Source organism: Uloborus diversus, chromosome 2, assembly GCF_026930045.1.
Source record: "Uloborus diversus isolate 005 chromosome 2, Udiv.v.3.1, whole genome shotgun sequence".
NCBI lineage: Eukaryota > Metazoa > Arthropoda > Arachnida > Araneae > Uloboridae > Uloborus > Uloborus diversus.
In genome coordinates this window covers 159,091,833-159,236,011 of record NC_072732.1, presented here as the reverse complement: position 1 = coordinate 159,236,011, position 144,179 = coordinate 159,091,833, and the positions used below count along the sequence as shown (strand labels likewise).

Genomic DNA, 144,179 nt, shown 5'->3' with positions numbered 1-144,179 from the left:
TGTTGAAATACAATTTAATAATTAACACAAAGCATTTTTTATTTATTTATTTATTTATTTTGAACTGAAACTCGTTTAACATTTGTCAACAATTTCTTCTAAGCAACACAATGTATTGCAGACTGGTTAAATGAAAATTTTAATCAAATTAAATAAGTATTCAAGTACTTTTCGCTTACCAAATTGATACTTGCTATATAGCGTTTCCGAAAGAAATAGATAGAAGAAATTAGTTAAGTAAATAGAGTCTACCAACATAGTATTTTAAAATTAATTTCCACTGGGCTTTGACTCCAAATTACTGCAAACTGCGAGTGGTCTTTTCAGTCAGTGAAAACAATTATTTCAAACTACACATAAGTTTTTTTTTTTACGTTGAAATGAAATGTATTGATAATAGTGAAAATGAAATTGAATGGATCCATTCACACTGTAAGGTGTTGAGGTCTCGAAATCTCCGTAGAACTAATGTAGAACACTGTCTGCAGATCCATGATGAATCTCTGTAAAACTAGTTTTCCTGCTTTGGTTCCCAACAACCTGGCTGAAATAAGTAATCAAAGTGTTCTCCTGCTCAGAGGTCGTCCACTAATGGTGTCCCGCTTTGAGGGGGGAGTTTTGCGAAATTGTGACAGCTTGTGACAAGTGGGAGGAAGGGGGAAGCAAGAAGTGTATCATCACTCATTTTTGTTGAAATGAAATAAATTTATGGCAATATGTTTATGCGATATAACTTGACATGTGACAAGGGGAAAGAATAAGCAGGGGTGTTCCCACAGGGTATACTCCATATATACACATATTTTAGACATATAGCGTCAAGCTTCAAAATTTTTCATTTCTAATTCAGATTCAGTCATAACATTTTTAAATATTCCTAAAGCAGAAATAATATATTTATGTTAACCACATTTTCCCCCCAAATAACCTTATTCCTTTTTTTTAACACTGGATAAATCAACGCCTTTTGAATGCCTTAGGATCGCATATACACAGTGTGCATAATGGATTATTGATAGTATACCCTCAGAAAAATGAATGGAAACATCTCTGAGAAGTGTGACGCTTTGTAATAAACAGGGGAAGAGTAAATGTGTTGGGAAAAAGGGTGATCTCATTTATAGACCTCACTAAACGTACTTTCATATTAAACAGTAAGTTACTGCCCTCAAGGTAGAACTATCTTTACTAATAATAAAGCTGTAAGTCTTTCTGTCTGGATATATCTCTGTCCGAATCTCTCTCTGTCCGGATTTCTGTCTGACAGGATCTCTGTGACGCACATAGCGTCTAGACCGTTCGGCCAATTTTCATGAAAGTTGGCACAGAATTAGTTTGTAGCATAGGGGTGTGCACCTTGAAGCGATTTTTCGAAAATTCGATTTTTTTCTTTTTCTCTTCCAGTTTTAAGAACATTTTCCCGAGCAAAATTACCATAAGATGGACGAGAAAATTACCAAGTTATCATAGCGTGTAACCGCAACATGGGCAAACCAATTGGCGAGAAATTCATCACACATTATTTGTAAATATACAGGCGAACCAAAAGACATTTTAATTTTCTACTACGGGCAAAGCCGTGCGGGGGCCACTAATATGCAATATACAAGCAGCGCAGTATGAGCTACCAATTTGTTGACCCTCTCAGCTTCAATGAGATGCCATCTGCCTCCAACTCGTTTATTCACTATTCCAGACTGAGTCCATAACAAGGACGAAACTGCAGTCTCTGGGTGTAATAACTGGGTATACTACTGCATGTACCTTAAAACTGTGTGTGTATTGTTGCTTCTTTCACACTTTCCTTTTAGTTTTTGATGTTGCAGTTTCAGAAATCAGACGACAAAAAGGAACGAAGACTTATTTAAATTCTTGAAAGGGGTGCCATTACTAATGTATCCGTTCTATATAACTGTCGAGTGATGTCTTAAAATTCACTAAATAAACGAAAAATACAATTTGAAAAATTATACTGGTATTACTATACGCTCAACTCATTTGCACACGTGGGACATTTTTACTTATATATTTGCACTTGATTCCCGGAATTATAAATTTTGGCTTTAAATTTCTATACATATTCGAGTATAAATAACCATTATGTGTCGTAATATAAAGTGTCCACTTTCTAAAAAAATCAGTGAAGTTGAAAAATAATTATTCGTAAGTATTGAGTTGTGATCGTACGATCCCGCCCGCAACACGTACATATTATTTGTAATCATTATTTGTAAATACAAGAAAACTTTTTAGAAAATCAACACTTCATACAGGCTAAACTGTGTGCCAGCATTTTTGCACACCAACTGTAAAAGTTAGACCTTAATGTCGTTACCTACATTTCATATTTCTTTAGCAACCAGTTTGAGTGCTTTATAATGTATTTTTCCTCTCTAAATTTTTCTTTTGACTCCCGAGGCCTTCCAGAGCTGTACCACAGAACGTAGGGTTCCGAATGACACAACTTGAGAATACATTAACGTTTTACGAAAAAAGTTTTTAGTAAAGATTTCCCTTAATTTGTGAACTCTTAGGCTTTAAAACACACTGAAATTCCTTTACAACGTTCTTCAAGGGACCACAAATTTCGTTTGTTGAAACGGAATTCAAGCAATGTAATGGTAATTAATTTGAAAGTGAAAACTTCGTTGAAATAGATATTTCGTATTATTGGTATTCGCCGTTACGGGATTTCACTGTATTAATTTTCCCAAGTATATTTTTTAGTTTGATTACAAAATCGCCGCAGCTGCATCATACCACAGAACGCAGCATTTTGTAAATGACATCTAGATAAATCTATTTCTTTGTAGCATAAAAATCATGTGGATGAAATTGAAATCATATTTTTACATATAGACAGATGTTTACAGTTATCATTAGAAAAACAGCTGACAAAATATCCATCTTCCATATGTGCTTTAGAGTGCCTCTATAGATCAAACCGAATCTAGATCAAGAATTGCTAAAAGAACTTTCCCATCGAATCGAACTTCCTTATGGGCGTGGCTGTTACGAAGACAAGGTTAAGATACCAATCTTCAATACAAACAAGTTTCTGCGTTTGTAATTATTTGATTATGTCTCTGCAAATATCACACCCAACTAATTAAATATATAACGTTGGCGGAAACATGCGTTATATCCAGCTTGCTTCGCCAAGTGGGAGTTTTAATGTAATAAATTCTGAGAAAGAAAATGTGTGTTCTGCTACACATTAAATTTAATTACGCTCATTTAAATTTCCCATTTGAATTTCGGAAATTTATAAATGCCGCTATTTTCAAATTAAATTCATTGTTGTTTGTACGTACGAATTTGCATTGTCAATTACTGAAACTCGTTGTGCTAGTCTACTTTAACTCTCTGAACGATTGATAAAACTACTTGGAAATGAATCTTATAGGCGTAGATTTATTGCAAAGCTTCTTTTAAAACGTTTAATAAGCGTATGTTTAATTTAAATTTAATAGATTTATCTTATTGCTTTTAAGTTTAATTGTGCATAGTCGTCTGGTTGTGCCTTTACTTGAAACATTTGAAAGACAATTCTATTAATTAAGTTTTATTGAATGTTGAATTATAATTTGCTCTTACTGCATGCATAATAACTTACCTCTCACGGACAAATATAGTGGCAAATCTCTAAAATATTTTAAAGTGTTATAACTATTAATTTAAATTTGAAGTTCAACGATCTTTTTTGCTACAATACTGTCCGTGTATATGCCGTATAAACGGCATAATCAGTAGAGGAGTACCACTTGCATTAAAAATTAAATACTCGTACATTTTTTCTGCAACGGGAAAATATCCAGGTTTTACTTACATAAATCTTATCTTTTCTGCGTCGCTTTTATTTTGGGCACATATTTGAATAGTGAAACTTGATGCAATTAATTAGAGATTTCGTTAGATAATCTTCATTGTGTTTATGTAAGAACAAACAGTGCAACTTGATTTGAAGCAGCTTTTAGAAATTACAGTAAATATCCTTCAAATTGGTAAAATTCTCTAGGAACTATAATTAACTTTAAGAAAAGATTTTGAAATGTATTTTCTGAAAAATATAATACCGTTACCCTTATAATCATGCAAATCTACTTCATTATTCATTTTAAAGTTTTAACTGGCAGATACATTTATGTTATGGTTTGCAATGTTATAACTTCTGTCATGGGCTTGAAATTTTGACCACCTTGAGCTTGAGAAAAATGAATTTATAATTTTTTTTTTTTTTTTTTTTTTTTTTTTTTTTTTTTGATCAAACATTTCATAAATTGGAAAACATATTTGTTTCGTATGTGCAAAACATGAAACAAGATTTTCTCAAATCAAATTTTCACTTGTAATTTTATGACTTCAAAGTATATTTTATGACTGCAGCATGAAATGTGAATGGCGCCGTAAAGCATTTTTAATACTTTTAGAAATCATCTTTGAAAATAAACAAAGATGGAAATACATACACTAAGGTGTTTGAAATAATATTTTTTAAGTAATGGTATTTGAAAGGATGACAAAGATATGAATCAAAAGTTCAACACTTATAGAAATTATATTTGAAAATACAAAAAATAAGGAAACACATAAATCTAAGATGTTTGTAATAAATTATTTTAAATAAAAAAATTTGAAGCGATGACGAAAGATATTCGTTTAACACTTTCAGAAGTAAACTTTGAAAATAAGCCAAAGAGAAAACACTTACACCAAAGATGTTTGTTTGTTAGTTTGCTTTTAAATAATGGTATTTGAAAATAAACAAACAAGGACACGCATGCATCTAAGATGTTTGCAATCTATATTTTTTTTTTAATAATGAGACTTAAAAAGATGACAAAGACGTTCGTTAAACACTTTTAGAAATGATCTTTTTAAATAAGAAAACAAGGAAGCACATACCCATAAGATGTTCATACTATTTTTTTAATAATAATTTTTGAAAAGATAAAAAAGATAATAGTTTAACATTTTTAGAAATAATTTTGAAAATAAACAAACAAGGAAACATATCTTTGAAAACAAAAACAAATAAAGACACACATACACACACTTAAGATGTTTGTAATAATTGTTTTAAAGTAGTGATATTTCAAAATATGACAAGGATATTTGTTTAATACTTTTAGAAATAATGTTTAGAAATAAACAAACAAAGACACGCATACATGCACCTGTGAAATTTGTAATATTTTTTAGTAATGATATTTGAAATTATCTTTGAAGATGAAACAAAAAACAAGAAAACAAATGCATCTAAGATTTTTCTAAATTTTTTAATGATGATATTTGAAAATATGACAAAGATATTCGTTTAACATTTAGAAATAATCTTTGAAAATAAGTAAACAAGGAAACACATGCACCTAAATTGTTTGTAATAAATTTTTGAAAATAATGATATTTGAAAAGGTTAAAGAATTTCGAAGTGCGTACCAATGTTGTAACTACACGAAGCAATGAAGAATTGGAAGAAAAAAACAGCATTTTCGGTGATCGTTGTAATTTTAACTTTAAAGCCCATTAGTGTCACGAATTGGAGATCTGCAAACAACGGTTGTCACGTATTTGCTTTAAAAAGGCAGAAGCATGATGTATACTAGTGTAGGATACCACGGCATTTGACCTCCTGTTCCATTCCGCAATCCAACAGGTCGGGAATGTTTTTGTCCGAAGTCAGCTCTTCGTTTTTCCAAATTCAGTGTGGCGTTGCATTGGAGAAGGATATGGAGTTTCAAGTTCCCTAATTGAGGAAATGTGAAGAGTTCAATCATGTTAAGGTAACGGTCAGAGAGACAACAATTAAATTCGACAGAAAAAAGAGCTTATGACTTGAGAATTCAGTAAAGCACAACATAAAACACAACATGGTATTATTTCATGGCCATTCCTATTTTTACTATGTCCGGTTCAAAATTGAATAAATAAATAAATTAATTAATTAAAATAAAATAAAATCTCTCCTTAACTTATATTAGCAATCATTGCAAACTTATTTATTCCCCCTCCCCGCCCCCTAAATACGTAAAAATACTTTTCCGACACTCTGTACGTATTACCCTCTGTACACAACTACTTAATGCTAAAAATTCTCTGTACAGCCGATACTTGTTATTAAGTTCAGTCGATAGTTTTCTAACCAGGGCAAACAAGAGGCCATGTCAGCCTAGAAGAAAGCTAGGGGGACGTTCCTTTAGGATGTAATATATTTTTGGTAATGTTAGAAGCGGGGCCGCCTTGGCTCACGACGGCCCTGCTTCTAACTTCTTTATCTGAGCAACTACCTATGCTACGTTCTTTGTACGGCCAATTCTTTTACCAACTTACCATATTTGGAGTCCTTTTAAGGTGTTTTGTGCAACAACTATTACGTCTGTGACCATGAAATAGTCCAAGAATATTACCTATATTATTAAAATTACGTTGTTAAATGTTTTTCAAAGTCAATTTTGTCAATGGTCTCAATTTAAGAAAAAACACTTGCATAAACACTAAGGTAGGTGCGGGTAATAAGGTCTACCTAAGGAGATTTGAAATAAAATAAAAACTATGTATCCGAATCAACAAATTGTAATATTAATTAAACAATTACATATATGACTTTAATTGATAACTTTATGTTTGATATATATATATATATATATATGTATATATATATATATATATATATATATATATATATATAATGACTAAGGGTGCTGAAGGCAAAGATAAAATGCCTCTGCAGATAACAGCAAGGCGGAAATAGATGCATTAAAGTTACACCTCGTAATGAAAAAACACTGTCACCATCACTCACTCTTGTAAATGGTTTTGGTAATTGATCACTTTTAGCAAAGAAAAATTAGTGAGGCTTTTTGGGAGACGAAGTCCTTTTTGTTAAATCAGAATGGAGTGTCTTTTAACAAATGCGGATTTTTTTTTCTCTCCCTCTCTCTCCTTTCCTTCTCTCTGATAGTTCGCCGTGGTATTAATGGAAGTTCGACCAGAACATGTACGAGCACCGCTTGGGGGTAATTTCCCTTTCCCATTGGGCCAAAGCAAATAAAGTTGATGAAAAGGATAAACACCTTTTCAATCAGAAAGCGAAATGTATCATTATGTATTAAGATGAATGTGCAGGGTAACACAATATACGTTTAGATCGTGATTTCGATTGTGATATTTTTTCAGACTGTGAAGTTATTTGTGAAAGATCTATATAAAGTTATTCATAAATCAATAAAAGAAATCAATCAATCAAGCTGTGGAGCAAGAAAAAACCTTATCTATCAAGAAAAAAGTTGAATGAATAATGCAAATTTTTGACACCATTTAGTTTTTAGTTTTATTCTATGCCTTTAAATTGGCACAATAGCAAAACGAAAATGACAAATGCCAAAGTTTGTGTGTGTGTGTGTTTGCGGATTTTTTTTTTTTTTTTTCACTACATCTACTGACAAAAATTGTATTTGAAAAAGGTTGTTAATCGAAACATACACTACAGGAGCTCTAATCTAGGAGTCTGAACAACTTTACGCAGTTCATTGCGTCTCTCAAGTCACTGGCCACTTTTAACAGTAGCCATTGTCTGAAATGATATGTGTAAACTCTATTCACAGGTTCTCTTGATTAAGTTAGCGCTTTTGATTGCTCTTTTGATACTTCCTCTATGCTTTAAACAAAGAAATTTAATTCGAGTCATTTGTGGACTTCGAGAAAAACAATGCATCTATATAAACAAAACAAAGAATATATGAGGCAGTGAGAAGCAAAGGGATACAAGTGTCAAATTAAAAATTTCGTGCAAATGGAAGGTGAACCTCTCCTTTGCTTTGGAGGAAGAAATAGTATTAGTAGTCCTAGTAGGTGCTGCTATTCAACATGATTTAGAAAAAACATCAATTAAAGCCTATTTAGAAAGTTATCTTAAAACGCGTTTTACTGAAAACTTTAAAATATCCACTTACATTTTTACCACCACAATACCACTTTGCTTCTCACTGCTTCATATGTATATGTGTGTGTATGTATGTTCCCTATACAAATTCTGTTTACGTCGGATCTGGACCAAATTTGGCAGGGAGGTTCTTGGGCATCCGAGCAGGAACGTAGGGGTAAGAGGATTTTTCAAACGCCAAATCGTTGAACATTTTGTTTGCTACATATGAATTGGTATTTCTACAAACCTTTGTCAATACATCGGAATGTAAACATACTAGTACACAAGGCGTTTTAGGTTTTTTTTTTTTTTTTTTTTTTTTTAAGTTTGAAAATCAGGGGTTTTGGACTATCGGTGGCTGTAGAGAATAACTAAATTCCCTACTTACGTGAAGTTGCATTCAATTACTTTCCGTACATACTAATGATATCTTTACTCATTTGGTATATATACTATGTCCACGTGGCTGAAGCTATGTTCTCTCACAACTTATTTGTTGTGCGTTGATCAGTTTTGTTTAAAGAAGATGCTCCATTGTGACCATGAAATAACTGCAATCTGTATTTTGTTCACAGTTTGAGCATTATTTACCTTCATTTTCTTTTCAAACATAGTTTCTCATAGTTTCTAGTATTATTTGAATTTTTGAACATTCTTGATGCCATGAACTTACTTTTTTTTTTTTTCGACGATTCACATAAATTTTGATGATTTCACCATCTTTCGAGACCTCAAGTCGTTGTATAGTTTAAAATGTCGAATATTTTTACCTGCAATGAAAAAAGTTTTTTGGGGAGGGGAGGGGGGGATTCACATACCTTTTGGTGACATCACCATCTTTCGAAACCTCATTTTTTATAACAAACCCCTCGAGGACGAAAGTTGAACGTCATCCCCTTTTTCTCATCAGCAGTACTTCATCAGCCCCCGAAGATTTGTCAGCGAACAGCTGGAGACAAAACGGCGCAACCGTACACCGAAATTAACCGCAAAAATCTGTCAAAAATTTCTTGGCCGATAACGAAGGACCACGTCTTCGGCTTCCCCTCTTGACATGTGACCCTTCTTCCCTCACCGGATTTCCGTCCCTTCCGTCCTCTCTCGTCTGGATGAGAGAGAAAATCAGGTCCCTGACATCTGACTGCGACAAGAAACTGAGCGGCCTCTTCAAGACCGAAATGAAATGTGGAAAAAAGATAAGAAATGGAAATCGCTCTCTTTGAGGCTTAGCAGTCTTCAATCTTTGACTCTTTTTCGGAGGGGGGTGATAAATCGCTTTTGAATACTCTGTCAAATAGTTACGTCACAATGTAATCGCTAATCCTTCCACTGCTCTTCGCTAAATGTCCCTCAAGAGCATTTCAATCTACGGAGTAACTGAGTCAAAAATCAAGGTTATGTGCAACCAGAACTGCCAACTTTTAAAAAACTAAATTAGAAGCAGAGTTTTATGTGGAGGGAGGGGGCGGGTCCGATGAGAGGCCAAGTCAGTCCAGTCGGAAACTAGGGGCCCGGGCCTTGGGGGGTACGGCGACAATGACCAAAAAAAAAAAAGGAAAAGAAAAGAGAAAGAGAAAAAAAGGAAGAAAGAATAAGGGGTTAAAAAACTCCGAATAAAAGAAAATATTAAGATTTAGTACAATTTACTCTTTTATTATTTACTGTTGTGGCACTTAAAATAGAGTTGAATTGTTTTCAAGTAAGCAGTTTTGATTCCTCCTCCCCCTTTTTTTCCTTCTTCCGCACCTTTTTTTCTTCTTTTCCCCCTTTTTTTCTTCTTTCCCCTTTTCTTTTATTTTTCTTATTTTTTTTTATTTTTTTTATAAGGCCCGGCAACATAAGAGGCCCCGCCTTGGCTCTCTACGACTCTGGGGGGGGGGGAGGATAAAACAGCAAATTTTTTTACGAATGCAACATGCGCAATGAATAATTTACGTTTAATTTCTGTACCTCAGAGCCAGACTGCCGTAAGTACAAAAAAAGCGAATTTCCGTTTATTAGTGCATTGTACTTGAAGCCTTTCCAGATCAAGCCATGTAAATGTAATTCGTGAAAAAAAAAAAAAAAAAAAAACTTTTCAATTTTTTACCAGAGTTAAAAGTGCGCGCGTTCTCTCCTTTGCATGGGCACCGGAAAAAAGTTTTTCCTCTCTCCTGGACAAGTAACACTTTACTCTGAAAAAAATAGCAATAACCGATATTAAGCTTTTTTTTCCCCCAATTCTTTTTTAACATTAATTGTGATAAGATAACTTTGCTCATTTTTAAACAGGCATCTAGAATTTAGTTAGAAAAGCAATATTATCTAAATGATTAAAATATGCACATTATCTGTAATGATTGAAGAATTTCCTGTCATTACAAAGAAATAAAAGAAAATCGTAGCTTACGTTTTCGTAGCGTCATTGTTCAAGGCTGTAGTTCATAGATACTGCGATTTTTTCGTAGCAGTTGGTAGCTCTGTGTATAACCACGGATGGAACCCTGTTATACCGAATACCGCACGGATTCGAGGATTTGTTTTGTTTACATGATGCGAGTATATATAACGTAAGTACAGGTTATAGTGAAACTTTTTTTGCCGAATAGAAACTAGTGATTGTAATGCAATAGTCAGGGTGCCCGCCTGGTGGGGGGGAGAGGTCATGGAGCAGACTGAGTCATTGAAATTTTTAGGGGGGGGGGGTGTTGAAGAGAATTTTTCTCTTTGCTCTAAACAATAAATCTTTTCTGGAGAATATATAAATAATATCCACAGATTTTTTTTTAATGATTCATTAAGTATGTTGCCATATTTCATATTTATTTCACTACTTTGTAATCTGTACTGCAATTTCAGAACCATCATCCGAAAATTTAAAACTATCGTTTGTTTAATTAAGAATTGTGCTATTTTAAAACTAAACAGATTTTATTAAGCACACAGAAACTTTGTTCCATTCCATAACTCTGCTTTTATGTACAAGTTGCTTTAATGAAAATAGCTTCAAGAATTCTCTATGATGTTGAAACTTATATCCATAAAGACTTCAGTTTGCATAAAAGGTTTATGTGCATTGCTTTTTGGCACGAAATGTTGTGCCCTAAAGAACACTGAATTACAAAGCATTCTCTTTATTCTCATAACAAAGAGCTTTTTTCTTTTTCCAAAACCAAAGTAGGTTAGCATTTTTTTGTTCTTGAATTCTTTCTTATTTTCCTTAATTTTAATAGTACATTCATAAAAACAAGGTTTTAACCATTCATTTTTGAAAACACCATTTCTAACTTCAATATTTTAATTAAAAAACTGAAAAACTATCCCTCCCTGTACTTATCCTTGTTACTTTTCGACTTCATATTAAATGGCTTTTCTTTGACTTTTACACATTACCCTCATATATATGATAGCAAATGATCGAGTAACGCTCCTGACGTCATCAACAATGAACCTCACACCAGGGCATGATAATTTGGTAATATGTTTTGGTAATGTTTAGCATGCAGGGAAAGGCTTTATTGTGACAAGGCTGAACTGGATCCGGTAACTTAACTGTTTTACTGGTAAGACTGTGTCATTTCAGGGGAATGAAGAAACGAAAAAATGATCGACAATAAACGGTACCTACTGGAGTTTAGGGTTCATCCACTGCAGTTGGGGTTAAAATTTCAACTATCAAAATACCACCAAACAGACAATGGCTTCGTTCAAATGTAGAAGCAATTTTCACCCGTTATATTTTGACGTGCGATTTTCTAGTAAATAGTATAAATTTACAATAGTGAACTCGTCAGTAGTGAATATGACTGTTTACAATCGGAAAATTTGTAGTTAAAGAAAATGTTTAACTACATTCGGGTGGAAAATTATTTTTTTTTTAAACAAAGAGAAATATTTAAAAGAATTGGATACAACTTATGGGGTTTCAACTGTAAGGTGCCAACTTGCCCAGAAAACTGAACTTCATGTTTTCTCTACCCAAAAAGCGAGACCTTCTGTCCTGTCTATGTATCTTCTGTCCTTCGAACCTTTTGAGTATGGTTCTTGTGCCCGTTGTATTTTATGTCCGCCGCACCTTTGGTCATGGATTTTCTATCTGTGAAATATTTTGGTTCCGGGCTTTATGTCCAGATCCCAATTGCATCAAATAGATTAAATGAGGCAGTGCGAAGCAAAGGAATGTTAAGTTGACGTTTTCAAGTTTTTAAACGCGTTTAAAGTTCTGTTGGTCGCTGACTGCCATTGACATTTTCAGGGATTGCTTTTTTTAAGGGGGGGGGGGCGCGTTATAGCATTTTATGGGTTCACCATCACTCTTATGGTGGGGGGGGGGAATCTCGTATATATGAAATGGAGTAATCATGCAATAGAATTCAATGTTTTAATAAATAAAATATATAATGCATTTTGTGCACATTGTAAAAATAAAATCAGTAACCTATTTTGATTAAGTATTTATATTTGTGATTAACTGGAAATGGGCAAGAACAGAAGAATCAACCCGAATAGTTCCAACAGGAGGACTTGGTGTCATATTTAAATTCACCAATTTCTCTGTTGGCACTTTTCGGTACACTTTGTTCGTCAGAGAAACAGACTTGACGTGAAGGGAAGGTAAGTTCTGTCAAATTTTATCCGAAAATAAAAGCTATCAAGTTTGATACAAGATATGTTTTTAAGTTCTGTCTTAAAAATACAATATGTTGATAATTTTGTCTTGAAAATATTGAGAGAAAAACTGAAGTTTAAGAATGTTTAACAAACAATCCCACTTTTGAGAAAGTACCCCCCTCCCCTTCCCTGACGATGTTGTGATTAGGAATGAAACTACTATATTATTTCATAAATTTTCAAAAATTTATAACTTTGCATATGTTATGCTGTTAACCATGCTATTTGTCATTAGAAATTCAGAAAAAAAAAATCCACGAATGATTCTAAAATTGCTTGTATCATTGCTATTAGATATGAAAGAACTGAAACTGATATGGTATGCAATACTATAGTAAAGAATTATATTTTAGAAAAATCACGGAAAAAGGATTCTGAAATTCTCGGAAACATTTTTGAAAATTGTTTAGAGAGTTCCGAAATACTCGGAAACGTTTTCGAAACTTTCATGAACCACAGCTGCACAGAATACTCAGAAACATTTCTGGAAATTACGAAAATAGGATTCCGAAATACTCAGAAACCTTTCTGAAAATTACAGAAAGAGTATTCCAAAATGCTCAGAAACATTGAAAGAGGATTCCGAAATACTCAGACATGTTTCTGGACATTATAGAAAGAGAATTCCGAAATACTCAGACATGTTTCTGGACATTACAGAAAGAGAATTCCGAAATACTCAGAAACGTTTTTGAAAATTTCATGAACCGCAGCTGCACGATATAATCAGAAACGTTTCCGGATTTTTTTTTACAGTGTAGGTAGGCTTTCATTGAAAGCTTTTTCCAAATCATGCTGTACAGCAACACCTACCAGGGCCTAGTACTATCTCTTGCCTCAAGACAGAGAAGAGGTTCACCTACTATTTGTACTGGTTACCTCTAAAAATTAAATTTAGGTACTTACATCCCTCTTTCTTCTCACTGCCTCAAATGAAATTTTATATTCGTTTTATCTCACTAACACATTTTTCTTGATTGAGGAAACATGATTAATAGATCTACAGATGTTTGATAAACATCCAGTGAATATCTTAGTTGGCTTAGCTTGAGCCAATCCTTTTGCAGTCAAAATATCTCCTAATCTACTTTCACTTTCCAAAAGCAGCATTTTCGTTTCGCTGTTTCGATTAAATTTTACCGATCGTCTATTCTGAGATGGGGGGGATGGGGGTGCTCGGATATCTTAACTCGTGTATTATGCTCTCATAGATGATGCGTGACATCATCCCCCGATTTGTTCAGGCTGATTTAGGCAAAATTCAATGAAGCGTACGGACCCAGTTAATGACCTGAGAGTTTCAAAAAAATTTCTCCCACGCATTTTACTCGACGCTTGTAATCGAAGCCCTTTTTTTTTCTTCTTTTTATCCCATTTTTTCCTCCTCGCCCCCTCCCCTTTTTTCGAAACCTGATTCCACCTTCCAGACGAAGATGCCCCCTACTCGGAGGCACGCAACGTTACGACCTTTCACTCTTATTAGTTGAAATTGACGGGAAATTGTTTCCCGGGCACGTTCCAACAGATAGAAGGGGGTTAAAAGGGGGAGGGTGTGCATCCTCCAGTTAACTTGAGACGAGGATTTGGGAGGAATTAGAGACAGCAAGTATCCCGTTGGAAAACGCGATCGCTTTGATAGAACTTACGGGAAAGCAGTGAAATTTAGGAAGACTAATCTCTCTCTTACTAGATGAAATACCTACTACTGATAATACCATTTTGTTACTTTTTGTCGAGCATTTTTATGAGGAAATTTGAGAAATATGTTCCCAAGGAAATATTTTTGCTTCTGGTGCAAGATATCCCTGTTCCCTGATATGCATCGAAATGCAATAAAAACTTTTTTTTCCCTGAGAAATAAAGCTGTACCTTTGTGCTGGAAATAAATTGGAAAGAAACAAAGTTGAAATGAAGCTCAAAATTACAGATTAAGAGTTTCGGGATTACCAGGAATCACTTTTCCAATGCAGAAGAAGTGAACAGATCATATGGATTGAGGAATATCCTACAAAAGTCAAACGGCATCCTTGAAACCCCAAAACCTGTGTAGACAGAGATATTACTAAGGTTTTTTTTTTTTTTTTTTTGCTCCAAGGAGTGAAACTTCTCCTTGACATTTTTAGAGGACGGAAAATATTCCTTGGCTTTTTTTTTTCTTAGGTGTGAAATTTATTTTGTAGATGTGAAGTATGCAAACAGAGTAAAGACCATAATTGCGATAAATTAAAAAAAAAAAAAAAAACTTTCTATGGATATGATGAAAATAGCAGGGAAAGAAGTGATGAATATTATTTTGATGTTTAGAATGTCTGACAAAAAAAATTCAGTTGTAATGCTTTAAAAATCTCAATCTCTTCGTTTCTCCCCATTTTCTACGATGCTAATTTTTTATTTAAAGTACAAATCTTGGTTAAATTTTCAGACATATTTCTGGTTTTCAAAGCATGAAATACGCTTGTGCGAGCGTTAAAAATATTCCTGAGAGTGTGCAATAAATCGCTATTTTTGTGCTTTTTCAGTGTTGTTTGTTTTAAATTTCTTTAATCTTTTTATGCATAAAAAATTACTGACTCTACTCAAAGGTGGGTTTTAAATGAATAAGAGATTACAAGCTAACATAACAGTAGTTTTAAACAAAAATTAGAAGCAAAACTGTCTCAGTTGATACTCGGTATATTCCAATTCCACTCTTGAATAAAGCTACTGAAACTAAAATCATTGAAACCACAACCTGCCTAAAGTTATTTCGTTATCCGGTAAATTTAGGTTCGGACACACTAAGAATGAACTTGACAGAACAAACGCTGAATGCTCTTAATTAAAATCAATATTTCCTTCAATAAGAGTTGTGTTGGTTAAAATCTGTCCGTGATACTAAAGAAAGAGTAACTTGAATGAAGATGACAAACTCAAATCAGATATTCCGAAATGCAGAAACATTTCTAAGTCTTAAGTTACATGCAAAAATAGGACCTATATCTATTAAAATAATTAAAATTTCTAATACTATCTTTACTAATAATAAAGCTGAAAGCCTCTCTCTCTCTCTATGTATATATATATATATATATATATATTATATATATATATATATATATATATATATATATATATATATATATATATATATATATATATATATATATATAATGTGTGTGTGTGTGTGTGTGTGTGTGTGTGTGTGACGCGCTTAGCAGCCCCTAGACCGTTTGGCCAATTTTCATGAAATTTGGCACAAAATTAGTTTGTAACATAAATGGGATGTGCAGCTTGAAGCGATTTTTCGAAAATTCGATTTTTTTCTTTTTCTATTCCAATTTTAAGAACATTTCACCGAGCAAATTATCATAATATGGACAAGTAAATTACCATAACTTGAACGAGCCAATTACCATAACGCGGACGAGCAAATTATCATAACATGGGTGAGCAAATTAACGTAGCAAATTGGCGAGAAATTCATCATCCATTATTTGTAAATATACCAAATGATCTTTTAATTTTCTACCACGGACATAGCCATGCAGGTACCACTAGTATAACATAAAAGTAATTTGATAACACTACGAAAACAATAGGGTTTATATCATTCTAACAATGTAAAAAGTACAGAAGATAGAAAAAAATGTATCTTTTTTACAATAAAAAATATAATTTAGTAAAAATATTGCATTATATATTAGTTATGTTTGAAGTCTCCCGAATTATGTTTCTGTAGAAAAAAAATTTGTTTCACTTATACATTAACGAACGATCAAAACTATTAATTTTCTTTGTTCTACTGCCCTAATCTAACAACACAAATTTGATTTAATTTTGATTTCCGCCAGAAAACACAAAAGAACGTTTCTAATCTTGAGATAAAATGTTTTAAGAATGTTTGAACTAATAATCTATTTATAACGTTTAAAAAAAGACGTACAAATAAATATTTAACAAAGTGAAAAAATCGCGTAACCTTAATGAAAATTCAACTTACTTAATATAAGGGTACTTTCTTATAATGCATCTCCCAAAAGTACCTTAAATGTACTTAATAGAAGAACCTTGTCATTTAAATTTTCACTCCGGCCTTGTCTTTACTCGGCTGAAGATAAATTAGCTGATTCCTTGCGAATTAGCTAATTCCCTACAGATTCCAAAAGATAACAATAACTTTTTCCGTACTAACAGTTTCTCATTAACATGAAATGCATTTTGAAAAATTACGTTTTATTCATTAGAATGGATTTCATTACCGTGTGGCTATTTTTTCTCCTCTATGAACTAAAATAACGTCCTTTGGGAAACTAATTATCATTATCTAAATACTGTGTATTTCATTTGCGATTTCCAACATTAAAATTAGATTACTGCTTTTCGTAGATCATGTGAAGTTATAATTTTGGAAGGCGAAAATATGCCGGCTTGGAGGGTTTACGGGAACTAACAGTTTCCATTGGGAGCTAGTGGGAGCGGTTGGAACTAAAGAGAATTAGCGGGTGGTGTAGAGAATATTGCAAGAGTAAATGAATAAATATTGTTTTCAACTACAGCTGGAAGTGAAAAGAATTGTTTAAGTGTATAATAGCCGGTGCTAATATTGTGTAGATATTTTTTTTTAACTGAAAGTCATTTTGTTAATATTGCACAGATAAAATTCGAATAGAGTAAACAACATAATTAAATAAATATTAAATAGAGTAAACCGTGGATAGTATTGCACAAAAAATTTCAAATGATGTAAAGTGACGATGTTATAGCACAAATGAATCTGTTGCTGTTGTTGGTGTTTTGTGCCAGTCATGCTGGCGATTTTGCGGTGCGTCACTTCATATTTCCAACTGTTTCGTAATTAAGTGTGAAGTCCGACTTCCACAGTACACACGTGCCATAAAAACTCCTGTTATAGGGTAAGCAACCATTCGCAGGGCAACAGCAATAGAGAGAAAGTACACCCATACCATATCCCAGTCATTCACAGCACAACAGCAATAGAGAGAAAGTACACCCATACCATACCCGAGTCATTCACAGCACAACAGCAATAGAGAGAAAGTACACCCATACCATATCCGAGTCATTCACAGCACAACAGCAATAGAGAGAAAGTACACCCATACCATACCCGAGCCGGGATTCGAACCCCTGAACCTTCCTATCACTAACAGACTCTTCTGACCACTAGACAAAGCGGCCGGTACAAAGTAACCTGGACCAGTTCATTGGAATAATTCTAAATAAAGGAATGTCAAAACCGTATAATTTCCAAAAGAACTGCTCCAAAATTAAAATTCTAAGAAATATGGAAGCCACGTTCTGTGTAATTTACGTTGCCTTTTGCAATAACGTGTATTGTTCCAACGTTAACTTTCAAACAAGTTCAATTTTAACTTTTAAACTTTCTACCACAGAATATAAACAATTTACTGTAGCATAATAAAAATTGCCTCATTTGAATATATTTTATCAATCACATCTAATACTTCTAATTTGAGTAGAAATGTAGCAGCACATTGACAAAAAATTCGTCTCTCAAATCAGAATACAAGTGCAATAAGGAGATGCCGTTTAATTGTGTACCCTGATACAATATAATTGTTAATGGAAACTTTTTTGATCGTAGGAAAAACTGACTTATCAACTAAACTACTGAAAAGAGTAAAAATTTGTAAAAAAGTGTCTTCTTGATAAACAAAAAGACACCAAAGAAGTCTTCTTTACATCATTAAGAAATGCTATTCAAGTCTGGTGGGTCAAGTTGTAGACTACAAAGTCATTTATGTGTTCTCCATCAATTGCGGTGAAATGAGTCCAACTAAAATTGTTCAACATGAAAATCATCTTTTACGAAAGTAAGCCTCTTGTTTGGCAGTTTAATGTTGTTTAAAAACTCGTCGAAATAAGATTCCATCCTTACTTGGGATCTAATTTTGAAGCCCAACACTTTCGAAGGTTTCCGGAAAAGCAAAAAAAAAAGAAAAAGAAAATTTTCAGCAATTGAATTTTCGAGCACTGCAGATTAAATTTGAACTCTATTCTTAGATAAGAGGGAAGTTATAAACTGCATGAGCTAGAAGTGAAGTGAAGAAAAAACAGTTTCTTGACTTGATTCAATTTTCCTAGCTGGGGAGAACGTGTTGCCAGTAAAGGCGATAAACATTCAGGAATTTATCCATCCTGCAAACACAGTTTTCTTCTGTGCATATCTCAGTTGGTAACCGTCTTAGCATAGAAGAGTAAGAAAAAAAAAGGAGCGCGCACACTGCCTCATCGTCAATCAGAAGGGGGTGTTTCCGCCGCATCCTCTGAAGCATGTGCCCCCACCTTTCCCCCCAGGGAGTAAGGGGGCCACCCACTGAATTTTTTTTCATTCTACAAAAACGCCAAAGGCGCACAGCTAGCTCTGTCGCTCTTCTTTTCGCTTCGAACGAAACTGAAACAAGTCAAATGGAGAAAAATATTTATGCTGTTGTGCACACAGTGGAGCCTCAATCCTTTGGGGTTATAAGCGGTCAATCAGCAGCGCACTATTAAACTCATGATTAGTCAAAAATTACATAAAATTAAACACCAATTCACAATTAGCTGCTTTTTTGTGCAGAATTCATTCTACTTATTTGGATTTAAGAGATTAAGAAATAGACATGTTTTTGAGTGTGGGCTAAAGTAAAAATTTAAAATTAGTATCGGAAAAACAACAAAATTTACAGAAAATTGCTGACGTGTGTTTCAGGGTTATACACCATTCCCTTTTCTTTTACATTTACTCAGGGGCGTGCACAGAAATTTTGGGGCTCGTCACAAATGACTTTTACGCCCCCCCCCCCATCATATCGTTTGCCTTACATCCCTTCATATATTTCGCCCTTATTTTAAAAATATCGGGTCCCCTTCAGACTCGGGCCTGGGCCAACAAGTGTCCCCCCCCCCCCATGAACACGCACCTGCATTTACTTACTCACTTCAACTGAATTTAACTACTAAATTAATTGCACGAAACCAACCATTAGCTTATGTATTTAAATAATACACATTGTAAATTTTCAAAACTAATTTCGATAATTTCCTTTACTCTTTTTCCCCTTAACATTTGCGACTTCGATTCTGATTACATGTTGTACTTTTACAAATCAAAAAGGAAATATGAAACAATTGGTTTCAAGCTCATTCCATTAAATAGCTTTGATCAATAACGCCCTGAGTTAGTAAAGGAAAAAAACTTAATCAATCATATATGCATTACGAAAATTGGTTGTAATGCATATATGATTGTAATTGTTTTGTTTGAGATATTCATTTTCAGATTTCGTTCAGGTTTTCTATTTGTGTAAAGGAAATTTCGTTTTACATTAAAGTATCAAACCTTGGAACTGTTGCAGAGTGATAGAATATTATTCAAAAGATTGTTTGGAATCCGTATTCGCTTTCGTTTTTGATCTACTGTCCAATTTACTCATTTTGATTTAATGGAGATCATTGAGAAGATCATACATTACTACCTGATATTATAAAAGGATTTATTGATGTTGTTCTTTTTTTGTGTGTGTGTGTGCTTGAAGAATTACTATTTGAATTATAGCTTCTTACTTTAGTTAATAATACATTTACTTTTGAAATAATAATACATTTACTATTTAATACACTTACTTTAGATAATATTAAATTAAATGATTTTGCTTCCGAACAAAAATAACTGTTTAGTAGTTATGTATGTATATTAACGTATTTTAATTCCGTATGCATTATTTATTACATGCCTCTTTTTTTTCCTTTATACATTATTTCTCTGAATGAAAAGAAACATTTAAAAGCTATGCAAATGAATAAAAAATTCAAGTATCGGGTTTGTCACATGAAAATATTTACAGTGATTATGATAGTCTAGGAAAAAGTTAGAGTCAAGTTTTAATATTTATTTTAAGGAATTTTAAAACACTTATTTAAATAAACTAGCATTAAAAAAATAGTGTAAGCATTAAAAAAAAAAACGTGTGAACTGAAGCAAGTGGATGATAATAATAAATAAATAAATAAATAAAAGTTAAAATTCATTGCTGAGTATTGAAATACCAGAATAATCACATTAATTATCATTTATAATTATAATAAGGGGACAAATTGCTGCCAACTTTTAATATTTATTCTAAGGAATTTTAAAACACTTATATTTAATTGAACAAAAAACAAGAAAAAGCAGTTTAAAAGAAAATACCTTACGAACAGAAACAAGTGAATTACAATTTCAAAAAAAAAAATGCATAAAATAAACTTTTAAAAAGTGCTGTAACAACATTTTTATTTATTTTTTGAATTTTATACTTTGTTCGATAGTTTTCAACACAGAAGTAGTTACTAATATAAAAAACTTTTACTTTGAAAGTATTCAAAGTAAAACTTGACCATATTACATTATTGTACCTTCACGTAGATTGTAGAAAAATAAGCTATTCCAACTGATCCACAAGTGTTGAAAAAAACACACAAACTTGTAAAGCTCAAAAAACTTTAATTGGTTTAATCTAACAAAAAAATTTTCAAGCAAATTAAAATTATCGAGCAGTAAGTGCCGCAAAAGTAACAGAAAAATAGAAAATGGTTTAAAACGCCAGCATTCACTTATATTTTTAATGAAAAAAAAAATATTTCATTAAACGTTAGATGGAAGAAGAGAAAAGTAAAATTTACTCTTATCTAACGCTGCTGTATCTGTTACGCAATTAAGTTCGCAATTTTTAGAAATAAAACTCCTGGCACTTGAACAGAATTCATTAGATGTATATAAATAAATCTTTTTTTTTCCTTTTTTTTTCAAATATTGGGTCACATAACAGCTTTTAATTAATCTCTTACATTGTTTTATTGTTTTACCTTTTACAACACATTGTTTGCGTCAAGAATTTAATTATTATATTATATACGTATAAGTTTTATACATCGTGGTATAATTTTCTTGCAAAGCTCTAAGAGCAATATTTTTATATTTTTTTCCTTCACATTTTGTATTTGTGTTTCTCAGATATTTTTTAAGTGCAGACAATTTCAAAATATGCTACAATTTACTATTTAAAGGATCAACTATTTTCATCTTCTTGGGGAATTATCAAAACTCGTATAATTAACTAATTAGTTTGTTTTTACGTTCAGTTCTTGTTATGTTATTAATACATGTTTTCATAGACAATTTATGCACGTACTTGGCTATTTCATTCTTTAATACTCTATTGATGCTTTTTGCTCTCTAAAGGAACACTAAAATAAATGCATAAAAATATTAAAATATTTTTTAGCATTCCGTAGTATTTCTCTTTAAAAAGAACTTAGATGCTGAATGTTTCATATATATATTTAAATAATAAATAACTATATATATATATATAGAGAGAGAGAGGTAGATAGATAGATAGATAGATAGATATACAGTGTGTTCGGTTTTAACCTGCAAGACCTTTATTTTCGCAACCGTTAGTCCTAGATGTATACTTCCTATTCCAAAAATTTCCAAAATCAGATGCAGAGTTACGATATTGAAAATTTGAAGTAAAAATAAAAATAAGTCAAAAAATGCAAATTTTAACTTTTTATACGGACCCCAGGTTCCCTAACTTATATTTAGGGAAATAATCTCCATTAAAAAATAATTCCAACTCAAAAAATTTGAAATTAGTACGACCAATATTTACCGAGATATGAAACGTAGCGTTTTATGACTTACACCACTTTTCACTTAGCCGTCAATAACACCTTTTGGGGGAAAATATAGCGGTTAAGAAGAGTTTGAAATAATATGTGTGCATAGAATGCGTTTTTTCAAGTTGTTCGAGGTTTTGTAGTGTGTTTTTGCGTATCGCGGCATAACATTTGCATTTATTTTTGAATAGCATTGAAAAATATAAATACCTTGTTTTTCTTTCTTTGACGACCTGTAATTCTTCTGAAAGGCGATAAGTTCCAATCTCATCTTCTGTATGGTCCCTTAAGACTTTAAAATGGCATATCTCCTTGAGTTTTGGTTGCACAAATGTGTCAGTAATAGTGTTCACGTGTTCACTAAAGATTATTTCTCTAAATATATATTAGGGACCTGGGGCTAGTATAAAAAGATAAATTTTGTATTTTCTGACCCATTTCTATTTTTGCTTCAGGCTTTCAATATCTTAACTCTGCATCTGATTTTGAACATTTTCGCAATTGGAAGTATACATGTAGGACTAATGGTTGCGAAAATAAAAGTCTTGCAGGTTAAAACGGAACACCCTGTATATATATGTATATATAAATTGATATTCATGCTATTGTAACTAACCCTCGCTTAGAATAATCAAAATGGTGGCTCCCAAGAATACTTTGCCATTCTATTATGATTGTGAAAATTTGGATTTTTTTTTTTAATTTATTATTTTTATTTATTTATTTATTTATTTTTTATTTATTTATTTATTTACTTATTTATTTTATTTTGTGGATTTAGTAGCTTTGTTCTATTGATGGCCTTATAAGTATTCTCTGAAATGTGCAAAATTAATTTGTGACCAATCTTTTCAAAAATTATGGTTTAATTCTATGCTGAAACTGAATTAAAATTCTGCATTTTAAGAGATACCTTCGTAATACAATTGTGAAAGGTATTTTAATTATGTTGACAAATTGTATCGTAGTGTGCGTTCAGCTTATTCGACGCAAAGTCTTTGCTTTCAAAATAACTTATCTTTGAAATATAACGCTTAGTGTTTTACAATATTACGAACACTCAATTTTAGTGTTCTTTTGCGGTTCGTTCAGTATGTAAAATCAAGTTGCAAGTGTACATACGTATACTATACATATAACAACACATAAACTAAAATTCAAAAAGTTCTTAAAAACAGGAAAAAACTACCGTAAAAAATTATACTACGGTTTAACATAAGTATTAATAACGAAGGTTGCAGTAATGCTTATTCATGAAAGGCAAGTCAGAGCCCGATTAAGATATTGGGAGGCCGAGAATTTTTTCGGAGGCCCCCTTGCAGTCAAACCTTGCACTTTCAGTCATTGGCTAAAACAGTTTCAGCCATTTAGGGTTCCTTTAAAAACGAAGGCCCTAGGCCACGGCGTAGTTGGCCTATAGGCCTATTTAGTTCTCAGGCCCTTGTCATAGCCCAGTAGTTCGTTTTGACATCATTTTCTTCTTTCCTGACTTTGTTGGAACTTGCACCACTCTTACCGCGAATCAATGGCCAGAGATTCTTCCAGATATAGGGAGTGCGAGATGTCTCTCCGCGTTGGCGGGGGGTCTAAAAGTTCCCAGTTTTCCTGCCGAAAACGTCCGAAATTGTCTGGAGTGATACGGCAAGACCCCTCGTAGGGTTTTTGTCCAGCCGACAGTCTGTGTGAAGAGATGTTATTTGTCTGCTGGGAATGTCGGGACCGAGGACGACCCCCTCAGAAGCACCACTCGAAAGACCACTTCATGCATGTGATTACCCGCATGATATTTTTTCTTGCTTTTTTTTTTTTTTTTTTTTTTCAAGAACATTCTCACGCACGGGCGTCCGCATGGGATTTTCATTTTTCTAAAATTGGATAAATGAAAGGCCCTGCTGCTGGCATGGAGACTGATATCCAGGTGCTGCTACTTTGGTTCCAGAATTTGAACGATCATCGTCAGGGCCCGATAAACTGAGGTCCTTGGCCCACAATAATTTGGAGGTCCCCTGAAGGCTCTTTAGCTAACAGTGGTTGATATACAGGTTTGGGATCCCGTCTGAATGTATTTTTGGGGGCCCCTTTGTCTATCGCAGAATTATACGAATCATTTATCAAGTGCGTTTTAAATTGCTCCAAATAAAATTTCTCCTAAGTTTTTTTTTTCTTTTTTTCGATTATTAAGTCATGGTTTTTAATTTTTTTTAAAAAAAATGCGTGAATTTTCCGTATAGTTGTAATGCTATGCGTAATTCCTAAGAAATTTGGAGCCCCTTACGAAGAGGGACCCCAGGAGTAGGCCTAGTGGGCCTGTGCGGTAATCAGGACCTGATCATCGTTGAGTGTATGTGTTAATATTACAGAAGGTACTTTCCATAGGCAACTCGGTCGGGGGCAAGGGGGCAACGGCTCCCTCGCTTTCAAAAGTAAAGAGTCTTTGCCCCGCCACTTTTCTGAGTTCAAAATAAACTTTGGATCGAAAAATGATAAAATTGATTTATTCATTTGGTAAAAGAAACAAGAATTAACTTAATTAGTGCGCGCTTTGTATTTTTCTTATGTTACTATTTCCTAAAAATAAAATGTAACTTTGAAATGGGAGAAAGGTCTACCATGTAACCATTTATCCCAATTTTTGAGACTGTATTAAGAATTTTTCAGAGAAGGTCATTTAATCAACAATGACGTTAAAACTAACTTTTTAAAAGTCAACTTTAGGGGCACCTCCCACCTCCTTTGACCCCCCCCCCTTTTTTTGTGGTAGAAGTCGCCTCTGGTACTTTCACTTATTAGTAATTTCAGAAAACATCAACAACGATACGATCGGTCTGATGTCTGATACTGTGTACGGAAAAAATGCCAAATGCCCTCCTTGAATACATATCGAATTTCATCGCTTGCTATACGGGTTGGTTCTTGGCTTTAGCAATTTTAGACCTCGTTGCAAGAAGAGAACAGCTCCAGGGCTGTCCGAAGAAGAGGGCGATCGTTCCAGGTGCCAAGATGTGAGGTTTTGCCATAAACTAAGCCTTTGCTGCATTGCTTTTTTTTTTTTTTTGTTTCAATATTATTATTTTCTAAAAATAGTCTAAAAAATGCTAATACATTATATTTTACTTATTATACACATAGCTTTCCGATTAACGTTCAATCATGTAGTAGTTAAAACAAAAATGTTTGGTATTCTTCCACTTTACACCCACCATTCTGGGGAGGGAGTGGTGCGAGAAAATATTCTCCCCGTGCACCATCGTTTCTTAGGACGACCCTACACAGCTCCAGTTTAAAACTTTTAGGAATCATAAAATGAAAGTGTTTTAAGAATTCATTTTTTAAGATATTGTCTACATATTCAACAGTGTGTTAAAGTTTGCGCCTATAAAAGGAATTTCAAATACATTTTAATAAAATGTAATGTTATACACCTAAGTATTACAATTTACTGTTATGTTTAAGCATTCAAATTCTCAAGTCGGCAAAATGTGACATTCCCTTATTTTTTGCACCGAAATCTTCAATTATGATTATTAAAATGTGTTTGGTAAATTTTTCAAGTCGAATTCGAAAATATTTACAATTACATAATGACACAATTATTTGATTTGAAAAGCTCAATAAAATATACAGGTGTCCCTCGTACTCGTATGACACGATTAATTTGTTTCGTGTAGTATCGAAACCGTGTTATACGAGACTTAGAAATAATGTAAATCAAGGGATGTATACCGTGTTGTATCGAAACCTAGTTTCATAAAAACAAAGTAAAAACTTATTAGAGTTATCAACCATTAACAGAATGTATTAAACAAAAATTAAATTCCTACTTTTATAAATATAACATTCGAGTTGTATCAAAACCATGAAATATTAAATTCAAGTCTCGTACCGTGTAATATTGAAACCGTGTTATAATAATCGCAAATTTGGTACCATGTATCCATGTAATATCGAAACCGTGTTGTAGAAGTACCGTGTTATACGAGGGACGCTTGTACTTCTATTCTTTGCTCATCTTGTATAATATTTGCGTTCGGTAGTTGGTTTATTCAAATAGTGTCTTGTTACTTTACAAATTATTACAAAGAGTAAATAATTATTAATTTTTCTATGAACCAAAATATCTGAGATTAATTTTTTTTTCACAGAATCAACAAACTCAGTATATTATCAGCTATATAATCGTATAAGTGGATTGTGACAAGTTGATGATTGAAATAGTATGAAGCACTTGAATCCTCTTGAAAGTAGTATATGGGTCAAAACGCATTATGCATTATATGCAGCTGAGGATTATACTAAGTATTCACTATAATTTCTGAAATTTTGAAACTTTTACACAATCAGAGTTGTATCCCCGAAACATGTGTACTGCCCACCGATTAAATTTCCGCGTTTTGGAAAATGGATTTTTCTATAGGTTAAATAAAAAAGAAAAAAATCCAATTCGATTTTATTTTTTTCAATCAAGATCATTAGTTGTTGCTACATCTTTTTTATATTGTTCATAATTTCCTATTAGTTTTTCTTTGACATGTATTTAATTATTTTTAGGCTCCGGTAAAGAAGATCCTTTCACTTCTTCCCGGACGAAAGACAACACGCCGGACGTCCTACGTTATTCAACTCCTTCAACAGAAGAAGACGAAAACAACGAAAGGGTGTTCAACCCCCCGGCAAAGTTCGGATCCTGGGGCCAACTTCTCAACTCCAACACCAAACGGCAATATTCCTCCCTGCACCCTCCCCAGAATGTCACCTCAACTCTCCCCCGCGTTGCCAGGCAACGGGTCCAACAGCAACAGTTGTACCGGCCACATCCTGCTGGACTAAGCTCCGAAGATGATGATGACTCTGGTGAAGAACCGTCATCGACCTCCGATGATGATGAGGAGGAGGAGGAAGATGATGAGGATGACGATGGTGATAATGATGGCGGGGATCAATCGGATGCCACAACATACACCGGTTCCGAAATGGCATTAGCGGCAAGCAGGAGCGATCAGCATAGAGACAGAAGTAAGCTTTGGATTCTTAAAAATCGTTATTACAAAATAAGAATCGTTTGTGAATGTTCAATAAAGTATCATTTAGTTTAATAGGAATTGAACGACTAGATCGTTTAAAAGGCATTTATGTTTGAAATCTTAAGGTTCAAATTCCCTAAATCATCATCAAAAGTAAATACAAAACTAACCATTTAGCACCTCCCTCCCCACTTTTTTTTATCTACAATGTCCAAATAATGTTCTTTAAGTACATTTCTCTCACATTTGAAAAATATTTTTAAGGGCAAAAAGAAGAAAATAGGTTATGTATAGCACAAAAGCGTAAACCAGGGTTGCCAACTGCTCCGCATTTTGCGGAATTGCTCCGCAAAAATAGCGAAACTCCGCAGCTCCGCAAAAAAGTTATCTTGCTCCTCATTCCCTTCATTTCCGTTTTGAAGCATGACATAGTGTTTAAAACTGTTTTTTTTTTTTTTTTTTTTTTTATGCCAGTGCTTAAAATGATTATCAACCATTAAAAAACAATTACCTTACTTCCGTCACACAAAAATTTGCGGATCAGAATTTCAAAGCCCTCATATAAAAAGTTTCACTTCAAATACTCAAAAGCTGCGATAAAAGATTGAGTAAGTTTGTGTGTTTTAGCTTTTATTTTATCTTTTACACCTCGAGCTCTCACTTGGAATTCGTTTACTTCCCCTAGGAAGCATACTCTCAGGCTGAGAACCATTGTTTTACAGGAAGTAAAGAACTGAAAAGAATTCAATGAATACACACACACCTTTACAAAAATTATCTTTGGCTGTTAAAAAATAACTTCAAATGCAATATAAAAAACTCTTAACCCAACATGCTCAACTGTTAGCTCGTCTTAACGCAGTATAAATACTTCCAAATATATTAATACGCACCATCCCACTCTGAGCTTCTCGCATAGTGCTTAATAACTTGTCCCTGATTTTCTCCAAGGCTCATCAGCGTCCACTGCTCAGCAGAGAAAAGGAAAACTGATGCGATGATAATAATAAGAAAATCAGGGAGAAAGACGAATGTCTTAGCGTATATATGAGATGCTTTATAGCAGGGTATCACGATGATTTCTTTGAGAGGAGCTAATAAACGTAGGGAAGAATAATATTAAGAAAATCACATTATTCTGTTTTCGTAATAAGATATCATATCCAAACCAACTTAAATGGCGTGTCATTGTTGTTGGTCGGCAGTCTGATAACGAATATCTTTTGTAATACATATATATATATATATATATATATATATATATATATATATATATATATATATATATATATATATATATATATATATATATATATATATATATATATATATATATATATATATATATATGGTCCGCATTTAAGGGGTGGACCTTTAGAGTTCAAACAAAACGTTCTCCAAAACTTTTCAAAACTATTTCAAAAAATGCTTTTTGTTATCCTTTTTTCTGAAAAAAATATTGCTTCATTTATTTTCTTTTAAATTTCACTCGAAAAATAAAATTATTATTATTTGAAGAGTTGTACGAACTCAGTGCTTTATCAGCAGTATTTACTTGTATTTTTACTGTAGTTATTACGAACGTCCTTTCTTACAAAACAATGATGTTTTTCTACAAGTTTTGAATACCTAACGCTGACAAAAATTTCAAAATTCTTTAAATTTGAAAGTACCAAACTCTATATTTAACATATCTCATAACTGTAACAAAATGAGATTATCTAAAAAGACATCGAATATTTCACAGGGGTGAAGTTATGTAATCCACGCATCAAATTTCCTTCCTCATTTAAAAAATGCGTCATTTTTTAAATTTGCTCATGTTAATGTCCTTACACTTTACCCTTATTTAAATGTAGTTACCCTTATTAAAGCGCACTTTGATATCCCTGAGGTGTCATAAGTCAAAGGCTTATGCAAGTTAATGTACATTTTGACTCAATTCGACTACCACGTAAATCTCTCAAATTTCGACCTGTTCCATAATGATTAACTCTATAATCCTATATCTATCAGTGGTTTGCTTTTAAGTTTTTCAAGTAAAACTATTCACTAACATTTTATATCTTTAATTTTAGAAAAAGTCCTCCTCTTAATTGAATTTAATTTATCAGAATTTATGTGATTGCAATTTACGATGAATATAGAAAATATCTTAGCGATGGGATTTTCCTTCGATATTTAAGGAATCAAAAATTCCCTTTATTCAGATCCCTACCAATTTCTTAACTTGAAATTCTCTTTAATTAATAGACTTCGAATGCGTCGATAAGAAAGAGAATTACTAATTATCTTCCGTAGTGAAATAAAATTTAAATATTCAATGTCTTTCTGCTGTCTGAGCAACACAAGCAGACGATGCATGTTAGCAGACAATTTTATTTTTTAGATATACGAGAAATGTTTTTCAAATGTAGAAAAAGCTCATTAAGTTTTCATTGAGTGTCAATTTTTAAATAACATCTATCAAATAAGTCTCTTCATCACTCCTGGCTTCGGATTCTGTCATTTAAATGAAACATTTTATAGCGGATATATTTGAAAAATGTCGTGCACATCGTATGTTCTTAATTCTGTAATGAGTGGTCTAGTCTTGAACATTGCAACATTCTAAAACTAAACGTTCAAGGTTATTAGCTTAGCTTTGTATCTTAAAACAGATGAAATACAACGAAACGTCTCATTTTCTGAAAACTGATACACCGAATCATCGATTAGCCGAAATCGTTCCAGTCAATAGATTCAAATGTGAAATAAATACATAAACATCTTTACTCAGAGAAGTAAAGTGCTTTTAGGGTGCACGCAAGTTTACAAGAAAGAATTTGTTTTAGAACTCGTCAAGTTTTTCTTTCGTCTTTTAACCATGACCTTGACTTCTGTACTCTTATTATTTTGGAACTTAACCTTTTCCACATTTGATTTCCATATTTATTATGTCAAGTCTTTTATATTTTTATCACATTGTTGGGAGTATTTGAATCTTTTAATGCGTAAATAGCCTTTTAGTGTTTTCACTTTCAAGTTTTGATGAATAAAAATGGATGGTCACCCCCTTTCTGACTCAGACAGCACTACTGAGATTTTTTGAATGGGATTTCAGAGGGTTTTTGATCTCATTTTGGAAGGGTCTCGTTCTGTGTTGGGGGAAGGAGGGGGGCTCTGCAGCATTTGAAGGGATGCGACATCGCTTTTGGGGGGATGAAGAACCTTGTATAGATTGTCGTTTTGTGACCGCTTGAATACGACACAAAGTTACATGTTGACTATCTATTCAAATAACTTGCATGAACATTTTAAGTGGCGCTTGCTTTTTCTAAAATATTCTATGATTCTGCAAAGTTCATTGCTTGAACTCAATTGAAGGCGGAGAATCAGAGAAAATAATCTAACCAGTTGCGTAACGAGAAATTTTCCATGAGGAGGAGTGGGGGTTTACATGAAAATTTTCGAAATTAAAGGACAAAAAGTGCAATTTTAGACCCAAAATTGAGTTTATACTGCATTATATTGCTTCATGGGGAGGGGGGAGGTCATGACCCCCTAGCTACGCCACTGAATCTAACAACGCAATTATTGCTGTTTGAGTGGGCTATTTGCTATACTCATGTATAGTCCCTAATTTCAGAAATCGACTCCCACCCCACCTCATCGTCTTCAGAGCTGCTACTTTTCAATAGAAGCTGCTTGCATGATCCTTTCCTTCGGTATACAACCAGAACCATTTCTCGTCTCAAAAAATTCCGAGCTTCGGCGACGCCACCTAGCTGGGAAACTGTGGAACTAACCGACGATTCCTTCTCCTCTTTGCCAGTGCCGATTCTAAACCGCGCGGTGAACAACGCTCTCTGCTTCTCTCTCTCTCTCTCTCTCTTATGTGTTCATTCGCGCCTCGTTCGATTTGGGGAGATACTGTTTCCAGTGTGCTGTCAGGGAGAAGATTCATGCAAATCGTCTGCTGAAAATTTCGAAGGAAAACTTATCTACCATTCCCTTCGTCGTTTGCATCTCTTAAAATGATGTGTGTTTAATGGATAAGTGTTGTTGATCAGAGTCTGTTCTATTATAAATTGTTTATCAATTGAAATATTTTTGATAAATGCCCATCGGGAACTGACTATATTTTCTCCTGATTTTCAAGAAATGATACAGGTAACGTTTATTTTATTGCTATTTTGAATTTAAACTGCAGGACGAGGGCGAAAAATTTATGCATTATGATTTTTAAGCTGGATTATTGAGTGATGTTTAAAATCCCTTCAGTAAGAACGCTTTTTTGAAAATTTTGTGCAACTCAATTTAGCCATCTTTTATTTCCCATGCTTTTTTTAAAATTGTTATATATGAATAATAAAATTGCATTAAAATAAACAGATTAAACTGACGATAAAAATCTTCCATGATTTAGTTGGTGACCAAGATTTTATTTATTTTAAATGTCATCTTATTGTTTTCTTACAATATACTCTACATCTTCAAAAATGCGTTAAAGTACTTGGGTTGCTAGCTTTAAAATTTAGTGTTGAAAACTAGGATTTCAAAATCCTTTTAACTTTTTTTTGTTGCTCCTTTATCTCTGTAACGTTAATATAAAAAAAAAATACTTAAATGCGAAATTATGTATAAGGCCTGTTTGCATCGGTACACAAGTTCCACATTATTAAGCTGTTAAACACATTCTTACACGTAATATGCACCAAAAAATTAATAATGTTACTTTAACCAATGATATTTTTGTGCAACTACATTCTTTGCGTACCTTCAACAGACTTGTGTAAGACTTTTTTACACCAGTCTTACATTTAACAACAAAAAAAAGTACTTCTTTTGCAGTACGATGTGTAGTACTTCCCTCATAAACTTATCAGATTCTGGTGATGAGCATAAATTTGCTGCCTCTTTGGTCAATTGTTTTCGTCCTTATGTTAAAATTAATCGTTTCCAAGATCAAAGTTTCCTCGTGATATCGTTTGTCTACGTCTTTAATTAATAAAAATGGTTAATTTAAAAAAATATATGTGCAGATGCGGTCTTATAATTTAACTTGAATTTCATCGATAGTTTTTGACATCAACACATCTTTTCAAAATTGCTACGAGAACGATTTAGCCTCTTTTGACACTAAACTGATAATTAAAAAATCAAAAGGGTAAAACCAATTTGCGGTTTCCAACTCGGCTTCTGATTTTTTTAATCGTTTCCGACGTTGTGATTTCTCATTGGTGTTCCTATCGAGTTGTTTTTTTTTTTCCTTTTGATGTGTAACAATTTATAAATTGGTGATAAAATTTTACTAACATCTGTTGTGAAAATCTTTAATTCAGCTGCAACATCATAGTTGCAAACTTCAAATTTCATATTATCATAAAAATAAAGTAAGTAGTAAATTTTAAAATCAGGGGTGTGTGAAAATTTTTTAATCAAACTTCTGAAACCATATTATTAGTTTTAAACGCCATATGTGAAGTCAACACTTGCGAAATAGCTTATGCAATGAACTTTGTATTCTTCATCTACATCAAATTAAAGCTGAAACTTTTATCTTTTGAAAAGTATTAGTTTGTTTTAAAACAAATAATGACAAAAAAAGAAAAAGAATTCAAATATCAAAAATGAAAATAAGCAGTAAAACTGTTACATTAATGCAGCAACAATAATTGAACTTCAAAATTTTTTTCAGCATTTGAACAGAAATTCCTTGTAATCCCGAAATTCGCCTATACAATTACAATTACTTTTTCAAATTTTTGTTTGTTTAACATTGATTGTATCGCTGAGTAATGAAAAAACCAATGTTTCAAAAATTTCGAAGTTAGATACAATTCGTAAAATTTGATAGGAGTTTGAAAGATTTAAATACTTCGTGGGAATTCTCTCGTCAAACGTTGATTTAAAGCCACAATTTAAATTACTTTAAAATTTTCTGTTCATTGTTGAAAAAACAACATGCTTATCATGTCATTAAATCGGAAATCGCTGTATTGATTTGGGTTTAGACAATAAACTATAACGATAAAATAATAAAACTGATTTACTTTTTACTGATCGTTAACGAAAACTAACGAAGTAATGGGATAATAACGTAAAAATGGATACAAATTGACAAAATGTGTAGTGATTTTCAGTCTCACAGATGGAAGTCAAAATTTTAAAAAAATCGCTTTTTTTCTCATTAGTAATTTGATGATTAATCTATGAGTTTTAACTGAAACTTGTTTCTACTTAACAGATTGCATTAATAATGTCATTTCTAATTTAAAATCAAGCAATGCAAATAAACATTAAATATATTATTTAAAATATTTTCAAGCATAACAGCTCAGTGCATGATATATTCCTTAGTTGTTGAAGATGATGTATCTATACGTTCGGAAATATTGAATAATTCGTTTTACTTCTGTACGTCCATTTGTAGTTTAAGTTTAATCAATCAAAATTGCTTTGAAAATGCTTGAAAAATCCAGAATACAACAACATCTTTTAATTGTTTTTGAACCTTACCTTCTGAACCATATGCTACGTAGGATCGTCAGAGGAAACCTTTTACAGTAGTAGGAGAGAATGGAAAGTTTATATTAGGGTTGGAGGGAAGGAAAACGTTTTCTCACCGAAATGCCGCATTGAATTTGACAGTTTAGTTAACTGGGGTGGCCCGTACTCAAATTTTTGGAAGGGCGGGAATTCTTAAATTGCCGGACTCCAAATTTTGCCGAATGATGATGATTGTGCCGAATTGAACTCCAAATTCCTGCGAATGATGAAAATTTTGTCGAATTGAACTCCAAATTTCGACTAATGGAACTCCAAATTTTGCGGAATTATGACAGTTTTGACAAATCGTCAAACAAAATTTTCCGAATAAAGGCATTTTTGGGAGGTCACAGTAACCTCCATTGGAGTGTGTCCCTGTTAATGTCATACAAATCTAATATCTGAACGTCAATCGATAGCGAACGATAATGTGCCATATCTGCAATATAATTGGTTAATGAGTGTATTTATGATTACGGAAGTTGGAAATGGCTGCAATGCCGGCAAAGAAGTTAAGAAGGACGTAGGTTCCCCATCCCTGATGTAGGTCCTTGCTGTATAAGAGGGTATTGAAATTGAGGATGTATAACTTTCTTAGTTGTCGAATCTGGTTTATTCAGGCGTGCCACGTAATGCCATTTCCCTCTTAAAGCTACTTAGTTCTAGTTAAAAGTCATATTCCTGCAATGTTGAGTATCATCAGACTTGCTCAATGGGGGAAATTTCTGTTGCTAAAATAACATATCACAGCAACATTGCTTTCAATTGGATCTCTTTGATGAATCAGTTTAGTCACTGAGCATTTATTTCACGGTTCAAGTAGTAAAATATTGCGCGACTGCCGTTTACGGGTAAAAGGCAGTAACTGAATTTTTCTTTCTTTCTTTGTTTCTTTTTTTTTTTTTCCATCTATTGTACGTTAGTTTTGTTGAACAAGCTTGCTTATTTGGTTTCCATTGAAACAAAAATGTCTAATTCCAACAGTTCCCTACTGTTAGTATTGAACTTGTTTCTTCAAATATCTCGAAAACTCATTTCCGCAGATACTGCCGTTTAGCTGCAAAATAATGCCACGCCTCCTTAAAGAAACAGCATTGAACAAAAAATAAAGGTTTTAAAGTTACACTAATTTTAATTGATTTGTACTCAAATTCTGACTTAAAATGTGCATGGTGTATGATATGTTGCAATTACTGGTTAGTTTTGTAGCCTAAATTAATGATGCTGTAGTTTGTTTGCAAGTTTTTCTTTTAAATTGGGAAATTTTAAAGTTTATTTATTATACTAATTATACTCCTCCAATGTGAACTAACTTTATTGTACCATTATTGTAGCAAGAAAGATCATTAAATCGGACTTGTAATCAATAATTATTACGTTTTTTCAAATTTTGAGAAGTGCCGCTTTTGTCTCCCGTGAGCGATTTGTGAATGAAATAAAACCAATTGAAATAAATAACTGATGAATAAATAAAATCTTCTAAGTATTAGTTTGCTCGTGATTGCGAAAAAGGGCTTCCAAATACATACTCTCACATATTTTTTAATCTTATTATTAATGTCGAAATGTAATGACAAAAACTCACCAAGTCAACCTTCTCCTCGTAGAAATTCATTGCAAATTGTTTCTCGCTTCTACTCATCATTAACGTTTAATTCTTGTAAAGAACACAATCTCAGTTGTTATGTGCGTAAATATTAATTTTCAGCTGACAATTAATAACTTTTATCAAACTGTCAAAAAGTGAAAAATCGATCAAGTGAAGCTCGTTTTCCGTGGAATGAATCTTAAGTTTTTATCATCTCGTTAAATACACCTTTTTTTCCGTTTCTTTTTTCAATTGAATAGGAGCTTCTCGATTGAATTTTTTGATGTCCCCCAGATTTTCTTTTTTTCACTTTCATTATCTGTTTTCAGCAATCCTTCTTTTAATTTTTTCTTTAAATTAATTACTTTGTGTAATGAAAGCGAATACTTAAAGAAGCATTTGGGCTTTTTTTTAAACAGTGATTAACCAGGCTTTAATGTCTTTTCCTTACAATGAATTCAGTATCGTAAATCTTTGTACTATTATGTTTATCTTTTTGAAGCGAAAGCCAAGTTAAAAGCTTTCAAATTGTGTGAAGTGCTTCTTAGATTCGAATGTGTCATTTTGGGAGGATAACTTACATTCTCTCTCTCTCCAAAAAATAAATAAATACGTAAAATAAAATAAAAACATTTAAAAGTTAAGAAGAACTTATTGTATAAAAGCATTAAAAAAATAATGCTTCTCACCCATTATCTTTGCGTGCATAATAGTGTTTTCCTCTGACCTTTTTAGGTACTGTGTCCTGCCATCTTTTTTTTTTTTTTTTTTTTTTTTTTTCATTTCTCAAAGAGCTCTTCATGCTCCTTTGAAGTTTTGACATAACTTTATCACAAAGGCAAGTTTGGTTTTGGCCTTGACGTGTTTCTCTAACAATTTGATTTGAATATAAATCTTCTAAACTAATCATAAAAAAGATTCTCAGTAATTATTTTTAAAAATAGTCATTAATGAGAAATACTTGGAACTTGGAATTAGTATGCATGCATCATGCATGAAAGGAAAAAAGTATTATTACAAAATTTCTATTCAAAAATGCCCTTAAATTGAATTAAAGTGCCCTTTCATTTGGAAACACCCTGCTCCCCCCCCCCCTCTTTTTGGTTTGAGGATAACACTATGTAAGGTGCCACGGTGCCACCGCACAAAAGAAAAAATGTAGCTAAAAATATCAAAAATGCGATGAGGGACATTCTTGCCAAAATAATGTTGTATACTTTGATGAATTAAGAAAAAAAAATGTGTGTATTATTTTCACATTTGAGTTGAGCTCATGGTGAACTATTGAGATCAGAGAACCATCCCCCAAACTTACGCCACTGATTCTGTTCTTTAGAATTTTTTAACATTTTCTCATAAAGTGAAAAATTGTAGAAGTATGTGAAGCAGAATTGAGGAAGAAAAAAAAGACAAAAATTAATGGTTGTTCAAAATGATTTATTATTTGGTAATGCATGATGTTTCTGTTGAGTTTTAAGAAAAAACAATTTCATATACGTAGCATCCCAAATTATTTTCCCGAAATTAATGATTAAGGAGAATAAATCTGCGGGCACCACGAAATACATTTTGTTTTTCCTTTTCGCCCTATATCTACTAATACAAACACAACTTTATATTTAACGAAAATTTCATCACCAATATTTATGATCACTTCAGTCGTAATAATACCATTCAAAACTGTGAAACGTAAACAAAAAATGCCTCAAAAAAATCTTAGAAAGAATTTATTAGTGGGGAATTGTTCCATCTGATTACCTGACTAGAGTACATCATTTAATTAAACCATTGTTCCTGATTTTATGATTATCACCTTTTTGACGCATCGACAACCACTCTTTGCTCTAATCACCATCGTAAAAATAATCCGCCATAATAGAGTAACAAAACTGTAACGACCCAGCACCCAGACGAAAATGAAACCTCTTATCAAGTCGATTGTTTGAGACCGAGAACCGCAGAATATTTGTTTTATTCGTTTGGCAACATGAGGGGAAAATAGCTGCTCGGCGTGGAAGGAATATTTTTCCCACGTTCCAAAGCTCGATAAAAGCGTTTGGGAAGGATCGAAGTTTTCCTTAATGTTTACTTAGGGCCACTAGGGTTGTTGTACTTTATAGGGTTGTTAAGATCGGTCAGTTATCGTCGGCTCTTGGTCGCTCTCACGCACTGGACAAGGAAATTATTTGTTCAATCTGTGATTAATATCAGTGTTGATCGCGTCGTAATCGCCGTTGGTGAAAGGAATGTTGTAAAATAATACAAGAAGGTGGTGGTGTTTATATACAATTTAGATTACACAACCCACGTGACTGATTGATCTAAGATTTTCATTTATTGTGTTGTCCCGACCTTTCATTTATTGTGTTGTTTCCTTTAATTAAGGTGGGGATTGATGTGTTTACATCACTTTTTGGGGCTTACAAAGTTCGATTTTGAAAGAAAGAATTCAGATATTTTCTTTAATGAAAGTATTTCTTCTTGAAATGCATTGAATTTTGCTCACGTTGTTAATTTCTTATGGATTCGTACTGCTAAAAAAAAGAAGGAAAAAATTTTCAAATAATTTCGTATGCATAAAATTTTACTTTCAATTGCATTTATTTGTGCGAACGTTGAATTGACTTCTTAGCAAGCAAAAGTTTTCAAAATCCTACGGAGCTAATGTTCTATATTTCATTAATTTTGGCATCCAGGAATAGTTAATTGACAAGACTAAAATTGTCTCACATTTGCTGCGTAAAAATTACTTAACTAATTTTAAATTAAAAGCTTTATGTTTTGTGATGTATTACGAAATGTTACGTTTTTTTTTTTTTTTTTCTTTATTTTTCCTCTCAGTTAAAATTTATCATTCACTAATTTATTCCATTCACGAAGTTACATGGAACAAACCATTTTACTCTTATTCACTGTCTTCGTAAATTACGTATCTTCAAACAGTTTGTCTTCTAAGAACTGAATTAACACCTTTGTGCTTTAAATGTAAAATAAAGTATAACAACGTCTTATTACACAAAATTTGCGTATAACTGCAGACACGTGATTTGGGGTTTCAAGAAATCCTATTTTTCAATGTAATGAAGTACTAGCTTTGGGATGAATTAAAGTCATTCCCCCCCCCCCCCCCCCCCCGAAAGAGGAATTTTTTGAAACCCCGAAGCACATGTCTGCTGTAATCTGCAAGTTTTGTGTGATAAAAAGTTTGTCTTCCGTCAAAACTCAAAAAGAGTCCACAATATTTTTAATACTTAATGGGTTTTTTCAATCATTACCTAATTATAAAAATATCGAGTTGGTTTTACATTCATGATTACGAAATGTGTGAACTAGGCTGACGTTGCTTTTGGAAGTTAAAAAAAAATCTAGGAAATATACATCTTTCTTTTTAAAGGATCACGTGATTCAAAAGCTATATGATTAGGCGAAAAATAACCAGAATATATTTGATTTGATTTTCCTGCTATTTCTTCTAATAAGTTCTTGACCTTAAAGTATAAGGATTTTAAATGGCAGTATCTGTAGCCACCAACTTTTTTTCTTTTCACGTAAGACTTTATTTCGTAAAAAAAAAAACCAACGGTAATTCAATTTTTTAATCAAAACTTGCCTCCACGATAGTTTAAAATGCAGCCAAACATGTTGCCAACGTTCCTTTTGCAGGTGCAGAGGGTATCTTTGACTCGTTGCAAGCAATCCCATTCAAAGGGATTACCTCTTTTCGATCCTTTCAAAAAGTTGGCAACAGCGCTGAACTAAAGGAAAGAAATTCCCCTCTACCGCCCCCTACTGGCTAATCGCCGACTTAATCCGATACACATACTACTACCAGCAGAATTTTTGCCCTGCTTTTGTGAGACCCGCATTTCTTGTACCCAAGAAAAAAAGGGAGAAAAAAACTAGCAAGAAAAAGAAGAGCGTAAGTAAAGAATTAAATAAAAAAAGGAACTTTTGGAAGAGGGGCAGTGAGAGAAAACACGGAATCTTTTGGGAGGATTCATATTTTATTTATCTACCTTCATCGGAAATGAGATTGAGACGTTTAGTAAACTACTATAGGCAGTTTCCGTCCTGCCGAAAGGAACCAAGTTTTTGAGATGGGATTTTTGTACGTTAGGGATTATCCCGTAGGTCAATATAGTCACCTGGGAGTCTTTTGGACTACTGCCTTTGGAATAGTGAGAATAAAGAGCGCACCGTGCTTGATCAAATAGGATTGAGTGCAAAACCTGCGCTAAAGAATAAAATTAATATCCAATTGTACTGGAGGAAAAAAAGAACTTGACAATAAGCTGTTTTCCATCACAAAGTATAATTCCGTTGTCCAAACTTCCTGCTGAAGAAACAATAATTTTGTATATATTTTTTCTTATTTTGTAGTCCTGCATTTGAAACCTGTTGGGTTTTTTCCCCCCTTCTTCTTTTTGTGAGAAATTGGAGTGCTGGCATAATCTGCTATTTAAGAAAGAAAACATTTTAAATTTGATTTCTACGACTGTGACATCTGGTCAAATGCAGCTGGTATAGTTGCGTAGAAATTGTTTATTTTTAGAACGAAAAATTCTTTATTTATTTATGTTTTATTTTACTTATTTATTTAATTCAGTAACAAAAAATTTTAAAAATAAAAATAGTAAACATAAAAAAATATATAACAATATTAATAACAATTAACAATAAATTTACAAACTTATTATAGGCAAATAAAAGTTATAAATATTTATAAATTTTTTAACGCTTACAATTCTTTGCACTAATAATAATATTACGGAGAGCGGCTATGGAAACTGTTAGTTTGTGCCCCTTGATGTTATGTTCACAAGTGACCCATCGTCTACTTTAGAGGTAACTCGCAAAAACAAAGAATTTTTAATTTAATTAAAAAAATTAAACATTGTCATAAATTTACTTGAGTGTTCATACAATCGTTCGTAATACTTAAGTTTAGCATTGCAGTTAGTTTTAAAAATGTTTTCACGTGAAGAAAACTAAAAAAAATTTCAGCAACTGCTAAAACAAAGAAGTTGCCACCACAGAAATATAAAGCGGCTCATTGCTCTAAATGATTGTCCAAGAGGTACAACTGTTACTGTCGTTACTTGAGAATTTTTCCAAATTTTTTGCTTCAAGCGATCTTAGTAAAACACACAATGTTCGCATGTGCCCCGTGTTCAATGAGCCCCCTTTTCCTCTACTTATTTTAAATATTTAATTGCTTTGGTAAAATTAATTATTTTACAGCTGTTACGGTAGTAACATTTTCTAGATAGGTTCCTATAGACAAGGGGAAAATAATGTATTTTGCATTAAATTGATAAAAGAAAAAAAAATAATAATAATTCGTTTAAATTTAAATCATCGCATTTTCAGCAGATGTTCTAAATTATTGAGCAAAATAAGAAATCAATATAAATGAAGCACTAATTGGCAAAAAGTTAGTGTTTTTGCACTGATAGAACGAGTTCCATGTAGCTTTAAAATAGATTTGCTGTAATTTTATGTCGATTTATACTTCGTTCACTTGCTTGTATATTTTGTTCAATTTTTGGCACAAACAATTTTCGACTTTTGTTTGTTCTGATAATGTTCCAGTTAGTGTCTCAATTTGTTAACTAACTTAAAATCGTTAGTTACATGCCGAGCAGAGTTCCAAATCACAACTCCAACGCACCTCGTCAATTGAAGTTGTCACATGACTTGTTTCCTAACAGAAGCATAAAAAGTTGAGGAATAGGAAAAACATTACGCAAACTGCTGGAGTCATTCCAGAAAAAACATAGTTTTTAATAGAATGTGTAACAGGTGTTATACTGAGCGAAAACTAAAAAATGTCCTTAAACTTGCATGACATCTTGCTGCTACGCTAACACATTTAAGAACAAATATTAACAGAACCTTTAAAAGTATTTAACTTGTTTTTCATGCCTAATTTATTCTTAGAAAGTCAGTACATATATCTTCCGCAGATTTTTCTTACAATTATGTCCAATGCTTTATAAGATTGTTCAACATCATTTTTTAAGCGTTGATTCATTGAAAACAGAATAAAAGGGATTTCACCAATGGAGAAATTCAGAAAAATTCATTTTGACCTTTTCTTGGGTCATCGCTCCTTTGAAAATTCTGACTAGTTTAAACGAGCTATGTTTAGAAGTTAAGGAATGAAATATAATATAAAAAAATATTTAGTGTGCAATTTAAAAGATTTTTTTACATTTTATGATTTTATAATTTATATATTTCCTACAGTTATTTTAAAGAAAATAAATGATGCATTATGATCATTTCTGAAAGGAATTGATTGCAATGAATTACTAAAAATGTCGATCATTTATTCATTAATGTAACCGCTTATTGTTGCATTAACTGTTTCACATTTTTATTTAAAAGTTATATACTTTCTATACTTTTATTCTGATTTCGCTAAATCTGTCTTTCCTCGTAATTATGATTCTTTAATTTCATTACACAATTTATTTTATACGCTTTTAGTAATTTAACATTTCCCTTTTAGATGTAACTTATATAAAAGTTTAAGAAAATTATATTGCTGCTTTTAATTTTTTCTGCCGCCAATATTTGTCATCTATCATGTTGATTAAAGGTAAATTTTTTAAAATAAATCGATGCACTATGATCCTTTCCTAAAAGAAATTGATTGAAATAAATTACCAAAAATGTCGATCATTTATTTAGATTAGCATTAATGTAATTCTTTATTGTTGCATTAATTATTTCACATTTTTATTTAAAGGATTTTATTTAAAATTTATATATATATATATACGTTCTATACTTTTATTCCCATTTCACCAAATTTGTCTTTCTTCGTAATTATGATTCTCTAATTTCATTACACAATTTATTTTATACACTTTTAGTTATTTATCATTTTCCTTTTTAATGTAGCTTACATGAATGTTTAAGAAAATTATATTGCTGATTTTAATCCTTTTTGCCGCCATTACTTGTCATCTGTCATGTTGATTAAAGGTAATTTTTTAACTTATTTACGCACATAATGATCTTTTCGCCAAAAATTAGAGATCTTTAGTAATTATCATAACTTTTCTTGGTAAAATACTGCTACTGTTAAACAATAATTAAATCTTTGCCATTTTTGTGATTTAATTCAAGTTCTTGTAGATCCCATTCTCAAAGCATAAATTAAAACAAAAAGTTAATTTTAAGACCAAAATAAAAGTTACCATTTCGTTTTAGAGCTCCAGAAAATGCATTAGACATCATAATTAAATTCGATTGACACTTTTTAAATTTTGCGACCGTTTTCATCAATGGAAGCTTAATGGGAAAAAGCGAAAATTCGTCAAATGAAAGAAATATGTGTAGAAAGAATTTATTGAATTCATCATTCTTTTTTTTCTCCCAAAATTTTCTCTTTGACTTCAAATGAAATTATTCTCAGAGAATTAATTTAATTCCCCGAATCATCTTGAAGTTTCAGTTTATGGATTAACGAATGTATTTTGCACTTAAACGTCAGACGATGTTAAATTCGGATTGTAATTCTGTTACCTTAATGTATTGAAATAGAATTTTCATTCATACGTTAGAATGTAATGGAATGATCTAACTTTTTTTCCCTGTAATGGGGGCGGAATAAAAGGATTCCATTTTTTTTACTTCTCCCTCCCCTTTAAAAGAAAAAAAAAACTTTCACATTAAAATGAAATTGTAATGGTTCTTACACAGCATTTACTTCTGGAATTTATTTTAAATATTTCCATAAAATTAGTAAATGTGCTCTTCCATGAGATGAGTAAATTGAATTCTCTGGAATATTGCATTAAGAGTTAGTTAATATTAAATTAATTTTCATTGCATTAGCAAAAGGCTTGAAATCAATATATACTACATATTATTAATTTTGTTGTAGCTAGAATTAATTAATACGATGAAACCCCGATTTTACGTCCCTGGAATCTACGTTTTTTCCGTATGTAACGCTTTTTCATCAGGTCCCACCAGCAATTTTGGTGCTATGTATTTACCGTATTTTACGTTTTCCAGTCCCTTGGGAAAGGTAAAATTGATGTTTCACTATAATCTCGAATATGCATATATGAGTGTTTTGTTATGAATTGTAGTCAAGGTTAGTTTTTTTTTTTTTTTTTTTTTTTTTAAATCAAGTTTGAGCTGAGGAATGAGAAAGGAGAAAAAAATATGTTCTTACATTTCTTCTAATTATTAGTTTAGCTTAATTGAATCCAAAATAAAAATTTCATTCGTTATCCAAAAAAATGGTTACTTCACAAAAATTACAGTCGCAAAAGCAAACCATCTACAAGAATGGCGATTATAAAACCCATCACAGATTCGAGAGGGCCAAAACAAATGTCTCGCAAAATTATGAATAGTATTTATTAGTGCAAAACTACCCATTTCAGTACATGAATATATTTCAGATACTTAATGCTGTTTAATTCTTCCCAGTTTGCGTCGAGTTATCTTTTCCACGATAATTCATCAATGATTTTTCTATCACACACAAATAACTGTCCCCAAATTCTTAATGTGCGTTTTCATTCAAAAAAAATTTACTTCCAACAAAGTTATTCTGAAAAAAAATGTTGAACGATGTCCTGCAGTATTCTGAAAGATTTTGCGTCGTATGAACCAATTTAATTCAAGTTTACCCCCTCGTGATTATTTCCCAACTATCATAAACATACGGTCATTCATTAATTTTTAATCGTCATCCTATTAAAATAATTATCGGTTGAAATATTACATACTTTTAGAAAACTCTGTGAATTCACATGAAATATTGAAATAGGATAACATGATACTGATAAGCTGAATTGATGCGTTCACATATCAGGGCAATCTCACCAGAGATTTCCTTTCAAATTTGTTATTCAAAATTCCAGCCATAGCTCTCTCTCTCTCTTCTCCTTCAAGGAACTCGTCGTGTGAGAATACCTAAAGGGCCAAATGGTGGTATAATTTTCTCTTTAAAATAAATGTACATTTTAAACCGTGGTTTGTTTCTTATCCGCCCGGCAATAAATTCGTTGCACCATGCTTTGTTAATGGCTTTTGTGCAGTGATATACATCCCTCATTGTACGTAAATTGCCCGTGCCATCCGCATTGTGGAGATCTTGTGAGTCCTTAAAAAAATAACCCCGCTCATGTTCCTGGCCATAAAATCCCGTCCCATGGACATGCCTCCTTTATGACAAAATAATGCTGTATCTGGTGCCCTTCGGCGTAACAGCTCCGCGTATAATCTCGCCATTCTTCCAGCGGCAGCAACTCCCAGTTTCATTCCGAATTTAAGGGTGCAGCTGACTCGGAAAGTAAACACGCGGGTATGCCCCAACCCCCAGAGGGGAGGGACACAGGGTCACGTAGTTTTGACCCGCACTGGAGTGGAACAGGCGTTTCTCAACACGTGCACCCCCATTGACAGATAAGGGACAAATTCCTCTTTTTAGGAGGAGACCTTGTTATTCCCGTCGCCGCATATCCCCCCCCCTTTTTATCGTAGCGTGTGGTCTGTCCTGAGCTATCAGGATATTCTGCAAGGGGGATTCTTTATCGGGTGGTGACATCTTTAGTTTTTGGTGAGTGGTGCCAGAAAGACTACAGGAATTTCCTTCACAGCCAGTAAACACTTTTTCAGAATTGTTGTCTACAAAGAATAGTTTTATGTTTCCCTCTAAGTGCTGGTGATAAAACGAGGTCTTTAATCTTATCACTCCTAATTTCTCGGAACTGTGGGAGGAAATATTTCGCCTCCAGTTAGGAGGATTTATATAACTGGAAGCCAACCAAAACTATTTAATGGACATCGTGACAGTTTTACTTTGAAAGAGATAAGTTGCAAAATATCAGGGTGTCGTGTTAACGTCTTCAGTCCGAAAAGTAAGAAATCATTCTCTCGTAGAGAGCTTGATTACGGGGAAAAGGGAATCTCTTTAATTCCTCAGATTTGAAAGTGAGCCGCCCTATCACGGAGGATTTTAAGGCAATATTTTTAAAGTTTAAGTTCCTTTCGCGGTTAATTACTCTGCTGGAATTAGCAATTTAGGAATTTGCAAGTATGAATTCGTCTGTTCTTCTGCTTGTAAGTATTACTCTTCAAGGAAAAAGTTTCAAATATAACTTCCAAAAAAAAATGTAGAGAAACATTTTGATACTGTCTCAGATCCGACTTGGCTTAACTTACTTTCATCGAGTTTCCTATAAATTATTTCTAAAAATTTATATGAAAATATTACAAACACGATGATATATTGTTGTTTGAGCAAAAGGGAGCTAATCATAGGGTTATCGAGACTTGAAGTTTCAAAACTTGAGTTATTCTGCAGATTTTCTGCAGGTATCTTCAAAATTTCTGCAGATTTTTTTCAAAAAATAGAAATAGATCTTAATTCTCCGCAACTGAAGCTTATTCGGCTCAAAGCTCGACATTTCCGCAGGAAAAAGATTGTGATACCTGTGTGAATTCTCCAAAGATTTTGCAGATTTCGGGAAAATTCTTTAATTTGAAGCTACCAAATCTGAATCTACAGAATTGCCCAATTATTGTATTTAAGTCGTGACAATCCTGTGATTGGATCACTTTTGCCAAGAAATAAATACGTAAATACCTTTGTGGTCAAAAGTAGAAATAATAAACAACTAATTTTAAAAACCACAAAAATTGTAAGGTTTTATTTCTAGATCTTAGCTCAAATTTTGTGCCTTTTCAACTTCGTTTTTATAATTTTTACTTCCCATAATATTTGAATTGGTGATTTTTCCATCTTGACCTTCAAGGATTCTCCAATTACTTTCCTAAACGACCGGTTTTCGATGGAACAAGCGGTCGTTTTCAATGAGGGATGAGGTTGTGGCATACTTCCTCCTGCTATTTATTAAGACTTGACTTGCTACTCTTCGGATTAGGTCCTCCCTGAAATAGGAAAGTAAAAAAATGATTAGAATCTCCATTATCATATCTTAACTCCAATAACCCTCAATATTCATTCAGGGACCTACGGAAACCATCAACAAAGGAAGAACAACGGAATGCAGTAGTTCCGGATAGAGAAAAGTTTGCTGAAGGGCTGAGTTTCCGATAAATAATACATTCACGGTGCCACTTTTCTGGACCACTTTTGGAATTCTATATTTGAAAACAAAACGACGGTAGACGTATTTCAGCCTCTTCATTAAAAGATCTCTTACTTTAAATAGCAATTTAAAAGTTTTTATTTCGTCGCTAAAAAGAAAAATGGGCGTATCTCAAAAATATGGAAAAATTAGTTATGACCACCACATAATATGACCAATGGGCGTATGTATATCTACAATAAACAGTAAAAAAGTTACAGTCCCTCACACTGGTGGCGGTTCTCAAGCGATACAGTAAACTGGAAATCTTTAAATCGGTTTTCTGCAAAATGCTTAAAAGTGAGACACGCCTATTCGTCTTTTTAGCGACGATTTGAAAGACAAAAACCCTTCCCCCGTTTTTTTTTTTTTTTTAATAAAAATTCTGTCTTCAGTACTGAAAAAATAGTACCTTGTTATATACAGTAGAGTATAATCCGAGTTTCCGTAATCCGAATTTTGGCAAGGGCATTCAAACCTGAACAGACAATTATTTTAGCGCCTATCAGTCCCCATCTTCCCTAGTAAAAAATGTAGAAATGCACTGCTGCCAAGTGTTGTTTTCTTGCTAATTGACAAACTATAAACTGAATTGCACTGCATCGTTCTGAAGTGCAATACTTCTCTAAATTTGTGTTAAATCACAAAAATGGCCTTTTTGTTTCTTTTTTTTTTAACGTAATGACTACATAATAAGGCAAAGGGAACAAAATACATTATTACATTCGGGAAATTAATATTCGTTTTTTCCAAGGATAATAATATGCATCATAAGCAAAACAAAAAAAAAGCGTTTAATTACTTTCGTGGAAAATGTGTAAATGTATTTCTCTTGTTCTCCCTTGTAATCAGTTCATACAGTTATTATAAGTGTTAAACTGTCTCTGTGTGTGCCAGGAAGTATGTTTTCTTTTCTTTTCCTTTTTTCTCCCCTTATCCCGTTTTATCCACAGCGCTCTTGTTAAGATAATTCATCATATCTCTAGTAAAACTGTCTTTTCATTACATTTCATTTGCATCCTTCAGGGAATTAAGTGACGTCACGTTGCTGTGGTAACAACACGACTGCCAAACGCTGAAACAATTTTCTTAATAAAATCTGCCCATTTATAGATTTTAATGCTGTCATACTAAGATTCAGAAAATTATTAGAATTAACGGGAGGATTTCCCATTATTTCCTGCTACCTCACTTTCTTCCCCTTTTGTATTTGTTTTTCTTTAAAATATTAATTTTCAGGGCATTTTTGATGCATTTTTTATAAACGATTTTCGGTTGAATGTTTTTTGAACGATGTTTCGTTTTCAACCACCCGAAAAAATAATATCTATATATAAACTGTTTTAACAAAACTGGATGACATAGATTTCCTAAATGCGCATCAGAGATGCACCATTTAGACATTTCGTTTAATACGTAGCTTTTATCTTCCCTTACCTATAACAGTAGTTATGCTATAATTTAAATTACTTTTTAGAGAAACCTATTCGGTCGATTCGTAAGCGGTTCTGCCATTCGACACTACCGCCATCTTATGGATATAAAGCGAAATACTATCCCAGCGCTTAATATTCTCCACTAGTTGAATTTGAGAATTAAAATTCAAACCACACAGTGGAGTCTGCCTGCACGATTTTCTTGAAAAATATCTGGATAATTTACGTGATTTTTCTGGAAAATTCGAGCGACTGTGCGTTATTTCATCCTTATTGTGAACCGAAATTTGCATCTGGAATATCCGGCTGTGGCATAATACAACTCTTTAATGGCATCTGCTACATTAGGAGGGAAGAACGTATGGCCTTTCTCCTTTGCTTTCGTTGTTACTTCCTTTTAGATTGTATAACAAAACGCCGCATGCATCTGGGTAATATCGGAAGAGCTTCTATTGTCGCTATAAAATATATCGATTTCTTGATATCAAATTTCCCCCACTTGTAATACTGGGAAATAGCTGGCGGGATATTCCGCTTATTTTTAAGTTACGTCATCGAAGGTTTTGAGTTATCTTTTGCAAAATGGAGTAAAAGCAATTTGTTATAGTGCATTTTGTTAATTAAAAGGTATTTTCATTTGATAATCTTAATTTTTCAAGGACTTGAGTTTTCAATTTTTTAACAAATTTTCGAAAGTCTTAACGTACCTCAAATATTTTGCTTGTTAATAAGTATGAGCATTGATTTTGAAAAACCAATGATAAAAGCAAATTAAAATCACATATTTTATCGTCGAATGAAATTTAACAAATCTTTTCCCTTTAAGGAAAATAATGTGTTTTTAACATCAAGATACAATTTTGAACATCTGCAGAGTTTAAAACTCTGCAGAATTCCTGCAAAACATTTGGCGTCTATGAATAGCCGTTCCTTCTTTTAAATCCTTTACTCCCCCCGGCTCAGTCGCCCAATGATCGGCTATATGAGTGTATCTCTAAGAAAAAATTATTTTTTACTTTATGCTCGATATTTTGGTCTTGAATTTCAAAATCCGAAAAAAATATTTCTTCAAAATCGTAACTTAGTAAACTAGATAAGATAATTGAGGTAGCGAGAAGCAAAGGAATCGAAGTGACAAAACTGAAGTTTTGAGTAAAAAAATAAAGGTAAGGCTTTTTACTGAACAGTTTTTCTAAATCATGCTGTATAACCAGGGCTGCGGAGTCGGAAGGAAAATAACCGACTCCGACTCATGGATTTTGAAACGCCGACTCCGATCCCTGATTTTTTTTTTTTTTTAAATTTAATGTACTTTTTTCAATTCCCTCTCTCTCTCTCTCTTTAGGGGAAGGGGGAAAACCTCTAAACAGAGATTGAAATATTAATTCTTTTTTATGAAAATTTCGCATTTTGTTTTTTATTGTAAACCCAAGAAGCAGACAACGTTAGAAATTCAATTTAAAAATTAAATTTTCCAATAGTTACAAGTTTAAAAGTGAAATGACTTAAAAATTCTTTTAAAAAATGAAAAGGATTAGCTGTAATTCCCCCCCCCCCTCCTTTATTGTTTAACAAGTAGATATTGATCAAATCGTGTGCTTTCAATTTTTGAAAGCTGTAACTGGAGAGAAAAAAAGCTGTTTTTCAAAGTCCTAGTTCTTGAGAGGGGGTGGTTTGGCCCGGGTAAGACCCATCTGGTAAGGTGACACCAAAAGTTAATTTCAGAGTTTATAAAAAATATAAATATTTTAATTGTTAAAATTTTCCCGAATATATTTTAAATTATATTTCATCAATAAAATTTCAACAAAAATAAGGCACATACGTTAGCAGCTAATTCTACACAAAATACGGCAGTATACAAATTTGTACGAATAGCTTTTACTATACCTATATTTTTGAATTTTATTGGCTACTTTAGAAAGATTAATATGAAGATTTTAAGATTAACTGCAATTATTGAATGTTGCAATCAAAAAATTATTTACACTTATTTTGTTCCATACTTTTTAGTGAGAACCAAGCTTTATAGAAATAGTCTTAATAAAGGAAAAAAAAACAGATTACTTCATCGGATCTTTTGGATTCGTGCTTTTGCGCCAGACCTTATTTGAATTTGCCGATCACCCTCAAAAGTTTCCACCTGAGCTACGGGCCGCAATTTACTAAATTGTTACGTTCCTTTTACTATTTTATAACTTATATCGAACAAAACACTATATTTCTATTTTTATTTGAAAGTGATTACTTGAAAATGTTAGGCAACAAAACCGTTTGCTGACAGTTACTATTATTTAAGTTAAAAAACAAGCAAACTAGGGGACGGCTACAGAAAGTTCGGTAAGCACTCAAGCTAGCTGATTGCCATAATGGCAGTTATTTTTTCATTAGTAGCTTTTTATACATGTTGTGTTGCCTAACATTTCAATTGGTAGTCAGTTTTTGAAAAATGCAAGGAAAGTCTGAAAATGAAAGAAAAAAATAATCCCGGAGTCGGCATGCTTTCTAACGACTCCAACTCCTTTACCACAAAATCAGTCCGACTTCGACTCCGACTCCACAGCCCTGTGTATAACAGAGTTTACCATGAGAACGTTTCTACTTCTATTTATTTTAGTTGTCTCTAAAGTTTATTTTTGGTTGTTACCCGTTTGCATATAGGTACCTAATTTGTTTAAGTTTTGAAGGCTCTATTAATATTTACTAAGATTAATAATGTCGTATGTTTATGTAGAAGAACATTTTCTTCTCCTTGAAGGAAAAGATCTCAAATAATTTCATTTGACTATAAAATTATGTAATGGTGGCTTTCATCATTAATTTTTCGGAAGAACGATTTTTTTCCTCTTTTTTTTTTTCCTTTACTTTTTCGCTCGGTGATTTAGCTTTGAATTCAAAAAGGTTTGATTATGTTTAGAAGAGGGGAGTTTTTTTCGACCCCTTTACATGTTTTTATGAATTTTGCTAAGCATTTTTAATAGCACTCACAAATTCTCTTACCTTATACATTTAAAAATGCTCTATTTATTTCTGATCAACTTCATTTTAATAAATCTTGAGTCTTATATTTGTGTATGCGTGCATTTGCATTTGTGCATTACTTGTGTTTTGCTTATTTGTTGCAAAAAGGGGGGTTTTCGCCGTGAAAATGCTTAAAGATCAATAACAAACCATGTGATCTAAGAAGGAGATTGAATTCAGTAAGTTCCCGAAATAGGGAACCGTTGTAAAATTCTTTATTCCTAAATCTGCTCCAACTAAACTCGTAAACAACTTTTGGAGTTTGTGTATCAATGTTCAGTAAAAGGCATTACTTATAAAATAAAATAAGTAAATTAAAATAAAAACCGTACTTTGCCTTAACAGGAGCCATAGTGAATATCGCTTAGGTTTAAACAATAAAAGGAATATCTGTCAAAATAGTTCTCCATTTCATGTGTCTGAGAGTTGTAACAGCATATGACAGGTCAGTATTGAATTTCGAAAATTCCTTTTTCAATTCAGACATGCAAAAACATTTCAAAATATCGAGTTCAATTTGGAACATGCGATCTTTCAGTTCTTTAGAATTCTGTTTTCGTTAGTTAACTTGATTTTCCAAACTTTGAATAACTACAGACGCATGTATACCACGAAAGACATAAAAATTCGATACAGTTGGATGAAGGAAAATTCGATATTTCAAACCACACGCCCATTTTCAAGGCTCTTCTAATCGAATACGAAATCCCATAGTTACGCGTTGACAGGGTTGTTGCCAGATTCCTTTCTAAAGTTGCTGCTGCTTCTCTTTTTCTCTTTTGGCAAAAGGAGCGTTTACACTCGGGCGCGTCTTACGCAAGAAAACTTCTCTGCTTTCCTCGTCTTCAGGTGAACACGTTTAGGGAAGGATGAAAGGAACGAAAGGGTAGGGCGGAAAGAGAAGGTCACTGGTCCGCGTTTTATTCGGCAGACGATCTTTTCTCTCGTTCCCCCCTTACTCCCTTTGTTTTTCACTTTGTTTATTTTTACTCCTTGATTTTTCTGCCGAATTGAAAGGAAGTTTAAAAATACTCTATTTTTCTCTTTAGTTCGAGGATTCGGCGCGTTCTTTTGAGCCAAACTAAAAAGATCCCCCCCCCCTTCTCTCTGATTTTCTTCTTCTTTTTATAGCATTTAAATAAAGGTATTATTGTTACACCCACGATGTTTACCGTCGAATTCCTAAGGTAATAGCTGACTTTAGAAAGGAAATTTGCCGCGCACCGATTTTTACAAGGAATCGGAGTTTTGTTTTCCTACCTAGTCGTACACCGGAGACGTTTTCAGTGCAATCAGTGCGTTCGTTTGTTCAGTTGTAATACCAGTTATTGCTATTCAAAAGTATGGTAAACACTCACCTGCAAAACAACTGTTTGTATTTCGTATTGAGGGGGGGGGGGGTCTAAATATGTGTTTCAAATTTTGTATACGTTTAAAGAAAAAACGAAATCTAATCATTTTCTCGCAGTTTTTTTAGTTGATTATAACTTTTTCCGTTAAGTTTCGCAGTGATGCAGTCATAACATTTGTTTCGCAACCATTTGATAAGTGCATTTCTTTGAAAATAGCATTTGGTTGTGCGTGTGGGTGTTCCCATTATTTACTGTTATTTAGTTAAAGATAATATATTATAATATTTTTAAACTATATTAAAGTAGAGGTGCCCACCAAAGTGGAGATCGTGGCACAAATTCTGCGCCATACAAATTTTAAGGAGGCATTTTTAGGGGTCTCGTTCTTGGAGGGAGGTTCCATGGTATTTGGTGAAGGTGTACGTCATTACTCGAGGGTGGGGACACCCATGTAGTAAATTTAATTAACACCCGTGGTATAAAAAAATCAATGTTTCCAAAAAAAAAAAAAAAAACACAGAAAAAGCCTTTATCGCACGATAGACTGCAAGAGAGTCAATTCCCTTTAAAAATTATCCATAAATAACCATGGTATTGATGTCATCCCCTGCGACCAAAACGAACGTCCGTTTTTTTTTTTTTTTTTTTTTTTTTCTGGAACTTCCATAAAACGTGATCTATAGTATCAAAGCATGTCTTCATATAAGTTTGTAGTTTTATCGCATTTGCTAGCGGCAATATTTCTTCTGATAATTTGGCATAGTTATGTTTTCCACGTCTAGCAGCTGCCTATACACTCGTAACAATATGAGTTGAATGATATGATGTATTTATAGTGTCCCTTAAACATCCAAATTTTTGTTTTCGCTCAAATTTTATCTCTTCCTTAAGTGTATTTTTTCCGCTTCCAATTGAGTTTCTATTTTAGGTTCTATAATTTTCAGTAAAAAGATTATGAAACAGGCTTTGCTTCCAAAGCGCTTTTTATCATTCTATAACTAAAGATTGAACTGTGTTTTGCTTGTTTTTAATATACAAATGAGACAGTGAGAAGCAAAAGGATGTAAGTGGTAAAATTAAAAATTTGAAGATAACCAGTACAAATGTTAGGTGAATCTCTCCTCTGTCTTGGGGCAAGAGATTGCACTAGTAGCCCTGGTAGGTGCTGCTGTACAGCATGATTTAGAAAAAAAAATTCAATGAAAGCCTACCTAGGATCTGATCTTTAAACACGTTTTACTCGAAACTTATAATAGTCCACTTGCATCCCTTAGCTTCTCACTGACTCATATTTGCTTGGAAAAAATCTACAATCAATGGTAAAACACCGCCAAATCAGTCGGAAACTCAAACCCTCTTTTATTTTTTAAAACTAATATGTAACAGTAAAGTAGCGTAAATCTTACCAATGAAAGGGCATGAAACACAATCAATGACGGAAAAAGTTGGAGATACTTTAGTTTTGAATCGAAATTTCCTGTTTTAAACTAAAGAATACGACCTATTTGTTTTTTCTCCCTCTGTCCATAAGTGGATAAAAATTTATTAATGTCTCCATTAGTCATTTGACTATTTTGTTACTATTGCACAGTTGTATTGTGCTGTACACTATCGTTGCTACGAGAATTTGAATTATGTTATGCTATTGTTAAACTCAGTAAGTAAATAAATAAATTATTATCATAATTAAATTTACCTTAATGTGTCATTAATGACGTGAGGAAGAATTATAATAATTTAACTGTAATATGCGTGTGAAAATATGTTTGTGGTATTGCATATTATATGCTACGAGAATTTGAATTATATTATGCTATTGTTAATCTCAGTAAGTAAATAAATAAATTATTATCATAATTAAATTTATTTTAATGTGTCATTAATGACGTGAGGAAGAATTGTAATAATTTAACTGTAATATCCGTGTGAAAATATGTTTGAGGTGTTGCATATTATATGCACGAAAAAATAACGAACTTATAGCAAAGAGCTTAAAAGATGATGTATCCAAACTACTTTCAGATTCCAGAGTTGTTTGAAATTTCATATGATTTTTGTGTCCCTCATAATTTTGTCGTCCTTTAATTTTTGTTGTTCAGAAACAGGAGCAAGTTGAAGCAAGCTTTTACTTTTAAATTTATTTTTTATTTATTTATTTTATTTTATTTATTTATTAATTAAGATCAGAAACAAAAATGGACTTTCTTGGTAACTCCTCATGATACACCTCCCTCCCTCTCTATCTCTTAGCTGTTAATATTATGTAAATAATTTGTTGCAAAATTATTGTTGGAATTTAAAATTGGCTTAAATTTAAGAATAATTATTTCTTCCGTTGATCAAAAAAGCATTAAACAAAATCAACCCAAACAAAAACACACTGATTCAAGCAATGTATTCTCCAGGCAATCTTTTTCCATTTCGGTTTTGTCCTTAATTTTATTTGTTTTCACTGGTTTAGTATTCCGCTGATCCCAAGAAAAGTTTTGAAACTTTTCTTTTTCTTCGGTTTTGGATGTGAATCAGGAATTTCGCAGTGTTCTTTCTGTGTGTTCTAAAAGTAAACATTCTTTACTGTTTTTCCCCCTCTTCAATTTGACAGCATTTAAATTGATACATTATCCGAGCTATTAAACCCACACTGTTTTCTTCAGAAAATCGGAAGAAAAATCGTTTGACTTTAAAATGGAGTGTCATTGGCTGAATATTTCAACTTCAAGGTTGCTAATATTGTGCTGGCAGTGAAAATCATTGAATATTGGGCTACTTTATTTTGAAATGCGTAACAAGGTTGTAAATTTGATGAAACAGGAAAATGGGTAATTCGGTGTTTTTCAATGTTTTATGATACATTTTTGTGTCTGTACGCTGAATTAATTTTAATTCATTCGATTGAACAAAAATTTTTGAAGAATTGTGCCGCGTTCTGACTTCAAACAGCAAACCTATTTATTATTTTTTTTAATATAAAAAAAAAAAACTGCAAAAGCTTCAGGACAAGAACTCACCATGTAGAACATACAATTCTATACACTGTTTGGTTTGATGCACTTTTAGATGTAGAAGTAAGATCCCGGAAAATTAGTAAAGCTTTAGAAATAAAAGTTCTTTTTGTTTGTGAAGTAAAAATAATTGCGTGAAAGCAGTTTCAATGCAGTTCTTTTTTTTTTCATTCTGCTTCGAAGAAAACGCAACATGTTTAATGTTCGTTTTTTTTTTTTTTTTCTTGTAACGATTTTTTGAGGTATGTGAAGACGTGTTTTAAATTTTATTGATCTACCATTTCTAAATCTTATTTTAATTAGAAGTATTTATTTCTACTTTCTAACAAAAATATTCAACCAAAGTTGTGTTCGTTGCTGAAATAAAAATATTTGCGCCAAAAAAAAAGAAAAAAAAACAGGTTAACCATAAATGCTATTCCAAATTTGCAGTTACCTAGTTGTAGGACTCAGCCGAAGATATATCGTCACTGATATATCATAGCAGCAATCTTATATGTTCTAAGTCTTTTAAAGTTTAAAAAAAGAGTGAAAAAAATATTTGTCTAGTTTGTGAATGAAAGAAAAGTCAGCCGAAGTTTTGACTAAATGAAACTAAAGGAAAGAGAAAGAGTGAATGAAAAAAAAAATTGGAGGTCGAAAGACAAGTACGAATCGTGTGGCTTGATTTGAAACAACAAAAGCAGAGGGCAAGGAAATTACAGGTACTCTGAACAGAAGAAAATGGTTATATAGGGTGGAAAATAACTCGACCACACCTTCAAAACTCTCCTATGGAGAAAATGGGCGAAATAAAAAGCTGGTGAAAGTAGAAAGATTCAGAAGGACAAGGAGAGATCGGTTTGAAAAGTGAAAAAGGCTGGCCATGAGTTATGATACAATAGGTCGCTTTGGTCTATTGTATCATACCTCTAAAAGCAGAAGTGAAAGGAAAATAGTAATTCATTACCCAACAAAAGACAAGAAATCTTTTTACGGAGAAAGAAAAATAGGCATACTGATGGATTGTTATTATTAAGTTTATATGAGAAAACAAGAAAGAGATAAGAAGAAGAAATTATTTCTAGCGAATCTAAAATTTTAACTCTGACCGGTTGTTATGCAATAATCAAAACTTTAAAGCTGATTTCATCACAAAATAATAACAAAAATATTAAAAATATAGGGGAGGGGGGAGAGAAGTTGTTGTAAGAAGTATAAATAGGTAACAATAAATTACTGCATTTCTGCAGTCAAATTAAAAATATTCCTTAAAAAATTCTTGAGCGTTAATGTCAGCATTGCTAAGCGGAAGTTAATGTTTACTTTTGTTGATGTTCTGCTTAAGCAATAGATGAAAGTTAGCTTTCATAAGCTTATCTAAAATTTTAATCACTTGCTGAATGAATTTAAACCTAAAACTGAGATGGGCGGTAGGGGAGGCAACGGTTAATGTACGTTGGTTAGAAGTTGATTTTATTTTTAATTTTCCTTTTTTACAACCGTGATGGATGGTGTAGTTCAATATTTTTGTTGACGTCGGAAATCGGAAATTACAGTTACAATAACTAAATGGACTGCATAAAAAGAATGAAAATTCAATATAAAAGTTCCTTAGGATGAGGAGAGAAATCCTTTAAATAAACTCTACTGCTAAGTTTGGTGCGAACCCATGCAGAGAAAGCACTTTTACGAGACATAGTCAACAGGAATCCTCCACAATGATTTCAGGTTTAACATAGATCTATCTAGGAAACTCGCAAAAAATCGCCTAGTTAACACTGGATTTGGCATCTCATTTCGAAGCCAAATTTGGAAAGATTTCGCCTACTTGTCGCACATGATTTCCAATTTATGCCATTCAGCCTACTTCATTTCGTTTCAGTACTTCTATTTTACATTGAAAATTTACTTTCATCCCCCGAATAAGTTAAGCAGCGAAAAAAATAATATTCTTTGTAACTACATTTCCAATTCAATTACTTTATTTTCAGGTAAATATTTTGTGATGAATTTTATTTTTTTTTGTTGGAAGTTCTTGTACGAGGTTCAGTCAGAAAATTAGTTGTACTGCTCAAGAAAACAAAAAAAGGATTAAAATTTTACAATAACTTTATTGTTATCTTAAAGTTCTATTAAAAATCTACTTTTTAACGTAACCACCTCTGTTATTTAAGCAATTGTCGAAGTGTGGTAGAAGTGTTCCGATGCTTTCTGCAAAGAAATCCCGTCCAATGTCCGATAGCCATTATTGGGTTACAGATCCGAATGGTATCGTCACTTTGAAAGTTCTCGTTTCAAATGGCCCAAAAACATCAAAGTCAGGAGGTGAAAGGTAAGGGGCCAGGGAAGGTGATCCCACACTTCCCACCTAAACTTGATCTTCCCTCGCGCTCTGCGTCGTCAATATCTGTACTTCCATTCTCAAACATGTTGCACCATTTAACGATAGCTTAACGTGACATTGCATTTTTACCATACACTTCATGCTACTGCCCATTAATTTCTCCCCCTCAGTGCAGTTGCACCTTTTTGCCCACAAAATAGAATATTTGCACGCATTTCCAATTTGGAAGCTACTTGCAACTGTCGATACATGTTTGCGACTGATTATTAGAAAAACTAAACTTGCCTTTGGGAAGCCGCTTAGTCACATGATGAAGGTACATGTCTGAAGAGTTATCACAGACTGTCATCAAAATTGTCCTTGACAGAACATATTTATGAAGTTATGCGACTAACTTTTTGACTGACCTACGTCCTCAACTGTCAAAATTTAAAGCAAAATGGAAATTTTCTTAAGTGTTCCAAATGTTATTTTATATAAGACGCAATTCAACAGCTAAACTGACCTTTTATCAGAAGTATAAAATGCGCAGGCGGATGTCCTCCAACCATCCCGCCAAAAAACGAAAAAATATCATTTCCTGCTGCTTATTTTTTGAATGCTAATCATATATTTTTAGGTTCTCATCGTTGATGTATTTTTAGATTAAAAAGTTCAACCGTCTCACAGCTCGTCTGCACACCAACGCCGGTAGTTCTTCCATTCAGGCTCTCTTGGCTTCACTTCAAAGCGTCCGTGTCTTGAAGAAAAGCCAAGCGACATTTCAATAAAACTTCGCAGACGAAAGCGGCAGAACCTGCTAACGGGTTTTGTCAGGAACTTTTGTTTCGGGCCCTTGAAAAACGGGCGAATGCTTAACCTCGTTTGCGGAAGCGTGGAAGTAACGTTCTGCCCCTTTTGTTTTGGGGAATCAAAACCTTTGTTTACTCATTTTTTTCCTTTCTGACAAGGCATGCTCATCAGTCGCCATCTTGGACCACGCTGTCTGTTCTTAAACTTGTCTCAAATTGCAACTGCAGTCGAAGGAATTTCTCTGTAGATGATAATTAGTTCTTTTTAACACGACTTGAAAGTTTTTTTTTTTTTTTTTTTTGAAGTTTCTTTTGATTTTTCCACTTTTTCGTTTCTTGGCAATGCAGGTTGTTTTTCTGAACTTGTTTTTGACACAGCTTGCGCGGTAGAATAAAAGTTTGTTTGACTTTCAAGGAAATCATTGTACTAACAATATCTAAAAATGACATCGAAATGAAGAGAGTAATTCTTGACTTTATACATGACACAGAGAAAAGAAAAGAGGATATTGGCGAAGGAAAATTAGAAGTATTTCACCAAATGAGCCTTTTTTTAACCAAAATTTATTATCGATCGATCCTACTATTCGTGTGAAAAGCACGCAAAAACTATTTTCACGATATTCTAAATTCTGAAACGCTAATGGAATTTAAATAGATAAATCGTGTTTTCTCTTCCCTTTCTTGTCTCTCTTTTTTTTTTTTTTTTTTTTTTGCTGGGAGAGACTTTTAAGTATAAATACTGCTAAAAAAATTTTTTTACTTCCAACGTATTTTATTATTCTCGTAATTTATTTTCTTCAAGTTTGGAAATAAATCTTATTTTTAAAAAAAAAACCTTTATTAAAAAAAATTTTTAAAAAATGCTGATCATGCATTTTTTTAATTAAATTTTTTTGTTAGCTTTATAATTTTATTGAATCCTAAGACTGATTTATGTGCAACTCTATGCTTCTCTTAAAAAACTACTCTTAAGAGTGTCCTAACTCTGCAAATCATAATCATCATCTGCATCATCCAATGCCAGCCTGTTGGGACTAATAAGGGTAATAATTAATTGCCTTTTAGTAGATAGTCGTTCAAGCCATTCCGCTATTAACCATTTTCTGCAGAATTCAATACTGCGTGTAATTCACATGAATTAAACCACAGTTATTTATTTCCTGTTATTTTTACATAACATGCCACTTAGATCATCGAGCCTAAGTTGGATTCGTTACCCGATTTGAAGCCAAATGAGGGCCTTCCGTTTTAAACAACCACCGAAGTCCTATTTCAGCTCCGACAACACGCGATAGATGGAAACATTCTACCAACATTTCAATTATTTTATTCAAGAACAGAGCCCGAACAGCCCCCACCAGAAGTATAAATTTTAATATCCCGTTGTCAATATCCTACGATTATAGTTACGTTCGTAATGATTATTAATCTGTTAAGGTCCAAGGGCCATTCAGATTTAACTCGCTCTAGGCAACAATAGCGTATATGGAGGCTCTTCGACCAGCCAGTATCATACCCGCAAACCCGGAGACTAACCGATGTACAGCTATGTAAATCATTATGGTAATTCGTCCACTTAACCTATACTATAGTAAACAAAAATAACAATTTTGTTAAATGAACGTATCATAGCACTTGAGTTGAAATCCCGAGTTCTGTTCGTCATGATTTTTCTGGAGCAAACTGACAATGACGGGCTACAAACAATTAAATGATCGTTCTAACAATTTATTTATAAAATTAAACAATTGCAGTAACTTTTTCAATTCATTAAAAATTTTTAAAAGTACACTTTTGAAATACTACTTATTTTCATTGTTTATGAAATTAGTTAATGATGTATTTCCCCTATCAGGTGCATTATTCCCAGGGTTGGGTTTTTTGCCGGCAAAAAGGTATTTTTGCCGAGACAGTGGAAAAAACCATGGCAAAAATGGAAAAAACCGGCAAAAATGGAAAAAACGGCAAAAACCTAATTGCAAATAAAGTAGCATTATAGTGTTAATCAAGAAATAGTGACAATATAATATAAATGATGCACTTTAATATTTTAGATATGTCTTTTCATGTTACTTCTTTATCAGGTGAAAAATAAATAAAAAACAAATGTTGGGATTGCAAAACTTAAGCTTTTAAATGTTTGCCAAAACAAATTTTTCAGATTGAGCCAATTCCTTCAATGCTAAAACAAAGAATGTTTACTTAAGCTTAGTAAATTAATAAAAAGAATGAATTCTAACTATATATATATATATATATTTATATATATATATATATATATATATATATATATATATATATTTAATTAATCAGATCCAACTAAGATTTTTAAGCTATTTAATTAATAACAGAATATTTACTTGAATATAGAAAAATATTAACTTTTCCTCACTAAAGAAATAATGCATTTTTTCTCACTTACTGGGAAAATGGATAGCCAAGAGAAGAATTAAAAAAGAAGAAAAAAAAGCTGATCAATATGTGCATTCTATATTCACTCTACTTTTTAGTAATAGGGTAGGGCGGGGCTAGTTGAGCATAGGGGTAAGTTGGGCAATCGAAATATCTCCGAAACTATACACCGGACGCTAACACGTCAAATGAAGGAAAGGCGAGGGCGCGGGAGGGGAACACATTACGCGACCGCTAGTGGCGAATTTACGATCGAGTAAGGCACGCGTGCGCTTTGTTTATTTTACGAACGAAAAGTAAAAAAATCTTGTCTGTCTATATTTCTGCTGTACAGGTTAAATGTTATTCATTTTCAATCAAGTAAGTGTTAAAGTTTCATTAATTTTATGTATTTTCTATATCTATTATGGATTTTGTTTAAACTAATACAGTTTTTTTATAACCTCATTTTAAATTCAAATACTCGGGTCGGGGTATGTTGAGCAACTGTTGCTCAACTTACATCGTGATTTAAAATGATAGTGACTTTTATTTTTCTCTCGAGAAAAGCTGCAATTCTCACAGATACACCCGAGAAGAACGCGTTGCAAGAAGAACAAAGTAAATCTAGTAAAAAAATTAAGAAGCAAAAGAAGAAAATTGAAAACAAAAAAAAAAAGAGTGTTAGTAAAAAAATACTTCAGTCTAGTGATGAAAGTGACAAAGATGAATGTATCTGCCTGGTTTGTAGCGAATTCTGGTCTGACAGCAAACCAGGAGAGAAGTGGATCCAATGCAAAGATTGTAAAGAGTGGGCACATAAAAAAATGTGTCCAAGTTACTGACCTTCATTTCATTTGCATCAACTGCAATTCCGATGACGATGATGATTAGTTTTAGTCATTATGGATATTTTTTCTTAATTTAATCTTTATTGAAATTGAAAAAATCTGATTTTAAGTGGAAAGGCTGAATTTATTCCAAAAAAATAATCTTTAAATATGTTGCGTTTTTGTTGATTCTATTTTTATGTTTAATATCTAGAAGAATATTATGTTTTGTTTTATTTTTTAACTTAGAATTAATAAAGTAACGGTTGATTATCAAATACAATTTTTATTTCATGTCTAGAAACCTTAGTTAGACTAGAATCTCTAACTGCTCAATTTGCCCCATACCCTTGCTCAACTTACCTCACCTATGGGGTAAGTTGAGCCTACTTGACTTTCTTCGTTTATACAGCTGTAACTTTTGAACTTGATCAGTCAGAAATAAATTACTATGGGCTTTTTTGTAGAAGAATAAATAAGGAATCCATCGGTATGCCACACAAGCTGTTGAGACTTATTGTGGAGGAGCTATAATCACTTGAAGAAAAAATTGCTCAACTAGCCCCGCCCTGCCCTACTAGCTCACTCTACAAAAAATGGCAAAGCCTTATATCAAAATTAGAGACGTACCGAGTAGCACTTTCGCCGAGTACCGAGTTACCGAGTACTTGGCCTTTCACTACTCGGTCGAGTACCGAGTTACCGAGTACTCGGCCTTTCACTACTCGGCCGAGTTACCAAGTACCAATTATGTTTTAAGAAGAACCACCGACACACAAGTGATGAATTTTGAACTTATTGGAATAGTAGTATAGACTTCCTGGTCCATATAATAGTTTTTAAAACTAAATTCCTGCTGAAATTTAATCACGCATTACATAAACAATTTTGTTTGTGTTAAAAATTTTACAAAAAAAAAATATTTTTAAAATTAAAAATAAATAAATAAAAGGTATGATTAAACAAGTTGGAATTAAAACAAATAACAGTAAAATTCCTCTAATGCGAACACTAACAGGACAATTTTTTTAGTCCGCAATAGAGAGGTGTCCGCAGGACGGGGGCCTAATAATGTTATTTGCATCGGCACTGGGGAATTAAAAATTGTCCGCATAAGAGGGGTGTCTGTTAGGAGGGGTTTCACTGTATACCAATCATAGTTCTAGTCCGCCAAACATAAATAATTTTTAAAAGCAGATAAAACATATGCAGGAACACTGCAGACACGTGTTTCTGCCCCCTCCCCTCCCGTTACAAGGAACGTCTTTTTCAGTGCATAACATGTGAGTTAAAGAATATAAAGACATTTGACAAAAAAATCCGACTTTTGTTGGAGGCCTTTAAATCCACGAGCTCCCATTTTGTGCATTGAAAAAGCAATTCCTTGTAACGCCAAAACACGTGTCTGCAGTGTTCCTGCCTTGTGCTTTTAGCATTGTTTTGTTTCCTTTTATATTTTAAGCAAAGGTATTTTTATATTTTTTATAACTATTTATTTGTATAATTTTGTTTGTAGCAAAAATCCATTTTTAATATAAAAATTCCATATTTTCTATACTTACCTTTTTTGCATAGTTTCTAATAATAAGTTTTATTTACTTTGGGGACATTAAAATAAAGATTTATTCTATTGAAGCATTACAAACTGCATTACTCTCAAAATTTAAATTTGACTTATAAATTTTAATTGTAAATGATTGCAGAATATAATGCTTGCTCTTTTTTTAGACATTTTAGTATCTGTCTTGGACAATATTCAATTTTTTGCAACTACTCGGTATTGGCCGAGTATCTGATCAGAATTTGGCCGAGTACCGAGTACTCGGCAAATTGGCCGAGTACCGAGTAGTTACCGAGTACTCGGTACGTCTCTAATCAAAATCTTTTCATGCTTTTACTTTTATATAAAAGGAAAAAAAAACTGTCCGTAAGTTGTTAACACAAAATCTATTTTTGCCACTTTGGCAAAAACTGGCAAAAACCTATTTTTGCCGGGCGGTAAAAACCGTGGTTTTTTCCGCCCCCGGGAAAAACTTACCAACCCTGATTATTCCTGGCCGATTTTTTATCGACAAACAAGCAGTTTTAGAAATTTTTCGCACCCAAAATCGTAGATTCATTTGTAGAGGGTTTTTTTTTTGGGGGGGGGGCTCATTTCACAGCACGACCCCCCCCTCCCCAAATGGTAGTCCGTATCCGCACCTGATGTCACACTTCTTGAAACTTTCTCTACCCCCTTGTCACAAACTAACGATTTCACCCCCTCCCCTCTCCCCTCAAAGCGTGACACCATTTGTTGAGGATCCTCTAAATGTATATACAACACTGAACTTTCTTATAAATGTATGAAACAAATATTGCTTTTTACTAATAGGAAATGGTTTGATCAGCAAACTCATTAGTTTCTATGTAAGCCCTTTCTCTTAAACTGCGAAAATTAAATCGTCTGTCAGAGCAGTGCTGACTAAAAATAAATTGCAGTTCAAGGGGTTAGTTGCTTCTTTTCCGAGTCAATACTTTTCGCTCTGTAAAATTTCTTTTTGATTTTTCTGAATTGGTTCCGTTCGAAATCGTTTGTTACTGACACAATTTTTGTAAGACCCTCCTAAAAAGATTCAGAAATGGTAGCTTACTGTTTGTTTCAATTGAAACGAGCGATGAAATTAGAAAAGATAAAAAGTATAACATTAAAAAGAGAAATTTAAATAGGTTTGAAAATTCTTCCCCTGATCTTAGCCATAGAATTAATTCAACGTCTTTTTCCATTAGTTCTTCTCCAATGATCACCATTTAAGAGGTGAAGCCTATTAACAGGCGAGCGTATATGCACGTGTGCTTAAGTTAATGTTTTGTTTACACCCATTTGCCAGATGCGTAATTAGTGCTTTGGCAAACTAAATTCTTCTCGTAAGTAGAAACTAAAAAAAAAAAAAAATTTTCCTTTAATTCCCTTAATTTCCGGTTTCCATCTGCCTTACTGAAAATAAAACTGGAAGATCAAAAAATAATGTTATAGAAGGAAATGACAAATTAACCCTTGCGTTTGCTCAGGTCTTTTAATTTCCACCCCGTTTCTTTACAGTTTTTCTTTAAACGTCTCTTTTATGTGCATAAGAAAGCACACACTGTAACTTTTTTTTCCCAACATTTACCCGTGGGACGTAGCGCTAAACATAGAATATCAAAAATATGCCAAGGGGTAAAATATCGCTTGTAGTAACGGTGGAGAATTATTAATAGCAGAAGTAAAAGAGTTTTTGCTTTCGGTATCCGAAATGAATTTCTTACGTTTTTTAAAAACTCAGGTAAGATTTCATAACGCCACATGAAAGTTATTAGACAGAAAGGCCTTATTAAAAGCAAGAAAGATCTAGAAATATATATTTTTTTATCTCCGTATTGCAAGAATCTCACTTGAATGAGGTGTCTACATTTAGCGTTTCTCTTTTTTGAAATGTAGATATTTTGGGAAAATCCAGCTGCTAATGATTAATGAAGTTTTAAGAATAAAAATATTTAAGTTATTTATATAAGCACATTAGGAAAGAAAGAAGAGGTGGAAAAATGATGACAGTGTAAACTTTGCTGCAAACGCAAACGTTTTGCCAAGTTTTATGCTAGTAATTCGTTATTAAAAGTAGTTAAAGACTTTGGAGGTTTTCATGGAAAATGTGTCATGAACTTATTAATCAGCAAGCTTTTGAAAAGTTTTTCAAAATTAAAATTTGGATGGATACTTCTGCATAGTCGTTTTTTCAGATTTCTAACTTAACTTCGGCTATCATGGGTGATAGTTAGTGATGTTTCCGTCTGGACACTGGCTATCATATCTGATAGCTCGTGTCCCAACGATTGTGCTGGTTGCAATTTCGGCTTGACAGTCAAAAAGTTAGTTCGTTTTCAGATTGCTGTTCGGACGTTTACTTGAAATATCAATGTTACATCACATTTTTTGAGTTAATGGTAGAGTAGTACTGCTTTAAACATTTATGTTTCCTGCTTCTCAAATATAGAAAATTTTTGTATCATGGAATTAATTATTTCATAGCACAGCCTGAAGTATACCCCGGATACAAATCGTATGTACTCTCGTACGCCTCGGATTTAATTTGTTTTTAACTCGGTTACGAGAAAAATTTGTTATGTGATTAGTAAAGCAATGTAATTTCGTCCACGTAACTAATCAGGTCGAAAACGACAGCGAAAGAAGTTCGAACAGGCGAGAATTCCCTGTTTCTTTCTCTATTATCTATTCACGACATTCATCTGTATTCTGTACCGTAAAAATATCAACTTTCCAGAGATTAATATTTACTTATTCTGACAGATATTTTATTGTACCCAAGGATTCATCATCTATCAGATATATTTAACAAGTACCAAGCTTAAATCCTCTTTTATTTAACTTGTAAGCGAAATTTGTTTTCTTCTTTCAAAGAAAAAAAATCATATTGTATTTTAACAGTCATTTGAGGCAATAAATAAATGTTGCATAAAAAAAAGTTCGAAATCTGAATAGAAAGGAACATCGGATCGTTCATTAATTTGTCATTCTATTTCTTTAATGACAGTTAAAAGCTATATGTTATCACTTTTGTAGCAATCAAGATCTGTAAACGAAAATACAGAGCGTTTGATGCTTATCCTGTTGCCAAAGCGCCTCATACAATACCTACGATTGAAAGTTGACAAATTGCTTTTAAGTTTCTTTTTGGCAAGTGTTATCTATTGCTCCCGATTTTCGTTTAGCAAAGAGAAAAATTATCATTTTCACGTGCATTTTTTGTATTCTTTCCTTCTATATGCTGGCAGCGATTAATGATTTGTGAATTTTTACGAAATTTTTCCTTCGCAAGTTGGCAACACAGTTTTTCCTCTTTCACTTTGCTTGAAATCATTTCACCCGATGTGATTGATTGGCGTTTTTTAACGTATCTGTATGTTCCTTTGTTATTATTACTCTTGCCGTTTTTTTTTTTTAAAGGCATAGGAAAAATGGCGCTAGTAAAAATCATTATTCATTCTAAGCGTTAGAAAAATCGTTTTTTGATCAAAGTTCCCTTATTGATTTCTTAACGTTTTCATTTTTTATCTTGCATCTTTCTTCCCCTATTTTTCCATTTCGCCTTTAGCAAAACGTGCAGTAATTTCTTTCTACTGGAAAAATACCTTTTCGTTTTGGAACTTTTAAAAAGTCGTGGAATCAAAAAATTCCCGAACTTTCGTTTTCTAAAGCATATTTATCATAGAATACGTGAGTATCGGGAGAATTTTTTTTTTTTTTGAAGGAAGTTTATACCGATATCTTCAATATAAATTTTTCACTCGTACAAAAATTTGTGCATATGTATTTAGTACACGTGCATTGTCCGTACATACGAAGTAGAGGGGAATGTGGGACAAAATGAAATTGTTAATATAATTTACATTTTTCAAAATGATTATAGTTTTGAAATTAATTTTGAACACTGCAGCATAAAGAATAAACAATATATTTTTTTTTCTTTGTAAAACTTACTTTGAAGATTAAACCATTATTTTATATTTTTCGCAGTAAATTTGTTAGCACCTTTAAAATATTCATTTTTTTTCATGGGGTGGGTGAAATGAAAAATAAAATGATTTCTAATGAAACATTTTTTATCTGATTAATCAAAATATTTTTGATCAATCAAGGAGTACGTTAAAGACTAAGGAATAAACGGCGTTACAGTAATAAATTCTTTTTTTTTTTTTTTCAGATACTGGTTTTGAAATTTGTTTTCAATGTCTAAGCTCTGTTCTACCATTCAACTCTAAAACTAAGCAAATAAGTTGCACACTCGGAAAAAAAAACTATTTCTTAGAAAATTAAACTAAACTAAGCGTTGAAATTAGCCCTTCTCCCGTGTTTGCTTAACATACTTTAAGTTAGTTAATTATGCATTTATCACGAAAAAGTAAGTACGGCTATGGCCAGAATGAAAAATTAAATATCTTGCACAATTTTTAAGCTTTTTATGCAGGGATGATTGCGAATGAAAACATACGAGTAAAAATTAACATTACTTTCAATATTGAAATTTTTTAATATGACGGAGTTCGACTAATATAACTGTGTGCCTTGTCCTTCACCCTAGTAGTCTCTTCAGTGTATTTTGCAACATGTTTACTGAAGCAGAAAAACTAACGAAGTGTGAGAAAAATTGAAAATGATTGGGAAAAGTAAAATTGCCAAGAAAGGAATAATTATTGTATTGAGGTAACGAATTTGAATGAATTAATTTTTACATCAATTTAAAGAGTTCAAGTTATTGTTGAATGGAGTCGTTTCCTTCACTCAAAAGTTCACTCAAAAGTCAAACTTTTAGTCATTGAAGTTGATAGAATGAGCAAAAAAAAAAAAATAATAATAATAATTTGGACCCATAAAATACTTTCATTTTCCCTACAGTTATTTATTATTTTTTTTAATGTCCGATTTTTCAAACAATGCGTGGTTTCTATGACGTTACAAGTGATGTACTTTGGCGCTACTCCACTGGCCCGCTGATTGTCTACGCTTGCTGTCTATTGCATTTCCAGGTTATGATAATTCAGAAGCGAATTAATATTGAGCTCAACGCTTGCTATAAACCATATCGTTGTAAAGAAGCAAATTAAATATTGCGCTCTGCACTAATGGCAACAGTGAATGGCAGTTCATTATTTGTGATGTCATGCACAGAAGAGTAAGAAAATGAAATTGAGTCTACGCAATGATTTAAGTATTTTTTTTAAAGTAAACTATGAAGGTCGAATTATTTTTAAAATTGTCAGATCCTATGTTTTTAAGCATGCTCTTTCAGAAACAAAATACTTTTAAAATTTCAGAAACGATCCCATTCTTTTCCGTCATTCTCAAGGGAACCCATTGCAGAAGGGTTTGATGAACTGATTATTTAAATTATTAGATAGGTTCATTCTTGAAAGATTATGGTGGGCTTCAGTTAATAGAAGACTCATATTATGCTAGTATGCAATACAAACAGCCTTGTATAATTTGTAAATACTAGCAAAGACAAGGACTTTGTTATAAGAATATTGTAAGAAATGCTCAGTTTAAGCAGGTTTTGTGGTAGAACTTAAACTGATTTATAAATTGAATATTTTAAAAAAGTAAGTTACCCCTTCATACTGTATTTAAATCAGAAATTTGATATAAATAGACACAAGCTACAAAGAAAAAAAGTCTAGTAATTTTTTCTTTAGTAAGTTTTATCTCTAAGGTTTCCGTTAGAGAAAATTTCGCTCCAATACACCTCTTAATCCCTACTACAAAATTTCCTTGATGCTCTGTTTTGCTACCCCTATAGCATTCTTATGCAGAGAGTTATTTTTAATGCCTCTAATAGCGTATTTCACGCATTCAAAATCAGGAATATGTCCCATAAATTTAGTCCAGCTTACTTTCATGTTTTGTATCCTCATATATATAATAGCCAATTCACTGATCGAGTAACGCTCCTGACGTCGTCAACAATGAAACTCGCGCCACAGCATGATAAATTGATAATATTTTTTGGTAATGTTTTGACATGCAGGGAAATACTTTATTCCGACGAGGCTGAGCTGGATTCGGTAACTTAACTGTTTTACAGGTAAGACTTCATTTTAAGGAAATGAAATAATGAAAAAGAGGTCAACAATTCATGCTACCAACTGAGGGTTTATACACTGGAGTTAGGGTTAAAATTTCTACTGTCAAAATATCACCAAACAAGCAATTGCTTCGTTCAAATGTAGAAGCAAGTTTAACTCGTCATACCTTGACGAACGACTTTCTAATTTTCGATAAAAAATTACTATCGTGGAAAATCAAGGGAGAAAAAATAAATTTTTAAAAATGCACTCGAACGTTTCGTCATTTTTTAATGCAAAATATTTTGTATTTTGAAATCAAAATTCAAAGTAGTACACACATTTCTTCTTTCGCTATCCTCTTCTATTTCATCTTTAGAGTGTTAGTTTATTTTATGGAATTGACTGATGCTATGATCTAAGCTTCTTTCTCGTACATTTCTCTGCTCCAAAAGGATTTAACTCTTCTAAAAATCAGGGCGTCGGAATCGAACTGATTTTGGGGTGAAGGAATCGGAGCTGAGAGTCGAAGGTTTTGAAGTTCTAGGGCCGGAGCAGAGTCGTAGATTCTGAATCGGTCATTTTCCCTTCGACTTCGTTAAAAATGTGAAAGGTACTTTCACACCTTGAAAAAAACCTCAGCAATATCTCTCCTTAAGCTAATATTAATGTTCTGTAATTGAACATTGATTTGCAGCTACTATCATTCAAATTACTAAGTTTGTGTCAGATTAAAAATAATGTTTCTTTCTTATATCATTTTTTTTTTAGCTTTACTCTAAAATAAATTTTAAGCTCTGTGTTGAGGTAAGGGATTCACTTCCCAAATAGTTTCGTTACTCTTCACGCACATTGTTAAGATTAAATACTTCTCTTTAAGGGAGAAAAAAATCTAAGTGATTTAATTTCTTAACTTTTTCCCGACAAAGGTATCCCGTGATTCGAACAAAAGGAGAAACAGTAGCCATTGTTTTCAATTTTTCCATTTGACTGTTGCACCAAACACAAAGATCTCTTTCACCTGCAAACGAATGAAGGAAAAAACCAGACTTGGAGAAAAATTCAAGACGTCGGAATTTTACGCTTACCGTAGACGGTACGCAAGTTTGTCAGGCAATTTGTCAGGGCTGCACTTCCGGAGAAAGAAGTTCCTCATCACGTACATTATTTAAAATTTATGTAAGGAACAGAAGAAAGGCAAGGGATGGCGCGGGTTGCAATGGAAACGGCCCCTTGCCTGTCACAGAAAGAAAGATATATTCCTGTAAAATAAAGAATGCTCTTGAATACACAATGAGTACTAGGCAGAGATAGTGTCTTGAGGAAAGGTATGCATGAAAATGCACTCTGTGGTACAATGAGGGGAGTAGTGAAGTTCGAATTGGATTGCGAGTGCAATTGCTGTCTTTGAAAGAAATATTTCTTTGCATAGGTGAGGATGCCATTGAAGGAATTTCGGAGTTTATACGATGCGGGGGTCTTTTTCACTTTTCTTTCTTCGTCTGTTCCTGGTGAAAATGGTGCGATGATTAAAGTTTTATGTGGTGTGCAACAAAAGCTGTTTAAATTCTGGATTTTGTAGATGGTAATCGATTTAAAAAGGAGAAGCTATTGGTGATTTTTTTGGATTTTGGAGCTGCATTCTTGAAAGGAAAACTTGAAAGTTTGACTGCAGCAGTGTAATTTCTTATGTTTCATGCATTAAAAGCTTTTATAAAACCTATCGAGCAGGTGTATTTCAAACATTCACTTTACAAAGAATTATTGACGATCCTTTTGATGGTCAGGAAATGTTCAAATGAAGGACTGTGTAACTAATTCCAAGATGGAAGAAATCGCATTGATTTGTGGATTTACTCTTCAATTGAGCCGCCAGACGGAGTTCGAGCTGAGAAAGCTGAGTTTGAAAACAGAACTGCCTGATTACCATCACCCCTCTCCTTACATTTTACATTTGACTCAACATTTATTTTCTTTTGAAATCTGATAGTTTTCCTCAGTAAAGTTCTTTCAAGATTGACTGTACGTGAATGTGCGGCATGTGTATATTTAAACATAAAGATGAAACTAGAGATTTCGTGCCAGAGATGAGATGAAACATTTGCAAAGATTTGGCACAAGATAATTTGACTCAAATATGAGATACATTTTAAATGTGTTTTAAGCCAATGTAGTAACATTTTATTTAGCATAAGAAATTAACTCACATTTTACTTTATGACAACATACGAATATTCATTGTGTGTATATTTAGGCATAAAGGTGAAGCTTAACAGATGACACCAGAGTTAAGACGAGATTCATGAAGATCGAGCACAAAGTTTGATGCCAGTGATGAAACAACACTTTTGCTTTAACTTTAAACTAGATGATTCACCTTAAACAAAATAATAGAAGTTTAAGATATAAATCATGATGACTTGTGGCCACTAATACCCACTTTTCTTCAACACCGGAGATTTACTGGGCTCGAGCGCATGCTTGAACTTCATGTTTCATCAGCAACTTTGCAGTACTTATGGGGACTACGGAAAAGAAAATCTACAAGTAGCTCGGATGCAGTTGTATGTCATTTAACGTTCAGGCTTAATTGTTGCTGTCTGACAACGTTTTGCGCTCAAAGAAAGCACACGAGCAGTAAACGTGACTTGAAATAACTTGGTCTAGTAGGGAGAAGGGATTCCTTAGTTTATCTGATTTGATGATGCGCTTCTGAAATAACGAATGGTTTTCAAAACGTTGACTTCGAAAAAGATTTTAGCTAGAACGAAAATCAATCGTATTGAATTAATAACGTGAGTGGTTAACTTGTAACTCAGTAAAAACTTGTTTTGCACAAATGTCCGCCCCCAGCTCCAATAACTTGTTTATTTATTTTTTTTTTTATTATTTTTTTATTTTTATTTTTTTATTTTTTTTTTTTAGGCGAAGGTGTCTCGTTCTTTATGGGCTTTCTGGTATTGGGTGGGGGTGGGCCATCGTTCTTGAGGGAATAGGCACCCTTCCTGTGCCACAAAATAAAAAAAACTTTTCTTGCTGTTTCTTAAAATAATGCTTTACAAAAAAAAAAAGTGCATTGTGCAATGTTCAAAAAGTTCCAAAAAGTATAGTCATCTAATTTTTCTGTTGTTAACAAGCAAACGCAGACTCAAGAACTTAGATTGAGTGCAAAGAACGCGCCATTTGGAATTCTTCACGTTCAAGTACTTCTTAAATTGACTGTTGTTTGTAGAACTACTTGTGGGGATCCAAGAGTGCTCCAACTCCAATCCAACAAATGCTCTAAGATGTAGTACTGTTGAAAACATGTAGAGCTGCATTTTATCTCTCTAATCACCTTTCAAACATAATGCGGAAAAGCAGTTTTCCCCTTACACTTTAAAACAAAGGCTTTTTTTTTTTTTTTTTTTAATCTTCTTCACGTTATGAGAAATGCATGCATGGCGTAGGGTGTAAGAGAATTGAAAAAATGTCGTAATGTTTTACTGCTGATGCTTTAAGAAAATATGTTAGCATCTTGATATAAAATGCACTCTAAACTTTTTTTTTTCAAATTGAATTCATTTACATCAGCTTTGATTAAAGTTGTTGAAATTAATTAAAAAATGAGTTGTTTCATTGATGCACTGATTTCAAACGCTTCGTTGATCAGTCATTGTTTTAGTTTCTTTGAATATTGAGAATTAAGATGGAAAAGATCATTTTATTGAAAGTGGTATGCGTAGTGACTAAACCCTGGCATATGTAAATGTGCTTTCAAATGAGTATTTTAAAGTGTAGAGTTTGTGGCAGTGCTGAAATCCAGGTTTTTAGATCATCATCATCTTCTTCTTAACTAATCCTTCTGATCTGAATCAGATCTGAACCATGAGTCCCTTAGTCAAACTAGTCTTAGTCAAGAGGAGATAATGAATATCTTTTATCAGTATGAAGTATTCCAAGTATCCGAAGGTAGAAGACTTGCTTCGCTCCAGAGATCATGCATATCTACAGCTCAGACTATGACTCTCTATTCATATCATGACATGGCCAGTACCAGTATTCATATCTATTATTCAACTTTAAAATTCCAGCCGCTGATGTAGCGAGCATAGGCGGATTTAGGACTGAGTTCCTGGGGGGGGGGGGGTAGGATTTTTATTTTTTATTTTTTAGCAACATTTGTATTGCCCCCCACTCCCACGTTTTTGTCTGTTTCCTGTGATGCATAAGTCCATGCTTTACTTTTTTGTGTGTCGTTTTCATGCTGTCCTTTTTGAATTGACCTTAAGAGAGGGAGCTGGTATCGAGAGTGACGCAGGGCTCCCTTTTAAGTGGGAAATAGAACATCTCCAATTATAGGGGGCAGGGGGTTTCTCCCCCGGAGGAAATTTTGTAAAATGGATATAAAATTTGCATTTTGCAGCCTTATAAAAGTTAATTGGATAGAGAAATTGAACTACATTATACAGTTGTACAGTATTGTTAAAACTTTGTAAGAAACAGCCATTTTAAGTTTGAAAGAAAAAATAAACTAGAGATTTCTTTTTACAACAACCTTTTTTTAATTATAAGTAGTGCAGAAAACGAAAAGGAATAGAGGTAGTGTATCATTTTTTTTTCCTGGTTAAACAGATTAACAATATGCAGTAGAAGTAATTGGAGCTCACTTTGCTCAGGATTTTCAAAGATTTATCTAATTGTTTTCAAGGACTCTAGAATAAATAAAATTATTTAACGCAATTCATTTGTACTTTCCAGTGTCTGATATTTTAGTACTTGATTGCAAATTTTTAGTCCTGTTCTAAATTTGTGAGAAATAGCAATTTTAAAATTAAAAGAAAAAACAAACCAGATTTATCATGACAACAACTTTTCTTCAGTTGCAAGTGGTGCAGAAAACGAAATGGAATAGAGGTAGTGTATTTTTTTTCCGTGCTAAACAAATAGACAATATGTAGAAGAAGTGAGATGAAAGGAATCAATACAAAAGAATTTTCAAAATACTGCATTTGGGATTGAATAAATAGCAAGATATGAAACATGTGAGTCACAAAAATTTATTTCAAATAATATGTTACAAACGTGAGAACCATGATTTTTATTTACATTTTTAATACAGGATGTGGCAAGGAGCTGAATTTGACATAGTTTGGCATTCCTCCCCCCTCTACCATTTGTTAGAAATTTTAAAATTTAAGATTTGTAGTCACACGTTTTGAAATATTCAAGGTTTTCAACCACTTAAAAATGAAATTAGTTTTTTCAAGCAATTTCCATTTTTTAAGGAACGAATCATGATTTTTTTTTTTTTTTTTTTTGAGAGTTAAGGACCCACTTCAAAGCAGGGGCCCTAAGCAATAGCTTTTTTATCTTATAGGTAAATTCGGCCCTGTTTGTAATTCACTCTTACCTGCAAACTTTTGCTTGATTTTTTGTAATTTTTACGAAAATTCGTCAGTTTTGACGATTAAAGGATTTTTACGATTTTACCAAAGTTCACTCTTACCTGCAAATTTGTGCTTGTTTTTTTGTAATTTTTACGAAAATTCGTCAGTTTTTACGGTTAAAGGATTTTTACGATTTTACCAATCTTTGTTAGGTTTTTATAGACATTTATAATATTTCAGCAAATTTTTCCAAAACTTTTGATGACTCAATTATTTAGATTTCAATAATGACCAGAATTGACTCACATAGATGATTATGACTTACCTTACTATTTAAACAGTATTTATAAAGTAAGTAAAATTGTACTCTCCCTCTAAACAAAAAGATTCATTTAATCAGAATACTCAGATAACTGAAATTTATTCAGTTTGCGATAGTATTTATTTTCTCTTTCTCTCACTCTTCAAAAAAGACAGAGAGAGAAGAAAAAAAAAAACTATGTTTTTTAGAATTTCTCAAAAGGCCAATTAATCTAACAAGAACATAAATATTATGCAAAAATATACTTGAAATGTGGACACAAATCATAACGAGTAGATCGTTCTGTTTGCGCGAATGGGGGGGGGGGATTTTTTTCTCCTTTGCTTTAGGTTCTAATTTGTTAAAATAATCGTCAATAATTATAAGTGTTGCAGCTTAATGTATAGCTCGTTTAGCCTATATTTTCATTCATATACTTGCCCAAATGGTTTTCAGTCCAAAATAGTGAATTAAGACAAATTTTCATCACCCCAGGGACAGCTGTGCTATTTGTATTTAATGTTCGTTTTTTTTTTTTTTTTTTTTTTTCTTTTCCCCCATCAGAAAAGGACATTCGCTTTTCTCTACATTTTCATTGAACTATTCAAAAAAGAAAAAGTCATGATTTTTTTGTTTTAAGATTTTGGAAGATGTGTTGTTACTATATAAAGTCCTCCCAAAACTAGAGGGCATTGCCCCTATGCCCCCCCCCCTATAAATCTACCCATGCCCTTCTAAACTATTCAAAAAATAAAAAATAACAATATATATATTTTTTTTTAATTTTTAGAAGATGTGTTGTTACTACATAAAGTCCTCCCAAAACTGGGGGGGCATTGCCCCCCTCTGCCCCCCATAAATCCGCCCATGGAGCGAACAAGTTTCTCGTCACCATTCTTGTTTATTTTGAAAAATATTTGTTACGTTTTCTGATGTTCACTCAAGTGCAACTACATTCCGAAAATAGTCAACTTGTAGCGGCGGTCATGTTCGGCAGCCGAGTTGAACCTCAGTCAGATACCCAGACTTTCAATCGAAGTTTCTGCATCCAACCAGAATGCTTCAATTGGCATTTTCCTTACCTGACTGAAATGAAACATCTCTGGTCTATGTGGTCATAATGGGATGGGGATTAACTAATCAAACTGACATTGCTTTCGGTGACGTACAATCAACTGGAAGTTTGATTGGTTAAAGGTTTTGGGAGTTTTAAGAGATCTTAGTCTCTATTTTGGAGGTTCTTGTTCGTCTCTATCACTCTTGGAAGGAAAAGAGGATGGGCACCTATAATTAATGATTTAAATCAAGACAAGTAAGTTTAAGAGGATATTTTGGGTAAATGAACTTCAGGTATTAGCACTAATAAGCAATTCTGTAATGCTGCCTCTGTAAAATTAGTGGTCTTTCAGCTAAAGCAACAACGAATAATTTGGTTGCCATTGTATTACTAATTCGATTTTCTCTCTATTCAGGGTCTGCGGATCGCGAGGGATTCGTCCCGAGTCCGACTGCTGTGACGAGTACGACTACGACAACGGCGACGCCATCGGTGAGGTCGTTCCCCAGACCCTCCCACCCTGACGCCATGGACCCCAGGGAATTCCGTTCTTCCTGTCTCGCGCGAACGCCATCTGGATCCCTCTTCATCCCCAGTGGTGAGTTTTGACTTCTAAGACTAAAATTCTAATTAAAAAAAAAAAACTTTGAACTTCAAGTATGCTGTTTCCTTCGTAACTTTTATGAATTTGGGGGTAATTGTTTTTCTTCTGAAGTTCACCAAGATGACAGCTCTTCCCTAAAATGTTTTGCACCCGAAATATATTGCTAAACAAACTACTCAGTGACGTGTAGATGATGAGGCAGTATCCAGGGTATCCGTTAACCCAACACCATATGCAATTTTAGAGCACTAAGTATCCATAGTATTCATCAACCTGACTATCTGCAATGTAAGAGTGCTAAATATCCACAGTATCTATCAACTCGTCTCGATTTGTAGTGTTGCAGCACCAGATGTTCATAGTATCAATTGACACGAATCAGTCTGTAATGTTCCAGCACCAGTCTTCTGCGTCCTCAGCATGGGTTCGAGCCCTGGCAACAGCATGGATACTGTTATGCATGCTGCATGGAACTGTATCCATGCTCTTGTAGAGATTCAAACCCTTATCGATGGACATGAAATACACCGCCAGCTCAGTCAATTCCAGCCGAGGACTGCAGTTTCGTGCTTATTAGCACTCATCAGCCCGGCATAGGAGTGACTGAGCGGGAGGTGGAAAACCTCTTAAGGAAGTCAAGAGTGCCAAACAAACTGGTAGCTATTTCAGAATCAGCACTGACCCTTATTGATGGAGTAGAAACTTGGCGCTCAAACATATCAACAGTGTCCATACTCTTGCCAGGAATCAATCCTGAGCTCGAACATTACAGATTCAGTTGTGTTTATGGATACCAGGGATCGGTACCAGACGCAAAAGAGCATCATTCCGGTTCTGATTTTCTGAGGACACGAATTTTTCTTTCGCGTAACATTGCTCACGACTCAGTATCCAACAGTATCACTTTGGCGTTCCGATACTAGAAAAGTAACTTATCCACCCCTTATAGTTTTTCGAACATTTAGTTCCGTAACACTGCAAATGGAGGGTTAATACCTACAGCATTTCGAATCATGTCTTAAGGACGTAGCCAAGAAGATTTTGTCCTGAAATGCCGTATTAAATGTCACTTTAGCAAAAAATCACACAAGTAGGATCTTAAAGGTCATTGCTTCAATTTTATCATCCTATTTTCAGATAGAATAACGAAAAATTACTACAAATGTTACTTTATGCTATAAAAACCCATTAACACTATTGATGTACCGTAAAGTACAGGGAAAAAAAACATTTAGCAACTGAACATACTTATGAAAATAGTAAATAACTGGTAAAAACATTAGAGCATGAATTAGTAACTGAGATAGCAAGTCTAATCTTGGGCTTATGGAAAGCTGAGGCAAAGATCCCAAGTCACATGGTTCAACTACGTCGAATGAGTGACACGTTTTACGTGAAACTAGTGAAGGAAACCTGATTTCTTCCAGAACTTTATTTTTAGACATATATCACGTGATTTGACATTATTGCTTCAAGAATTGAGGTTTCACTCCTACCTCAATAGGAAAAACGCTTAAGTAAGCTCTAGAAGGCCGCAGGTTTATCAATCCTAGCCTACAGGTTTAGGGCCGATTTTAAAGCTGTAGGTCAACGTTCCCTCCCCTATGATATATTGCAGTACACCGACGACAGATACTTCGATCCTATAGTGAGCTTAAAAGTGGGTAAAAGGTTGAAAAGCTTTGAAAGAAGTCCAAGGAAGAACAAAAAACAAAAATTAAATAACCACGCGTATTTTTAAAAATGTTTTATGGAAAAGCATTGCCTTTAAAATTCTTCTCTTTCATGAGACAATTTCTGAGAAAATCATCTCCGCTTGCCATTATGGCTCGACTTCAAGCTCTTCGAACACAAGGAAGAGTTTCAGAAGATTGATTTAATGTCATCCAGTTTGGCGAAAATTGTGAAAACACCGTTTTAAAGGCAGGAAATATAGGGAGTTTTTGTCATTTTTAGATTTGAGAGTTTTTGAAACGCTTCTACTTTTGAGATGACATTTTTTGGACTGTTTTATTAGTACAAAATATTAAATAAGGCTAAAAATCACATCTTGGAATTTCAAGAAATTTCGTAATTAGGAGTAGTATTTTATTCAAATGGTTATTATTCAAATGTGTATATTTATTTTGTTGCTCCGACCTTTGTTTAGGTTTTAAAGATGTTAAGTTGAGCAAAAATCAGTTTTATTTTGTCCGATGAACGACGGCATTCCAAAAGTTGCGAACAATGCAAAAAAAAAAAGAAAAAAAGCAGACAAGATTGTAAAGATCATGCAATCTTACATCAACTTATGGCACCAAATCTGTCAATAGTACAAAAGTTTCAGAAATCCTCATTAGTAAAAAATAATAAAGCTGTCAAATACATAATCACTAATAGAAATTTTAGTAAACATGAATATATGTGTTACTTATAACAGCACGCAGAAACTTACTGACTCCAAGAAATTTTATTTGCACGTTACAATGGCAATGGTTTCAAGTGATTTCACAAGAAAAAAAAAAGTTTTATCTCTTTACATCTTAAACTATGATATCAACATTTTTTTTTTTTTTTTGGTGAAATGTAAAACTTTGGACAAGGGGACTTGGCCCTCGCTCGTTTCGCTCGCTCATCCCCTTTGCCATCTGTAGTGTCTTAATGCCGCCTGCGGCGGAGGACAGTTGATTATTTTAATGCTTGTACCCCTTGAAGTTCGGCTCTTTATTGTTTAAAGAGATGAGACCGGGCATAATGCCTTTCTCTGGATATCCTGTATTCAACGGTACCAGTTAAAGGTACATACATCGACAGACACGCATAGGTTTAAATGGTACGAGTAGTATAAATGCTTTCATTACGGTTTTGCGTCGAAAACACAACACTCATTTTACGTTCGGAAAAAGGTTCCTTATCCTTTCGAAATTGGGGTGTACAATGTTTTTAAATTTCTGTGTAGTGCAAGATCAAAAGGGTGGAGATGAGCTGGGGCCCTTGCATCGAACGGCAGCTTCTGGGAGCGGCAAATTCACCCTATTTCTATGTTTTTTTGCTGAAACTAGATATTTAACAAGAAGTTCTGTCTAGAATTAGACGAGCCTACTTTCCCGTATACCCATACTACTTTCCAGTACCTGATCAATATTCTCAAAAATAGCTAAAATCGCAAATTTTTCCAAACATATTTTAAAAATACTTTAAGCTGATTTCTAGGAATAAAATATTCCTCACTCATCTAAAAAAAATAAATTCGCAAAAAAAAAATAAAAAAAAATAGCAGCACCTTTTAAACAAAGCAGCTAATACACTTTTTTCCATTAAAAAAATCTTTAACAGCTTTCAAAACGAAAAAAAATAATTAAAATTAATAAGCTCATTAAAATAAATACATCGTATCAAAAAAAAAAATCGTTTCTTTTTCCCCTGTTGCCAAAAACAATTTTTTTAATGAATCAATGCGCTTACCAAAATAAATAAAAACAATAAAATGTCAACTTAAAGAAATAATTTTCATTGCCAAAAAAAAAAAAAAAAATCGTCTGCGCATATCTTTATGTAGAAACATAAATGACTTCGAGTTTATTCGCCGAAAACTGTATACCTAAATTAAAACTTTAGCGAAAAATAAAAACAAGTCAGATCAACAATAATTATTTCACAGTCAAAACCATAGCTGTGGGGTCGGAGTCAATCGCATTTTGGGGTAAGGGAGTCAGAGTCGAATATCTAAGAATCGGAGTCAGTCATTTGTCCTCCGTGTATAAATTTTTGCCAAAGCTACGAAGTCAGAGTCGAAGTCGGGGAGTCGGAGTCCAATTAATTATCGGGCACAGGAGTCGGAGTCGGAGTCAAGTGTCCCTAAATTCTCGGAGTCGAAGTCTGGAGTTTGGCGTCAAAAGCTATTTCCAACAAAATTTGTTTGAAAAAAATCCGCCTTCAAGTACGGAATCTACATTGACTCTCAGTTTCCCCATAGGCGCTAATGTTAAGGGATTTGAAGTGTTCAAAATTGAACGGAAAATTGTTCAAATCAAAAAAATATTTTATATACAAGTTTTTCAGCAAAAGCTTTTTCCTACAAAGTTTGTTTGAAGCAAATTCGCCTCACAGTTCGGAATTGCCTTGAATTTCCCCGTAGGCGCTAATGTTAAGTTTTTTTGAACTGTTCAAAATTGAACAAAAAATAGTTCAAGTCAAAAAGTGGGGGAATGAGGTGTCCTCGCCGAGATCTTTCGAACCAAAAAAGTTTGTTCGAATCGGACTATTCATTCAAAAGTTATTAGGGGGGGGGGGGGGGCAGACAGACCGTCAGACCGACAGACATAATACCCTACTTTCCAATTTTTAATTTTTCAATATTTATTTAATTATTTTATTTATTTTTGACTTTGTTTTTCGCGATATTTTTAAGATGCATTAAGCCTTCTTTCATGCTTTTTTTCTTCTTTTTCTGACCTTTACTGGGAAAGTAGGCTAAAAACTAAAAAATTAAGATGGCTAAAAAGGGCAGTTTCAAGTTTGTGCCCCTCTTCCGTTAAACCGTAGATGCGACACTGATTATGTGCTTAAATTGCGATTTCTTTTTCCATTTAGTTCCTTGATGATTCATGTTGGAGAAGCAAAAATTCCATGCCTGTCATGGCCCACCCTTGCGCTGACTTTGAAGTCATACTAGTTCGTGCCTAACGCCATTCTTCGAAAATCTTGAAACCGTCAAAGCGATCAAATAAGAATTTAAGTTGGAAAGAAAACGCGGTGAATGTTCGTATGCTTTCGTTGAAAGGTCTAAGAACTGTCGCGCCAGACTGTTTGTCGAGCTAATTTCGCGGGAGAGGCTTTGGCAAGATTGGTAGCTGTGCGACCAAGATAAAAGAGTTGTAATGAAAAACAAAATGGCAGACTTTTTTCCGTTGCTAATTCTTTATCGCTAGCGCCATGGTAACATGGACAGTATCCAAGTTCAAGTATACTTTGTATTAGCAGAGCATTAGTAATGATTCTAAAAATTAATGACGAAAAGCATTTGATGTTCCTTTCTTGCAGTTTTAATTAAAAAACGACATTTATGATGAGGATATTGTGCTTTAAATTCGGTATTTGAACGTTTGCTGTCAAAGTTACACGGAGAAATAGTGCGGGGTGATTAATCTCACCGACTAATGGAATTTTATGACCGAAATGATGAAAATGAAAGTGACACAATCAGGGAGATCTGTGTACCTTTGCCTGTTCTTTTTTTTTTTTTTTTTTCAATGTTCAAAAACCAATACATTGGCCTATTTAAACGTTAACAGCGTTTCATGTATCGTTATGCTAATTACGACCCTATTAGGCTTTTTAAAAAGATTAAAATAATAAATTGTATGAAAATTTCTTAACATGTAACGGATGGGTCAGGTAAATTTACGTTTTTCTGTTGTTAAAACCTTATATTTTAATGACGGGATAAGGCTCATAATTTGTGCCTCAAAAATCACTTAACTTAGGATTGTCATTTGTATAGATATTTCTTGGTAAGTATTGGTTAAAATGAATTGTAAGATTCTTTTCTGGTATTTTTGACTTATTTAGCTTTATTTCTTTGTTCTAGAGTGTAAAGTTCCTGCATCTCCACTCAATTGCCACCTTTCCAGTCAACTTTCAAAATCAGTCAATGAAAACAAAAATAATCCAGAAAGGTAGGATATTCATTAAAAAAGGAATTCATAAAATGTAGATAATTATTTTTGTAAATTTATGTGAACCTTCAAGAAATTCTTTACTTGGCACAAATAAAAGCAATGAACACTGATATTTTGCTTCCTTTTACGAAGAAAAGAAGTATTATAATCGCGAGAAAAATTTCCCTCAAATTTCGGACAAAATTTTCTTTTTACTCACCCCCAAATGACTGTTGAGTTGTTATTTCTACCCGTCCGCTCGTGCGTATGTACCAAAGAACATATGGACAGTCGATATGATCATTTTGACGATCCCCGAGTCAATTAGCACGAGTTTTCTCACGACTTCTGTATGTGCGTATGTAGGCATGTACATTTGTATGTATGCATCTCGCGTAACTCCGAAATTTTGTGTGTAGACTCTGAGTGGATTTTAGTTCTGCACCTCACCTTTTGATTGTATTCGGATGTTCCTAATGGGGGTCTTTTACGCCTAAATAGTGGCGGTGACTACGTTGAAAAATAGAGGAGAGTTGTACCTTTGATACGTAAATATATGTTTTTCCTCTGTGACTGGTTTGTCTTACCTACAGCGATTCGGAGGTTACTTTCCGAATTGCTCTCGTACTTAGAAAATGAATCTCTGTAAAACCGTTTTTTTTTAGATCGATTCGCGACAAACTAAGGTTACAATTATTTAAAGTGTTTTCTTGTTCATTCTAAGGCACTATTATATTGCATTTTTGTACTCATACCATGTTCAATATAGCCTTTTATGCAATTTTAGATCACAAACGCTAAAAAAACATCACTTCTCTTTACATTTCAAAGTACAATTCTCCACGTTTACTATATTTTTTATATGTATAGGAAAATGTCAAAAAAAGTATTCATTCAAGAAGTGACATGAGTACACACTTATTCTTTTGAGTTATTAAAAAACATCGATTATTTAATAGACGTAAAAAGAAGTAGTTTCTGATCTACACAAGATTTTTTTTTTTTTTTTTGAAAGTAAACGATAAAAACTGTTCTTTATTTAGAACTTGTGTCTACGTTTCTTCGGGTGAAATCTTGGATGGATATATATCATATGAATATAAATCATTATATATAATAAATCCAAATAAATGCGAATATAAAAACAAAATTATGTCCATAGAACTTCTTAAGTTTCTACGACATTGAATTGTGAGTACTCTTTACTCGGTACCCCCATCTACGAAATGGCATTCGAAAAACTACTCATAATATAAGTTTCGAACATTTCTTAATCCTATAAAGAATTTTGAAGTGACATTTTCTTGAGGTTCAGAGAAAATTTGACTTTTAATGACACTATAAACAACCCCCCTCCCTCCCCGTCTTTTTTCAAAACAACTTTTACTTTAATTCATTTATTCTTTATTTTCAATCGATATTCTTCAGAGGTAAGTGGGTTGGTATACACAATTTAGTGTTATTTGCGGTAAAGTGAGCGCTAACCTCAATGGAAAATTAAAATAAATTATTCAAATACTTCGTAATTGCAGGAAAATCGAAGTTTTCATCTCAATTTCAATACAAAACACAATAAAATTCATTTTGTAGAAAAAAAAAGTTTTATCATTATGACTCATTATCTTATGTAGTTCTACCGGCAAAGCAAATGACCGCAAATGATTTGCTATTTTCTATTAGAAAAAAGACCGAAACCCACAATTCGGCCTCTTTAAGCACAAAGATTCAAATTGGCCAGCATCAGTTTAAGAAATGATAGCACTTCGAAGCAAGATTAAATCAGCATTCAAGCAAAATGCATATTATTGAAAGACTGAAACTAAAAACTTGAAAAACCACCACAATGGAACAATTGATGGCCTTGGTTCATTGACATAACAGGAAGAAAGGTTTTAAGAGAAAAGGGAAGAAAACCGTCTTATATTTCTAAAGCATTTATCAAGAGCAGACCACTACATTTTTCATCAATTGAAAATAAGTGTATTCTAAGACTCATTCATGTGTGTTTACAATTAACGTAAACGCATATTCTCATATTCGTTCACTTCAGGATAACTTACTCGGAAGTAATGATACACGACAAAAATTATAAGCTTTGGAGATGAGAACTTGTTTTTTGCAAAAGTTTATTTTTGTTCTTCTCCTCTTTTTTTTCCCTCGAATTATAGTCGTTTTATTATCAGCTCACTACGAAAATTCATGCTCGAAACCCTTTATAACGTGGGCATTTTATTGAACTTACGTGGGGTCAGCTTCAAAAAAGAACATTCTAAGTTCATCCTATTACCGAAATTTGACGCACAAGTTTCCAAAGTGGGGATGAAGTCAAAATACATTAACATGAGCGACTGTTAACTGATGAACAGGCTCGTGTGGTTAACTGGTTGGAAAAAAGCAAAGCCCCTGGCCGTGAATTGTGACATTACGCAATTCGCTTAAGACAGGACCCTATTTGTTGGGTTTCTTATTTCTACAAAAGGCTACTATTGTAACTCACGATTGCAAAAAACATAATTTGAACGTCAGGTGTCAAAATTCAAGTGAATGTCAGGGACTGAAAGGGTTGTGAAAAGTCGAGAGGGTTGGGTAAAGTCGATTACGCGGAGATATGGACACTACCGCCCCTGAAAAAAGACATGCTCGCGGAGATTTATTTTCCTGTTCGTACTTTATTTTTGTTATAATTTTAAAGTAAAGTGAAACCCTGATTTTATTTCCCCCGAATCTACGTTTTTCTTGCATTTCACGTTTTTTTTTTTTTTTCTTTAGGTTCCAGCTTTTCCGTAAACTAATTTTGTTAATTTAACATGGATTGTAAGTTTGTTATTTATGAATTTTCCGCGTTTTACGTCTTCCCTAGAAAGTTTTTAAAAAAGAAAGAAAAAAATGTTCTAAAATGAGCGATGTGTTTCAGTTGCTTCTTAAAGATAATCCACTTTGTTGAAAGTTAATGAATGAAAACAGAAATGTTACTGCTCCATCCGTAGCCGACATTATGGACGTCCCCCAATGAAGATGAACAACAAGAACCGGAGAAATCCTTTCTTGTAATGCTGCATTAAAAGAGCTTACAAATAGATGGATAGAAATTTTCTTTCTCATAAAGACCAGGAAAAAAAAACATTCAAAGCGTTTCAATCCTGGAAGATGTTGCATTTACTTTGAACTCAATGACTAAAGAACAATTCACCATTACGCACTATTTTCAATTTAAACGCCCGGATTAGAAAGATCTAAAACAATATGTATAATAATGTTTTTTTCGCAAACTATAGATATGATACCTTTTCGAAGAGTCATCTTTAGTATTTTTAGTTTTTTATTAATTAATTTTTGCTTTCTTTGTATTTTCCGAATTTTACGTTGTTTCAACCCAGTCCCTTCAGAAACGTAGAATCGGGGTTTCACTGTAGTAATGTATACTCACTTTACGTCAATAAAACGAGCTGATGTGTGCATCACATGACTTCCTTATACACCAATTTAATGTTGATAGTGCCTTGGAGTAAGCAAAGAAACTTGACATATTTTCACCCCAAGATTGTTGCGAACCCAAGCAATAAAACGTTTCAAACAGATTAATATTCCCAATGTTGGCAGTTTTTAAGTGATTCGTTGGTTAACTCCGTAAATATCGCCAATACTGACCAAATTGAAACCAGATAATTAAAAAAAAAGAAATAATAACACCATATTTGCAACCAAGTTGGCGACGAAAATTGGCGATCAAAAGCTTGGCGATGTATTGCCAAGTGTTTGCCAAATTATAACACCACTTCAGTTTTCATTTAAATTGACAATGATTTTCCCCCAAAAAGGTGTAAAAGACCCCTTTTGGAACATCCGAATGCCACCAAAGGGAGAGGTACACAACTAGACCCCACTAGGAGTCTACGTACCAAATTTCAACTTTCTACGACATACTGTTTTTGAGTTATGCGAGATACATACCCACATACATACGTACATACGGACATCATGAGAAAACTCGTTATAATTAACTCGGGGTTCGTCAAAATGGATATTTCGGGTGTTTATACGTTCTTAGGCATATATCCACGTGTGGTCAGGTTGGAAAAAAAAATCACTATTCACGCGAGAGTGAGCTAAATGGAAATTAAGGCCGATTTTGGAGTGATTTTTTTTTTTTTTTTGCGAAAACAATATACTTTTTTTACTATGTAAAAGGAAGTAAAAAGGAAAACCTACCTGGTTTTCCATGGTGCATATGAAATGCATGTTTGAATTCTTAAGTTTTCTGATATTGAAAATGCATCAAGTAATAAAAAATACTTTATCCCCAAATCGCATTTATTTTTTATCATCAGTCTCAAATAATCCCTTAAAAAACGTATGATGTGATCATTTTAAGAGGATTGTAATGCATATTCTCATTATGTCGACGTCGTTTCGGTAAAAGATAAAATTTTTCATTTTCTATTCCAAGCAACTTATATCCGCTTTAAAAAGCTTTCCGTAAAAATCAAAATACGGGATCTGTAATTTGAATCTTTCGCCGAGATTTTAAGGATTCTCCAAATGCATTTATAGATCAAACGCAGCGCTTGGAGGCTTTATCGCTTTTTCTTTCGTTAAAAGATATATTTTAGGAGCATTTTAGGGGGGAACGCTCTTGTGCATATTCAGTTACATCGCAGGCTAAGATGTTGCTAGAACTAGAAACCAACGGGATAGTGTATGCTGTTAATTACAAAAGGATTTTTTTGGGGGGGTAGGGGGGTGATATTTTCTGATTCGAAATTGAAATTTTTAATTTTTTTCCCCTTCTTTGGTGATAATGTAATACTTGACATAGAATGGAAATTTTGAGAGAGAGGAATAATTTTCAAATAAAGAATTTGATTTATCAAAGACATTAAAAAAAATTCCTTACGTAGCAGTGAGCAAAAGTGTAAATAATGTTTTTTTTTTCATGGGTCTAAAAATGTACCCTCTACAAATTGCAATCGCTAAAATGAACTTACAATTACGATAGTCACGATCTCTAAAACATGTGTTTAACAAATGTCGTCGTGAATAAAAGCATAATTTATATGTTTTTGAATTGCAGTAAGATTTTCAAAGATCGAAAGATGCTTTTGAATTTAAGTTTTATGTTTTTAACCAAGTTCAGATAATGATATCTGATCTAATAAAACGAAGGAGTGTAGATGAATAAGTAATAACTTAAGGAATTAATGCTTTCAGAATAGTTTTCTTTTTTTATATATATAGAAAAATTGTAAATGGTAAAGTTTAATAGAAACTAGAAATACTAAAATCTGAACCTTACATCAGAGACGGTAAACGCTAGTATAATGCCCGTTTTCAGTGGAATGGACATGTACATGGAGTCTCGAAAATCCAAGGTAATCGGGACTCGCACCAACTCGGATTACTGAAAACTCGGATTATCCGAAAAAATATTTGGACTACATAACGACATGCAACGTTTACTTCCTTATGCTATGAAAAGAAAATATTGTCTCCTTGAAAAATTCATCATTCAAATTTCAACATAAACAGGTGTTTTAATTAACCCTAAACGAGTTTAGATTATTTTTTTTTCTTGATGTCTACACATACTTGTGCGTAGATTTGCAGGCAACCAAAAAAATACCCTTTGATAGCCATAGAATAAATTTTGATGAGTTTTGTCGTGACATTTGTGTCTATGTGTGATCTTACATAATACAAAAACGTTATTCATAGAAGGAGAAAAAAAAATTGTACTATACAATTTGTACAACGTCGAGTTTTGCACTTCCCTTTTTAATTGCAGTCGGGTATTCCAAAGGAGCTGTTTGTTCGTTCTTTAAGGCAAAACAATATGTTTTAGTTTCAAGTTATTTTTTGTATCAACCTACTTCCTACTCGCTCCAAGGCGTCTCTTAGTCAGTCTCTAACAGTCAATGAATTTTTCATGTCATGTTATTGACATGAACCGTTCAATGTCTTTTTAGTACCTTATTGTATGTTGTCAGGGAAGTTCTAAGCATAGCAAAATATTTCTATTTTTCGATTAAAACATTTTTTGTCTGTAAAAAATATATCTTAAAAATATCGACAGAGCACCTCGAATTGAGCGGAACCTCGGACTTTTGAGACTCAGATTTTAATGACTCTACTGTACATTATTTTTTCCCAACGGTTTAAATTATTATTTATCAACAAATGAGATATTTTTCCTTTACGTTGGAACCCTAAGCTTTCAAAACCTACAATTTGTTTCGTTATTGCTATAATAATGGAGCAAAAATTATTAAGTAACTAGAAAATAGCCCGTCAAGATATGACGGATGAAAATTGCTTCTACATTTGAACGAAGCAATTGCTTATTTGGTGACAGTTTGTTAGTTGAAATTTTAACCCTAACTCCAGTGGATTAACCCTAAACTCCAGTAGCGTTCATTGTCGACCACTTTTTCGTTTCATCATTCCCCTGAAATGACACAGCCTTTTCAGTAAAAGTTAAGTTACTGGATCCAATTCAGCATTGTCACAATAAAGATTTTCCCTACATGTTAGACATTACCAAAACATATAATCAAATTATCATGCCGTGGCGCGAGTTTCATTGTTGATGACGTCAGGAGCGTTACTGGAGCATTAGCTATATATATATATATATATATATATGACGATACATGCAGCAAACTACAAGAGGTTGACTTTGTATGCCCCGCACGTGACGCATGCGAATGAATTAATTTTAGTAACAAAGTTATTAAATAAATATAATACTGTGTCAGGAGTATCTTTGTATCAAATGTAATAATTTAAAAAATGCTTACTCCTGTTTCATTAAAATATTAGGGTCTATAACAAAATGTTGGTGAAATTTTCGAGTCGGATTGTTTTGCACGTGACGGTGGCATGGCCCTATAATGCATTCAGGGAAAAGTGATAGTGGAAGTAAATTAAAAGAGTGTTGCTGTTAGACGCCATCATTTGCCAGTTTCGTGATTTTTGAGCAATCAAATTGATTATTGTTCTCATTTGACTGTTTTGAATTCCTATGATTTTATTTTTCCCCCGCCTCCCTCTACAGCACGACCGGCACCTGCTGATGCTGCTCCTCTAGCGAAAACCGTCCCCAGGTTGCGTCCATATCCTACACACACACACGCAAAAATACACGCACGAGCGCAAACACACACACACACATACACGCACGAGCGCAAACACGCGCATACACACACGCACGCACACACACACATACGCACACACACACATACCACACACGTACACGCACACACACATGCACGCACACACTCATGCTTGCACACAGACACAAACACACGCACACGCGCACTTACTCACATACACACACGTGCACACACTCACACAGAGACGTGCACATACACACACGCACATACACACACGCACACGCACTCACATACACACACGCACACACACTCACATACACACACGCACACACACTCACATACACACACGCACACACACTCACATACACACACAACACACACACGTGCACACACTCACATACACACACTCACACACAGACGTGCACACACGCACATACACACACACACACACACTCATGCCTGCACACAGACACAAACACACACGCCTACATACACACACACTCGTGATTGCGAAAAACATAATTTGAATACAAGATGTCAAAATTCTTTTTTTGAGCAATCACTTGATTGCTTATTGCTTTCATTTGACTGTTTTTGGCGTGCTATCATTTTTCCCACCGGCGCGGCGCCACCCTCTACCAGCACCACCCGTCGCGTCGGCCGGCCTCACGATGCTGCTCCTCTAGCGAAAACCGTCTCCAGGTTGCGTCCATATCCTACACACACACGCATACATACACGCACCAACACACACGCACACACAAACACATACACACACGCATGCATACAGACACCTACACACACACGCATACATACATACACCCCCACACACACACATTCATACACAGAACTACCCACACACATGCCAGCACTGAGACACTAACACACATGCCTACACACACATACACATACCCCTACACACAAACACACGTATCCCCCTCCCACACACGAACACACACGCCTACATACACACTCGTGATTGCGAAAAACATAATTTGAATACAAGATGTCAAAATTCTTTTTTTTTTCTTTTTTCAGGTACAATCTAAGTTACTCTTCTGGTGTCCCCGTTCCCGTCTGTAACAACGTTCGGCGGTCGAGTGCGAGTCATTATTCACGTTTTCAGTTCCGAAAATCCTTCTCTTCGCGGTGCACGTGGAAATGCACGGCGATTGTCTGTCTTTTCATCTCTCTAGCCATTCTTTCAGCCCTAGCGTATTTCGTTGGTAAGTATGGAATGCAGTTACTTTTCTTTTGCTTTTCATGTATTTTTACAAAGTAAATAAGAGTAAATTGTCCCCAAAAAAGTTCTTTATCTTGTTATTATTATTATTTGTGGTAAATCAGTGTTAATTTCAAATATTTTTTCACCTAATGCAACTGACCGTCATAAATTGTCAACCACTTGCTGAAAAAAAGCCAACTTCGTAAAATATCGCCAAGTTTGCAAAAAGTGTAACGCCAACTATTAGATGCTGAATCCAGTGTCTATTTGGCAATATTTGACGAGATTTCTATAAAAATCATCGTTAGATCTTGATATTTTAAAAATGAATCTTTGTAAAAACTGTTTCCTGCTATGTTGTTCACAAGAAACTTGGTGGGCGGAAGCTTTACCTTTTAAAATTCTCTTTGACTCACTCTCAGACATTTTTATTATTTTTACACGATATATTTAACTGTTTGTTAAGTTGAAATTTCAGAAGCCAACCAAAGTATTTAAATGTGAAAGAAAATTAAGAAAAAAAAATTATTTAAGAATTGTGCTTTTAAGAGTTCTAATTTTAACGAGCGTACATACGTACAGGCAAGCATTTCTGTTCGTTATTAAAAAATATAGTTGTACAAGATGGTGTCAACATCTTTTTTTTCTTTTTTTTTTTTCATTTTTATATACAATCGATATTTCAAGAATAACTCTGAAGTAGATCTTTCAAAACATCCGTTATATGCTTAGCCATTTTGTTTGCCTCATCCATCTTTTTAAAAGTAAGCATTCTAAAACTCGGATTTTTCTTTAGAAGGCATCATATTCTCCTTTCAAATCTCTGACAGCAAGTTAGATACCATCAACAAATGTGAAAAATGATTCTATTGTCTTGCATCGATTTTTGAAAGGTTCTTAAAAGGGATTTCTTTGTCCTTCCTGGTTTCAAAAATTGCGAGCGATTTGAAGTATAGTCAAAAGACATCGTTTGGTTGACGTTGGCGTAAGAGGCAGAATTATGTGTTGGCACCGATAGCGAAACTTGGCATCGTTTTAGCCACCTATAAGATAAATTATTATTTAGATTAAGAAAAATGTTTGTATTGAATATTGCGTTGAAGAGTTGCTCGAAAATATTACATTTTAATCATAATTTTATTCACGTTGAAAAATCTTTTCTGAGATGATGGGTCACAGTTTACATCTGTGAGAAAATATTTCATTTGATACATTGTGATAATCTATTATTTTTACATAAACGATTTTTTGTAATCCAGAAGCATTTGTTACAACGTTAAATCGCACAGGATGTTTTCCATCCATAAGTTGACCCCTTTTGTGTTGAAAAACGGGATCTTCGTAACCTCGAAACACGTGAATGCCCTTCTCTGCAAATTCGTGCGATTTTACGTTGTAATTTTTTTTTTTTTTTCACTTTTTCTTCAGAAAGGATTTTTTTTAATTTTTTTTATTCCTCAGAAGCACTTGTTTTGTGTTTAATAATTAATTTTTACTGAAATCAATAAGTAGATAGGTTCATGAATATGCTCTAAAATCTGTCTACAACGATATTGTTGAGACATAAAAAAAATATAGATAGGTTATCATAAAAGAGTTTGATTATTTATGCTCACGCTTTGCTGGGACAAAAGAAAATATCGTTATGGACAGGTTTATTGTTATAAACAGAATTGTTATACACAGGTTTTACTGCAGTGTTGCATAAACAAATGAAGATTATGGCGAGAAGCATCTTCTCATTTCTGAAAATTGAACTGAAAAAAAAATGGCTGTTCCAGACTAATGATCTTTATTAAGCGTAAAACTGTAGTAACTGGATGTCTAAAAGCTATTTGGTTTATGCTTCAAGTTCATTTAGTTTATAAAACACGTTTGACGAAGTACTACAGTCAGTTAATTTGCAATAAGTTACTGCAAGATATATGCCAATTGCACAACGGTACAGTTAAATCAGTAAACCTATTCTTTAAATTAAAGACCTATTCGCAAAAGGTTAAACTGACTGTAGCTCAACACAAAAGCTTTTTGGTCTCGGTAACTTTTACTTGAATATGGACGATGTAAAAGAAAAAAGAAATATTTCAACGGTTAAATCGTACAACTTTGCAGGGAACTGCATACATATGTTTCGGGGTTACAAGGAATCCTTCTTTTTTAATGCAAAAGAGTTGAACTTATGGATGATAAGGCATCTGACAAATACGACAGACGATGCATTAAAAATCACATCAGCTTTGATTGAAAACTAAAAGTACGCAATAAATTCAAACATTTCCACTTTTCCACAAATGCAATATATAAACGATAATCGATTTAACTTAATTTATTTTACTTTTACTGAACACCCGACCTTACAAATATTGAAAATGAATCATATAACAATGTTCTTCTTGAACTATGCATTAAAAATATTGATTTCCCTCTACAATAACATTATTAAAGCATTTCAAAGGAATAAAAAATTATTTACACAGAAAATACATGCCATAAATGGTATAATAAGTATTATTTGCAGTCACTGATGAAGTGAAAAAACTCCTTTTATGTGGAGATAATACCCGAAAAAAAGCTTATTTTCTGAGCATTTTGATGAATATTTTATGCTGTAAAAATTTCGTGGATATCATAGTTATTTTTCTTTCAGCATTAATGTTTCCATACTGGCATCATGCCAGTTCACATCCGTGTCCTGTTATGGTTGATGACATGGAACAAGAAATTGGAAGAATTAACTCTGGTGAGTGGATTTTGTTTTCTTTTTCTTCTTTTTTTTTTTTTTTTGAATTATGGTTTTAATGTATTGCGTTCGAGGTTTTGAAATTTTCAAGTAGTTTATTAACTTGGACTTTTTTTAAAAAACTTTTCTGATCATAAATTCCAGTTTTAAACATCTGTTTTTAAATTATTTTACTTAAAATTCATTTTTAAACAGCATCGCAATGGATTTATAAATATTTTCCGATCGTGAAATTAATCAATCAAGGAATGAATATTTTATTGAATTGTAAAATAAGCAATTTAATCTATGCAATAATGTACAACTCTGATAGCGAAAATCGAAACAAAATCGTAGCGTATAATAGAACATTGACTTTTCTTCAACTTTGCCATTAAAATTACGCAACATCTAATTCGTAAAATTAAAAATCTGTGTGCATGTTTGTGTGTAAACTCAGGGCTGCGGAGTTGAAAGGAAAATAACCGACTTTAGTCACGATTTCGGAAATTTTAGAGCATTCGACTCCGATTCCTTTACCCCAAAAGCAGTCCGATCCGACTCTATGGCAAGTTGTGGAGTCAGAAAGGAAATAGTCGACTCCAACTCCGGGAATTTTTAGAGCCATAGACTTTGACTCCTTTACCCCAGGATCAGTCCGATCCGAAGACATGGCAGATTGTGAACTCAGATGCAAAACAGTCGACTCCAACTCCGGGAAGTTTACACCTTCGACTCCGACTCGGACCTCTTTGCCCCAGAATCAGTCTGATCCGAAGACATGGCAGGTTGTGGACTCAGAAGGAAAATAGTCGACTCCAACTCCGAAAATTTTAGAACCTCCGACTCCTTTACCCCATAATCAGTCTGATCCGATGCCATGGCAGGTTGTGGACTCAAAAAGAAAATGGTCGACTCCGACTCTTGTAGTTTTAGTCTTTATACTCCTGACTCCGACTTTTTTTATCCCAAAATCATTACGAGGACTCCAACTGCAAGATCCCGTTAATCGTAGACCCACATCATTGATTATATAACACTCAACTTTTTACGATGAGTCTCTGACGCCTGAAAAAAGTTCAGGAAATTCAGTTCAGGAAAAAGTTCAGGAATGTTCACGAAAAAAGAAGAAAAATAGTTATAATCAAAATTAATAAATAAATTAATGAGTTATGGAGCTTTCCACCGACAAAAGGAGACTTGACAACTTAGCTGCGAATGTTTCTTGCTAACTCGCATCTGCTGATAAGTTCGTCTGTTGTTCGTTTCTATAATGTATCACACCAAGAGAGAAAGACGCGAATAAACTGGTTCCCAATCCCAAAAACGGTTAAGTTATAAATAGAAATAACATTTTACCTGAATAACATAACATGTCAAAAAGTTTGTTAACTACCCAAATTTAACTTACATTCGTCTCTCCTTTTCTTTTAAAAATCTGTAAAACAAGTCTTCTATACAAAACTCGATGCATATTTTTTTTAATAACAAAAGAACTCCTTAACTAAATATCTACTGAATGCTAATCTGGGTGATTTCACGCTTATAGTTGTTCAAATTTGAAAACATTAATTTATCAAGCTGTATAAATGAATCCTGTTTAATGGAATTTATTGAAAGAGTAGATTTCGTTGATAGAAAGAAGAGGAAGAACTCCTTTCAAAAATTTTGTCCTTTAAAACGATTCTATTAACCGCTTACAGTTTAAAAAAGTAAAATTTGCCTCTTTTAGTTAATCGATGTTTCTATTTCGAAATTGTTTATAAATTGGCCAATATGAGCTTTAGTTTTTATCGAAAATACTTTATAAAATTTAAATTTGTGTCAAAAAAAATTGTGCTTTGGGACGCAATTTTTACGTTATTTTTTCTTGCTTTTTAAAGCTTACATTAACTTTCAAAAAGATTAACGGCTTTCGAGGAAGGAAGCTGAAAAATGCGCATGTTCTACTAATTTTAATTAAAATTTTCACAAACTTAAAAATTCTCAGGCAAAAACGAGAGCCCTTTTGTGATAACGTAACATCCTGAACTAGCTTCCTTTTGCGAGTGATAAAGGATGGGGAAAATTCTAAAACAAACGGATACAGTGTTAGAAAACGATATTGTTATATCGATTTAAGACACATCAATTGACTGATTTAGAATAAAAATAATCAGAGGGGGGGGAGGTAGGCTAAAACTTTTTTTTTCTTTCGTGGCAAGTGTTAAAAATATTGGTTAAGTTATAAAATTAACTAGTTGGCTATCCCTCAGAAAAAGAAGTGTCTATATAATAATGCATTGTGATCAAAATTAGAAAAAAAAAATCACGAACATAATTACTACGAAACTTAAGCTTCAAAAATGGCTTTCGTATCCCGGAAACGATCCTGTAAATGTTGTTTTACTTTTAAGGAAGTTACGAAGCTGTAAAAACAACTTAACCAATTGAGTGTGCGTTGTACTTTAATCTTTCTTATAGTTTTATCTTCTTCTTCTTTTTTTTTAAAGTTTTTTTTGAATACATCATTAAAACTAGTGGCTTTGTACTTCATTTTATAAGATAATTTTTGTCCTTCTCTGGTACAAGTACTATTTTCTCCTTGACAGAAAAATTTAAGTTTAATTTTTTTTATACATTAATATTTTTGTTTGATAAAAAGGTAACCGCCCCCCCCCCCCTCCCATCCTGTAAATGTCGTTTTACTCTTAAGGAAGTTTCGAAGTAGCAAAAACAACTTACCCAACTGAGTGCGTTAAATGCTTGATCTCCTTACCTTCTCTTCTTTGGGGGTTTTTTTTTTTTTTAGTTTGTCTCGAGAACATCTTAAAAACTGTATTGTCATGTTAGTGATTTTGTGCTTCATTTTAAATAATCAGAAATAGTTTGTCCTTATCCAGAAAAATACTATTTTCTCTTTCACAGAACAATTTTTAGTTATATTTTCTTTATTTCTGTACATAAATATTTGTTTGTTAAAAATGTCACCGAAAACTTTCCTATGAATCTTGTTTTACTCTTAAGGAAGTTGTGAAGTAGCAAAAACAATTTAACCGAGTGTGTGTTGTCTGCTTCAAACTTATTCTTATCTTTTTTTTTTTGGCAATCTTTTTAGGTTATTTCGAGTACATCTTTAAAAACTATAATCTAATTAGTGGTTTTGTACTTCATTTTATAAAATATATTTTGTCCTTATCCGGTTAAAATACTGTTTTCGCTTTGACCAGAATAATTTTAAGTATAATTTTTTTTTAAATAAACATTTTTGTTTGTGGAAAATGTTACCGAAAATTAACCTGTAAATGTTGTTCTACTCTTATGGAAGTTATGAAGTAGCAAAAACAACACCAACTGAGTGGGCGTTGTCTGCTTCAAACATATTCTTATCTTCCCTTTTTTCTTTTTTGTTAACTATCTTTTTAGTTTTTTTGAGTCTACATATTTAAAACTATAATCACATTGGTGATTTCGTACTTCATTTTATATAGTATATTTCGTCCTTATTCGGTTAAAACACTTTTTTTCCCCTTTGGGACCAAAACAATTTTAAGTTTAATTTTTTTTTTCCTTTTTTTATATATATTTTTGTTGAAAATGTTACGAAAATTATCCAGTAAGTGTTATTTTGCTCTTAAAGAAGTTATGAACTATTAACTAACTGCGTGTGCGTTTTGTGCTTTAATTTATTAACTTATTTTTTTTCGTCAATCTTTTTTACTTTATTTTGAGTACATCTTTAAAACTGAAGTGGTTTTGTACTTCATTTTCTATAGTATATTTGTCCTTATCCGATAAAAAACATTCTTTTCTCCTTCACAAAATAGTTTTAAATTTTCTTTTTATAAATATTTTTATCAAATGAAAATGTTACCTAAAACTAGCCTGTAAATGTTGCTTTACTCTTAAGGAAGTTTTGAAGTAGCAAAAACAACTTAAGGGTCATTCCATAGAAATGTCAACCTCAACCTCAGAAATTTTTTTTCAACAAAGTCCTAATTGTGACTTATCATTTCATTCAGCATACTTTCTAGTACATTAATCCAGTAACAGTTTGCAAAAATTTCATTCGGTATTTTTCTTCTAGCTCTAAACGTGCAAGGTTGTGGAAAAGGCTTAAAATACGCTAAAAACATGCGTCTAAGTTTTCTTGTGTAACGTAATTTTTTTTTTTTTTTTTCAAATTTATAAAAGAACTATTTTTATTCTAAAAGATTAGACGTTGGCCCAATAAAATTGACTGTTCTTTTTGCATACATTATAAGATAAGTATTTTAATTAGTTTGGTTATTTTCCCTGAAAATATTTACGTTACGTTAGTCACGTAAATGAACTATTTTCTGCATAAAAACTAAACCAGATGATTGAACCAATTAGCACTTTTTTTTTCTTATATCTGTGTCATATCTACTTAAAAAGTGCAAAATATTTATTTTTGTATCAGCAGATATAAAATAATTAGTGTGACTAACGTAACATTTGAGATGTGACTAACGTAACAGTTTGCATGTGACTAACGTAACATTTTAAAAATGACTGATAATATTTAAAACTTATTTAATTTAATGTACATTTTCATGAACAATTTTGAATAAGTAGGCATTCTATATTGATAAAAATATAAAGGGTGAAAAATACCAGTAAAATTACATTGTAGACCTTCAGTCTATTTAGAAAAATACTTTTTTTAAGGTCTTTAAAAATATACTTTCAATTTAAAGAATTATTATTAAAAAAAAAGGGTGAGTCAAGCAAAATGAGTACTCTGCTGAATGTGCGTGCATTCAACACAAGAATCCAAGCTAAATAATTAAGATAATAGAAATATAATGTTAACAAAGGATAACGTCTCTATTTTTTAGAAAATACATCTCCACCAATTATTAAAATGAAGTAATGGCTGCTCGTTGGAAAAAATTTGAAGATGTTATATCATGATACAGTGACAAAAAGCGCTGCGGCCATATATTTCAGAAAATGCAAGAATGATCATTTAGAAATTCAAACATTTGCGGCGATATCTGGAATTAAAATGCATTCTCTAAAAACGTTCGAATATTTTTTTTTCAATATTACATTTTAATTCAAAAGCATGCGCAACACTATTCGTTCGATGAATCAGTAAACCTTAAAAAATAATATGCCATTGAAAAGTACTACGGAGTTTCTTATAACGATAACTAGTATATCGGCAGAATACTAGAATTCGGTGAAACTATCAACTTGCATAAAGTTAACTTTTTAAAAGAGAGATATTTAGAATTTAACTAGCCCAAAAATGAGGTTATTCAGTTTGTAAAAGCAGTTTTTTTATTTGTTTATTTTTTTTCGCACATTCAAATTGAGTTAATTGAACTGAATCCTTCCATTCAATTTTTTACACTAATGTAGAAAAAAAGTAAAGAAAGAACCATAATGCAACACAAAGGGGGTTCCTAAAAAGTGTAAAAGTAATATAAGAGCAAAAGATTAATTACAAAAAGTTTTTTATATGCATTCATTGCTTGTTATCCGATGGTTACGTTAGTTACACACAGTTTTTCGTAAACGCACCATTAAGGGCCAAAAAAGATTTATGTGTAATAAATCTGTAGTATATTTTTAAAAAAAGACTGTTTACCTCTTACAAATATATCGGTCAATTTTAAATGCCTGCGTAACTTTCAGAAAAATTTGCCTCGTAACATAAGCATTGTTTCTCAGGGTTGCAAAAATGTTACGTTAGTCACGATGCCTTTTTTGGCAAAAAAAAATACCTGCCAGCGTTTATTTTGCTTCAAATTCTTGGTAGAAATGAAAAATAGTCACTTTGTACATTCTAAATCTGCATATTAAATCAAAAAACATTTATTTTTATTCTCGGTGTAAGTAAAAAGAGTAAGAAAATCACCTGGGAATGTTACGTTAGTCACTATGGAATGACCCTTAACCAACTAAGTGCGCGTTGTCCGCTTTAATCTCTTATTATCTCTCTCTCTCTCTTTTTTTAATAAATTTTGCCCTTACCCGATAAAAATACCATTTTCTCCTTGACAATTATTTTAAGTTTAAAGGTTTTTTTTTTTTTTAATACTGTTTTACTCTTAAAGAAGTTATGAAGCAGCAAAAACAACTTAACCAACTGTGTGTGCGTTGTCTGCTTTAGTCTTTATTTTTATTTATTTATTTATTTATTATTATTATTTTGTTTTTATTTATTTATTTATATATTTTTTGCATTCTTTATAGTTTATTTCAAGTACATCTTTAAAATTGTAGTGGTCTTGTACTTCATTTTATTTTATAAATTATGCCCTTATCAAAAATACTATTTTCTCCTTGATAGAATAATTTTAAGTTTAAAGTTTTCTTTTTTTTTATTAAATATTTTTATGTGATGAAAATGTTACTGAAAACTATCCTGTTAATGTTGTTTTACTCTTAAGAAAGTTATGAAGCAGAAAAAACAAATTTACCAACTGGGTATGCGTTGTCTGCTTTATTCTTTTTTTTTGGGGGGGGGGGGGCAATGTTTTTAGTTTATTTCCCGTATATTTTTAAAACTCTAATCATAATTGATTTTGAACTTCATTGTACATAATATATTTCGTCCTTATGAGGGAAAAACGCGATTTTCTTCTTGCCAGAAAATTTTTTTTATCAAGGTTTTATCTTCCTGAAATAGGATTTATGTTTGTCGATGACATTTAGTGTATTCTTTATTTACTTTATTAGAAATTGATGTTTTCTACCGCTGAATGTAAGGTAATTTGTGCCATAGTTACTGTACCTTACTAATGAATTTTCTTTTAAAAAAAGTGACTCTTTTCGTTTGCCGACGCCAGTTCAGAAACTCTCCACGCCTAAGAAATAATTGCATATCCAAGTACCTTTAATCGCATTTCAGGAATGCACCTGACCATGAGATCCGACATTGAAATGTTAACAGAGTCCCCCACTGTGTAATCTCAACATAATCATTGCCTTAAGAAGTCTCAACAGGTACATCGCGCCCGAGTCGTAACAACGAATGAAGAGTGGGACGAGCACTTCCTCACCACTCTCTGACGCCCTCTTCTTACAATTACCCATTGAAAGGGTAAAGTTTCTATGCCGCGCCCTATTCACTGCTGGGGAAAAAAAATAGCTGATATTATTCTTGGTTTTTGCTATTTTTGTGATGTCAATTTTGAAAATAGTTCATTAAACTTTGGATTTTTTTTTTTTTTATTACACCGATTTAGGTGCGATCTTATTTCATTATTGTTTTTCCTTTTCTCTTACTTATTATTATTAATATTTTATTTATTTATTTATTTTTTAATAAATCGTAAAACTTACGCACTTTTATTCTTTCAATATTTGATGGAACTACACATCTCAGTCATTTTTCTCAAAAACATTTTTATTGCCTATTAAAGTCATTTGAGAGGTCTATACTCAAAATTATTTTAGACGTTTTCTATGAAATTGGCGATGACTAATAATGAAAAAAGCGTTATAGTTGTCGCTAAACTTTAATGATTGAAAAAAAATCTTACAAAATTATTTTTAAAAAATTCAAAAAAAAGATGGTTTAAATTCATTTTGTTTCTCTTATTTCAGTTAAATTCATCAATGAAAATAAACATCTCCTCCATTTTTTTAAAGAACATTAGTTTTTAAAGTCTGGTTAGGACTTCAAAGTCTGGAATTGCTTTCTCAAAGTCATTGATGATGATTTATAGTAAAAATTGCGTTACAGTACGTTTGGTTGTCGAAAAAACTTATTCAAAAAGTTGATACGAGTTTTAAAATCTTTTTAAACAATCTGTAAAAAAAATAGAAAGTTAGATTCATTTAATTTCTTTTATTGCAGCTAATATTCCCAAGAAGACTCCACCACCTAAAAGTGAGACTTTTTCTGAAATTCAGTTGGGTAAATCTTCTAGTGCCAAAATTGGAAGTTTCGGATATTGGAACTACCAATTCCATCTTCGGAATCCATCTCTAGTCAAATTTAACTACACACTGACGAATGGCGCCAGTTTAGGGGTGTACGGAAGGAGAGACGGTGTTCCAACGCATACGCGGTACGACTTTTTTGAAATACTGAAGCCGAGAAATAGGCGTTCAAAGAGGTCTGAAAAGGTAAATTTTTACATGCATACCTATTTGTTTTTTATCCTCTAGTAGTGCATACATTGTAACAATATCGGCAGAACATCTAGAAGATCACACAATATCTGTCAATGTTGCCAGAATATAATAGTGTGCTACTAGAGTTGTCATATAGACTATTGATTAATGTCTTCTAAAGTACTTATTTAAAGTTAAATTTTTCATAAAATTCTTATTGTCTTTTTGAAAAATAATTTTGAAATTACATTTCAATCATGCTTATCTGCTATATGATGTATAGTTGTACTGTTGATTATAAAATATTTTTTCAATTGAAATATTTTATCAAATTCTTAGTTTAAACTATAACTTAAAATTACATTTTATTCTAGGGAAACTGCTTTAACGGTTTATGTGTTTCGGATTAAATCACTTCTAAATTACTAAAATAATATTTTTAAAGCGATCTACATAAAACTTTTCCACATTTGATTCAATTATTAGTCAAAGTTCGGTACTGGCAGAGTGCATTCGTCTTTCTTCCTTATAAGTTCCTTAACAGGTTCTAAAAATCCTTTAAGCAAATGTAGGATTTTGTTATATTATGACTTTTAGTTCTTCTACACAACTTCCATTAAATAATTCCTTTTATATTGCCAATTCATTATCAGGTAGATTTTTCCCTTTTGCTTTGTTCTATGTTCGAATTTTGCGCTGTTAAAATTACAACAGTTTCTAACTTCTGGTTGCAATTGCAAAACTCCCCTAATTTTTATAGATAGAAAGTTTAAAATTCTAAATTCCGATATAAAATAGTATTATTTAATTTAACATTTCTTTCGAAAATTTATACAAACTTTTTTTGGAAGCTACTTTTTATTTCTGCACATTTAGAAGATTTTTATTTCTCAAAATTACTGAGGAAAGTAAAATATAAATATGCAGGAAGGAATGCATGAAACGCAAGTTCTAAGAGCACCTTATTAATATTAATTACCATTATTATTGTCCAATTTCCCATACCTTTATCAATATAATCTTTCTTTTCTATTTTCCCCCCTAAATTTTAGGACAAGTTCAGTGTAGAATTTGTACAGTTTTTAGATCGTGGTTTATGGTACATATCTGTATATAATGATGGTGATCAAATTCATGATGTGATTTTCTCCTCAAGATTCACAGGTAATGAAATTTTGATTATTTATTCTAGTAGTTTAAATAAATAAATAAATTATAACCAAATGACAATAAGTAAAAAAAATTGTTTATGTTTCTGACACTTCTTCTTACCTTTTGGAAATTTTATTCTCATGAAGTAACATTACCTTAATTGTGGTTAATTCATTGTGCATCCAGTATGCACAGTATAAAAAACGATAGTTATAAATAAATTTAGTTGTGATTGAATTGTTAATAAGTAAATATCTTTATTCTTATGAAAAAGGAATCCAAATAATGAAACATCAGCTAATTTAAATGAACTGACTACTAATTCTCTTATGTGAAGAAATTTTATTTGTTAAGTTTTGCTCTTTTTGTTCCACAGATGATTCCAGTTTGCCTTGTCCCTATGACTGTCATGGTCATGGTTCATGCGTTATGGGAAGGTGTGTCTGCAATCCAGATTATGCTGGTGACTCTTGCGCATATCGTAAGTAATGAAGTTGACCCAATTAATTAAGCAGAAAAGTTTTTAATCTGTAAAATTGGGCTTATCAACTCTTATTTTCTTTGGTTACATCAATTGTAATGTAGATTTGAAGAGTGATTATTTTCAAGATCATAAGGTAAAAGGTAGTACATGACCTAAAGCTGCTAAAGGGCAGTACTATAATTCAGATGTTCTAAGTTGAAATAAACTTAGGACAGAACTAGGTGTCCTTACTTAGGCATGTTAGAATTGCTGAATGCATTTTTTATGATCTACTTTATTATGCCAACAAATACTTCATCAAGACTGCTCATATTCAAAGCTCATTTTCGAGCAAGCTCTCACTCTGTCAACATAATTAATATTGCAAAAAACATTTCACAGCTATAATTTTGATTAAGAAAGTATTTTATTAAAAAGACCGAGATTATTTATTACTTGTAGTAAGTAATTTTTATCAGAAACTCATTTTCTATTTATTCTAAAACCAGCGCCCATTTATTACAATTAATAATATACAGTGAAATATTGCTTAAGGCTTTCACGGCCGGCGTCAATATAAAAAAGAGAACATTTCTGGGCTTATTGGCCGTGGTCTAAATGAAAAAGAAGAAAAGTCAAACATTTCGTTGAGCTCTGCGGCTGACATCATCGGTGGATGGATTCGAAATTTTACTTCGAACCCATCCACCGATGATGTCAGTCAAAAGAGCTCAACCAAACGTTTGGTTTTTCTTCTTTTTCATTTAGACCACGGCCAATAAGCCCAGAAATGTTCTTTCTTCATGTAGTGAAATATGTTCGACATGAAAAAACCTACCATGAAACATTAGCTAACGTGAAAGGTTGCTGCGGTCTGGATAGCATGCTCTGCAATTGAATACAAATCTTTCAGTACAAAATTCTTTAAATACAAAAACGTATTTCTGTCTCCTCAGTTTCCTATTAAACGATTTTCACTGTATGCTGTTTTTTTTTTTCAATAACTTCAATTAATAATGTATTTTATTGCACATAATTTTTGTGGCTACATTTATATTCAGTGACACTTCAGCCAATTTTTATAGATGAATAGTAAATCTCTTATGCACTGTCAAATGTTCAACTTATCTTTCTATGAGATATAACAGCAATAGTTTGGATTTATATGTCTCAAACTGTTTAACAAGCATGGCTTATTTTCAGGTGTTTGTCCAATTTTATGCAGTGGCCGTGGTCAGTATGTAAATGGGGCATGTCTTTGCAGCTCAGGATGGAAAGGCAAAGAATGCCATTTGAGAGATGATGAATGTGAAACAGCTGATTGCAATGGTCATGGAGATTGCTTGGATGGTCTTTGCAGGTGTTTTCCTGGATATAAAGGATCCCACTGTGAAGAAGGTAATTTATTACGTAAAGTGCTTGGGTAGTTATTAAAATTTCTGATGCATTTCCAACTAATGTAATACATTTGTATTTATTTACTTTTATTGATGATGTTTATTTATTTTTTGGAATGTTAATTTAGAACAGATTAATCTTTTAAAACCCAATGCACTTGCTTCAACTTAAATTGCTGATGTCAATAGAGTGTCCCATCTCATACTTTTCATTTTCAAATGAATACTGACTGTCAAATTGAACACTTATTTTATTTGATTCCTTTCTTAGAATATTTACATTCCATCAAAAATTCATTTCATCAATAGAGGATTTTTTTTTCTAATAACACAGCATTCACAGATGATAATGTAAATTCTCTCCTTTCAGATTCTATCCCAGAAATGTATTAATTTAATACTTACATGGAAAATAATGATTAAAAGATATCTTACGTTTAAAGAAATTATGGTTGAAATTTAGTAGAAAAACATTTTATACATTTTGTTACAGTAAATTAACTTTAAAATTGTTTAATTGATATGCAGTGAATTTGAATGTGAAGAAAATCTTCATTCTTTTGTTTATTTACATGTTGTACCCCGGCAGCTAACGTGACACAACGCAAAAAAAAAAAAAAAGACGTTTGAGGAATGAGTGATTTAGTGTCAAATATTACAACATGTGCAACAAAATTATGTTGAGATGTTTACTGATTAGTTTTTGTTGTCTTAAGAATGCATACTTAAAAGCTCGAAATTTTTTCCTCTAAATTATGATATTTTAATTATGTGTCGTTATTGATTATATCAACTCCAACATGCGCCAGTTATGATAGTTTACTTTGCAAGTTTTGTGGCAGAAAAGAGCATCAAATTCAGATTTTAAATCAGTTGTAAGTACGTTTTTCTAAAACTGAGTTGCGTTACTTTTGTTGCTGGGGTGCGATATAGTTCAATTTCTAAACCTTCTGCAGTTTTCTTGGAACAAAATCCATTTTTCCTATGCCTTTACTTTGGCAACAGATTTTGCAAAGTACAGCCAAGAAGATATCATTTTAAATTTGCCTTAAATATAGTAATTTTAATAAAATATGCTAACATATTTTCAAAAATGTTGAATAAAATAGGGAACTTCAGATTCAAAACATTTCACTCCTAGTTCTTTGCGATTAATTTGTTTGTGCTGCTTTTAATCAGCAATTAAATTATAATTCCAAAATAATAATAGAATTTAAGAATAGTTATTGTTGTTTTATAGTAAATTCAGTTAGCATAAGCATATATCTGTACTTCAGAGCCAGAGTGATGTAAGTTCAAAAATTGCGATTTTCTGTTTATTTGTGCATTGTATGTAGAAGTGTATTCCGTATCGAGCCATGTGAACGTAATTCTTTAAAAAATAATTTCCTTTTCAATTTTTTACTAGGGATAAAAGAGCGCACCTCCCATTCTTTGCATGAGCCAGAAAAAAGTATTTACTCTCTACTGTAAAATTGTCATAATGTGACTTAAGTCGTTTTGACTCTGAGGTACAGATATAATGACTGCCACAATTAATCATTGTTTTTGCAACTAACAAGCAACAATGGCCTGATTGTTTTCATTCCTTTGCAGTGGACTGCTTAGATCCAGATTGCTCTGATCATGGTATGTGTGTGAGTGGAATGTGTGTTTGCAGAAAAGGTTGGAAAGGGGCAGACTGCAGTGAACCAGACTCGGATGCGCTGAGATGCCTGCCCGACTGTTCCGGCCATGGACAATTTGATCTCAAATATCAAAAATGCAACTGTGATGAACAGTGGACTGGAACTGATTGTTCTCAAGGTAACCAAATCCTTTTTAATTGTACATATAAGGCAGTAAGAAGCAAAGGGACATTTTAAAATTTTGAGTAAAACACATTTAAGATTACAGGAGTTTGAATAATTGGAGTTCTAATGTATGTATATAATATTGAAGTATATATTTTACTGTGAAAGACTTGAAATTGGAGAATGTCAACTTCCTGTGATACACCATAAATATTCGTTATTTCACCAATATCTTTAGCGTGTGAACACTGAAATTCATCAGCTAATATATATATATATATATATATATATATATATATATATATATATATATATATATATATATATATATATATATATATATATATATATATAATAGCCAGTGATCAAGTAATGCTCCTGAGGTCATCAACTATAAATCTCTCGCCACGACATGATAATTTGATAATATTTGACTTGGCACGGAAATGCTTTATTTTGATAGGGCTGAACTGGATACGATAACTTAACTGTTTTGCTGTTAACACTATCAATTGAGGAGAATGAAGAAACGTAAAAATGGTCAACAATGAACGCTATCTACTGGATTTTAGGGTTAATCCACTGCAGTTAGGGTTAAAATTTCAATTATCAAAATATCAAACTGCTTCATTCAAATGTAGAAACAATTTTCACCCGTCATACCATGATGGGCGATTTTCTAGTCATATAATAAATATTAAATATCAGAATAAAAAAAAATCGGTAATTTTAAAACAAATATTAAGTATCATAAACCATATAATACATGTTACACCTCAGTAATTAATTACTAATTCCATGATTTATTTTCAGAAAAATGTGATTTAGACTGTGGTGACCAAGGACATTGTGAGGGAGGACAATGTGTGTGCCAAGATGGATGGTCAGGGACTAAGTGCAATGAAAAACTCTGTGATCCAAGATGCATAGAACATGGTCAGTGCAAAAACGGTACATGCCTTTGCATTCAGGGATGGAATGGAAAGCACTGTACCTTAGGTAAATTTTTTAATATTATTTTCAATCTTAAACTTTCAGATAAAAATCCTAAAAAAAAGCGACTGAGTGAGTAGTAGAGAACAGAATGCAAGTGAAAAATTATTGTTTGCTTATTTGTGAAAATTTAAGAAATAATGAAATGAATAATATTTCTTTTTATTTTTAAAAATGTGGAAAAAGGTTGAGTGAAATGTCCAGTAAAAGGTTGCAAGTTTTATGAAGTATCAAAAAAATGTAGGGAACATCTATAATTTGTAGTGTAATTTACATCAGTTATTATTGAGTGACAAGTTTAGATAGTATTTCTTTCCAAATTTTATTTAATTCCTGCATGAGTCCATAGTGTAAAGAACACAAAATAACCCTAGAAAATCAAATCACATTCTAGGTCCATAATGTTCCTGCATCTAAATTCAACACGTTCAAAACATGAAATATATTGTTTCACTTTGAAGGACGTAAAATAATTTTCATCAAACAAAGTTCAACTGTAACACTTTTAAAATGTGTTCTTTTCAAACTTCAATATTTTTCTTCTTTTCTTGTTTGATCACTACCTATATAGTGGTAGTTAAAATATTTAATATTTATTACCATAGCCCCTAGTTCACACATAGACTTTCAGCAGCAATGCAATGCTCTATAGTAGGTGACCCAGCAGTGGACATGCACATCTATTAACCCATTCCTTGCCCCGGCCGATACAGGATCGGCCGCGCAGTTTGTGTTAATACTGCCCCGGCCGATTCAGGCTCGTCGCAAGAAAATGGTTCCTAACTGCCCTCGACGATCCTGTGTCGTCACGGCGATTCTAGCAGTTTTTGCTTCGGCCGAATATGTGTCGGCGATCCTTCCAGGGGCAGAACCCTGTTATTGCGCTTCTCTGTTGGGTTCTGGAGCTTTTAGGGGAGCGGTAATCAAGCTCTTTTCTGAGACAAAAGGGATGTAACTTAGAGTATTTCACGGAACTTGTTGTAATTTATTTTATTTTACTAAGATATTAACTTTTCAAGTACTCTTGGATGGGACACGTATAATACTTGAAATAATCAGGTACTTTATTTTTATCTTTTCGTGGAAGCTTTGTTTCTTAGCATTCTGGCATTTGAACTCCTGATGAACAAGTGTGAAAATATTTCCTTACATATTTATCAATATTTCTATGCCTGAATAAAGCAAATAAACAAAAATATGTTTTTCTTGTTATCAAAAATCCACCTTCTTACGCAAGTATCCTTCACTAAATTGTTCATAATCCTCAAATTTTATAATTTATTTTTCGCAATATTATTTTTTTAAATTATCTTATATATCTTAATTTTGTACGAGTATGTTTTTTTTATTATAATGTGTTTACTACGCGTTTTATTTTTTTGTATACTATTATTATTATTTATTACTTATTTATTTTTAAACCATGATATTTTGAAACGCAAATTATATCTTTTTATATACGCGGCACCATTTGATGGATTTTTAGTGATACGGTTTTGAATATTTTTTATTTCACGAAAAAAGAAATGACGACCGCATTGACTATACGTAAATGTTGTCTATGTAAAACATAAAATAGATACGACAGTACGAATAAAATGATAATATCTTGAGTTCTTTTGTTATACGCTTTACTCATAAGAAACGAAACATTCCTTATCTCCCATTCTTTTTCAGATTTTATTTATTGTCTTAAAATAGCTCCAATGTTTTAATTGTACCTTCTTTTATGAGATTTTAAAAATATAAATTAAATATTTGGTTTCTTTTCAATAATCAAATTGCCATAATTAGTAAATAATCATATGAAACTAACTAAAATTTATCCAAGTATGTTTAAAAAAAAGATTTAAAATCCGACTCGATTTCATGCAAGATCTCCTTTTTTTTTCCTTCTGAAGACATGTTTCGTCATATAAGCATAAAAGCTTGCTTTGAAATTCCTTTCTGAGCTAAACTGTTTTGTTGTAAGAAAATAATGTGGAAGGGTTGACCACAAAACACTAAAACCTTCTGACCATTCTTTGAATGGAACTAACTTGCTCGGATGTTTGCAAAGAGGGTCCTTGGAGAATAAAGACCTCCCAGTCGGTCTAGTTATTCCTCTCTCAGCTGGGGGCTTTTAGTTGCATGCACAAAAGTATCCTTTAGGGAAATAGGGGATTAGCCGCAAGTTTTGATCTTTTGTAATCATTTATCTTTAAAATACTTCCCACGCTTGAGTAACTGATATCTAGGCATTCAGAAGGGATTTAAAAGTCACCTGAATTACGATAAAAGTTGACCATAGTCCTGCCATCAAAGGGATGTCTCTGTGTTTATTGGTCGTTTTGAAGTGTCACAATATATCAAAAGGCACCGAAGAATACTTTTTATCATCTTAGAATATCATTCCCACACTTAAAGCGTTTTTGTCCATGCAATTCGCTTGCTCACACGTTGGATCGATCAGTCAATTGTTTGAAGAATGTTTTGTTGAGGCCTTTTGAAAGATAGATCATCTTACATTTAACAGTAAAAGAAAAAAAAAGATATACTGAGATAAAAGCAAAAAGGAAAAATAAATCAATAAAATAATTAGTGTTATGAAAATAATTGCTTTTCGTCCAATCCTCTATTGTTTCCTATTTTCCTGTTATGTACTGCGTAAATGTATGAATATTTCAGCACATATTAGCAACCTTGTATTTTATTGCACTATTTAATTCAGTGCTTAAAAACAAATAAAGCGAAGCGATTTTCGAATGCAAGCTGAACAGCAAAAACAACATTAAAATACCGATAGCAAAATGGGGAGAAAAGTGTTATTACAACGTAGCAAAAAGCAACTCCGTTTCGTTATCTGCGGCATGCGCGTTAAAGGTTTTCGGGCTGGTCATTGAATGGGTTAAGAAAGCCTAGTGAGACCCACCGTTGGGTCACAATTTAGCGAACGTTTTAAGGACTCATTGAGATAAATGTAAAAGTGTGGTAATTCAGGATTTTTAATGCAAATGGACTATTAAAGTCTAATGTGACCCGCCAGTGAGTCATGATTTCCCGAACATGTTAAGGACTTACTAATTGAGCTAAAAGTGGAGTAGTGAAATAATTTAGGATTTTTGAAAAAGTGGACATAGATAACTTACCAGTAAAATAGAAATTCTTGCAATCTATTAATTTTAACAAACAAGTTACTATAGCAGTTGTAAAGGAAATTGAGAAAACTCTGAAGAGATCATCATTTTCTTCTGGCCCCAATTTTCAATTGATTAGTCTTTAAAAAAAATGCATGCATTTTTATCTTTTCAGAACTTTTCTTTAACTCTGCTATATTTCATAACATTAGGTTCCAGTCAACTTGTTCTACACAACTTTCTTTCAATATCTTCAATATTTAAAATACTTTAACCATTGTAATTGTGATATAAAGTAAAGCAAGACAGACCATATTTTTGTGTATTTAACGTACTGAGATTGGATGAATGACTAAACAATTTTACATCTTAAAAACCATATCAAGAATAAAAATTCTTCTAAAGAAGTTTTTAATTAAATGCTTTGATGTTCATTGTTCAATCTTCCAATTCTGAATGCAATTTATAAAACTTTTTCCCTTTGATGCTCAAAATTAATTTATTTTTTCCTGATAGAGGGTTGTCCAAAGAACTGTAACAATCATGGCGAATGCATCATAAATGATGAAAATGAATGGACCTGCCATTGCCAACATGACTGGGATGGGCCTGACTGTGCTATTGCTTTAGAAAGGAATTGCAATGATGGTACTGACAATGATAAAGGTAAAAAATATTCATTGAAAGTTTGCAATATTTAAGCTAGTATATCCTCTCCTGAAGAAAAATTTGAAGTGATGACCTTCTGGTCTTAAGGACAAATATCTCCTATTTTACTAAGATTGTTTAGCCATATAGCAATACATTTTTGGTTGAATTAATTGTCTTTTTTCAACCCTATATGTGAATACGTGCTTGAAGTACTTTCGAAATAATTATCTTTCAAAAAATGTACCATAACTGTTTCTTGTTTTTAGATGGACTAATTGATTGTGCTGATAGTGAATGTTGTTTAGAAAAGGCTTGTGAAAACAATCCACTGTGCTTCTCTGCAGTTGATCCACTGGACATATTATTGAGAAAACAGCCCCCTGCAGTTACTGCATCTTTTTTTCAGAGGATGCAGTTTCTGATTGAGGAAGGTTCAGTTCAAAGTTATGCCCACAAAAGTGTTTTTAACGACAGGTAATAACTAATATACTTTGTTTGTTTTTGATTAATTTTCAAATATAATAATAAACTCTCTAATTATTGTGATTTCTAATATCTGCTGCTCAGTATGCTTGGGATTTTATTCAATACAAGGTATGTAAAACATCTTGTTACACTTAAAAATTCCTGATTTGGATACTGTATGTAAATTAATGTCTGGATAAAATTTATAGTCTAGCTAAGTTGATATAGTAACTACAAGATTTTGCTAGAATTTAATGACAGTTGCATATATTGTGAAACAAAGTCAATTATAAATTTAAAAAACACTATTCATAACACTATGATATTTACAATGTGCACTTAGGAAGAAAAACATTGACATAGCTATTTGATACTCATTACTATCTGTTTTCATAAAAATGAATGTCCAGGAACAGAAAATATTACATACAAAGTCAATTTCAGAATTAAGTCCGAAGATGAAATTTATGTACTCTGAAGTGACTACTTCTGATAAAATTTTACAGCAAAAATCATAAGTATAATAGCTTGTTTAAAGAGAGAATCTTAAAAAAAATATATTAGAATCTATCATTAAATCATTTTGACAGAATATCTGCTAACATTAGCGAGTTACAAAATTGAATTACTACATATTTTGAGACAAAATTTTATGTGAATAAAAATTTGTGGGAAATGCTGAGATGTATGCTTATGTAAAAATTTGAAAATTCTTTTTATTGTGTCAAGCTGTCAATACATGTTATGTTTGTTAAAAGTACTTCATGAATTGCTTTCAACAGTTTTGAACAAAGATTTTATTTTTCAGTCGTGCATCAGTCATTAGAGGCCAAGTGGTTAGTTCATCAGGTAGTGGTGTGATGGGGATTCGTGTTGGGTTGGCCGGAAGTGCACAACCAGGATTTACAGTGACCAGAGAAGCTGGATGGTAAGTTATGTTTGCCACTTGTTATGCTGACATGTAGTGCCGTACAAGTATAATTAGGATTTGCTTCATTAAGGATTTCTTGAAAAAAAAATTGTCAAACAAAAATGTTAAATTTATCTCATATGTATAAAAGCATTTTTGCTAATTCTCAGTGTAAATTACATCTATGGGTTATTGACTTTATTTAAACACTAAAAAAGCATTAATTTTCGTGAGCCGCAATTTTGGCAAAAATGAAGACATCTATAATTTTGGGAGCTGAGAATTTTACAAATTTGGCTTGGGAAAATAACAAAAATTAAAGCCTTGCAAAAATAGGTTCTCTTACAGTTTCAACAAATTTAAAATTTTGCCAGTTGAATTTTGCAATTTTTAAAAATATACTTAACAATTACATGTATTTTACAAGACCAGTTTTTAGTTTCAAACATTTTTAATTCAGATTTTTTCATTTAAAGTAATGTGAGTGTTACAGTTGCGATTTGGAGAAATAAATTAACATATCCATACCTGTAACCCTGAAAAGAAAAGAGTATGAAAATGCTTGTTATAAATTGACATGATAGTGTAAGTGGCTAGAAGTATGTATTACATCAAGATTTTTACCTTTTCCTTCAGAAATTTAGTTTCTGATTGTTATATAGTTTAGATAAAAATACCAAACAAAAAGTAAAACTGATATGGTAGAAATAATAAATGAGAAGTAAAATGATTTTTGCAATTCATATATTTTTAAGAACAAGATACATGTGCTTTGGTTTGTACAACGACTTTTTTCCACAATTTTTCTTCTTAACTTTTGAATACATTTCATGAAAACTTCATTAAGAACTACCCACATACACACAAATAGTAAATAACAGCTGTTTTGAAGCTATAAATACATAGTACAAGAAGAGCTTTAGAAATGCCAATACCTAAAGAAAGAAAACGAACAAATTACAATAAAGTAAAAATAAAAAGTTTTAATTTTTACATTTCTAAAGTCAAACTGTTATATTAATTAGTTTAACTGAGCATTGTTTCATTCTCAAATAATAAATATTTTTCAGGTTCGATATCTTAGTAAATGGTGGTGGTGCAGTGAAGCTACACTTCCAAAGAGATCCATTCACACCTAAGGATGTAACTGTTGCTGTTCCATGGAATGAAATAGTTGTGATTGATAAGGTTATTTTAAGTCTTGATGATGACAAACCTCAAGATTTTAAGTCACTATTATGTTTGGATCATGATTATGATAATATGAAGCCAGTAGTTTTAGCAACATGGAAGCATGGTTTTCAGGGTGCCTGCCCAGAAAAAAGTTCAATTTTAGCAGAACCACAGGTAAATAACTATTTTTCTAGCCTAAATATTAATAGTACCTACACATGATATCCTCACATTCAAGTTCTGATAAAATTTAGTAAACAATTGGAAATAGTGGATTAATAAGAAATGTAAGGGAATGTGGGGCAAAGTGAAATGGTTAAGATAACTTACTATTTTCAAAATTAACAAGTTGGAAATTTGTTCTGAAAATTACTGTACATAAAGAAAGAACAATATATTTTTATTTTATTTTATTTTATTTTTTTGTCAGTAAATTTGTACTTTCAAAAAAAAAAAAAGGTGGGAAATTCTCTTTTTTTTTTCATGGAGCAAAGTGAAATATAAAATATTTTTCCAATAAAATATTTTCTATTCGATCTTTAAAGATATTTTTGATCAAATAAATGAGTTAATAAGAGAATGAATGAATATAAAATGAAATTAAACAATGAATGAATAAATGAATAAAAAAGTTAATAAATGAGAAAAAATAAATCAGTTAAAAATAGTGAATGAATAAGAAAATAAGCAAATAAATGAATAAATAATGGAATTTATTAATGAAGGAATGTAAATGAAATAATTGATTGTGTAACTGATTTGATAAAAGATTGAATAAGTAAATGAAATGAAGTATTTCACTTTACCCTCATCGACTTGCACTGCATGTACTTGACTAACTGTATAAAGCCTTTTAAATACAAATGAGCTTAATATTAACCAAATAAATACTGCCCTGAATATCATTAGTTATCAATTAATATTCAAAATGTTAATGGCAAGAGCTTTATCATTTAATGATAACAAAACCAATTTTTGACTAATAACAAAATATTACAATAGGAGTATCATTTTTTGAAAATTGTTTGTATAACCACATTTTTTGATCTTCTAAAATAATTTATTCTTGACTGGAATAGAGTATATGTGTTACTACATAGTTCAAATATTATTAAACTGGTGGCAATAAAAGCAGAGTAAATATTTGACCATTTCCCTTTGCCCCCACATTCCCCTACTATTGATTTGGGCCAAAATAAATACTCTTTTTCTTTCTTTTTTACATATTTTTTATTTAATATGTTGTACAAATGTTGTTCTTGAGGATTTTTTGAACTTATACAGACAAAGATTGCTCCTTAAAAGTGGACATGGGGATGTCAAGAATAAAAGTTATTGTCCATAGTTTGAAAGTGCTTGGTTAATATTAAATACTGTGAACTTTTTTCCTTTTACACCCCCATTGGCAACCATAGATCAGCTTTCGCTGGCGAGATTGCGGCCATTTGCCAGGGCCTGTCACAGCTCCAGCCACATTTAGACTCTTTTTCAAAAGCAGTTGTATTAACGGACTCAAAGGCTGCACTCCAAGCTATCAATACACCTAGCCACTCCCGAACTTTAACCACCGATAATTGTTTGAAGCTCCTTAACCGGCTTGCCAGAAATAATAAGACAGTTGTTCTTCAGTGGATTCCGGCCCACTGTGGAATCCAAGGTAATGAGATGGGCCGATTTTTTGGCCAAAAAGGGAGCATCGGTTCTTCAGAGAACCAATCCTAAGCTACCATTTAGTAACATCAAAAGCTTAATAAAGAAAATCTTTAAAGACACTTTTCATGAAGAACCAAAATCGCAACAGCAATAAACCATAGTTTGAGCTGATTCTGAATGTCCCTAATTGGCCTAGCATGAAATCTGTCGCCATGTTTCGTTTATTATCTGGCCATGATTGCCTACGAAAACATCTCTGTCGTATCAGCGTGGTTCCTGACCCTTTCTGCACTTTGTGTGATCTCCACGAACTAATGGACATGCCTCATTTGTCCAATGTCCTGCTTTCCCTCAGACATCCATCTGGGAACGCTATTGGGTTGCTCATTTTCATTTATAGTTTTGTTGTTATCCTTTTGATATTCAACTGTCTTTAAATGTGCCATTGGAAATAAAAAAAATAAAAAATAAAAAAAAATATTAAAGTAATTTCTGTTTGGAAACAATTCTCTGTGTGACATTTAAATAAAATTTTGCTTATTTCTCCTTTATCACCTTACATCCAAATTTTGTTTCTTCGAAATAGATATACCTATTATGACATTTTCAGCATTGCATTATATAAAACAAACTAATTTTTTTTTATTAACTACAAGCCTCAAAATAGAAAATTAGTATTTTGTTACTTAGTTGAATTGTTTTATTTTTATGAACAATTATTTAAAAGTATATGTGGAATACAAATAGTTATTAAAATTGATCGATTCTTCACTAGAAATATGTATCAATAACAATTTCTATTAAAATTATTTTGTGCTATTTTCTGTTGCAAACACATTTTTTACTTCATTCAACTTATCTTATCTGATTACATTTAATTACACTCAATATTAGGTAATACAAGAAAGCCTGACCATCCCTGGTACAGATTTGCATTTAGTGTATCACAGCAGCAGAGCTGGCGGCTATTTATCAACAATACAACTACAACTAACACCAGATTCAATTCCTTCTTCTCTGAGATTGATACATTTAAGAATATCAATTGAGGGTATATTGTTTGAAAAGAAATTTGAAGCAGATGCAGCAATCAAGTTCACTTATGCCTGGAATAGGAGAAATGTTTATCGACAAAAAGTTTATGGCATTGCATCTGCTACAGGTTTGACATTTTCTTTTATCTTTGGCATTTCATTTTTTTTTTCTTTTTTAAAGATATTTTGTAAATATATGTAAAACATTAAAATGATTCAAAACAAATAGCTAAGCCTTAATTTTCACTCAACAGTTCTTATAAATGAATTCCGTACTAATTATAAATTCTTAATTGAAACAAGATTAATTATTTTTGTCAATGGGACAGTTAAGATTCTAGAAATATTATTGATTATATCATTAAGTTTAATTTCAAAAAAATGCACATTTTAAAAAAATACATCACTTTATTAAATTACTTCTAAATGAGTTTAGAAAATGACAAAATTTAATTCACTGTGCACTTACATGTAAATTTGCACGAATGATAATGCTGTTAGGCAATATTATAAATTTTTGAATGATTTAACAGGACATAAATTTTTTTAAAAAAGGTTTCTCCAGGACAGAAATATATTTAAACATTTACTAGTAAAAAAAAGAATTATTGACATTATCTACTATTTAGTTTTAATAAAAACACAATTGATATTTGAAACAATGCTTATGAAATTGATACTTTTTAAATTCAGTCGCAAATTTGTATGGTAATTTGATGTGACATATATAGAGAATAGTCATCATAAACCACAAATTAGATATTCAATTTGTAATTTCAAATCAGAAATTTTTTGATTCAAAATGATAAATTCTGTTTGTAATGCTGTCATGGAAAGGTAAAGTGCAGTATATGCATTTTTTCCCCCTCACGTGTTGTACTTTGGTTTTATTGTACAAGCTTGCTTATTTGATTTCCACTGAAAATAAAGCAAGAAAAAAGTGACATTCTAATGAATCTAAAACAAGTTTCTTCAAATATCTCAAAACCTCATTTCTGCATATACTGCGCTGTACTTTCCCATGGCAGGCAAGCATTTTAGCAAACAGAAATCGGTAAAATAAGTTATGTTGCAATACAAGTAAAAATAAGTCTTTGAAAAGTAACTGCATATAAGCTGTGTCCTATTTTTTATTGTGAAAATAATTTTTACATTTAATTATTTCCTGCATAATTTTTTGAAACAAATCTTATAATTGCTTTCTTAATGTGTAGTAATAAACGTCATTCATTTTTTAGTGTCTGTTGGATATGAATACAGCTCTTGTCATCACATAATTTGGGAAATACAAACAACTCAAGTTAGTGGTCATGATATGAGTGTGTCAGATATAGGTGGTTGGAATTTGGACATACATCATAAGTACAATTTCCATGAAGGTAAGTAATAACACTGAACTTTAATGTTATTTATTTGATCAATGGCAAAATCAAACTACACTGGATGTTGCTACCAAGATGAGCTTGAGCATAAATAAACAGTCCATTCCAGTATAGTGCTAAGATTCTTTGTTCACTAAGATTCTCAAGCAAATTGGCGACATTCCAATATTTATCTCATGCAATAAATAAGTTTATGGAAACAAAAAAGTATTAAAATGTGGAAGAAATAAAAGATTTTCGATAGAAACATAAGAAAACATTCATTCTTAACATTTAGTACCTACTCATAAAAAAAAACAAGTGCCTCAAAGAAACTCAAGAGGCAGAGGCCCATGAAAGGATCAGGCCCAGTATGTAACCAAAAGATAATATACTAATTTCACAACTAAAGCAATAAAACTATCAACAGTATTTTTTTTATTACATTATTTGATGTTTTCACTGCCTGTTATTTGTTAATACTCTTTTCATTGTAATTATTTACAATTTATTGTGTAATGTTTACACATATAGAAGAATAACTAATACTTGGAATACTACAGTAAAGATCAATGTAAACTTTAGCATTTTTTAGGAGCTGAGTGAAGACTCAAAACAAACTTTTATGCTTGCAAAATCATAAGATTTCTTTAGCATAAAAATGTATCATTATAATTAATCTCATTAAATGTCTAAATCCCTTTATTTTACTATTTTTAGATATTGACTGGCATTTTTCTGTATTTATTTTCATTTTTATTCATCTTTTATTTTGTTGCAAGAGAAAAAGATACTTTGTACAACAAGTCCTTGTTTCAAAAAAACTGCTTGAAATAATTTGACCATGGTGAAATGTCCAATACATATCTAAAAGTAAATGATGACTACTGTAAATAGTTGACACCAGTTCTCATAGTTTACTGTTATTATTCTAGATTTAAATCGGATATTTTGAAATTATCCGGATATCATTATGCCTTCTCTCTCTTCACTTTGCTATTGTTATAATTACAATATTACAGTAGAAGACCGTTATAACGCCGACCTGTATAACGCAATTCTCTATAAATCGCACTACTTTTCGAAAGTAAACAAAAGGTTTTGAAGTTCAAAAAATCCCTCTGTTTTGCTTTGCAAAAATAAAAATTGTTAGGCAAATTAAATTTTGAAAGTTTGTTTTTCATCTTTCCATCTTATTTCAAAGCTTTTAAATTGAAAATTAGTAGGGTCTGGTGGGGTAAAGTGGTCATAAAATCGTAGGTTTTCAACTTAGGTGAATAATAAACACAATACATTCTTTAAACACTTCAACTTTTTTTGTTGTTATTTTACATTGTAATATTAAAGAACACGGTGCATTGAATTTCAGGAAAAAAAATATTGATTAAAGCAGTTTTATAACACTTTCATTTCCCTTTGTTTTTATGACCACTTTACCCCATGGGATGGGGGAAAGTGGTCATAGCATGGGGTAAAGTGGTCATAGTTTTAAAAACAACTGCAAAACCGTTACAAAAAACCCTAATTTTTGTATATTTCGGTTATTTTTATAGTTACAAGTATATGTACGAATATATACGGGTATACACGAGTATATTACACGTGTCGTGCACACATGAGTAAACATGTTCATATATAAATAGATACATGCATGCAGGTGCCTACTCAAGTATATATGTGTATACACGAGTATATAAGCATATACACGTGATTACCAACAGGAGTGTATACGTGTCTACACGAGTATAAATGTGTCACGTGTATATGCGAGTATATACGCGTATAAACGAATATCATATGCGTGTTTTGCACTTGTATTTCGAGTATATCCGTGCATACCTGAGTATATATGTGTATAGTCGACGTATATACGCATATATAAGTGTGCATACATACTTATACGAGTATACACGAGTTAATTCGTGGATGTATCTAGTGCGTGTTTCTTCATGTCTACTCACGTAAATATATATGAAAGCACGAGTATATACCTATGTTTATGTATAAACACGATTATATACCTGTTAGACGTATATACGTGCATTTATGTGTACACCAATACTTGTATCCACGTATATCCACGAGTATATCCGCTAATATACATGTATGCTTACAGAATGAATCCAAGATCTTTTGTAAAATCTAAGTGGTGTGAAAGGGGAGGATAAGAAGCAAAGAATCATAAGGAACTTATGGTCGCTGACGCGCTACATGCACAAAAGGTCAGAAACTGATGTTAGCAAAACAGGTCACAAAATTGTTATACAAAGATGATTTTACCCGACATTTTAGTTTTCAAGAAATATTTAGAGCAGTTGTTAAAAGTTACGGCCTGCAGTAGTTCTAATACAAGCATCGCAACAAAGGCACAGCGACTGATGAAAGTTTTTCAAAAGCCTCGTAATTGCAACAGAGTGATTGCGATGGATGTATTATAGCTGCCGGCCATAAATTTCATCAATAACTTGAAAACTTCCTTAAAACCTAAAATACTGTGTAAAATTGTCTTTGTGTAATAAATTTGTGACCTGTTTTGCATCAATCAGTTTCTGGCTTTATGTGCATGAAGCGCGTCAGCCTTGAGTTTGATTCCATATGTTTCTTATGATTCCTGCTTCTTATCCTCCCGTCTAACACCTTTTAATAATTTGCCCAAGAGTTTAGACTCACCCTGTATACATGTATATCATATGCTTGTATGCAAGTGTCTACTCGAGTACATACGCGTATATACGTGTCTCCCTGAGTATATAATTGTTTGTATATATACGAGTATAAGCGGGAATATAAGTGTATAGTCAAATGTATATCTATAAATAAAAAATACTTGCAGATATCCAAATACGTGTTTATTGATGCATTCATCTGAATACGTATATATACGTGCCTACACGAGTATATGCGTATGCATACGCATATACGCAACCCTGTTTATTGTAAAAACAATACATATTAAGTGAAATTAATGTTTAATAAATTTATATCTGCTTTATACTTAAAGGTTAAGTGATTAACAATATTCATTAAACCTAATATTATGACCACTTTACCCCATCTTACATAAATTGTTCCAAAAAATTCTTCAAAATAGATTCAGCTAACTGCTAATGAGAAAGGGTTCTTCAGACATGTAGGAAGCTTCCTGTGCAGTCAATCTGTTCATAATTCTAACAAACAAAATTTCCCAAGAAAGTTAAAAATGGGGTTTGGATTTTAAAAATTTTCATATTTACACAAAATATTTTTTTTTACCAAATAAAATTTTGCCAGTTATAAAATTTTGTATTCCAAATGTAGTTTTTAAATGCACTACCCTAAAATAAAATTTTCACATTCATTCGAACATTAATTTTGAAGCTATAGGCATTTATTTGAATTATGACCACTTACCCCATTGACCACTTTCCCCCACCAGACCCTACTCATAGTAAACAGAAAATACCAGATGGCTCTTGAAAGTGCAGCCGTTATGCAAACCATGAAGCTAGCAGAAGTGCAGGATTTTGATTGTGAAACATACTTATTTGTGAATAACTAATTGTAATATTGCTGCTTTAATACTCATTGCAGATAAAACTCATTATGAAGTGCTAATATATAGATATATTCTGAATACTAGCTTCAAAATTTGAAATGATCTATATAACGTAAAAACCTGTATAATGCAAAAGCTCTGGTCCCAAGGTGTGCGTTATAATGGTCTTCAACTGTATTTTCTCAGTACATGCAGTTCAATGGTGAAAGTACCCAGCCTCCAATGTCAAAAATGGCAAGTGAATAGTGAGCATTGAAACTCTTATTTCTTGTTATCAGTACCATCATACCACAACTTATTATCTATTTCAAGATTCATATTTATTGGGGTGGTTGGGGTGATATATGGATATGGGAGGTTGGAAAACTGATGTAAAAGTGTAATAATAAGGTCACATTTGTACACGCAAAAATTAATGTTGGAGGTTGAGTATATTCACCATCGCTATGCAGGGGCCCAACTGACTAAAATTTTTGGACAGGGGAAAGTTCTAAAGAAACCTAATCTCCAAATTTTACTGAATGATAAATACCAAACATACTATATCTAATCAGAAGCTATATCTAATCAGAAGGGACATTTTGCAATATAAAAAAAGAAATGAAAATCAAAATTACAATGCTTTCTCAAAACTTTTCGAATCAACAAAGAAAATGTGCTAAATTAGGAAACTGTAGGGGAGGTCACAATGACCTTCCGTTTAGATGTCCCTGTTGATATGTGTGTAAGCCTATTTAAGCAGAAGTTTTGTCAAAACCGAACTTAGCTTTATATTTTAATCGTAATTTAAGCTTTTTTTTTTTTACATTGGACCTGAATTGCATTTTCAATGTCTACATAATGCAAAATAACAACACACAAAACAACTTTTGTTTTATATTTAGGTATCTTACAAAAAGGCGATGGAAGTAACATTTACTTAAAAACTAGACCCAAATTGTTACTTACTACAATGGGTAATGGAATCCGAAGGCCTCTGGAATGCGATAACTGCAATGGATCAGCAAGACATCAAATGCTCTTGGCTCCAGTTGCTCTTGCAAGTGCACCAGATGGCAGTATCTACATTGGAGATTTCAATTTAATCAGAAAGATGACACCGGGAGGAATGGTATCAACAGTAGTACAGCTCAGGTAGATATTATATGATAAATTTTAATGTTTTACATGCTACATCTTTCTTTACTCCTAAACTGATTTTGTGTAACAAATAAGCATTCATATAGCAAACCCAGTGCTGTAGTTGGAAAAAAATGTTTGGTGGAACTCATCTTGAGTTTTGGGGGAACTTGCCAAAAGAAAAAGTGGTTTGAAACCAATTTATATTTCATGTGCATTATTTTTGGAATCAAGAAACAAAGATTTGATGTTGGGGGGAGAGACACATTGTCTCCCCCCCCCACCCCAGCCCCCAACTACAGCACTGCTTATATTGTTGAAATGAATTAATCTCAAAACGAAAAGATCATTAGAGTGATTCCAATTTCTTTGTAGTAAGTTGTTTTATAAAAATTACATACATATGGGGAAGGGAACACATATGAACATTTTTTTTTTTTTTTTTCATTTCTTTCCTTTTCAAAAAATGTTATCAATTTCTCAGAGTAAAGATGTCCCAAAAATTGAAGTCTTTTTCTTTGCCATGAAATTTTTTTCAGATTTTTTTTTAAACATTATTTTTTTACTTTATGGAATTTTTTGAGATTTTTTGCTTACATATAGGGGAACATTATCTTAGTAATATAAACCAAACATTATCTTAGTAATACAAACCATGTTCACATGTAGCTCTCCCTTCTCTATATATTTATTAAGATGATCAATACTAGCTAAGATTTTTATAAATAATCTCAAAATGCAATATTGAACAGTTTTGTGATGAAAAAAGTTTTAATACAATCATTTGAGCAATTCTATTTAATACTCTAAAAGTATGCTTCAAATGAAAATAAAGCTGTTCTGTGTCCTATCAAAAAAGGAAAAACAAAATCTGCAATAATCCTTCCTAACCCATAATTCGAAAATATTTTTTTTTCTCCCCATTCAGTCAAAAATGTATTTAAAATATTCACTTGAATTTAACAAGTATACCTGACCCCTCCATGCAACCTGTAAGTCTGAGTGCATTAACTAAATTATTTACTAAATCAATAACAAAGTATTCATGAAAATGCATTCTTATCTTGAAAATCAGAGGCATTAGGTTCAATGGCATAATAATGTCACAACTAAATTAAAAATTTACATGTGTGCTCAAAGCATCGAGTACTTCATAAATCTTAAGGTATGTTTCAAAATTCTTCGAAGACAGAAAAGTTAATGGCATTTTTCAAGAAAAAACTTCTTAATTGTTAAGTTGAACTCATATGTTGCAACAGTTACAGCTTTATACATGGTTTATTTGTTCACAAAAAGAACATTAAGTAGGTTCTGAATGATTAACATTTATGTAAGAATCTAGTATTGAAACTTTTCTTGGACAAAAGAACTGTAATTTTTATTGATCAACCTTACCAATTATCAAGATAGTGAATGTGTAATAATAAAATTATCTTTCAGCACTGCTCAAGTTGCCTATAGATATCACCTGGCAGTTGGTCCAGTTGATGGAAGACTTTATATTTCCGATCCAGAAAAGCACCAAATTCTCAGAATGAAATTGCCAGAAGAAACAACGAACATTCAAGACAATCTAGAAGTTGTAGTGGGAAGTGGTGAAAAGTGCCTCCCAGGAGATAAATTTTCTTGTGGTGATGGCAGAATGGCAAAATTAGCACGTTTAGCCTACCCAAAAGGTAAAAATAATATCTTACTATAAACTGAAAGCAAATAAATTAATTAATAAATATATAAATACATGAATATATATATATATATATATACAACTGTGATTGCATATTTTTAATTATAGGCATTGCTATATCACCTGAAAATGAAATTTATGTAGCTGATGGAACAAATATCAGAATGGTGGATAAAAATGGCATCATCCATACACTCGTCGGAGATTATTACCATAAAAGTCATTGGAAACCAGTGCCTTGTGGGAGGACAGTCAGCTTGTCACAGGTAATTAAAATATCAAGCCTCATTTCTAACCTTCTGCATGAAAGTTAAGTTAAACATTCTTTTAACTGAAATATACTGCCAGCTCAGTCACTCCAGCCGAGGACTGCAGTTTCGTGCTTATTACTCCCTTGACTGGAATGACTGAGCTGGTGGTGTATTTCATGTATTTCTGCCTTAGCCCAGGCTATAGGCGGTAACTAACAGAAAATTCTTTTAATTGTATAGGCCTGTTTGTTTTAATATTCATTTAAAATGAAATTATTTTTTAGGTCAACTTAAGGTGGCCAACTTCACTGGCAATAAACCCCCTTGATGGCTCTCTCCATATTTTGGATGATCATATGGTACTTCGTGTAACACCGGACAGGCGACTCAAGGTTGTGGCTGGACGACCGCTCCAATGCGCTACTCAGATGTCTAAAGATAAGAGTGATGTATCATCAGAGATATACCTGGAATCACCCCAGAGCATAGCTTTTGCTCCTAATGGTGACTTGTACATTGCAGAAAGTGATTCTCAGATGATCAACAGGGTGCGGATGATCGGCAGTGATGGTCGGATTATCCACTTTGCTGGTGCCGAGTCAGATTGCAACTGCATGGATGATGGTTGTGAATGTTTTGATGAAGAACATTTTCTGGCATCAAATTCAAAATTGAACAGCATTTCGGCAATTACCGTGACACCCGATGGAAATCTTCATGTTTGCGATCAAGGGAACCTAAGAATACGTTCTGTAACTGCATCCATTCCAATGCCGAATGAAGCTCATGAGTATGAAATTTATGCCCCAGAAGTTCAAGAAGTATATGTTTTTAATCGACATGGACAGCACATTATGACCAAGAATCTAATAACTGGAAAAGCAATTTACACATTTTCATATAATGTCAATACCAGTTTCGGAAAGTTGAGCACAGTAACAGATGGAGCTGGGAACAAGATTTACATATTACGGGATTATAGCAATCAGGTAATGTTCACTTCTTTGGTTTTGGTCTGAATTGAATTTAGAGCATGATCTCGTATTCATCACAACATAAATATTGTCTTTGAAATTTTAAAAACACATGTACTGTTCATAATTATTAGTAAACTGGCTATTAAACTAGCAATATGTTTATTTAAATGATCATCTCTCTAATCGCAAATCACATACAGTGCTAAATGTTGCTTAATAAACTCAAAAGAAATACCATTCGACTCAATTTTAACCCTGTGTAATAATTTGTTATTCAGAATTTAAAGAGTTAAATAAAATTTATTTGTAGCAGCATTATTTTTATAATGCTATAAATTATTTGAAGTTTGTTATTTCATACATTATACTTGCACTGAACATGAACTCCAGCTGCAATGCATATTTTTCAATCAAACAGTTTTTCTACTTTCCTGAAGTTATGCTTGTCTGGGGCATAAACAAAAAGTTAGAACTCCAGAAAATGTCTACTAGCTCAGACTATTACCATTCGTATAAATTTTTAATTTTTATTTCAAGGAATTTTATAATATGTATTTACTAATTTATGAATTAGTCCTTATGATTCTTATAAACTAAATGCATCAATGTTATAACTGTTTTACACATTTACATGTTTAAAGAATAAAGAGCATTGTTTTCTTGCAGGTTAATACCATAGAAAATACACAGGGTGGCAAATGCCGACTAGAAATGTCTAGAATGGCTATGTTGCAAAGTTTTACCACACCTTCAAATTTTAAAACTCAATTTGATTACCATGGAAGCAATGGCTTGTTACGTAGCAAATCTGATAGCACTGGAAAATCTTATGTCTATGAATATGATGAGTATGGAAGGTTAACTGAAGCTGTTACTCCTAGTGGGCAGATGATTCGTCTTTCGTACAATCTAAGCATCAAAGGAGCTTCAGTTACAGTTACAAGGGATGACAGTAATCCAGTAGTACTGCTGATAAAGGGCTCTGATGTTACAACCAAAATTGGTAAGTTTCCTGTGAAAATAGAATTAAAAATATTTATAATATTTAAGTTTAATCTATTATATATTTACTACTTACTCCATCAACTCTTATAAAAATAAGAATGTATAATTCAGAGCATCAACTTGTAGCTACTATGTATCTCTATTTAGTGTGCACAGAACCTATTTAAAAATATAGAATTTTTTCATCATTTTTAAAAGAACATTTCTATTAATTGATAAGAAATATCTGTAAGAAAGGATGTTGCTATTTAAATTAATTTGAAAGTATTAACTCTATAACAAGTTATAATCAAACCTTTATGACATTATGCTTTGCAGTTGTAATATTAAAATTGGAGAAATTTAGGAAAAATATGTAAATTTTGTTAACACAGCATGATGAATGAAAAGCAATGAATCAACGAAAACCACATAAAAAAGTAAATTAGTTGCATATTAAATGCATGACATTGAGAATTTTTCATTCTAAATTTATACATTTAATATTTTTATTCACCGTCGATTTATTTATTTCTTTAAAGATGTCATGACTGAATTTTGAATTTTGTTTTCCACAGTAGATAAAACACATAAGAGGCAGAAAGATATATAAACATATTCATTAATCACTAACATTAAAGTTTTTCTTTTTGATTTTAGCTTTTTTGCTAAAGAACTTTTGAATTTGGCTTAAATCCTGAATACTATTTGTATTTGACGCACCACAACCCCCTTTTTTTTAGTTAGTCAAATTACTACTAGAGATATTTTACTACCAATAGTATGTAACTCTGAATGCTTCTTGTTACAACCCATACATAAAATGACTAGATAGTACTGGGGTAAATAACAAAATGCATTAACGAAAACATAAGATAATTAAGTACAAACCTATTCACGAAATGCACCTCTTCCTATTCATGAACCTCTCTTTCTGAGTGATCTATTCATGAACCTCTTCCACCTGTCCCATTTAAAAAAAGACAGTTATATTCAGATGAATTTAATCTGCAGAACTCCCGCTTCCCTTTTATATTGTGATATTGTTTTCGAAAATTGAAAGCAGTTTCATTGCCTTTCCAGGTGCAGCAGAGAAAAGAGTAACTCAATTTCCAGATGGCAGCCTCATCTTAACATCACCAGATTCCAGTACTGTTGAAGTTGATACAGCAACAAGTCCAATTCTTAATGACGTAAATCCTCAGATTTCAGAAATTTATCCATTACCTACCAAACTTAAGGCTACATTAAGTGAGGACAACGTACAACACCTGGAGTGGAAGTATGTTATCAAGAAAACTGGCAAAGGACAAGCTCGTGAAATTACACACATAGGGAAAATATTGAAGGTAATCTTTCATGTTTTGGGCATTTCGAAAATAGTTCTTTTCATAGACAAGTGCAATAAAATTCACTCTGGCATGATTAATATAATTATACTTCACTAGACTATATATAGTTTTGTAGAATTCTCCACCAATTCAAGGTAAAATATAGATGAGCAAATGACACAAATACTTTCACTTTGAAAGTAAATACAATGTAATTGATGGATTAATTCAGAACATTTTAAATTATTCCAACTAAGATTATAAATAATCTTAGTTATAAATAATCTTAATTTGAAGCAACACAAAATAGATCTAATGGTTTATCGGAAAGTATAAGAGTGTTAGAGAGTTTTAAAAATCTTATTGTGATCAAAAAGGTTTCAGAAAAAATGTTTCAGTGTTTCAGCAATTTTGCAACCTTATTCTTGTATTATGTATTGTACTTTTACATGATATGTACCAAATATCATGTAAATGCATATTTTAACTAGTGTTATGCTATATTTAGAAACTGCAAGTGATTGAAAGTATAAGTTACAAACAGGACAAAATAATGTACAATTCTCACCAACAATGACAGCCACAAAATCATATCACAGATCCTCTGTTGCATTATTGGTTTTGGTTTTACATATTTTAATTAACCTACCCTTGAGCTGCTAATTGCTCACTGATCATCCGCAGGACCATGATTTGGTGATTAGACTATGACATAAACACAGAATAAAAGTTGATTGCTACAGTTTGGCTAAAATAATGCTAATAATAAGTGTCAGAAAATATTTCTTAAGGATACTTTTATCTCGTTTTTGATAATAATATACATTTTTTATGCCTCTAGGTAAATGGGGATGTCCTTTTCTCAGTTGAATTTGATCGAGCCGAGCATAGTGAAACAGTGTATGACAGAAATCAAGTGCCACTACTGACTGCTCACTATGACATACTAGGACAACCCATGCAATGGAAACCTGCTCATAACTTCACTGGCATACGCCTGGATTATGATCGCTATGGGAGGCTAGCTCACTGGGAAAGGGGCTACCTTTCTGAACGGTATACCTTTGACATGCAAGGAAGATTAGCTGAAATAAGGCATGCAGATAATACTGGAATAATGTACAAATATGATGAAGGTGCAATTAACATGGTAAGTGAAAAATGGAGATTAGATTAAAGACAATATCTTAAGCAAAATAAATTGTTCTCATTTGATACTACAGAACCTCGCACAATGACAAAAATTTAACTATGAGGATTTCCTTCCTTCCCAGAGCAATACTAACTGTTGCTCTGTAAACAACCATCCTGAAATTTGCTTGCTTTCTAAACAGTTCTTTTCTACATCCTAAAAAAAGAACAAATCTCTTTTTTAAATTGCATTTTTACATTTAATTTGATTGATTCAACCACAAATAATGCCTTACTACTATTATAAATGAAAATAAAATCCTGCACATATTTATGTTTTTAACAGCCTTCTGTTTTCTGTTTATTAAACACTATTGCAGTTTAGTTTACCATCATTGCAAATTTTAGCCCTTAACTAGTTGCTATTCACAACACATTGATTTTTTATGTATTTGATGACATTACTCATTTTGTAAGAAACTTCCATTAACCTATTACCTTTCGAATAAGTTGTCTGGAAATCGTATTGTTTTAATAGGGAAATTGTGCAAGATGTTTAGTAAAAAATTAATGTTCCTGCCGAAATAATAAAAGAAAATGATTACAAATGTTTTGGAATTAGCTGAAGCACCTTTTTCCAATGTATAATGGTATGAGCCATGTGTATGCAGCTTTTATTCCTACTGGTGTGCTTAATGGTTAATTTCTCAAATGTATCCACTTTTTTAAAAGTAAAAATTTACTGCTGAAACCAAAAAATAATATTTCAATGCAGGTTTTATTATAAAATACAATGTTTTTCTTTAGGTACTGTAGTTTTCAAAACAAATTTTTAATCAGTACGCTTTTCAGTCAGCAAGTTTCAAAAAAAAAAAAAAATCTAGAACAAAAAAACATCTAAAGCAGTGTCATAAATAAAAAATTGATCTCCTATAGTCAGCTAATGTGTAGTACATTTAAACACAGTATAATAGCATCAAATGATGTACTCAAAAAAAAAAAAACATTGTGCTTTTGAAATACGAAGGAAATTCTGACTATAAGTTTTTTTCCCCTTTTGTTTTGGTTATTTCAAATATTAATGAATTATTTTTTTAATTTAATTTTGAATTTTAACTTGATTTCAAATTACTTTTTTCTTCTTACAGCCGAGTGAAGTAATTGTTCCAAGTGGAAGCAGATACCTTTTGCAATATGATTCTTCAGAAGGTCTTCAAGCAATAATAACACCAAATGGTCATAAACATGAATTAGCTTTTCAAACATCATTGGGTTTTTACAAAATGCTTTACTTGAGCCCTGGAGTGAAATATCCTTTTGTGACACACTTTGGTGATGATGGTCAACTATTAGCTAAATTATACCCTGAAAATAATGGTAGGGTTGTATATCTGTATAATGAAAATGGCAACATACGAACTGTTTTCTGTGGAGCTGAAAGAACAGACTTCCTGTATGTGGACCAAAAAGTTTTGGTTCGATCTTGGACAAAAACAGTGCCAGAGCTGGAGTTACGAGCTGATTTCCGTTACCATGGTAGTCTGATTCAGGAAGAAAGGTTTAGAGTTAGTAGCCGAAGTGCTCTGAGCAATGCTAAGCTCCGCTATCAGTATGAAGGTCACATGAGTACAGTTGAAGTAGAGATTGGGTCAAAGATAATCGGAGAAATTCGCTATCGCTATGGTGTGCAGTCTGGCAATCTAGAACAAGTACAACAATTTTTAATACATCGACCAAAAATTAATAATGTGTTTATTCAAGACGACCAAAGGCATTTCTCAAAAACAATAGCACACGACTCATATGGAAAGATATCCTTATTAGCTATAAGTTTATGGAATCGTGAAGTATTTTCTCTCAACATTCGCTATGACAACCGTGGTAGGGTCAGACAAATCAGCACTAAAGCTGGACATGATGTTTCTGTGGAAACAAACAATTGTACCTACACACCAGATGGCTATTTGAGTGAGGTGTCTGGTAATCGGAATTACAGGTTTTTGTATGATGTGAATGGCAACATGAAAACATTTTGGGAAGATGAACATCAGTTAACTTTAAAATACGATGATGGCGACAGATTGATTGGTTACAATGACATGAATTTGTATGAAGTAGATGGCAGAGGTTTTCTTGTGAGGAAAGGACAAGATAAGTTTACTTTCAACGCAAAATCTCAGTTAATTCATTCAGTGCAGCCTGGTCTGTATGAGGTTACGTACTATTATGACGCTATCGACCGACCAGTTGCATGGAAAGATCACAAGGGAAACATTACGCAATTCTTCTATACCAATCCTAAAAATAAATATCAAGTCACTCACATCCATACAACTCAAAATAAATTGACATTATCATTTGTTTACGACACCAATGACCATTTGATGTACATGGAGGACACATTATCAAACAAATATTTTGTTGCAACAGATCATTTAGGATCACCTGTAATGATATTCACCTCAGATGGGAAGATTGTAAAAGAGATTAAAAGAACACCCTTTGGAAAAGTTGTTCATGATTCCAATCCATCATTTATGATATTTTTAGATTTTTGCAAAGGCATTAGAGATCCATACACCGGGTTGCTTTTCTTCAAAAGTCGAGCATATGATCCAGCAGGTGCGCAATGGTTGACTCCAAACTGGGAAGATGTGCCCAAATATATATCTAAGCCATATATGATTCATCTTTATCGATTTAAAGGAAACAATCCGATAAATGAAGATGAGGACAACTACCATTTGGATGGTAAGAATGTTTTACTGCATATACTTTAAAACATTAACTCTCAATATCATATGCCTAAATTATATTACAAGTAATTCAATTGAATATTAAGTTGGGGGGAAAAAATCAATTATTACTATGATAATACAGTAGAGGGACTACAGTGAGGAGTACAGTATGATAGTACAATAAGGGACACTAAGGGTACTGGACAAATTGTCCCTTAAATAGGTATCCCTTCTTCGGAGGTAGATTAATTTATGCATGCAATGTAAAATCAGTATAATTTCATAATAAATGTAAACTAATAACATTTAAAAGTATTGAAAAAGTTTCATATTTACTAAATAAAATTCAGAATTATTCAAAGTCAAAATTTTTTTTTAATACGTTCTGTAGTATCTAAGTATTGTAACAGATTTTTATAAATTACAATTTTGAATTAATGTGTTATATGGATTTGTTTAATGACATGTAATTTACAACACAAAACACAGTGTGATCACATTTTTTTTTCTATACAAAGCTTGTCAGGGGCGGCACACGCACACTATCTGTTGGGGCTGAGCTTGTATGAAGAAATTAATCAGAGGGCAAAAGCATGAATGTAGGTCTCGGCAAAAATTTTAGAATACATGTTTGTGTATTTTCATGTTAATGTCAAGACACACACACTTTTACCACTTAATAATTTTTAACAAAAAGTGAACCTTGAATTCCAATAAAAATTCGATATTTCTAATACATTTATATATATATATATTTTTTTTTTTTTGTAATTTTTCTTTGACTGTCCCTTAAATAGAGTGTCCCTTAATTAGAGACAAATACATGGAGGTTCCTATTCAAAGGGACTGGGACCAGAAAAAGTGTCCCTTAAAGGAGGTACCACTATTAGATTACTTTTTAATAATTCTTTTAAATACTGCCCATAGTAAATATATATATACAAAAAAATCCCTCTAATGTGGACACTACCAGGATGATCTCTTTTAGTCCGCAATAGAGGGGTGTCCGCAGGACAGGGGTTTTAATAACGTTATTTGCTTTGGAATCGGGGAATTAAAAATTGCCCGCAAAAGAGGGGTGTCCGCATTTGGGGGTGTCCGTTAGAAGGGGTTTTACTGTATATACATAAAAAATGTATAGTATCTGAGCCTACAACTCAGAACTATCTGCAGGAGAGTTCCTGGGGGTTGGTGAACGATAGGAAACAGTGAGCATAAAAAATATTTTAATCAATCCTAATTTTACTTGGCTGCCAACGGAGAAAAAATAAATTATATCATGTACATCTTTAACAATTATGAAAAAGTTTTTAATCTATTTTAAGTATATGAATCAGATTGTATGAATGAGTTGTTTGGATTTCAGCTTCGCTTGCTAACACTAACACTACTTTAATTTCTTCCATTCACAAGATGAATTTCAAACATTTATTTTTTAAATTATTACTATTTCCAGTTTTCATTACATTTATAAAATTCTCAAAATGTAATGACTGCAAACAGTACATAAGAATTTAGTTTTCAAATGCATATTCTTATAAAAATGCATGATGCCACAATTTTTGTTACCCTTTCCCTTTTCCATGTCACAAACTCACAATTTCATTCCTACCCCTCCCTCCTCAAAGCATGACTCATTTGTGAACATCCCATGAAATTGAAATTCATTAAATCAAATAGCATTGTTTCTTTAAGACATTTTGACACCTGATAGCTGTTGATAAAATCATCAAAGTTGGTAAATTAGGGTTTTGTAAAATCAAGCGTCAACTGTACCTTGCTATTGATATGAAATGCATGCCGTGCTTGACCTAATCAATTATTGTAACACTGAAAATACTTTTCAGTTGATTCTTATATTTCATCTTTTATATTTTATTAGATCTAGGAAAATGGATATCAGCATTTGGTCTTGGGAAGTTCAACGCTCCAATAACACAGCCTACCAATTCTAAGCCTGAAATGAGTTATTATGTGAAGCCAAGTTTGCCTGTGATATCAGGTTTGAGTTGTACAGCTGATGTTGTTTCACGAGAATTCTTTCAACTCACAACTGTTCCGAGAACTGAAATTCGGGGTCACATTAGTGGAAGTAACTTACATCCGCAATTAGCAAACCTCCCATCAGTGCTGGGTGATGGCTTACTGCTTTCGAGAAGCAAAGATCGTGCAATTATTCATGTTCTGAGTGACGCAAGTCCAATTCTGAGGGATGTTGTGACTAGTGTACTTAATGACACAGAATATGTTGGACTACATTTTTCATTACATGGTCAAGATTCCTTCTTTCTGGTGCAACCAGATCAAAAACGTGTACAAGAAGATTGGGACCAGCTCCAGAGATTAGGAACTATGTTTAATGTCACCATGCATTCTGGTGAAGGGCATGTAGATCTCAGACTGCGCAGCCCTGCAATATTGCTCAATATTCGTTATGGTGGAGACTTGGAGGAGGAAAGAAAGAGACTTTTGAGTCATGCTAGAAGAAAAGCTGTGAAAGATGCTTGGCAAAGAGAAGTTAAACTTGTGCAACAGGGCCTAAGAGGCAGTAGAGAATGGACAAAAGCTGAAAAAGAGGATCTACTTACAAAGGGTGTTGTGTCAAACTATTATGGCACAGACATTCATGATGTAGAAAAATTTCCTCAACTAGCTGATGATCCAACAAATATTGTGTTCCGAAAGTGTAAGTAAATTATAAATATTTTTAATTATTTTATTATTAAAAATTACATGTCTGTTTTAAACAACACAATTTTATAAACCATGCACAAAAAAAAGTATTTATGTGCATCAAATTGTACTGTTCAGAAGACTTTGACCTGGTGTTAAAGAATTGCTATAACAAGAGTTTTTCCTTCTTTTGTTTATTTGTTGTAGAACTAAGCACAATCAATGGTATGTCTACAAAGTGTTAATTTTATTGTCTTTACTTTTTGGTTATTTTTATTTCAGAAAACCTGTTGAATTTCATATACTTAAACAGCTTAATGAATTTAATTAGGTTAAAATCTTCAAAAGTTTTGAATTAAGTCTATTATAAGAAAACATTCTTTTGTTATTGATCGTCTTTTTATTTTCTGCATCACTTTTTATTTTTTGTTGTTCAATACATTTTAATTGCTGCTTGTTTTTATGTAATTTGTATTAGCTTTCAACGAGTCAAAACTTATGGCATATAATCTTAGTGTTGAATGGCTTGGAATCTCATGATAGTGTTTTATTTTGGAGCTCCGGTTACCATAACTCTTTATATATATATAAGCTGTTTAAACACAATTTTTTGGATTATTTGAGCAACCCCACTTTTGAAAGGAATGAGAGAGAGGTAACGCAGGGACATAGAGTTTAATTTATATTGCTTGCATTTATTAAATCAGCAACACTTTAAGGGAGGATCAAGACCTAAAAGACAATGGGGAAAATATAGATTTTAAAGCTGCACTATGGAAGTAACAGGAAACAAGAAAACCATTGCTACTTAGCTCTAGTTGGATGGTCATTTTCAGGATTTTCACTCCAGTAAAAGTGATAATACTAAACCCCTTAGATTAACACACAACACTCAGCTTCAAAGCATACAAAAAGATTTACAGAGTTCTTCAAGGTTCTAAAGGTGGAAATTATCAGTCAGAATTTAGTTTTTAGTCAAAAGTGAGGAATTCAGTTGATTTCTTTCCTGCTAATAATGCGCTACCCCAGAGCATCTTTTTTTTTTTTTTTCTTTCATTTGAAAATCAACTTCATAGAAAGCAGGAATGTTTTAAATTGCTAGTTAAGGAAAAAACATTTTTTTTTTTTTTTTTTAGTATGAACTAAAAAAAGGAAGTTCTGTTTTCCTATCATTATAACCTTTTCTTAGTCAATAATTCAAAATTATGGAAATTAAATCTAACCAAGAACATAAAGTTTTAAACTAATTTATTAAAATGTATTTTATTATTAGTTATTGTGTATTTTAAAACTATTCTGGTTACGACTTCGCTAAACTCATCACAACAATTTAGTGGCTGACATGAAGAAGACAGTAAGTCCCAAAACGTAACTTTACAGATTAAGCAAAATAGGCTAGGCCAAGCATTGTGGACAGCATGCAAGAGCCATCTTCCATCGTTTGTAGGAACTAAACCACTTTGCTAATTGGCTTATTGTTTATTCCATGACATTGGCTTGAGCGCTTACTGTTTTTTCCGTGAAAAAAACAAACAAACAACTTGAAATTTGTGATTTAATCTTCCCCATGTTAGTCCCTCAATCGTCGATAGTCCAAAGGGCGATGCAATAACACAATTTGACTGTATATGTTTGTATATAGCAACAATCATACTTCATATTTTTATTCGATGAATAGGTATTTCTTGTGCTATTTGAAAAAAGAGTAAAAGCACTTATATATATATTCGTGAGCAGCAATTTTCACAAAAATAAAAACTAATGTGGTTTTGCGAGCTGAAAATGTTACAAATTTTATATGAATGGAATTACATCCTTAAAAAATATATTTTGTGAGGCTCAAATGTTTGAGATTACGACAGGCTTACAAAGATTAAAAGCCACCCGAAGATAAATGCTTTACAGCAATTATGCACAGGTGTTGAAAATTTTTTTTTTAATTTCCATTCATCAAACATAAAAAGTTACAAACATTTGCATGGCTTAATTATACACTTCAGTACTTTGATACATTATCAGTTCATCTATAAAAACACCCATAGTGTTTTAATTCCCCATGTGATAAAAATTCAAATGTTATAAATCAAATTGGTCCAGTGGTTACGCTTTATTGTCTTTTACAAAAGCAACCTGGGATCAACACCCTAAATCACTAAAATTAAAGATAATTTTCGTGTATAAAACCCAATTTCTAATTTATACGAGCAACGGATTAAATGAAAGTTGAAAAATAATCAACAGAAATTACATTTTTGCGCCGGCATACATCTTTATTCTTCTGCAATTAACTTGATTCGCAACATTAGGGGGCTTTCGTTTTGACAGTGTAATCTACTTCACTTGAATGATTTTTACTGAAGCTAAAAAACCAAGAATGATAATCAAGAACGGAGCAACCACCTATCTACACAGCCCTCAACAATAGATTCCTTATGAGTTTCGTAGCAACCTTTAGTGAACATAATTTTCTCCTCTAATTTTCATTTTTCATGAGACAAGCAGTCTGAAGTGGAAAAAAAAATCTACGAATGTCTCGAAAAAAATTTCGAGCTATAGAGATTTCTTCGATATATAGAAACAATTTTTCTATGTAATGAACATAGAAAGTTGCTGAAATTTCGATATATAGAAAATTTCGATATGTGGAAGTTTGATATATGGAGGTTCGACTGTATTAATATTAAATTAAGTTCAATTATTACTTAAACATGTTAAACTTGTACGGAATTAGTTTTATACATGTTAGTCTCACAAATATTAATACAATTTTTCAAACATTGTTGATGATGAAAGTTACGTATGTGAACATCCAGATATAATAATAAAAATATGTCATTGTCTTTCAGAAATGGAACATTTTCCTCATCCAAATTTTATCTGTGATCTGTGTATATCAAACTACAGGGATAAAATGAACGCTGACTGCCTTATCTAAAACAGTCTCAAGTTATTATATGAATTCTTTGACACAAATGTTTAAATTGTTTCCTGACAAGAGTTTTTTAAGTAAGTAACACAACTCATTGTCTTTATTGTGGTTTTTTAAGCATATGACTGCAAAAGTTAAGTGTTTCCAAAAAAAAAGAACAATACACACATATCTATCATTACAAAAGGATATGAGTTCATACGATGACTTCTCTTGATCTCACATACACAGTTTAAACTATTTAGGGGAACCTTTTGAAACTCTCTGACTGTCTTAGGTTGTTGACCTACCTAAGTATTGAAATGAAAAACCTGAAAAAAAAAGCATATTTGTGGAAAAATTAGATTTGGAGATACTACCTACTTTTGCCACACGCTTTGTCTTCTTAACGTTTTGTCTTCTTAACATTCAATTTCTAACTGTGCCATAAATACTAACAATGCAGTTTCTAACAATACTAGAAAACTTTTTGTTTATTTTCCATGCAAGTGATATAAAGAGAGTTTTTTGCATTACATGCAGGAGGTGCCATGCAAAAGCAAACAGGTCCGCTTTAAAAGACTTTTGGGAAAACACGAAAAATTATTACTTATTTAATGCTGGGCTTTACTCCAACAAAAAGTTGTTAATATTGTTCAGTTTGTATCTAATGTTAATATTTCACATCATGTTTTAAATAGAAATATGCTAATTATTTACTACTAACTATTCAATGTGTTCTTTTCTGCTTTAAGAAGGTAGATATGTTCTCTTTTGCCTGGACAATGTGTTTTCTCAATTTAATATACAGCCTGATAGTTTCAATTTTAAATGTAATCTGTTGCAATAGCTGCAAACATCACTATCTGGTAATTTAAAGCGATTACCCCCTGTTGCATTGTTGGAGTCACATGACTGGACTACAGTTTTTAATTGGCTGAAGTGGATTTGTTCTTGTTTGCTTAGGACACATGTACGGATATGTTCTTTTATGCACAGAACATCAATTTTCAAAGCTGCAAAATAAAAGGATATGATTTTTTTAAAGTGAAACCAACTACATTACCATATGGGTTGAGGTTCACAAATAAAAATCAGTCATTACTTCAACTTTATTTTTGTGGATACGTTTGCTTTTGCATGGCACCTCCTCAGTTGTGCTAATTGTTGCACTTCAGATAAATTTTTAACTCTACTTAAAAAACATTTTGAAGCATTTAATACTTAAAATATTGTAGTCAAATAATTTTTAGAGCCTTCAGTAAAAGTTGTTAGACTGAAATATATATATATATATATATATATATATATATATACAAACATCAATAGAAAACAAACAGACAAGGTTACAACACAGATAAATGACAGAGATGAAGCCAGTACTCTTCAGCAGTGGAAACTTCATCCTATGGTCGAAAGACCAAAAATTTTAATACTAAAACTAAGAATAGGATGTCTATTTCCGAAAAAGTCAACATTTGGGATTACATTGGGCAAAAGCACCACATGTGAAAAATGAATGCAGATTTTTGGAACTAAGACCTAAAACTAAGCACTGGGGTTTCGTCTCGGACATTAGAAGCCAAGGCTATCAATAATGTCCCTCCACCGTACCGCCAGCAAAAATCAAAAGTCTTACCTGTGTCCGGGTGAAAAAGTAAAATGCGCGTTCATTGGGGCCATTTCCGTGCCAGTCGATAAAAATGAAAACAAAATCAATCAAATAAATATAAAAACTAAATAAATAAGTGTGTCATCCATAAAAAAAAGTTCCAAAGACATTCCAGGTCGACCGAAAAACTTAATTCACAAAAACATCATCAACTGGAGTTCAAACATTTGGTTTACTCTAGAAAAAATCATACATGTGACAAATAAGATGGTTACAGGGAAGCGAAGTGTTGGTTAAAGGCAATACTAGAGAAAATATTATTTATGAGATAATTTGGGAAGTGGTTTTCAAGTAGTTTATTTTTAAGTAGATTAATTTCTTGGTTGAATGCTATAACCGTGCTGCAGATTCTTTTAATTCTGATGGCTTGCGAAACAATGATGCCAATAAAAACTTTTTTACTGAGGTAAGAAGAAAAACTTGGCAGACAGTTAACTTTGAATTTTATCATAAATAGTGGATTCACAGTTGAAGTCAATAGTAATTTTAATGTCAAGGAAGTTAAAAATTTTACTATTAGAACTAGTCTTTTTTAATGTGAGGGAGTTATGATAAATATTTTTGCTGAGTTCAGAAAAGTTGGAGTAGTTGATACATAATAAATCATCAATATATCTGCAACAAAAAGGTGTAGTACTAGGATTATCAATAGAAAATTTTCTTTCATAAAACAAAAGAAAAAGGTTAGTTAGTGTAGAACTAAAGTTAGCACCCATAGCAATACCATTAATTTGTTGAAAGCAAGAATTGCCATTTTTGAATAGTTGATCACATTAATGCTGTTATCGATTATCCAATATCATTTCTCTTGACAGAGCTTAAGTTGGTTTAAAATCTTTTTTAGATAAAATTCAAGTTTAATAACGAGATTTCACATTACTTAACATGCTCGACATCTTTCATCTAGAAACATTTGATTTTGAAAATCTGTTTACCAACATTCGACTCAATGAACTGCAATTTACAGTTACTGAACTTTTTAAAACTGTCAATACTTCACTCAATATCAATGAGGTTTTTTTTCTTAAACTTTTTAAATTTTGCATCTTGAACAACTATTTCAAAAATGACAATTCTTGCTTGCAACAAATTAATGCTGACATCCTTAGTGCTGACATCCTTCTTTTCATAGAAGCTGCTGAGATCACCAATTGCCCTGCCAACAAGTGCATCTTACGACAGGAGTTGGAGGATTTTTGGCCTAGTTAATCACACATATATTTTAAAAGAATGTTTTACTAAAGCTATTAATGCATATTTCTAGAATGAACAATATTACATTATAACCGGGGTTCTCAAACTGGGTGGTGCGGCACCCTAGGGTGCCGTGAAGTGTTCATGGTATCAGTATACAGTAAAACCCCTCTAATGTGGACACTAACAGGGCGATTTTTTTTGTCCACAACAGAGGGATGTCCACAGGATAGGGGTTTAATAATGTTATTTGCCTTGTAATCGGGGTTAAAATCGGGTAAAATTTTTCGAATTTGAGGGGTGTCCGTTAGGAGGGGTTTTACAGTATATGTTAGGTGAATTTGTTAAATAAGGTCATTTAGACCAATAAGGCCATCCCAGGTTATCAAATGCGGTTCAGTATATATTGATGTAAAATACTCTTTCAATTTTAGTTTGATAGTACTTGGGGCATTTTGGGCTTCAACTCTGCCTTAGGTAGAGGCTTTTCTTCACTAAAACTAGTGAAAAACATAGTTGAAAATAAATTTTGCACTTAGTATAGTTTTGTTCTTGGATTTTATACATCAGCTGATGAATATGCAAAAGCTGGATTGATATTAGGCTTTGAACCTTAGAGTAGCCTTATTTGGCACACTTACCACAAATAATAGAGATGGACTAGGGTGTCATGAGAAAATTCTAATTCTTTAAAGGGTGCTGCGAGCCGAAAAAGCTTGAGACCCCTGCATTATAAGCATCTTTTTAATCAATTGCTACAAGCTACATCACTATAACTGAATGATACACACTGAATTAAGGGTGAACTATGGCATAGGAGTTCATCAATTACATCCCCATTTTAAAAAAAAACTGTCGCAACGATATAATGCATACTTTGTTAAAATTTATCATTATTCACTCTTCTATTAATACCAAACATATTAAAGAAAGAGTTAAATATAGGTATATTTTGAAATAACTATACATTTATGAGGCTTTTTTCTTGATATTGGAAGCAGTTATGCAAGTTTAATAGTATATTTAAGAATCAGAAAATTTCTTTCAAAATATGTAGCAATAAACTGTTAACGTATTGATTATGACTAATGATTTTTTTTTTCAGGACAAATTGCCATTATCCCTGTGGTTTTTATAGACTTTTATTTATACTTCAGATGAGTATATATCTAATTGTGCATGTAGAAAAAGTATAATTTTATGTCTACAGCAACTTTAAAAAGAAGAAGAATGTGATCTACAAAAAATTATCTTCACTAAATGCAAAGAAAATATATTATGATTGAAAATATTTATCAAGCTTACTTTGTTCAACTAATGTGAATGAATCTTCCAATTAATTACAAGATTTACTGAAAACGTCCAAGTTTTCATCTGCCTTAAAAAGTAATTATTATTAAGTACTGTAAATATTCTTAAGGTACAGCAACGCTACTATATAACATGCAGGGTATGTTCAGTAAAATTGAATCGTCAAAACAAAATCAAAACTTATTATGTATACAAAGAAAAAAATTAACGTTTATGTACAATTGCATGTAAAAAGAAAAACTATATAATATGTTCTAACATTTGTAAACAAAATTTTTAAATATTTATCTTCTATAATATATGTATTCACAAAACATTTATACATACCTTTTCCTCTTGAGTAAAAATTCATATAAAATCCATTTTAAAATTCATATAACTGTAGATATTTTTCATACCAAACCTATAAATGAGATTATGTAAGATATTTGTATTAACATAATTTTTATTAAAATTCTAGTCATGTTAAGTCTTACATTACAGTTAAAGATCAAGTTCAAAAAACATATTTTTAAAACATAAAATCAATAACTGTTAAATGAAGTACAATTGAATAACTGATAATTGGAAATATTTTTATATAAAAGAGTTAGGTTATCTACTAACAAGTTATCTGATTTAAAATAAGAATTCAAAGCACCATATAATGTATGTTTTACTGTACTTTGAAATGGTGCTTTGACAAACTTACTTACAATAAACATTTTATTTACTTTGACTTGCAATAAACATTTGAGTAAATGCATGTTTTAAATGAATAGAAAGTACTGTACATTAGCTATTGAACTGGATTATTATCATAATTCTTCAGAATTTATAAAAACGTATTCATTTTACGTTTGAAAAATGAACTAGATAAAAAAAACTTTACTTTTCTAGCAAAAAATCTAACTCATTTACAGTTATATGCTAACATTAAAATCAAATTAAATGATATGCTGACATAAATAATATTATGCTAACATTAAAATAATTATTTCAAACATATATTTGAAATTCAACAGAGGCAGTTAAAACTTTCCTCACAGAAAAGTAATTTTCATGATAATCCAGTATAAAAGGTGCATTTATGGAAAAAAAATTGCATGCTAGATTACATTAAAATTTTATTAATTATTTCATAAATAAAATCTTATAGCATTGTATAATGTTAAATGATTATTGTATGGACACTTTATGAATTTATTTATTTATGACGATATGTTTAGTTACAAAGTTACTTTTCTCTTAAATTTTGAAACTACATGATATTTTAAGCATCAGAAATTACTTGTTTGGTGTCATACATAAAATGTGTGCGCTGCTTCTTAAAATGGATACTCATATTAAAATGTGGACAATCAAGTCATTGAAAATCTGAGTTGATACTGTTACAGTGCTGGACACTTTCAATTTTTAAACTCTTCTGTGTTGTCCTCTTGTATATTTTGTGGCCGTTGTAGGTCACTTGACATTTACTCAATTAAAGCATGAAAACTTTCATCTTGGTGAAAACCACTGAGTAAAGATTTTTCCGTCGAATTGCAATGCCGAATTGTTTTAATTTATGCCACAGACTTAGCTGTGGTTACTTTGTACATAATGTTCATAGCTATTGCCTTGTAAATACTTGCCTATACATAAACTATTATGAAATGTTTGTACTTAACTGTTGTGCATTTTATTATTTAACTATCACTCATAATTAAAGCAATTTTAATAAATTGGACCAAAATGAGCTGTGTTGAAAGCATTACATTTTGGATTTCTCACATAAAACACGGGAGACACTTGATTTGAAAAAAGGGGTTGCTCATTTTGTAACATAACATGTTAAGTCCACAATGAAAAAACTAGATGACAATTCCACGAATGAATATTACTCTGGGCAGATAAACAGTAGTGTTTACAAATATTTTATTTAATTTTTCCCCCTTCTTTTTGTATTTTTGTCATTTATGTAACTTAAGGGCTATTTCAAAAACTTGCTTATTTGGTTTTCGCTGAAAATAAAGCATGAAAAGCGCATAAAGTTAAAACATTTTCCAGTGCTCATAAGAAACCAAAATCTTGATTTTTCAAACATTTCAAAAAATTATTTTCGTAGATACTACCATTTACCTGCCAACCGCAGAATAATAGCTTTATCAATTTGACACTCGCGTGTCTGTGTGTGTCATTCCTTTTTTCCACAGAAACTAATATGTACAAATAATAATAATAATCAGGTCAATTTGGAGTTCATGAAAAAATATGCATTCAAATTTAAAATATATTAACAAACGAATGCTTATAAGTTCTTCATAATTCAACTACTTGCTCTTAGAGGGTAATTTAGATATGTTAAGACCTGATATATGAGAGACAATCAATAGTATACTCTTCTAACGAATCTTCGAAGACAATTTAAGAATATTTACAACACATTTTTAAACTAGTATGTTGTGGCCATCACGAAACTTTCTTCTATATTTTTCTTTTTTTTTTTTTCTGATCCCTCCCCATGCTTGACGATGAAGCAATATTCCCAACAAAAATGAAATTACACATGCAAAAACTTGACGACCATCCCAATGTCTGAATTGTTGCAAAAGCAAAGCAAAGAGCGAAAATTGAAAGTTATTTTAAAAGCCTTGCTTGAATTAATTACAAATATTTTATTTGTTAACAAATATAAGATGGCAGCAGTTAAAAATTTTAATTCATTGAGATAATATTTCCGATCATTTCCATACAATTAAAATCACGAGAAATACGCAGACGACAATCTATTACGATTTATCTTTCTTATTGTTGCATTAATAAAACTATTTTTATTCGCAAAAAAAAAAAAAAAATCAACACCTCTTGGAGCGATTGGAGTCAAAATTGAACCAAAGCCTGTTTACGTATGGATTCACATATATTCCAAATTTCAAACAGAACGTAGCATTACTTCTTGAGATAGGGCACTCACAATGGAAAAAAAGAACGGGCGATTGCGCTACCCCCTTTTTAGCTGTTGACACCAAAATGAAATCAGCTCTTATACCCACTAAGGGCTACTTGTCAAAAAATTTTTGTTTGATTCCGTTCGTTATTTCTCGAGATACAGCAGTCACAATTCACGACAAAAAACGTTCTATAACTCAACCCCCGTTTGAGCTATTGACACCAAAATTGAATCAGCATCTGC

General features: G+C 32.4%; 1 protein-coding gene across 1 annotated transcript; it reads left to right on the top strand.

Moving 5' to 3' along the window:
• Positions 1-25,096: 25,096 nt before the first annotated feature.
• LOC129216627 (teneurin-m-like) lies at positions 25,097-142,742 on the top strand. The gene is made up of 30 exons (XM_054850843.1): positions 25,097-25,235; positions 26,792-27,256; positions 76,400-76,582; positions 82,158-82,245; positions 90,375-90,562; positions 93,209-93,301; positions 101,097-101,368; positions 102,409-102,520; positions 102,885-102,989; positions 104,175-104,369; positions 105,965-106,174; positions 106,975-107,160; positions 110,787-110,936; positions 111,188-111,395; positions 112,195-112,314; positions 113,367-113,643; positions 113,929-113,962; positions 116,027-116,284; positions 117,395-117,535; positions 121,937-122,186; positions 123,612-123,847; positions 123,964-124,121; positions 124,391-125,095; positions 125,750-126,086; positions 127,151-127,416; positions 128,240-128,548; positions 129,678-131,280; positions 133,150-133,953; positions 136,787-136,946; positions 140,820-142,742. Coding segments are annotated over exons 1-29 (8,094 nt in total). The 3' UTR covers positions 136,789-136,946; positions 140,820-142,742.
• The last annotated feature ends 1,437 nt before the right edge of the window (positions 142,743-144,179 follow it).

Excerpts from the sequence above, each read along its gene's own strand:
- LOC129216627 (XM_054850843.1), top strand. The coding sequence starts at position 25,097 with ATGCCAAATGCCCTCCTTGAATACATATCGAATTTCATCGCTTGCTAT. Across the intron at positions 107,161-110,786 it reads TGGAAAGCACTGTACCTTAG|AGGGTTGTCCAAAGAACTGT; the intron begins GTAAATTTTTTA and ends TTTTCCTGATAG. Across the intron at positions 123,848-123,963 it reads ACGTTTAGCCTACCCAAAAG|GCATTGCTATATCACCTGAA; the intron begins GTAAAAATAATA and ends TTTTAATTATAG.